The following is a 121,896-nucleotide window of genomic DNA, read 5'->3' on the forward strand; positions in this document are numbered from 1 at the left end:
AAACATTTAATACTGGAAGAGAGAAAAACAACCCTCATCTGTCCCAAAATTATTTAGATCCTTGTTTTCATGGTGAGTCTCTTTGGCACGGCTTGTGAAAGATGAAATATTCACACAGTGCTAGGCATAAATAGGTGTATGACTTTGCCAAACTTTCCCCAGAAGTTTGGTGTGAAACAGAGATGGAACATTGCTTTAGGAACAGTGCCTTTAGATGAAAAAAAAAAGCCCTCAGAAAACAAAAGTAGTTTCACAGCGGGGCATAACTGCCAAATAATAAACAGGATCATCTTCATAACCCTTTCACTTCTGAGAAACAAAACTCTGTCTTGCCCAAATGTCCTTATAGTCAGCCTTCCTCTCTCTCTGTGTTCCGAGTAACAAGGCCCTATTATTGCTTTCTTTCATTTTACAGCCTGCGGGAACTATTCTTGCTTGCCCCAAGTGCCTCTGATTTCAATGCCAGCCTGTGTGAGGGAAGCTGAGATGGAGCAGAACCCTAGCTCCTGTAATTAGAGATAGCCAAGAAGGTATGTGATCAACAGGAAAGACTTGGGGGGATATGTCAGAAAATACCTATTAGTCAGTCTAAAAATGTATGTTTCAACACAACTTCTGACAGGAATGCTCCTCAGGTGTGACACGCTTAAGATCAGCGAAGAACCCCAGAGAGAGCAAGACGCTGAATGGTGGGGATTCAGAGCGAGGTTAAACTGTCCTGGCTCAAAATGCAGGAGTGAAACAGAGCACTGGCCCCTTGATGCCCCTCTCACTGATGTGAACCACGAAATGAAGGTAGGCTGAAGGGAGAGGGAACTTAACTGCACCCCTGCAGACAGATGATAGGCAGAATCAAAAAGATGCCGGCTGGCATTCCTGCTCTGAAACAGAGCAAGAGTGTTAATCTGCCGTCCTCTCGTCTCTTCCTGAGATCAGCTCTGGTACCTAAGTGCAAAGGGCTTATCATTACTTTACAAGCAGTGTTTGTACAGCACAGATGAACAGAATGATTATCTTAGAGCAGCTTGACTCTTCCTTTGTTCCTCTCTCTGGCTGAAAGGCCGGCTAATTAGTTGAGAAACCCTTTTCTGCTACAATACATAAAAAGAAGTTAATCTTATTCAAGACTTTGTTTTTCAGCTTTCCTTAGTATTTCAATCCTTATAACTCTGCCGTCTGTAAGTACAGCTCGTAGAAAACAAATTAAAAGTGACCAAGAACAAAAGATGTTTCCATCTTTATTCAGGCATGACACAAACTCAGTGACATGAAAAAGCAAACAAACAGCAGAAGTAGTCACGGACAGGTCAGAAAAACAGAGAGCTTCGAGGTTACTTGCTATTGCTCGAAAGAATAAAAATTGGCCTAAATCAATTTACTGTGTTTCCTGCTTTCCTGCTTGGCACACTGTTCGCCTTTACTTACTGACCAGACCCTTGAAAGCAGCTTGGAGCTGTGATTTTACTGCGTGTATTCTTCTTCACTGCTGTATTGATCCAGTTAGCATCAGAGGACTGTGCTTGCATTGTTTACATTGTTTACACCTCCTGTGCTTACATTTCAATAGAAAGTTTTAGTGCACAAATAAAATGATGTCTTTGTGTCAGAGATTTCTACCCTGAATTTCTACCACGTCACATAATGGATTCCTTTTACAGCTGAATTCTTTAGAAAAACATCAGTTATTTAAAAAAACTATTTTGCTGGGTTTTGACCACCTATATTTCATACTAACTTTTTAGAATTACAGCTCTTTTTCTGTTTTTACCCCCCCTTTCATTCTCTCTTGAGGAACTACACTGGTGGGCTGTCTGACATAAAAGATACAGTAAAAAAAAAAGGTACATCAATAATCAGATTTCAAGGAAATTCACTTATATAGCAGACTACCCGGCAAATGTAGGTACTTAAAAAAACAAACAGAGCCATTCTCTCTAAATCTATTACTTTCTCTCTTCCTCTGCTTCCTCTATTAAGAAATTAAAATCCATCATGTTCAGGACATTGGAATATTCATCATTCTGTTCACTGAAGGGTTGTGCTTCAGGCTATAAGGAACAGTGAGGAAAAAATTGAAACCAGTGCTCATTTTCACTTGGTATAGAATATTATAGACCACATCCTCATTTAGTATAAATCACTATAGTTCCTTTCAAAGCGATGCTGCAAATATGGCTCTGGACCCAAAATTAAAATTACCCTTCTCCAGGCATTATAGTTATGTGCAGAACATTTTCAGAGATTTTGTAGTTATACTTTCACCTATGAGCATGATATTTTTCTCTTGGGAAAAAATATTATTGTAGATCTGAGCTCTCTTGTGGATTTATATTCAGGAGAAGGTGCCAATTGCCATTAACCACCAGCAGACAGTCTCAGAAAGAGCATTCCCCCCTACCAGGACTCTGCTCTTCTTTTAGGAATGTCCCAGAAGACCTGCATACTCTGTAAAATGAAGCCCTACCTCTTTGCAATAGGGGTGTACAGGCCTTACTGCAAAGGGACCCTAGGTGGGCATTCAGATAACCACCACCATGACGAAATATAAGTAGCATCAACCCCCCTTCCAATAGCTCTGTGCAGCTCACCAATACTTCCCAGTTACAAAATGATGTGGCTTTGTGGAGCCGCAAACAGAGAACTGGCTGAACCAGAATGGGCTTGGTATTCAGCAACAGAGCTGCAGTTTTAAGTAACTGCTCTAAAATACTTCCCTAGTATAGAAAAGAGTACATTGCGTTCAGCTTACTTCCCAGAAAGGTGCATTAGCTTCCCCTAATCTCAGGTCAAACCTGACCTTACAACACCACTGTTGCAGCTATTCTGTAAGGGCTTGGCTATCTCTCTACTGTGCTTCAGTCACTCCCGTGAGCGTATCCATTCCCTAGTCTTCAGCTAGCCCGGGTGAGACTTTCTCCCTTGTATCAGGATGCTGGAAAATGCACCTTTCTTATGTGCCCGTAAGACTGAGTGCTGGCTATGCAGAAAACCGCCTGTGGGAAGAGGTACCAATCTGCTTCTTCAGAGGCATCTCTGAAGAAGCTTCCCTGGGCATTGGCCTTCGGTTGTGTCTAGAGCTGTAACTCTGGCTGTAGAGTTACTCTGATTGGGAAGCAGCCCAGTACTGTCAGGTAGTGAGAGCACGCGATTTTGGAGCCTGAAGCTCAGCTGCCAAACTCTGCTACTGACTAGCTGAGTGATTTTTAACCAGTCAAATGATATTTTCAAACACTTGATCCAAGACAAATGCCCTCTTCTTAAAACTGGCCTGCTCTGTTCTTGAGTAGAGTTCCCACCCATCCATAAAACCATTATGAACCCCAAAAGAGTATGAAGGCTTTCTCTCAGTTACAGTCTGCAGGATCATCAGGTCTGCTCAACTGGAAGTTGCTGATACAGATTTACACTTCTTTATCCCTGGCAGCCTGTTTGCTAGCTATCAACAGAGCTCTCAACTCTCTCCTGGGCCAGGAAATGTCAGCCCAGACATTGGTTATATGAAGGTACAACCAGGCGGCTGTGCCAGACCACCTGGCCAGCCTGTGCATGGCATTAGGAAGGAGGCTGCCACTGGGAAACCTCCCCACGGAGCTCCTCAGGGATCCTGCAGGGCAGCACCCTGCCCCGGCACAGCCTCTCCTACGTTGTGACTCCACATGCCACCACGTGACTGATCAGATCCATCAGTGCTCCCAGCATAGGGTGCCCCAAAGGGAATGAGGAATGATAATGCTGCACAACAAATTTGTGAGATTTGTAAGCTGGGGGTAAAACACGAGGCACGAACCAATAGTGAGCATTTCCCACCCTGAAAACAAAACTGGTATTAAATGGGGGTTAGATGCAACACCAGGAAACTGGGTATTTCCAATAGATGTAAGAAGGAAGATAACTGCTCTTAAAAGTTTAACATAGAAACCTCTAAGCCAGTGGTGACATGCATAGATATGTAAATACACGTGCGCTTTTGGATGGAGCCTCACACAGGCACACAAGTCTTTTGAAGATTTTGGACTTAAAAAGACACCAAGTAAAAGAGAAGGGACAAGAAAAGCAGCAGGAAGGAAACTTTAATCCCAATAACAACCAGTTTATAATGTACATATCTGAAATCTTCTCACAAACCTGCTTTTGCTATTCTCTGCTCTTTTTCAGTTGTGTCTGAAGCAAGCAAAAAATGAAAGCTCTCAAAACCAAAGTGCTTGGTGAGAGGCAGCTACAGGTAAAGCCAGGAAAGAGCTTTTCACAGCTCTGATTTCCAATAACTTACTTGTAAGGCATCGACGAACTACCCAATTATCCTAAAATAGTCATCCAATTTGTTTCTCCATGGGGAAGCTTGGCAGGCTCAGGTCATAAGGACCAGGAAATTAGTTCTTTGTTGAAAGTGTGTATCTTGCCCTCTCATGTTTCCCAACTGACGGACCACAAAAGCAACGAATGAGACTGAGAAAAAGACTTTACAAAACAACAGGGAAACTGTTTTCAACAAAGAAATGAGTCTGCTCAATTCATGTTACATACAGGCCTTGCAAAGCAAAGCACCAATTTTTGCTGCAACAGATTTGCTAAGATGACCTAAAACATCTATTACAAAGCTTTGAAGATCTGTTGTACAGTGATGTTTTAGTGTTTATTCCCAAGCTTTTCCAAAAATCCATGAGAAGTGAAAAACTATTCTTTTTTCCCATGCAAACTTCTTAATATGGAAACCTCAGCAGCAATACTTTGTTCTGTTTTTTTTCCTTCTCCATTTTGATGTGTGCTTTTGAAAGCCCTCTAGGCATCTATTTGCATTTTCCAAAAGCTTTGGAAATCTGGCCCTAACTTACTTATGAAAATGGGGCTTAAGCTCTGGAATTACCAAAGTGTTTTTGAAATTTTGCACTCTTTGTATTTTAAAGTATATTAGACTCGATTCTGCTGCTTTAGGTGACACGTAATTCCCATCATTTTTGATGGGGAGAAAGTTCTGTGCAGTAGGAAAAACAGAGCTTTTAGAACACATTGACAAGGGCAAAATATGAAAGGGGTTTAGTATTTCTTTTTATGTGCATGATAGAAATCTGTGCATAATAAAAAAGAAGGCATGTCTTTTGGCGTACTTTCACCAGCTTTATGGAAGAATAACAAAACTGATTTATAAACCAAAAGTGAATATAGTTATAAATGTATTTAAGTATATTTCAAGATATGGCTCATAGAGCCATATCTTACACTGGGAATTATAACTGTGCTAAATCGTAAGCAATAGTACCATGATGGGCCCTTCAAATATTGCTGGCTTGTGAGCTTCATGGAGGGGCATCCTAGTACCTTAAAGCTTTGTATCACACCTGGAGACAGAGGAGATTCCTCTGTGTTTTACAGGAAAAACAAGCAAACAAGCATTGGAATCACAAAGATTTTACAACCTTGCTGTGTATTATAAAAGAATATTCATGTCTAAATGTCCTTAAACTGAGAAGGGCACCAATTTCCAGACATCAAGCAAATTAACTCCTACGTTAAATATCATACCTGTTTCAAGCGTGTGTTTCCAGGTTCCCAAATTAAAAGCTTTTTCTTGCCATTCATTCCTGGCTAAGTCAACTATTTTTGTCCCCGCCATTGGATTTATTTTTTTAAGCTGTGAGATTTTTTTTATATACTAAGATAACTCTTCAACAAAAGACTCATTTTAGGTAGCTTAATCTTCAGAGGGTTTCTCAGTCTTTGGTTAGCATAGAGGTACTGTCACCATTTAGCTTCTCTAGGGAAGACGGATGCAAGATCCCATCGGGATGTTTGTTTTAGCTGATATCTGCCCATATTTCATCAGAGCTATAGTTAAGTCATTTTCTCTCTTCTAAACAGCTTGAGATTTATACTGATACTTCTTGACAGGATTTGGCAAAAAGATGATGCCAAGTACTTGAATAAAACTTAATAGGCACAGCACTTCGTTGTCATCCACATTAAAATGTCTAAAGACTAATATTGGTAACTTCTCCCCCCACATCATATGGAATTTAGATTTCCTCTTATTTGCATTTTGGTTTTGAAACCGTCAAGGTTCACACCTTTCTTGCTTTTCTTTGTAACCATGACAACTACAAACTTACTTTTTTTTTTTTTCCTAATAAAAGCCAAGACTCCTGTGCTGTGATCTATGAAAGACAGAAGTTTAAGAAAAATATTTTTTAAATTATGGTTTACAACTGACCATGCCAGGTAACTATTGATTTAACAGGCAAGTGAAAATTTTAAAACCTGGATCATAGGTATTCATCCGGATCTTATAATCTTATGGCTAACGCACAGGGGTGAGGTCTGCTAGTCATGTTTCACTCCTCTGAAACACTCCTCCCTGCCCAAGATTTCAATATATTCCTCTAACTTGAATGAACTGATCCCTCTCTAAAGGAAGATGACTGTCTATTAATCAAGCAAAAACAGAGGAAAAGAGCCATTTATTGATTAATAGATAGAACCAGAATGATTCCCATTCCTGTGCAGTAAACAGAATAGCCATTCTCATGAGTAATAAATATCTTGCGTGCCAGAACTATAATTATCCCTGAATGTATTCATACTGTGCTTAGGCTGGAACCAAGAACTGGGAGAGTTACTAGGTATTACTCCCGGCACTGACAACAAAAATAAGACCATAGGATCACCCTGGTTACTTATTCAAGGCTAGTTCCCCAACTGATGTGAGTTAAAATACACGGCCAGGTCAGGGAGAAGGAGGAGGAATTTGGTCAAGATGCTTTTTTGTTTGGTTGTTCGAGCTAATTTGGATTTCTTCCATGGAACCAAGTATTGAAATCTGCAAGTCTCTGGGAGCATCCAGAATCTGCCGTGTGAAATGAAATTTTAACGTATTTTTTTGCACGTTGGAACATCAGCCTTTTGGATTTCAACCATTTTAAGACAGAGATTGTGTTTTTCTGTATATCTAACACAGCACGTCACTCATACTCCACAAACAGCAAATAACAGGCAAGATATAGAAAACCCGGAGGAGAAACAACCAGGAATTATTGCTCTTCAGGCTCCAAGAAATAAATATTAACTGAAAAGAATAACAAAATTGAGAAAAAAGAGCTTGAAGAATGCACTTAAATTCTAATCTAGTATTTGTTTGCTTCCCCTGAATTTCAGACAGCAGCTCTATTTTAAAAAAACAGCCTCTTGAAATGTTCATTTTGCAGTTAAGCAAATACACTGCAGGACATAAATTAACCCTGCTCCAAATTAGCTTGTTTTTCTGCTTGTTGAGTATCAGTTCAGATTTATTTGTTATGGACCAAATTCAACAAAGTACTTAAGCACATGCATAACTTTGATCATGCAAGCAGTCCCATTGAGACTATTCACATGCTTGAATATATGTACACAGTTAAATAATTTGCTGAATCCAGACCTACTTTATTTTTTCTGAAGAAAGTGTCTGCAGAGACAGAGTTGTTTTATTCCGACCACGAAGAGTTTGCTGCAAATACATGATACTGAAAGCAAGCTGCGTCGATTACTTGTAACTGGTCACACAGAGCTGTTTCTGTTCTCAATGAGCCTGATTTCATAGTCTGGATTAAATTTGAAGAGCCCACCGAGACACTGGATTTCTCAAGGTGAAATGACAATGGAAAGGGCAGTGGTAGCTGCAGATAGATCAAGGAGAGGAGGAAATTAAGGAACCTCAGAAACATTCTGTTCCTGCTTTTGGTCAAAAAAGCATAATTCTGGGAAAACTTACATAACCAAAAGGCATGTGGGCCTATTTTCTCCTTTTTGTCCTCATTAAGAACATATGTGTAAGACTCTGTGTGTATGTGGCTGTGTGGTGTAAGGAACTCCCTGTGCAACGCTCAGCACTAGCATCAAAAAGGCATCTTACTCCTTTCCTGCAATACTTTAATTACCTCCTTGGCAAAACCAGAGCAGGATCTTTACGGGAAATCTGCCTGCCAAAACATCAGCCAGTGATACAGATCTTAAGACATCTCTGGCTAGATCCTCAAGATTGCCACATCACTATACGGATGCGTTTAAATGTTTTGCCGAGAGTCCCTACCCTTCTCCAGCAACGTGCAAAGGAAGGGTTGACCGAAGATGAGTAAAACACAAATTATTTAGGATTATACATAATGTAACTAAGTTAGGAAGTGTCTGCGGTGGGCACTGAGAGCAAGGAACTGACTGCCACAGCAGAGACATCCTACAACGGCACAAAATCATGTCCTTGGCTGGTACAATTTAGCATCACTCCATAATACCTTCCTAACCTTGTTTCTGGGGAAACAAGGCATCTTGTTCTTTCAATATAGCTCAAAGAGCAACCAGGCTGATAAGTTACATGGGGTGGTGGTGGTGGTGAGGCTGATTTCCCTCCTTTTTAATTAAGTTACCGTTGTCACCTTCCCTGTTGGAGATAGCCTTGGTTAAATTCTACATGTTTATGCAATCCCAGCAACACAGAGATTTCAATTTCACTTTTTGCCACCACCTCACCTTCCCAAAGATTCACATTTTTGATGAGAAAAATCACTCCCAAAAATGTACTGGATGCCCTCCCTGGACATACTGGTTTATCAACCCGTGTAACAATTACTTTGAAAAAAACACAAACATTATTTTGAAGCAGCAGAAATGTGTTCTCTTCGGTGCCTTCATAACTAAATTACAAAAGGGAAATAATAGGAAAAAGAAGACATTAGAATATTAAAAATGCCAATGCTCTTTCCAGCTACAAAAGCTCTGTCACAGCCACTAAGAGAAATGCCATGCCAATAGTGAGCATAAACATTTTATGCCTCGTTATGCATGTTCTGACCATCTTCACCAGAAATGTCTTAATTACAGCCATTAATTTCTCCTCTATAAAAGGGTGATTTTCATTCACTAATGTAAACTTTTTAACAGGAAATTATACAGCAAGTGTATAAAAATTATTTGTTGGGTTTGAGAAACTAATGGGCAAGCCAGCCTTTCAATGGAAAATGTGATGTTTGATGTTCTGGCTCCCAGTTCTGCTGAACACCTGGAGTGCTGAACAATACAAACTCAATGACTTATCAAGTACTCATTTTCAGTAAACCATTAACTCCTTGAAAAAGGCTTTTTTCTCCTTCTAGCAATAACTTCCCAGGTCATATAGTTTCAATGGTTTCCCAGATCACTCGCCTTCCTTCATTAGAGTCCCTGAAAAGCCTGGATTTTGAGAAAGGATCTTCCATGAGTTTTATAGCTCCTGTTGTGTTTACAGGCTTCACGAAGAAAGAGGAAGCAGTGGTATTCTGGGCACAGCAATTCCTGGGATCTTTACAGGAATATTTGGCTAAATATTTGCAACAAAAATTCTACCTGCAAAACACATCCCTTTTTCCTACTTGGAAGTCACCTGCTGACACTCTTGAAAGGCATAGTTAAAAATACTTAGTGCAAACAAGTCTCATGCAGTAGATTGCAGGAAAACGGGTCACCAGCACCAGTCCTTTCTCCAGGAGGTATCCCTCCAGCATTGGGCTTTTTCAGTTTCTTAAGGTGAAGGTGGGTGTGTGTATCTGACCACGTAAACCACGTGCTCCCCAACAGATCCACCTAATCTTTGCAATTTCTTCCTAACCGTACCTCATTTCGTGTTGTGCTTAAGGTCTTTCTCACAGACTGCTTAGCATAAAAAGGCGTAGATGCAGGTCAGAACTAGGAGCGACGACCTTCTAGGTCCAGAAGACTTTTTCAGCAGGGACTTTACATCTTGCCAGGTGTGCTTATGAAAAACAATACTCAGTGATATAAAGCCTTGAAGGAAGATGTCATCATAACCCGGGATCCAGACCCACTAGAAATATTTCTAGAAACATCCGCAAACTCAAACCTTGCAAATATTTATGCGCTTGCATTTAAATTGAAGCACGTGCATGCTCTTGAAAATGTTCTTCATGTAGCATCAGTGCAGAGTCACGAGGAAGCAAAATCCTGCTCTCATCTGAAGGATCAGGACTTAAAAACACCGAAAAACAAAAAGCGAAAGCATGCTACACTCAAAAGCTCACAAGAGGAATGGTACGGGACTATTGTTAAAATGGTGTTTACACAAAAAACAACAAAAATTCTCGTGATGAGACGCTTCTTTAAATGACCAGCGTGCCCTGATCTCTGACCGTGGTGCACAGGCAGTTTTGCAAAGGCCCGCCAGCCCAGGGAAGAGCTGGCAACGAGCGCTGCTGTGCTGCTGCTGCCGCCGCCGCTGGGAGCTGAGAGCAGACCCAGCGCAAATGCTCGTAGGACAGTGAAAAATGTCTGTGAATCACAGCTCTGAAGTTCATTTTCAAATAGATTTGGCGCTTTTTTAGAAACGGTCATTCTTCCTATTCCAAGTTGCATAAACACAAAACTGATTAAAACTTCTTATGCAAAACTTTCTACCCAAAATAGCCGCCTGCTTAGGAGTCTCTGCTGCTCTGAGGGGTTCTTTTTCCTTTTTTTTTTCCCCCCCGGGGAATTTTCCATCATCAGAACCCAAAGCAGAAACAATAGAAATCACTAACTGCCGGCTTTCCACATTTCAGTTAAAAATAAGCACCAAAGGCATTCTTGCTTCTTCCAGAAACAATAGCAAAATCTCAGGGAAAACAACAAAACCCCGCGCCTACACCGCAGCCGGAGCTCTCAGTGCTCCTCCTCCTTTGGGACCGGAGCTCTCCCCCAGCTCCTGCAGCTCTCCCTCCAGCGGGACCCCCGGACCCCACCCGGGGTGCGGGAGCTGCCTACCCGCACGCCACACACATCCCCACCCCGCCCGAAGTGGGTGCGGGCGGCCCGGCTCTCCCCGGGACCGCCCGCCGCGAACTCCCGGCCGGTAGCCGCTGCCCCCAGACGCTTTACCCGCCGGTCCCCGGGACTCCGTTTATTTTTAGGCAAGGCTGTAGCGCCTCTCCTTTAAAAGGCTGCTGCCGCTGCCCGCCCGCCCCCGGCAGCGGCGGCGGAGGAGGAGGAGGAGGAGGAGGACGCGGCGCGGACGCGCCCTCGCCCGGGCCGGCGGCGGGGAGCTGCGGCGGCGCTGGCGGCGGCGGTGGGGGGCAGCGGGCGGCTGCGGCTTTAAGAGCTCCCACAATGCCGTGCTGGCGCCCCAGTTCCGTTACATGCCTCTCCCGGTGAAGGGGAGCGAGGGAGAGGCAGGAAGGAGGCGGGGGCGGTCGCTCCGGGCGGAGGACACCCACCCCCCCCCACGGCCGGGCGAGAGGCGGCGGCGGCGGCTCGGCGGGGCCGGGGGAGGAGCGGGGCGCCGCGGAGGGCCGGGCCGAGGCAAACCCCCGGCCGCCGCATCGCGCTGCGGGCCGGCCGCGCCGCCCCCCGCGGGGCGCTGAGGCGGAGCCGGCGGCCGTTGGGGCCGTTGGCGCTGCCCGGGGAGGCGCGGCGGGACGGGCGCCGGCAGCCGCCGGGGGAGCGGTAAGTGTGCGGCCGACTCCGGCGCGGTCTCACCCCGTCGGGAGCAGCGCGCCCTCCTCCCCTTCCCCGCTCCCTCTCCCGCAGCCCCCCGGCTCCGCGTCCCGCCGCGCTCTCCTCTCTCCTCTCCTCTCCTCGGCGCCTCTCGGTCCGTCCCCGCTGCGGGGTTTGTGACCCTTCCCTGCTGCCTCTCCCCCGCCGCCCCCGGCTCGCCAACTTTCCTCTCCGTGTTGCCCGTTTCCCACTTCCACTCGGATTTTCAATTTTGGATGTTTTATTTATTTTTTCGGCGTTTTCGGCTCCGCCGTTACCCCTTACGCGTCTCCCCCGCCCGCTCGCACTCGTTCCCGTCCTTTCGCTACTTGCCCAGCTCCCGTCAGCTTCTCCTCTCTCCTGGCATTTTGTCTTTCCCCTTCCTTTGGGCATCGTGTGGAAAAGTAAGGGGTCTTTCTTAGTGTCCTTGAGGAAGGGAGTTTGGGAGCTACTTTTCTTACACAGGGAAATCTTTGTAGTCGTTTTGCTTTTTTTGCTTCCTCTTACTGTCCCCGAAAAGAAGATTAAACCTGATTTTATTTTTCTTTTTTTTTCTTCTTTTTTGCGACGTGGACTGTTTGTTTTGGTCTCCCCCCCCCCCCCCCCCGTACGGATTTGCTTCGTGATTAATCTCTCTTATTCCTGCCCCAACCACTCTCTTGCGGCCCCCCCCGCAGTAAGAAAAAAAGATTAAAAGAAAATCTGTTTTGTCAGCAGGGAACGTATAAGGGTTTGGAGGGGGTTTTTGTTTGTTTTTGTTTTTTCTCGTGGGGGAGAGTGGGAGAGTGTTGATGAGAAAAGCTTAAGCAAATACAGTACAGTAGGACAACAGAGAGGCATGAACTGCAAAGGGTAAGAAAATGGGTTCTCCTCTTTGGTTTATGCAGCTCTAAGGGATTGTTGGGAAGGTCCGGTCCAGAGTCTGGTTTGGGGTGGTAGTTGCCTGATGTGTGCCAGCCTATTTTCTGGTTAGCAAAGTAGCGTTTTAATATCCCGACAGAGCGGTTTGCTAAATTGCAGTTCAGTATTGCTCGTGGGTTTTATTAGTGTGGAAAATCAGAAGAGGGGGAAGGTTACAGATTTTGGTGTCCCCTTTAGAATTACACCTGTCGCCCTTTCCATCCCCAAACTGCAGATACATCGGAGGTTGACACAGTAACAAAATTGCTGGAAACTGCTTACACCCATGTCAAAAAGTGCTGTTGTGTGGCTTACAAAGTCTGGTTTGGACCTCACAAGCTTCTGCCTCAGCTCTAGTCAGCATCACATGTTAAAATAAAGTATGTGCCGGGCTGTGGAGAGCAAGTAAATCAATTGCCTAATGATTTCTGCAGAAACACCTGTTCAAGGGTTTTCAAGCTCTCAGTTAATTGTGCTTGGTAGTGGTGTGATTGTGTTAAGTGTTGTAAAAGTAAGGAGCTGTGTCTTTTTCAGTAGAGAACACATAGTTTGTGAATAAAATGGTAACTTTTTAGGTTAGAAGGAAATGGTGTGGATCTTGGTTGTGTTGCATTACCTCTGTTTATAGCTAGCATTCCAGAAGACCACAAGGTTATGTGGCAAATTGCAAATTAAGCAAGCCCTGCTTTTTTTTTCTCTCTTTCTTTGAAGAAGAGAGAAAATACCATTTCAGATTGACTTTGTTTGATGATATTGAATTAGAAATTAGGCTAGACATTAAACTAGAAGTACTTTCTTTGTGTCTTATAGCAAAAAAATTATTCGGTGTGTGATGAATCGCTGAGGGAACTGAAATGATTGCTTGGCATTCATAGTGTTTAGTTGTGTGCCCTTTAGGACAACCGAGAGTGTTAAGTTTGTTCACTCTTACACTTAGGTAATCTCTCTGTCCTTCTCCTCCCACTCCCACAAACCCAACAGAATTTGATCAGTTGTTTGAATTAATATTTCTTTTAATCTTTCTTGGAGATGAGAAACTTCGGGGTAGAGGGAAATAAAAGGAGAGAAATAACAAGTCATATTAGCAAGAAGTTTAAGTCTTTTAAAACTGTACCTTGAACTGTTCCTGGAAACACCACCAATAATTCTAAAGAGCCAAATTTAGTTGACTAGCATCACTTTTTAAAAACCTTTTGAGGGAAGCCCTGAAAAGGAATGTTAAATGGAAAGAAGGAGATTCTAGCTGCTGAAATGCAGAGTTGAGGATGGTGGGTTCTGTTCCTGCTTCTGCCATCGCATGGCAGTATGACCTCTGCCTAAGCTGCCTTCCTGCCTGCACCTCATAGGATATAGGGATTTTCCTGAATCTCTGTTAAGTGCTTTTACACATGATTTTAAGAATAATTACGTGTAAATGTATTACTCCTTGTTTAGCTGTAGTTTTGAATGCTGGGGGGGGATAGTTTTGCTTTTGCTTATACCCATTCTTTGAAAGCTGTAAAGCAGAACTCATGATAATCGCTATGTAGTCTGAGTGTGGCATAAGATTTTTGCATTTCTGTAATGGTTTTGAGACTAGAGTTATTTTTATCCCCTGTATATCTCTGACAATGTCAGTGCATGCATCTTCTGTGGTACCTTTAGTGTCTGCCTCAAGCTGGGTTTGAAGGGCACTGTTGGCCTCTCCAGAAGGAAACTCTATTAAATTGAATTGCAGGCTGGAAAACTGTCCTGTGGGACTGAGCTGAGGAGCCCCCTCAGCATGATGCGTGCAGTTCCCGGTGGGTTTTTTGTGAGCTCTGTAATTATGGGATCGGCTTAGTACGTGTGTGTGTTAGCTTGCTTTCTAATTTTAGGTTTTTGCTTGGGATTTTAAGTATTTAAGATCACTATTTTGAAATTAAATGTAAACGTTTTGTGGTTTTCTAGGGCTTTTTTGAAAGCTCAGGTTTTCTTGTAACTTTTTTTCCATGCTGGGTTTGGGACTTTACAGCATAATGGGACGTATTAGGATCTCAATGCCCGCCTTCTTGTAATGTTTGGGACTTGTAAACTTCGTAAATATAAGGCTCTACCCTGTCACAGGTAGTTTTCTCCTCAGTGAAGATGAGAGACTTGATTCTCTAGAACTTGCTATTAGGCAGCTGCATCAGCTTTGGGTTATAACTTGCTGTCCTCTTGCATATGCACATAGCTAGCTCTGTGCTTCTGAATCTGGACAGTTAGTCTAGTTTCAAGTTCAGTTTCATAAATAACTAATTCTTGCAAGCCTTCCTAACCCCCTTCAAAGTGTATGGTGACCTCAGAACTTTGACAAGAATAGTTTTCCTGGCTGATGAGAGGGTGTTCATGTTTTTTTCCTGTTACTGTTCTGAGGACTGTATGTCCATCTTCCTCTGTACTGATAAAATATGGGGAGGTGGGGAAACTGGCCTGCCGAGTGGTACTGTGCTGCTGCCTCGCGCTCCAGTTTGATAGCTGTGAAGTTGTGATTACAGAACTCGTCTAAGGCTTGTCTGTCATGTCCGCCACGGGGACTGCAGCCTGGGCCCCTCTGGGCTGTTATTCCCCTTGGATCTCTGTAAGCATCTAGTCGTCTTTGATAACGTAAATAGGGAGAGCATTGAATATATCTTAGAGGACTTGAGGAGATCAGCACTGTAAGCTTTTGGATGGGAGGCACTTGAGAAATCTCCTTGATTCACCTCTTTACTTTTGAGTTACTCCTTAAAGGGGGGAGGAATCTGTTTACTTTCTTGTCGGGCTTGGAAAAAAGGGCTTACTCACAACAAAAGATATTGTAATGCCTTCTATAGTCCAGGATTATTGAACAAAAGCGTCTTGCTGTGCAATATTGTTGCTGTGCTCAATGTTGTATGATAACACATGTTTCTCAGCTGTTGTTGATTCCTCAGTGGCACAGACTTCAAAGGAATGTGCTGAAAGAGAGCCGTGGCCAGAGAAAAAATGAGTTTTGTTCCAGTGGCCTGTACCATCCATCTGTTTAAATACTTCGCTGAACTATTCCAGAGTGTTCAGGCATCCAGTTAGGGCTGACAAGCAATTACAGCTGGGAATGGAGCCTACTGCAAAGAGACCACCTAGTGAAGGCTTAAACACTACCTCTCCTCTACAGGTCAGAGCCCCCCTGCCGTCCCAGCCAGCGAGAAGAGATAAGGCTCATCATTTAGGGTTAGCTTTCAACATGACATTGTCTAATTCCTAATGCTGTTGAGGATTTATTTATTTTTACTCTCTATGCTATCTTTAGCACAAGAAAGGAAGAATGGTAATGAGGACAGAAGGTCATCTCTGTAGTCTCCATTTCCTATGTAACAAACTACATCTGTAATTTAAATGAGTAAAAATATATATATATAAGTGAATACTTTTTTCCCCAAGACACGTGGGACAGTTAACAGATGACTCAAGTGTTTGGAAAGGTAGCAATATACATTACTGAATTAGTTTTAGTTCCAAAACATTACTAGTAAAGTCCTTTATCTTAAAAGATTGGTGCCAACTACGTTGTGCTATTTCAGAATGAGTTTGGGGAAATATTCCACGATTCAATCCACGGTAACAAATTAAAGAAAACCTGGATACAATAGGATGCTGCCAATTCCAAGTTCTATAACTTATGGTTTTACTTAAATTCTGATATTGGAGTCCTCTGTGCAAGATGGGTCTCAACTTGTGGTTGCCAACTGAATATTAAAATAGTGGCCTATGTGCTCTCTGTAGTCCTGGATACAGGAACTCGGAGGGGAATATTAACAGAGAGGCTACAAGTAAACTATTGATAATCTGGAAGGATCCATCAAGTTCTTCTGTGTGGGACTGACATTCATTCTGAGGATTGGGACAAAGTCTGTAGATAGAGCAACGTGTGTTTCAGTTAAGAGGATTTAACCGTCTCAATGAATGGAAAATGATAATGCAGATGCACTAAGAGGGTATTTGAGCTTTGAAAAATTGTGGGCACTCCAGGATTTGTTCTTCACCTGCAAACAAGCAGCACAACTCTAAAGGCAAGTTTGAATGTTTTCCTCTGCTGTAGTATTACTCCTGCTTTTGTACTGTGATGTGACATTTATGCCTTTGAAAGGATAGTTCTTTCTCCCAGTGTTGGCAGTCATGATGGTTTTTTGGTATTTTGAGATGTCAAATTCTAATGCCTTACTACCTCTTTGAGCAGAGAAGGGAAGGAAACTTCTAGAAATGTGTAATGTAACTGACTTCCATCCGGCTTCTGCCCTTGCTCGGGGGCTGACATTGTAGTTTGAATTCATTTACTTGCTTTGAAAGCAGTACTAAGTGTAACCTTGCATCTTACTTCCCTTACTGCAACAGTACCTGATGTGTTTCCAGCATGCACCTTGCTGTGTCTCTAGATAATCCAGTTTTAAAATGGTGAGGCAGTGTTGGTGCTTTCTTTTTATTGTATGCTCCCCTTTAATCTTAAGAGGTGCAACTTCCTTTTGCTTAGACTGAACTGAAAGTCTTTTGCCAAAAGACTTTTGGACTCCTGAAGTGTTTGTCAATGTTTTCAAGCCGTTATTCAAAGGGGGTTTGGAGTTTCCGGAGCAACCTTTCGAAACCTTATGTTTTATCATCAGTCAGCAGTTTCATGAGCATGGATAAGGAAAGGCTGTGATTCCACTAGGCGGCCAGATGTTTTGTGTCTATGCCAAAGTGGGGAGACAGTGTGGCTTTAGGAGTTGGACAGTCTGTTGTTCTTGTCACTGGGCTGTTTGAGGATCTTCAGCAGATTGTATCTGCTTTCTCTCCTCTCCCTTCCCCTCCCTCCTGCCATGTCTGTACTGATTGTGATCACCTCTTAAGTAAATTGAGATTGAGAGCAAAGCATTCTTTGTTGCTTTCTGAAAAATACTTTGTTGTCAGTTTGTGATTCTTTAACATTAAGCTTAAAGCCATAGAAAAGCTGTATGTAATTTGGCAATTTGTGAATTTATAGCTGTTATCAAGTAGATTAATACTAATGTTAACTCTGACTAGTGTGGCATTAAGTGAACAATGAAGAATGCAGTTTTCAATGCAAATAAAAGGGAGAGTACTCTTAAAGACTTGGGTCCCCCAGTTCTGTACTAAATTGCACCTTTTTTTGGCCAGTACTTCTTAAAGACTTAAGATCCTTGTCTTGCATCGCCTGCTTCTATGTGATATGTGAAGGAAAGGAGGACAGTAAAGAACTCCTCATGGAGAAGAAAGTAAGAAGATACCACAGGTAATAATATTTAAAAGTTGATATTGGGAATCAAGATACCAAATGCTTAAATATGCCTTTGCAGCTGCATGGCTGGCAATATTAACTAGCACTGCTACCTGGAATAACTGGCATCTGGAGAGAAACATATGGCAGTAGTTGAATGCCCTTGTCCTTGCTTGTCAGAAAGGGATCGTGTGGCTTTTTAAAAACACGTTCTCACTCATCAGAACCACTCCCTCCATGCAGGGTGTGTGTGTGCATGCTTGCTTTGGGCTTCATCCATGGCTCCAAGTCAATCAAAGCCTTTGCACTGGTCTCCCTGGGAGCAAGGACAGAAACTTCTAACAAATAAGCTGCATGTTTGAGACTAGATGTTTCAAGTAGTGGAATCAGCACTGATGAGCAACAGGATTAATGAAGAACAGTTGCCGAATACAATGAAATGCTTTCAAGCTATTAGGGGATTGGAGTTGGTAACCTGATAGTCCAAAGAGATAAAAAAAGCTATTTATCATATAAGGGAACATTGATATTTTTTTTTTAAGAACTCAACTTAGTAAGATCTTTCATCAGAACTCATTCTAGTGAACAAGATCTTTTAGAAAATGACTGAATTACCAAGAATTTACAAAACAGTCTGAGTAGAAAAGTAATTTTTTGTCTTATTACCAGTGTTCTGTCACTGTAATTCCTATATTTGCATACCAGTTTAACTGCATACTTCATGTCCTGTGAATTTAGCCTTTGTTTCAAAATGAGCTATAATACAAAGTTTTTTGGCTTTTCTTCCAAGAATGGAAGACTTAAGGGGGTGACAAAAGGCAACCAACTTGATACAGAATACAGCAGTGGTACATGGCATTAATCTAATCTGATTGGAGAATTCTCGTTAGAGGTCTTTTAATGCAAGTAGGATGGGCACCTGCAAGGGTGATCTGGTACAAGAGAACTCAGTCCAACCTCGTAACTCAATATTTAAGATAATATTTTACCATAGGCCTGCTGCTTACTAGCAGGAGAAGCTGGCTGCTTGCCTCCTATGTGTTTTGACTTAAGCAGAGGAACTTGCAGTCCATGCAGGCAAGGCAAGAAGATAAAGTGAGTGCACACTCAAGAGGTGATACCTGCTACGGGAGAAGACTTGATTGTGAGTTTGGTGTCGGTGAACTGAAGTTCTGTGCACAATGGGTCATGTTCTATAGCAGAAGTTTAGGGAAGAGACTCACCTTTCCTGGGTTAGAGTGGGAGGGAGCTGGGCTCTCACTAGCAGCCAAGATTCACACTTTAAAAAGTACTCAAGTGGTGGTTTTAGTTTACTTAAACTTTTGGCAAGACAGAAGTTTTTTGGTGTTTGGCCTCTTAGGACTTGCTGGTCTTCTGTTTATGATGCATTGCAAAACAAGTAATCAGGAATTATTTGTTACTGTCGCATTTGGAGGCCTTGAATGAGATCCTGACCTCTACTGTTAGACTCTGTGCACGTGTCAGTGGGGTAGGTGAGTGCTCCCCTCCCATCGTGGCTGGAACAGATGGCTGGTGAGAGCCTTGGTGTGACCTGCCTGCATGGCACAGCAGGGGTGAGCTGGAAACACAGTGTGGGTCTGCTGCCTTCTAGCCCCACGTCCTGCTTAGAGGCTCCCTCAGTCATCTGCCAGTGTCATCTGTTGTGGGTATGTATCTCTGTAGTCCAAAATATCCTCTCCTGGTCTCTCTTGCCAGATGTTGAATTTACAATGTGTCTGTTAAAATATGGGGCACTTTCTCAACCTGATGTTGCTGGTTTCCCACTGCACATGCTGTCATTCTGTTAATACTTTCAATTAGTGAATTGTTTGTGTGTTCTATATGTCTGACAGCACTGCCACTTTGCTCTGCCATAAGGTTTCCTAAATACTTGTTCATGAACTAGTGGCTTTCTAGGTTCAGCTGCAGCACAGCATTTGCTTCTTGGTGTGTGTGGGGAAAGATACTGGCACTTTCTCTTCATTTCTCACAGCTGCAGACAGAGGCATTCCTTTAATTCCTCGGCTGCCGAGCTGTTCGGAGCCAGGGGTGGAGGGGGAGACACTTGCTTTGCTGCTTCCTTGTCCTGGAGTTGGGTTTAACTTACACAGAGCACCTGTCCTGTTGTGATCCTGACATCCTGTCAGTACACATTCCCCCTGCTCCCTGGGAGATGGCGTGCTTGTTTCTGGCAGCTCTCTGCCATACCCTTAAAGGAAACCCCAGCCAGGAATTTTCTAGAATTCTTCCCCTCCCTCCCCTTGTCCTTCACTGACCTCTAACCATGTTTTTATCTTTCTTGACAAGATTCTTAGTTTCATTTATCTGTTGCTTTCCCCTTCAGCTTTGATTATTTTTCCAGGAGCCGCTTAGGAACACTAACCATTACAGATGTGTAGAACACTCAAATTCCTTAGGGTTTTTTTTTAGCTTGACTCTAATACTAAAATGCCTATGGTAGGTAAATATTTTCTACGTACACTACTTGTTATGACAAAAAGTCCTATCCTGAGGAGAGGGCAAGGAACTGCAGTGGCTATATTTTCATATTGCAATATACCAATATTACCTGTTGTAGGAGCCTGTGTTTTCTTCCCTGAACATAAACCAATCCTATAGTAAGGGCATGTAAGTTCAAACTTTTGTTTTGTGTAGTAGAAGTTAATACAATTTTAAATTGTATTTACATACTGTAAGATAAAGATGTGACATAAATAGAAGGAAATGGCAAATGTACTTTCCTGTCTTAAGCTTATGGCTGCCTAACTGCTTGAGAAAATGCTCTGTCACCTCTAGACACTATTTTGTTCTAGAAGACTTAGATGATTTACCTCAACTTTTGTAAAAACTGACTTGCTTTAATTATGTGGATAGCAGAGAAGAGGATGACTAGATTTATTTAAATATATGCAGCAATGGTATTTTCTCCTATATTGTAGTGCCCTTCACACTTGTTGTTCTAAATGCACATGCAGAAGCCTAAATTATTAGAAATCTGTATGCTTTCTGACCATGATATACCTGAATAGTTCATAATGATCTCTGGACCAACTGTATTTTACTTTGGAAGACAACATTTCAAATTAACCTCCCTTATTCACACTAGTCAAGCTGAATATAAGAATAGCATTCAACATATACACTATTTTTAAGAGTACCTTTCTTTCTTCCTCGCGTGTACATAAAGCATGTGATAGGCAGAAGACATTTTTGCTGTAATGGACTGCACGGTAGTATCTGAAATGTCCTCCCTAGATTCCTGCTGTAAAATGTTCTCTGACACGAAAAAGGTGGGTAATGGCTTCCCAGGTTTCCATCAGATGGGATATATCTCCTCATCCCCCAGATTTGAGAATGGATCCTATTGCTCAATAGAGCAACATGGGTAGGTGGATTCTGCGAATAGGCAGTGCTTCCCTCAAGTGTACCATGCCCTGTGTGGAATCCCAAGCCCAACAGGACTCCTGTTTCTGCTCTGGGGCTTACAAGAAGAGGTGGGCTTCTGAGCCCCACGATTAGGAAATGGAGCTAACAAAAGTTTGGACACCATCTGAAACTGGAATCTCATGGGGAAAAAAAAAAGAAAAAAGAATGTTTTTAGGTCAGTGGATAATATTACTTGAGGCCCTTGTGATGATCGTAAAAAGTGTGTTGTCACGATGTGTAGCAGTACTGTTGAGTCTCTTCTTGCTGGGATTTCAAGTATTGGGCAGATGAGTGTCTCTGGTTTGATTTTAATATTGAGAAGGGAGCTATCTGAGATGCTTAATTCATAGTACAAACCTTAGTACAAGATTGAAGGGCAAACTTCCTTTGGCTATCCAACCAGTGTAAGTGGCTTTTTTTCATGAAAATGTAAAAGGTATAGCTACTGGATGACTAATTAGACCTTCAGCTAGCAGTTGATTTGGGTACGTCCCATCTTGAGTCAAGGAGACTGGCAATTCCAGCGAGATGTTGCTGTAATGAAGTCCTGCTCTGCAAACAAGTACTCAATTAACTTGTGTGGCAACGTGACCACTTCTGTCAGTATTCTGAAAAGCTTAACAGCAGGATGTAATTCTGAAGTTGCAAAGGCAGAGTTGTAAAGTTATGATGGTCAATCAAAGTGCCACCTATGAGCATAACTGTTAGTAACCGCGCCTGCGTGCTGTGGCTGTTATGTAGGTCGGGGAAACTTCTGTAAAAGATGTTACGCTAACCTAGTTTACTTAGCACCTTGAGTGGGATAACAGCATGCATGTAGCAGCTCTACTGGCAAGAAGCTCAAGCAAAGTGAAATCTAAAACTTTTTCTTGTGGCATTCTTAACAGTGTTTTATGAATGACCTTTTAAGGAACAAGTGTCAAAGGAAAGGTTCACCTTGTAAGTGGACATGGCTGTGTTAAAAGTGCTAACTGGAAGAGTGTACTTGTTACAAGCTTGTTACTTGGTTTTGGAGGTAGTGGTGAATTGTTAGTTTGCCTTCTTGATTCTGGCAGTTGCAAAGTGTGTATGTAAAGTATTATCTAAGAGTTGGTACCTAGATGCTGCATAGCAAATAAGAAACTACTGGCTACTCCTACAGCACTTTTTCCTGTAACACCTACTCCAGCTTTTCCTACAAAATAGTAACTGTAATGACCAGTGCTCTAATACTGTTAGAGCATATAGAGCTTTTTTAATGAGGTTTTGCGTGTTCTTATGCATGATGGAACTTCAATATAGTCTTGCTATATGTCCAGTGCTGTTACCTTGCTCTGTGGTGTGTTCCACGTCTTACTGACTTCTGCAACCAGTTTTAATAAAGTCAGCCCTGTGCTTGTTGTAGTGTCATTAGAAAAATGGAAATAGCTGTATGGCCCAATGTGGGTCCTTTCTGCTAAGCTTGATGTTGAAGTGAGACATTAAAACCAAGGCAAATTTAGCTAGTATTTTGACTTCTGTGCATTTCTATAGCCATTTTTCAAAAAACGTCTGTCTTGATCATGATTTTCTGCAATGGATTTATTCCTGATGTTGAGAGTTAATACAGATTTTCAAAGGTCACGAAGTAAAGAACCAACAAGGTTAATCTACAAGCTTTTACTGTTTGGACTTTTTAAGTCTGTGTAGTAGCAAACTGATGAGAATGTCCTTTGAGAAATTCTTTACCAACTGTTTTACAGGAAGGACTTTAGCTTCTGTTTTGCTACGGTGAGCCCATCATCAGGGTGTCTGACCTTGTATTCTTTAGCACTCTTGAGATGCAAATTGTTTCTGTTCCCCTCAGAGGCATTATTCATGCTGAGCCCTGTGGATGTATTGATATGGGTTTTCCTGTTTTGTTCATGTGACTTAATTTCACTAAAATGAAGGCCAAGCATGTCTATGAAATTTGTCTGTAACACTGTGCTGCTAGTACTTATTTGCTCAGACCGATTTGACGATGTGTGAATGCGAGGCAGAACTTGAATATGTCTGAATTGGTGTCTTGTGTCTACACTTGTCTCAAGTTTCAGGGGTGTTTTTGTTCAATTCTCAGTTATTTCAAAATTTCTATAATTTTTATTAACATGTCTTCTTTTATTTGACTTATATACCCTATCAACAGGGTCATGAATATAATACCTTAATCCAAAATGAACTTTCTGTGATGACTGTTAAGATATATGGTGAATCTTTGCATAAGCTTCAACAACAGGAGTTCCCTGGTAGACTTTGATTTGAGGAAGAATTATCCTTAGGTAGTGAGTGGAACATTCTTCTCTGACTAAACTGGATTCCCATACCCAGGGCTTGACCTTTGTACTTGTTGATGGGAACATAGGAGTCTCTGCAGTCTTCTGTGCTGTAGAAAGCCCTAGGGCAAGAACCCTGTCTTCTGACCTTCTGTGCTGCTGTAGGAGAACTCTGGTACCAAGTTGCCTGCCTCTTGCACTACTGCATTTTCTAGCTTGGTCTCGAGAGCTCTGGGAAGAGGGAGATGGACCTTTTTATTATGGGCTAACACTCAAAGACAGATACCTTGCTGGCTGTGGTTCTTTTTCCTATTTTTAAAAATTAATTATTGCCAGGTTTTGGCCAATGAGTGCCAAAACTCCCAAATATCTCAAGTCATCTATTTTTATCTTTCCTGTATCTCCTGGGATTTGTATATGACATAAGTTGCTTTGTGCACATTTAACAGACATGGTGTTTTCATTTGAAAATACCAAAAAAGCTTAAAGTATGGATTTATGTAGGCCTGTAAAAATGTCTTACTTTGTCAGTTTATGCTGTTAAAAAATATACCATATGTAAGAATAAATGTGTTGATCTTCCTGTGAGGTGGTGTTGTACTCAGTCAATAAATGCTGAAGCTTATTTGAAGCATCAGAAATGTAGGTGGTAGAGGATGAGGTGATTTGGTCTAAGTCTATTGGAACAATGATCCCAAATATAGTGACACAAATCACTTCTTATATAAGAAGTTTGCTTTTGTGTTTGCTTATTTGGGTTTGTCTGTGGTAACTGATTTGTATTGTATCTTGAATTGGGGGAAAGCAATGGAATTGTGACAATTCCCATTTAAAAACTAATGTGCAAGCTTATTTATATATGTCATTCATATGAAATTGAAGTTGATTTATTCCACTTAAAGTCACGGGTCCCAGGCTGTGAGAAACCCAGTTGCTTTTTTTCAGTCAACACTAGTTGTCTTCTGAGAGATGACGTCAACTCTGCTTGTATAGATTTACTCATGACTCACTTGTAAGAGAACATGACTTGATAAAAAATGTACTAAGCATCAATAATGGGGGATAGTTTTTGCACTTTAAGAAAAGCTTTTGGAATGTTTTGGAAAACTGGAGTAATTCGGTGGCTCTGAACTTTGTTAACTGTAAAGGTATTTAACAAGGAAAAGGTCAAGATTTGTCACTGGCTTAGGGCTAGTCTGAGTAAGTGATCTTTGAACTGTGTCATTATTAAGGACCGTATGTAGAGAATTGGAGGTGTTCGTGTTCTAGAGAAGCATCTTCATCCTTTGAGTCAATTTTCAAGACCCAGCTGGTGAAAGCAACCCAGTCTGAATTGAGTGTTGGCCTTGCTTTGAGCAGGAGGCTGGACTCATGCAGGTCCTTCCAGCCTGAAGAATTCTGTCTTTTTGTTTGTTTTAACTTTTCTTAAGAGGTGCTTGTACCATACAACCACCATCAGCTGTAATGGGATTGCCTTGCTGATACTTCCCAGCAATTAAACCAGAGGTGTAAAAAATCCTTGCTCTTAAGTGATTCTTTTTTTTTTTTAAATAACACTTCTTGCTTACCTTTGTAGCACTTCTAAATGTTCTGTATTTGCCCAGTAGGACTTTCTGTGTGTGTCTCTGGCCATTGCAGAATCTTTATTTAAAAGGTGGAGTAGGGTAGGTTGATGTGGCCTTTCTCTAAATTCTAGGGTAAGTTCTCAGCTTTCCAGAAGCTGAATTTTATATGGAATCTAATGATTCTGTACTTGAATGCAGAAGAGAAACTGTGCTTTAGGGAAACTTGAGACAGGTGAATAATATATTGAAATTCCCTATGAATTAATTAGTGAAAAAAAAGTATAAACATCATGAACATTAGAGATGACAATGCAAAATATACTAAGAAAAAAAACTTTTATGCAGGGTACTTCTAACAATTTATTTTATACATTCACCTGATGAGACCTATAATGAGGAGGTAAAAATACAAACCTTTCTGTAGGAAAGGAGCAATGAGATCTGTTTCTTGATTGGCATGCGTGCACACCTGAGTAAGGCACATACAGAAACTCCTGACAACGGATCCAGGATTTGAGGTCTACTTGTTCACACACAACTTCCTTTGAAAGGAATAGTAGAGTGGGTGTTCCTTTGTGCAGCCTGTGTCACAGATAAGCCTGTAATTCACTGATGATAACTCTGAGACTTACCGAAACATCCCACTCTGGGCCCAACATAATAAATCAAGCTTCAGCTACAAGCTTTGAAGTGGGAGCAGAAGAACAGATTTTTAATGAAGTTGAGGGGGAATAATTGATTAATACCCTGTGCTTTGCTGGGTGTTACATCACTACAGTTTTTTCTTGAAATTAAATCCTTGATCTAACTATTTTACTGGCACTTCATTTGTTGAGGGAAAGGATTCCCCTTTGGTTCAAGTACTGACGCACATATTTTATACAGTTGATAAAATGTATGTTGAGTAGATTGCTTGATTTACTTTTTTCATGGAAACAATATTTTCTTCCCTTCAATTACCTGATTTTTTTTCTTTTTTTCTGGTAAAACAATGCTAGAACATGTATCAAGAGAAAGGGGGGGAAGTTAATTCTTCACTACTTATAGATGAAGTAATCTTGCAAGAAGGCAATACGTGGAATAGAAATAGGGTAAACTTTACAGGAATAAGAACACAAAGGAAACTCACTAAATGGTCCCTTGTACAAAATCACGTAGCAACTAGAGCATCAGTTCTTAGAAAGTCTGGCAAATACCTGAGCATCACAGCATGTGTTTAGTTACTTACAGCACTTCAATTTCAAACCTTGAGTTTCTTAATTTAAAAACCAGTAAATTGAAAGTTAATTTAATAGAATCTACACTATGAGTCAGGGGAGGTTTAAAGGGAAATATCAGGATAGTGGTATATTCTGGCATTCTCTGCTGATTGTTTAGTCATATGCATCAATAGTTATCCTAATAATAACTTCTATTTTCTAAATCAAGATTAGATAGTGATTTGGAGTCACTGCAGTGTCTCAGAGCAGTTTCTTGAGGAATTTCGGTACCTCTTGCTTCCTGATTTTGGTAAAACGGTAAGACTTGATTTAACTGCTTCCTAGCTTGTGTTGGAAGCTCATAGTTTAGCTCGAGTTTATTTACTAAAAAGCAATGTATTACAAAGAAGTGAAAAGTGACTAACTACTGACATTTGAGTATGGGACTTGTGAATATGCATGTTACAATGATTCCAAAATTGGTGGGCTGTGGTGGATCTGAGCCATTGCTAAGTACTACTGCAAATAGTCATCTGTGTTGTAGAAAGCTGGTGTGCAGGAGTGAGAGAACATGTAAATTGCTCTGTATTGGTGTGTTGCTAGATATGATTTTGAGATTTTCTTGCAGAAGACAGTAGTAGTAGACAGTAGATTGTAGTAGGCCCTGTGTCTATAGGGATGTGTAGTTGCAATACTTTCATTTAGAATTGAAATAAACATTGTAGTGCTTCAGTGCTACCAGCCTTAAAATAATATGCAGGCTCATTGCCAGAGCTGTTGGAAAAGCAGTTGTACCGGCTTTCATAATAAGGTCTCAGAGGTCATTTAAGTGTCTGCCTGGGACCAGTAAGCCCTTACTACTGACAATGTTGTAGAAGTAGGATATACTAGATCTTGGAGAACCTACTGTAGTAGTATCGTTGCAAATCATAGTATTCATGATGTTGGAGGCAATGTGTATGGAAATGCACTGGTGTTATTGGAAACAGTGTTTTAGATGATAAAGGGTGTTTAAAGATCTGGGAACTCTGAGCTTGTCAAATGTTTCATACGTTGGCCATTTTTTAGCTGTTTGTGTTGGTAGTCTGCTGAAACAAATGGCTTCTTGATGGTGTGTTTCTCAAAGGGATCAATTGATAAGTGTTTGTTAAAAGTTCACTAGTCAAGCAACACCTATAAATCTTGTCTTCTTTTGATGTATCTTTAAATAACAGAGCATTTGTGTGCTTGTGTGTATCTTCTTGAAAGGGGAAAATAAGCTTCCAACTTTCACAGCAACTGTGCTTTTAAAAATACCTATCATTGCCTATGGAACGTTTTCTAACTGTGTCTTTTCAAGTAAGAATTTTGTATCTCCCTTACAGTGACAATTTACAGTCAAACAGCATGTTTTATTTTTGGCAATCTTCTTAAAAGGGCCTAGATTAAGATCTCTGACCTACAGCTGTTGTAAATAAAAATCTTTGTTATAAAGCCTTTTAAAGTTGTTCCCTTTTCGTGTTAATTTATTAAAATATGTACTCTGTTGGCCCGTGTCCCTCTTGCTAATTGGATAAAATGAAACCGCAGACAAGATACAAAAATCAACAATATAACTTCCTTGGTGGGAAGGCTGACTGTTATTTTGGTGGGCTCTGTTTGCCTGTTGTGGGCATGTATATATGTGTGTTCTAGCCCCAAGACCCCTGAGATTGACATCTTAACTTTACTAGGTCTGTCTGTCTAAACGTTACAGAACAGATGGTTAATTCAGAAACAGGAGTATTAAAGCTGAGTAGCTAAATCTGATCTCCTAAAAAGGAGGTTGCCAAAACAAGCTGCTGTACTTGGTGTAGCTGCTGAATTGGTCTTTTATTTGATACAAAGGCAGATCTCAGTCTAATGCCTAAATGCAGAGAGGTTGGTTGTTTCAAATTTTTTTCAGCTTTTAATTTATCTGAGAACCTATAACTTGAAGCAGTAAGTTGCTTATATATTGTAGGGCCTCCTGGAAGAGAAAAAGGCTTATTTCAAATCCACTGTTTTTTCTGGGCTTATCACTGTGATCCTGGGTTTTAAAAGTAACAAAGACAAATTGTAGTGGTGAAATAAGACTGACATTTGCTTTTTAACTTGCCATGATTTGCCTTCCCCCCCCCCCCTTAGGTGGTCAGTGAAATGAGAAGAAAAAAGCAAATTGTTAGAAAAAAGGATTGTTGTGTTTACAGGCAAATTCTTTCTCCTGCTGTCAACAAATAGGATAGATAATTTGAGACAGGTGTTCTGCCAGAAGAAACCTTTAGATCATCTAATCCAACCTGCACACCATAGATCTGAGTTATCTCTGGACTGAGCCTCGTAATGAATCTACACATGTGTGTACAGATACAAAAGGGATTAAAGCATTTATTTTCTGCATTCATCCTGTTGGGATTATTTCTTAGGGACACCATTTCACACTAACCTACTTTCAAATGAAAGAGATGAGCAGACTCCTTATCTTAACCCTTGGGGGTTTAAAAACTTAGAATTCTCTATGAGCTGCTAGAAGTTACAGTCACTTTTCAGGAATCATTGACCTTCCAATCCACTTTTCTGTGGTGGATTGAGTATTTGATCTTAAGAGTTCTGTATGTGACTTTTGGGGGCGTTATTTTTTACTTACGTGATGCTGTAAGATGAGCTATTACATTTTTTAGAAATACTTTTTCTCAAATTGATCAAGCTACCTTTATGTCATGCATTACATTGTATACAAGTTGGAGAAAGCAGTGAAGTTATTTGTGGGTGCTTCTGCCTTGATAAATGCCTTAAAGTTAAAATTTCAGGCTTTCAAATCTATTTGCTTTTGCTGTTTCTTTTAATGTTTAACTCTGTATGAAAGGTGTCAGGCAAACAGGTGGGAACTGAATCCTTCCATCTGTTTGACTTACACCACAAGTTTTGTGGGTAGAGCTGTGCTTGTGGGTAAGAATTTCAAATCTCAAATTCTTGTAGGGTAGCTCACTATTTGCTGCAGAAAGGATGCTTCTTTACTTGGCTGCATTTTAAAATGCTGGGTGAAATCTTTATTTCCAAGGGGCTTTTGGACTTTTCTTAGAATAATGAGTTGGTTTTGGTTCTTCTTAAATTCTGCTTCTCCTAATTGGCCCCAAGACCCTTTTATTTCAAGGACTTTGACGGCTCTGTTGAAGCTGTCAGCCATATTCTCAGGCTTCTGGAGGCAATGGTCTTGAGGGGGGGAATAATTTGAAATACCATCCATTTGTCTGCTGATCTGCGATTAGGGCATAAGGTTAGATGTTCATACCTCAAGTTCTTGCTCACAACTTGAAATGGCTCCTTCAAACCTAGTGAAAGAACAAAGTTCAGGAACTAGAGAAACCTTGGCGAAGCTTGGAGAAAGCAATACATTAGGGAAGAAATTGGCAGAGGCACCAAAGTGTCTGAGAGCAGATGGAGTGTTGTCATCAGTTGCAAAATCAATGTAAATACTTCCAGAAAATTACTCTTCCTTTGCTCTTGCCAAACACAAGGAACACGAGCCATAAATACTATTGGCAAATTGTTTTAGCTGCCAGTGAGCATCCTGCAGTTGTAATCAACAGGTTGGAATTCTCCCTTGCAGTGCTGGGCAGCAGCCCCTGTGGAAGTGTTGCATTAGTGGTGATAAATACGCCTTTTTGGTTCTTGCCTAAAGACAATGGATTTTTACAGTTTAAAAATCTCTCAGTTCTGTTGCTGTGCTATTCTGGTGGGTCTTAACAATGAAAGTTAGATTTTTTTTTTTACTGATTGTTCTTTGTAGTTGTATCGATTGGTATGACTTTCCTGTTTGTGTGGTTCAGTGTTGGCTGTAAAGGGGTTACTTCATATGTATTACCATTGAGTAACTAGTAACCAATCTGTCCTCCCAAATGCACAGTTTGGGATACTGTCATATTTACAAAATATGTCTGGCTGGCTGCCACTGAATTGACCACTATGGTACATGGTTTATAAGGGATGGCTACCTCTATATGAAAATGAGGAGCCACAGATAAGATGAGGTACTAGGTCACTAGTGTACGTGGCACCTGTGTGTCTCTTGAACCCTTGTTACGCAGGAAAATGAATGTTGAGTAGAGAGTGTAAGATGGAGAGTGTTTGGTTTTAAATTATTAAATCTTTGTACTGAACCAAATTCCATTTCCATGGAAACTGCAAGTTCAGTACTCTTGCTTGTCAACTTCTGCTGCTGGCTGGCTTTGGGAAGACTATATAGTTTCCTTACACTAAACCTTTCAGAATTGAGTCGTGTTGGTATATTAGCACCATGTATTTTGTGGAGACAGAGAAATGATATCTAGAATTATTTCATGCATTTAATTTCTGAGAGATTCTTAACTTTAACTGCTTACAGATCAGATATCTAAACATCCAGAGTTGTTGCCAGGTTATCTAATTGTTGAGTTATGTACATTATGTATAAGATCATAGTTTCTTTCCTGATGGGGGAGTTTCTTCATTATGGTGTAGTTTTGCAGATTGTGAAGCAAACCCAATTCTTTTACTAGCTGACTCTGCAGTAATGCAGGTGTCTTCCTTTGCCTTGTACCAGCGGTGGAATGCTGTACATACATTAGTTGCGGCAGCAACATACACCGAAAAAACTGTACTCTGAGTCACCCTGGGGTTCAACTGCACCACCTCATTATCAAAATTTTTTAAGTTCTGGTTATGCTCTTGTCAGTAAGATGGAGCTCCCAGGCCTGGTGTGTGTGGAGTTTATAATGGCAGAATGGTGATGCCAAACCCTGGGGAAAGTAGGTGAAGGCTTAACTTTTCTAGAAGAGGCCCTGAAGGAACTGATGGCTCTCCCTGCTTCTAAGTAGAATGGGATTAAGATGATTGTGGAGAGTATAAAGAATGTACCGCTATGTTGTTCAAAATGAGAGTTGATAGGAGAAACTTGCAATCCTTTGGTCGATTAGTAAGCATTCTCTGTCATGAGAAAGTAACTTTTTCTGTTCTTGAAGCTTTGGCTGGTGAAGTGAAACTTTCTTTTTCTAATAACTTGGAACACTGATCAAGTATGTCTACTTTCACTTAAAGCTGCTTCAGGGAGCATTATAATCACTGCAGTTACTGTTTGAAAGCAAGTACTCTTTATGGATTGGCACTTCCATATTTCTGTAACTTGTAGCATTCACTTTAGTCTACAGGAACATGACACAGTTAGAAGTACATTGAGTGTATGGGGAAGCAGCATTATGTTGGAGGTCTGTAGCCAGAAGTATGTTAACTTACACTACTATTTGACACCAAAGAAAGAGTAAAGTAGTAATGTAGTAGTGGCTGTGTGGGCTATTAACTCTGTATGTTTGAGTCCTGATTTGCATGTAGAAGCAGTTTCACCATAAACACTGATGCCAGTTTGGCTTTCAACAGGTGCACTAAACTTTAGGTCCTTTTCTGTAGGTAGGTATTTGAGGCTTAAAATATTCAGTTGTCAGTTAGGGCAGGTGATGTTCTTCCACATAGCTGATGTATTCTGTGAGCACAATGGCATGCAGGCTGTCCTGGATGTGTATGAACAGAAACAAGGTTGCAGAAAGAGCTCCTCTGTTTTTTTGTGCAGTAATATGGCAGTTTAAAAGAAGGTAAACTGTTTTGGTAGGTAAATAGTACTACTTTTAAAAGTTAAAACTTTCAGGTCTCTAAATAAGCTACAGCAAGGTGCTGTTTTGATTTAAAAAAAAAAAAAAAGGCAAGGTGGTTCTGAAGTAGTTCCTAAGATCTTAACTTACTAGAGATATCTCCCAAATATTTAAGAAAAAGATTGTTTGCAGTTAAGAATTTAGAACTAATTTGGTGCATTTTAGGGTTTCTTTTATCTGACAGAAGTATCGGTTTGTTCATTAGTGTATTTTTTCCTTTAACGATCATGAGGTCAGTAAACAAAGTAGTATCAAGAGTGAAAAGGGAGATTTGGACATGCTCTTCTGTCATGAGCTGAAATCTTCTGAAGATATGTTTTCCTGCCTGCATTCACGTTTTAATTCCAGATTTCAGTGTGCTTGCTTGTTTAGGTGCAATATAGCAGGCTTGTTTAAGGTGAGGTTGTCTTGGGAACCTGCAGCGTTGCTGCTGTGATGGCCTTGTCCATCGTCTCTTGAGGTAGGAGGTTCCAGGTTCACTCTAAAATATGGGGGACTCTTACCCTGTCATGATGGCTGGAATTCAATTGGAATTTGCTAATATAAAACCAGGAGCTGGTAGCAAAAAGACACGCAGTTCTTTTAGAACATAGATACAGGGTTGGGGGAGAGAGAGGCAGAAATAACCACAATTGAATAATTCTGTTGCTACCTGTAAAGACTAGGTGTAGCCAAGAAATCTTGTTTGTTTGTATTAAGAAGCTTGCCTTATGTTTGAGAAGTGTTGTCATAATGATTATTTGGAAATTACTTTTGTTCTCTGTTCCAGTAGGCAGTAAGTCTAAAAGCTAAATATAAGGTTTGAGAAGGTACATGTACAAGGTAAACCTTTACTTTGGGAATATACTCCCAAACTACCTGCAGCTAAATGCAGAAACAGTAAGTAGCCCAATGGAGCTTATAATCTTTTTTAAGATGTTACCTGAAGAGGTGCTTTAACATACAAAAATCCTTTTCTTCTGCTGGTGTTTCTTATCTTGCACATGAATTTGAATAAATAAATATGAAAACCTTAAGTAAACTTAAGCACAACTTCTCTTGGTGTCTAGCAGGTGTTATTTAAAGGGCCAAATCCAGATATCTGTGTGCATAGTTGAGTAGTTATTCAGCTGCTGTTTATCTGAAGAGGTTATTTAGTTGCTTGTTTCACCCCTGGTGCTCAGTTCTTCCGTAATTGACCTGACCTCTCTCCACTTTTATAGGTTACGGTTTCAAAGAAAAAATATCAGTAGCAATGGAAAAGATTAGTATTATTTAATAAAAACATTTGTGATGCAAGTGTATCATAAGTGACTGATTCAAAATCTTGTGGGGTTTCGTTCCTCTCACAAGTAAGAATAATCTCACATTGTTCTCCCTGAAAATGGTTTTCTGTCCATGTTTGTACAATGGTCATGCAGTCTGAGTGTAACAGGCAATGTTTACCAGGGATTTTGTTACTTATGTGTTGGTCAGTGTGCATAGAAAGCTAAGATGCAGGTAAACAACTTGAGAAGTACAGAAATGCTGAACTTCTTTCCTTTTTTCCATCTCCATGTAATATGTCTAGATAATAAATATAATCTGGTTTCTGGTGCTATTAGTCAGTTGTTGATACCTGTAAGTAGCTATCTCCTCCACCCAGAATCTAAGAGCTAAGATTCTCATTCATGTCATTCTTGGCTGTAATTTGCTTACCAATAGTTGTGCTACTTTACTTACATTATGTTATTTATTTTTAGAAGGCTCAGGAAATTATGTTGTAATTGAATTACTGTGAAGAGTGATCTGATCCGTTATCTAGCACATAATCGGTCCTGGTCAACTGGGTTTTAATGGCACGAAATAACCTTATTAGTACTAGGAATATACACGTTTTCCCCAGAATCCTGGTTTGTTAAGAATCACAAGCAAGAAAAAACTAGCAGCATATCATAGTCGTGTAACACAGCTGAATGCAGAGGAAAGCACTCAAGCTGCTCTGGGTTGTAAACATTTGGCCATTCTATCCCTAAAGTAGATAGGGGCTCGTACTCGACTAACTGATTTATCTTTGTATGAGGATTTCATATACTGTGCTGTCAGTGAAAGCAGACAAAATTAAAAAGCCCATGCTTCTTGAGTTTCTCCTGAACACATGCAAATGTTATTAGTGGCAGACCTGCCATTATATTTGCTTTGAGAAGATGATGGTGACTTCTAACCCTCATCTTGAAGAGAGGAAAAGCTTCTTTTGCTGAAGACAGTAACACCAATTCATTCACGCCTCGGATTAAAAAACTGGTTTTGTCTTGTTCACTTAACTCTAAATCTTATGTATCTAAGACTTATGTAGACCATAAACCCATACTGTGAAAATAAGTTTTGATTGGCTTTTCAACTCATATATGTAAGAAGCCAATTATGAAGTCCTTAGAATAGTATTTGTGGTTGGTTTATGAGCATACTTCTTAAACTGATGGATTTCCCCTGCACCCCTTTATGACAATGTACGCTACTATGTGTGTAGTTCCAGGTTTATTTTGGGCAATATGTATTTAATTAATGTGGTTGCCTAATAGAATCAACCTCTGTGCCCTAAATGGCATTTCCTTTTGACATCCTTAGAGGTTAATATTGATGGCAAGTCACTGCTTAGTCTATTCTTCTCCTTCATAGGGCATACAGATCTGGGATTTTCCCTTCTGTAACTGCATTGTAACTTGCCTTATGGGGTCCTTAATATTTGTGTTCATATGATGTGGCAGACCAAGGGCCACCAATGTTGATTCTGTACTTTCAAGTGATGACTGATTTGATGTGTATCTAATGTAAACCCTGAACTGGATTGCACGTGGATTACTTTTCTGCTGCAAATGGAAATAAAATATTTACTTTCCCCCCTTCCTACAGCAGCAACAACTAAAATAGGGTGAATGATGATGATGAACAGATCCTAATTTGAGCCATTTGGCTATAGCTTACCAATAGGCACACCTTTCATGTTTTTGAGATGGCCACCATTTTGTTTAGAAGAATGACATACTGTACTTCTAAATGTTGCCCAACATTTTGCACATGGTTTAGATTTAATGATTTGTTCTTTAGTTTGTTTTGCCTGCAACTCACTTTAACATTTCCTGGAAGGTATTCCAGAACAGAGTAATTATGGGGAGGGATACGTGTGCTTGTCAAAGACGCCTCACTTGTACAGCCTTGAAGACTCGCATTGCTCTGCATGAAAGGAAGCTGCAAGTCAAGAATGAACCAGTTTGCAGTTTCAGTAGTCATGGAGACCTGTGTCCAGGCACTTACGAGGGCTGAGGCATAGTTGGTGGCAAGCACTTCAGTTACCTTCTCCAGCTCGGTCCGTGTTGACCTCTCCAGTAAGAGAATAGCAACACTTTCCTCTATATTCCAATTTCTCTGACCTTCTCCAGAAGATTGCAAGGTTCTTGGGTAGTTTTAAGATGAGGCTTTGGTAGGTATGTATTGTTGCTACCATTTTCAAATGAGAACATGTAGTGGTCTATGTATATGAGGAACTTCCTGAACTCTGCATTTAGTCTAACTTTTATGTTTCTTTTTTGAGAAAACATGCATGAGAGAGACTTCTTTTCTGGATACATTGCTTTATTTTGGTGAATGAACCTTCAATTCTAAATGATGCAATGAAAGCAAATATTGGCAAGGGGAAATGATGGTGTAGGTGTGTTTTACCCTTCAGGTTGTCCTGTGAGGCTGCCAGCTATACCTCAGACTTCATCTGTGGCAAACCTGCTGCTATGTTCAAGGGCTTTTCTAGGACATAAGATGCCACAATACTAAATATTGTGTAATTTTTGTGTACATATAAATTATTGCATAGCTGAAATATAAATATAATATCTAATGGATGATGTACTCTTAATTGACAGCAGTCTTGCTTTTATTGCATTAGTTGAGTAATTAAACCAATTTCAATTAATGTTGGGTAGGAAAAAAGCTTGAAACAGAATAACTTTTCAGTTGGATTGCTACCAGCTTGCTATGCTGGCAGTACTATTGCAAAAAAGGAATAATTGTTGGTCTGCTAATGGCAAACTGCCAATAAAATGCTGAGTCTGATTTTAATGCATTTAAAAAACTTATTAACAATTACCTGACAACTAACTAACAATTACTTAACACTGCAGCTTTGGTAGCTTGGGAGGCTTCACTCTAAAAATTGAAATTTTTTTTAAATTTGAAAAGATTTTGTTTCCAAGAACCAAACATTAAGAATGTTTTTTGGGTTGTATGTTTTTGGGTTTTCTTTTGGTGTGGATATGATAACTTAGTGAAATGTCTTACCTATATAATCTTTCTTTATTTTAAAAAGCTCTGTGACTGAAACAAAGGTTTTGTCCTAGCTTTTATCTTAAAATTATTTTGTGTAATGAAAAAATAACTGCATGATGATGCCTGGTCACTTTTTATGAAATCTAATAATTGCTCTTATACGGGGTATTATGTCTTATGCAACGTATGTGCTTTCTTATATCAAATTAATCTCAAGGGCAAGAATGACAAAAATGACAGGAATAAAGAGTATAGAAATCTATATTTTCAAATAAAAAAACTAAGGAATATCATTTCTAAAAATGGATTTGAGAAATTAAAGTGAATAATAAAGGTGTCTGGGCACATAGATGCTGGTGGGGTTTGTTTTATTTTTTTCCCTTCTGCTGCACATTAAATATAGATAACTCTTGCTTCTAATCCTCATCATGGTTGGACATAGCCTTAAAATATTTAGATACCTCTTCTAAAGATCTGGACTGCTTAAAACTTTCATTTGTCTTATGAAAGTTTTTCTGGTGAAACAAAGCAGCAATGTTTCACTCTGCTCTTGGCTGGGTGGCTGTAGACAGCCCCTTTTGCCTTCTAGTGGAGAAGGCACAGCAAGTATGAGCGTGCATCCAATGTGCCGGGAGGATGTGATTAGTGTGTTTTGCTTAAGACCTACATTTCAAATGCATCTCTCCTTCCCATCAATTGAAAAGTTGTTCCAGGTTGTATAATGCTTTGCTGTCTAGGTGAACTCCTCTGCTTTGGCCAGGAGTGCATCACTTCAGCACAGTCACTGGTGGTGCCTGATGCCACTGGGCTCTTGCATCTGCCTGGTGAATGCTTGAAGAAAAGCTAGTTTCCGCCTTTTGCAAATACCAGCAGCGCAGTAAGGTGAGGAGATCTCTTAACTTCTGAAGTAGCATGCTCTCCACATGGTATGCAAAATCTTTTTAAGTTGGGTTGTTTTTGTTGTTTGCTTGGTTTTTTTGTGCAGTGTTGTAAAAGCTGTGGATCAGCTAATAGATTCTTCTGTCAATTCTAGCAGTCTATTACTTGTAGGGGAAGACTTGCTCCTGAAAATGCTGGTAAGAGGCTGTGCTAAGCAGTGAATGCAGTTACATTTTATTTCTGTGTAGCACAGTTTTGAAAGTCAGTGGTCTTGCATTGTTGGCTTGTTGTTTTTCCCCTCATTTTCCGAATGCCTTCTGTGAAAGTTTTGAAAATCTTCTTGAATGCTTTACCTACTACGTTTTTCTAGTGCTTTTTTTCTGTAGAGTTATTAGCTTTCCTGTGATAATTGTGTCATATATAGAGAATTATTTGAAAACTACTTCCCTGGTCTTCATATATCTTCTTTTCCTTGCAGTCGTCCCTGCCTTGTAAATCTAGACTAACACAAAGAACAATTAGCTACAGTGTTCCTGAAAAATTTGGCAGAGGAAACTACTACTGACAAACTGTTAGATTTTTGGGAGCAAAATGTTGTTTATGTCACATGATACATTTTGGTGGTAAGTTAAGTATGCTTATGCATGCACAACAGTGTTAAGCATGCTTTCTTTAAGTAAAGGTGTTTGCATGTCAATTTGAACCCAGACAATTAAGATGTCATTAATGTATTGAAAAGAGGCCCATTTCCTAGCTGTAAAGTGGTATTTTCCCTTAATATTTGGTTACTCTTAGAAAACTGTGTATGTGTACTTTAAAGCTTTTGATAGTTCTAAAATGTAACCATGCTAATAGTAAGTCAAATGAGTTGGTGCATTCTTAACATAATACTTAATCCGTAATATTAATAAACTGAGTTGTAGCTGTGTCTTTTCATGAAGCATTTAGAGAGGAAGCCATGTAGATTTTCACTTGATGGGGCAACAAGAAAGCACATGAAGGAAGAAAAACAAATGCAGACCCTCTGGCGATATCCGTGCTTTCTTCTCAATGGAAGTAAAGGTGCCTATATGGCATTTCTGTAAGGACCTAATATGTGAAATATTGCCTGCTTAAGGGCATTATTGAGGCTCTTTGTGGAAGTTGCAACTCCCTGCTTGAGTTAGAAATGGATCTGTCAGTGGGGTAATTACTGTTTTGTGCTGGTCTCTTTGGAGGTGGGATTCTCTTACGTCACTGTGTGGGAGTTAGTGCAGGGAAGAAGGAACTGGACAAATGCATGTTCAGTATGTGTCTTTAATAAATATAAAAACCTTTGTGTGAATTTTTTTTGTTCAGCTCAGCTACAGAAGATCATAAACCAGAAATCAAGGAGCATTTGAAAGTACAGCAAAACACTGTGATCAAGTGATCTGTGTAAATAATGAAAAGAACACTGGAGGTGTGCTAAAAGCACCTTCTCTAGCATGTGGTACACCAGTGATGCAGGACAATTACAGATTTCTTTGGAATTGCTGTCAATACTGCTCATTGCTCCTTGTTGTTCTTGCAGCATTATAAACTCCTTTAACCTTGGAAGAAGTGAATCCGAATTATGGGTAAAGGTGTACTGATGGGGGGGGATGGGGAGGGGGGAGAAGAGTATTATAAGAGGGGATGGAGGTGGTTAAGTACCCTTCAACCAGAGAAGTTTTCTTCTTGAAATACAGGGGTGAAGTACCTGTCTTATTACATTATCTCTGTAGCATTTCAAGAGACTTGAGAGACTAAGGACTGTGACACACTGTGTTACAATAGTTAACAAGCGAATATTAATCTGCTGAGTTTGATAACTTTGTCCAAGTTCTTAACCCATTCTCCTTCAAGTTAAAATGCTTTAGTATAAACTTCTTTGCTTAACTTAAGCTAGTATATTTTACCTCATACTTACAGAGGCCAAATCTGGCAACTGCTAGCTCATTAATGCTCTGCCTTCTTAAGCTTGGTATTTGTCTTGATGCATAGCAAGTTAGTCACTTGGAAACCTTAAGTGTCTTTAGGTGTTAAGTCTTTGAATGTGAGCCTGTAACCCTTCCTAATCTGCCTTCTTAATGAAAGAAGTCCAAAGAAATATTGTCCAGTGTTCATATAATTCATACCATGGTTCCACTGTGAAACTGCTTGTGGATAAGCTGTTAAACTCTCGCTGCAGTGTCGATATGCCGTTGGGAGTGTAACTCTGGCCACTGTGTGAGATGGGATACTAGGCTAGCTGATCTGACTTACAGCTAACTCCTTGTGTTGTTATTGGAAAAAGTAAGCAGCAAGTATTTAAGGTAGAGCTCCTCCCTTAGCTTTTTGTTGGGAAACCTTTAGGCCAGGGATAGTTGAAACACTCTTGCTTCATCCCAGTGCTGCCTGAAATGCCAGTGCTGCCTCAGTTACATAGTACCTTTAGCAGGAATTGTATTTGTGACCTCAGTTGAATTCTTCTGTTAAGTTCTCATTGCCTTCAGTTGGAGTAAGGCTGGCATCTTGTATGGCGTAGTGACCATGCACGCACAGTATCAAAGACTCTCTCCTAAAAGGGAAGAGAAAAATGAAGTGCAACGAGACAGGAATGAGAGTTTTGAGTAACAGGTGGGAGTTGAACAGGAGAACAATGAATCAGACCACTAATGCTACTGATATTAGCAAAAAATGCTTGAAGCATATTGAAGGAAGATATTGACTGTATTTAAAGTAGTTAAGCCAGATAGATCTATCAGTGGGGAAATGTTTTATCTTCATTTTCTCTTAATTATTGGAATCTGCTGGGTTAAGTCCATTTGCAGTGAGGTTTACCTAGTGAAGGAATGGGCTGATTGGTTTGTAAGGCAGCATGCAAGCAAGGATCTTGTTTCTTGCCTCCAAAGGCTTTTCAAGTAGAGGTAAGCCCAGGCGTTAAGTGCTTACTGAGGTGCTTATAACTATAGCTGTATGTGTTTTCCTCTGGTGGGGGGATGTGGGAGGGAAGCTGTATATTTAGTAGTGGTCTGTCTCCAAAGTTTTGCAGTATAAAGTGCTGGTGTAAATCTTGTTTATAATGCAATATTTGAACTGGCAGTCGCAGGAGAGCAATCCTATCATGGGATAGCTCCAGTCTGGGGGTACCTTTCTGCTCAGGTTATTTCATTTGTCCCACTTGGTATCTTAAGATCCTTTCATTAAGTCTTATGAAGCATAAAGGGGAAAAATACACATTTCCCTCAAATAATTTGCAGAGAGGTAGCACGCTGTATTGCAGCTTTGTGGTGAAGAGTTTGGTCACTATGGAACTCTTCCACTCATAGTTTGGTTGTTTCTTTGTCATGACAAAGAATGAGTACTGGTGTACTCGTAGTGCTACTGTTTGGATGTAGTAGCAAGATAGTATCTTTTAAATGGGTTGGGATTATGCTTTTTCTAGAAACAAGCCATGCATCTCTTAGGCTGTAACAGCATTTTAACTCTTCCTATAGTCTTTGTCATTTTCAAAGAATGTAAAAGCATCCTATTCAGCCTCTTTTTGTCTCTGATATTTGCCATTTCAAAAACTGTTTCATTGTTTGTTGATGTTGGTTTTGAAAATATGCATACTTTGCTATTGACTATTTTGAAAGTTTTGTATGTAGATGGATTCCATTTACCCTCAAGGAAGAAAGCCTTAATTAGTTGTTTCTTGGTTTTTGTTTAAATCCTGGATAATTGCAAGTGAGGGCTTCTCAGAATTGGTGTAACTTGCGTGGGATCTGAATCAGTGTAAACTAAAAACTTCTCCAGATCTTAGGATACTAATTCCATTTTTCCTCTGATCTATTTTTCTCAGCTGTTTGCTGGTAGAGGAGGAATTAGATTTGTAATACCTTATCAAAAATGTTTGCAATTCTGCAGGAAAATAACTAGGTTTGGGGAGGAGGGGAGAGGAACTTATTAAACCTTGTCTAGATGTAGTTGATAAAAAGACATGAAAGGTTGGCAAAGTAGTGACTCATCAAAACAGACTTATTCTCATATATTAGCAGATCTGGACAGCATATTTTTCAGCCACTTAGCTTCAGGTCTTCCTGAAGCGAGGATCTTCAGATCCCAATGCAGATTCAGGGGTGGGTGCTTGGAACTACTTCTTTCACCCTGCTCTGGGGGTCTTCACACTTCTGGGAAGTGGCCAACACCTAATGAAGCCTCGTGTGATTTATGAATCATGTTGTTGAGGTGAAGGAGTAAAACTTTGTGTGCTGGTATTTACACGCTGGCACATTAACATTGCAGTACATCTTTACAGCATACTTGCCTCATGGATATTTGCAGCTTTTTGGCTTTGAACTGCAGAAGTTTGATTAACAGCTGTAGTGCGTGTGTACCTCCCACATGTTGTTTCTGTGCATGGGACCTTTTGAAAGGGAATTTGGGGGGTTTGCTGGCCAGTGCTCTAAATCAAGAGGGAGACATTGCCAAAGAAGTCTGGAAAGAGCATAAAAGACATGATAGGCTTTATTACTGCTTTTCTCTGTATCTTGATTCTTTTTTTTGTTGTTTGTTATGCTAATGGAAGCTGGATCTGAATCCTGCTTTTGAACTTTGAAGAAAAGCTTTCTGTTTCCTCATGCCTATGTTGAGTGCTTCATTTTAAGTAATGAGTGTGATGGTCCCCTACAAAAAAAAAAGTAAATGGTGGTTCAACTGTAAGGAAAGGTCTTTGAATAGAAGTGGTGACTTGTGATTTCTGCCTTGGCCTGACTCTGGAGTTAATGTGAGGACTTCATTAGTCAGTTATTAAAAATCTGGGAAAAAAAAAATAATTCCAGATTTGAAGTTCTCATGAGAAAAAGGCTTTGGGGATATTAAGGTTATTTCTACTTCCACTGTTCTAATGCTTGGGGAGTCTGGTTAGCCTAAGCTTTATTACATTTATTTTCAGTTTGCTATACAACATCATTTTTAACCAGCCCATTATCTTCTTTATCGTAACATACCTAATTGTGGTTACTTTTTTTTTTGACCTAGTAACCTTGAGCAGTCATCTATTAAAAATAGCTTCTCCCTGTCTCCCATTCCCATACCTTGCATTTACCCAAAAGTGTATATCTGCTGGTTTTTTTTACCTTTTTTGGAGAACTAAAGTACTGAATAGCAGGGGTCATGTTTGTGTAAGAACTTTTTACCATTGTCATTATAGCCACAACTGATAATTTTCATTTAACAACCACAGTGGTTTGAGATGTGAAGAGATTGATTTACAGGTGACAGCACCAGCCTGTACCACAAGCTGAATTGTAGAACCCCTTACAGGAGAGCAGAAGCAATGAGCTGATAATCTGCCAGGTTCAGTTTTATTTTTTTCATAGTGATTTTAGACTTTTAAAAAACATAGCAGCTTGTGATCCATCTTGAACTTCTGCTTAAGTGAATGTCATTTATATACATTTAGAGTTTGTTTAGCTTCATAGAAGTATCTTCAGGGTTGGGTTCTTCCCCCTCCACTGTAGGCAGAATATCGTGAGATTTGTCTCTTCTTTTTGCCTTTGAGATGAGCAGCCTGACACTTTCTCTAGTCAATTACTGAACACATCTGATTTCTCTGTTCTGTTGAGTTAGGATCTTTTAAATTATCCCTCTGGTTTTTTGGTTGGGGTTTTTCCCCCCCAAATGAGTTAAAATATAATTGTCATCCTGGGTGATTTAAAGTTCCTGTTGTTGTGAACTAGGAACTAAATCCCAGACATGTTTTCGTGAATTGTAAACCTGATGTAATCTTGGGCTGTAAAGTGTTGCTATCTTCTTCGTTACTAGTGGCCTTTTAAATGTTTACTTATGTTGTCAATGATACAATGATGTTTTGTAGTAGATAAAGCAAAAAGCTGCTATTTACTTTTGTACTAACAAATAAAAAAGTTTCAAAGACTTTAATGGCATGAACTGCTGCTTGAGAATTTCCCGGTAGCTGGTGCTTAGTTGGCCCTGGTTCTCCCAGGTGATAATTAACTACCAGTAAGCATCTAACTAGAGATCATCATCATTTCTGAAACCATAGTGGGAGCCTCGATGGCCTTCTACAAAGATTCTCCTGAGTTAGTGTCTTTAAGACAAATGCTATGGCTTTACTTACTGATGGAGGTAATGGCTTGCGACAGAGAAATAAATTTTTCTCCTTCTCTCACATTCATCTTACACTTGCACCTATGCAAGGTCAAGCATTTCAAGTAGAAATTCATTGCACTGGGGGGATTGCTTCCAGAGGGTTGATTAAACTTCTTTTGAAGGAGTGTGTAGCAAAACCAGCAAAAATCAGCTGTTTGTCCTCTATTGACTCAGAGCTAATTGCAAGGAAAGAAAAAGGTAGTTTGGATTCTATTGACTCTACATAAATAAGAACTAAAAGCTCCAAACAAAAAGAAACATAAGATTATATAATAGCAGTAGCTGTTAAAATGTTTATTCTTTTGATTAGTAACAATTAAGAAATGTTGTATTGTAATCCCACTAATAGCATTTCTTCACATACTCAGGGTAGGGGAACATGATGACTCAGGACACACAGATGTTGGTTGAAGGTCTGATGGAGGGTACTCATTTTCAACAAGGACAGATGCTGTGGAGGAAGCTAGAAATCTGCAAGCTTTCAGGCCCAGCTTTGCTCTCTGCAGGTGCCATCTGTGACTGTTTTTTTACAACCATGAAATGCGTAACAGCTGTATACTTCAGTATTTTACCTATTATTATCCAGTGTTTGCTTTCAGTTAGAGACATTTGAAGTTCATTTTACAGAAGCTATTTGCAGACACAAGTCTGCAGAGAGACTTATTTAACAAACTTGCTGTATTATTCTTATACTGAAATTGAGTTACTTTGAGTGTATTCCAACATATCCAACAAAATGACTTGTCTTTCTATGTTTTCATGTTCATTAGCGCAAAAAACCCTCGACTGCTGAAGTTTTTTCAAAACTTAGATATCTTCATATATTGATGATAACATTAAAAAGTCTGTTCAGCTCTTGAGCACCTTAATTTTGCCTTGTCTGCAAAAGACACAGCCAAGAGGTGGGCTTCCTGGCATCTTTCATGACTGGAAATTGTTTTGTCTTGGTGTAGTCCTTTCCTTGTAGATTAATATTGGCATGCATAGGGAAGAATTCACTGGCTCTTCTTATCCTCTTAGTGGTGAGACATATAAAATAGCTTGCACTGTAGTTTCATTGGCTTCTGTGTATTGCTGGACTGTTGGTCTGTGAGCTTTTGGCTCTTATAAATCTGGATTTGATTCTTGACCCAGTTTACAAATTGAGGGGTGCATGTGGGACAGGATGAAATGGAATGGGTAGGGAGAATGGTACAATTTTTGGCTGCTGAGCTGACTTCTGCTTTAAAGTGTGAATGGAACGGTGCATTTGAAATAGGGGAAAGATGTGTTTGTCGAATCAGATGTGAAGACTGTAGCACACTGCATTCAAGATGGGAATGACAAAAGAAAGCACTGCAGGCCTTTAGGAAAGGTGCAGGTTTTCTCTCCTGCCAGTCTTTGCCACTATTGAGCACTGTCTTTAAGTGCTTCCTTTTGTCCTGTGCAATTCTGAGGCAACAGAACTGGGGGGTTATGAGGAGTGGCTTATAATTCTTTTTGCCAAGGAAGGGTAATTGAAGTTAACCTTAAACACTCTGGGAAATAACTGTTGGATGAACTTTCTAGTATCGAAAGGGTTGGTTGGAAATGCAGAGTGATGTCTAATGTTCCTGCTAATGTGAAAGACAAAACTGACTTGAAACTGGAATTTTTTTTGTTGGTTTGGGTTAATGCTAAAATGAATCAATTTTGAATTTACAAATTATCTGCAGTGACTGTTTAATTCTGATATCTTAATTTCTTTCTATTCCTGATGTGGATTCTGCAAACTAACTTAGCTCAGTGCTAAATCATCATACAAAATGATGTTGTGTGAACAACCTATGGAAGCAGAAAAGAACCTCATCTTTGCAAGCAAAGGTCAGCAGTGTGTCGGGATTTTTTAAAAAATAGAACAGGCTCTCCAGAATTGACTATAAATTGCTGTGATGTGGAAATAGAAATTGTCTGGCAGTACCTAAAATGTGCAGAATCGTTTCTTCAAGAACTAATATTGACTGTTTGAGGGAACTGAAGGGACTGTCGGATTCAGTATGTATTGCAAACACAGGCTGCGTGATAAACTACCGCTTTGCCACTAGTTCAGTCATTACACTAGCTGGGACACGTGCTCAGTGGCTAAGGAGAAATCTGGTTGTTTTCTTCATTAGTTTTACAGGCATGCATGCATGCCCTTAACTACACTAAAGCAAGTAAAACAGAATCTCATTCCAGTCTGTCAACCAGACTTATCCTTAAGGAAAGAAATTAAAGCAAATGACACATCATTATGCTATCATTTTTATATGCTACTAATGTGCTATCGTTTTTATGTTGCCTAAATACCTGGATGACTTCTCCAACTATACTTTTTCAGAGATGTGAGTGGTTAATGCATGTGTTTTAACTTGAATTGTTCTTTTAAAATGACTTCCTGTGGTTCTAACTGCTAGGATTAATAATAGGAGCTAACTGAACGCAATTCCTAGTAATCTCCAACCCAAACAGGTCAGTGGATATGTGAATACACAAACCTAATCCCAATCTCTGCTAAACACCACTTTACTGTATTACCTCAGTCTCTTTTTCTTTAAATATGCTTTGTCATACATGCTTTTTCTGAGAATCATTGGAAAATATTGAGTCATATGTAGGCAAACCAAGAGTTTGATGCTGTTTGAAGAATTAATTGTCAAGGGTAAAACTGCAGTTTGTTTCAAATGCTAAGGCAGGCATGTAAAGTGATGGAGCTGCTCATTGTACTTTGAATCTACGGAACAGGCTTAAGTCTTTTTTGCTTGTGATCAACCTATTAGCAAAAAAGTTTTCAACAACAAAGCAATTTCTGTCTATGACTTCACACCCTCTCTACTGCTATGTTGGGTAATTGCCTTGTGAAGTGAGCCTGAATGCATTGAACTACAGCAGTATGGCCAAGGCAGTGTTTTCTAACAGAGGTCTCTGATCAGCAGTCTGCAGGAATCTTCGCACTTCTAAAACTGCTGAAGGAAGCAGACAAAAGCGTGCTTCCTATCAGTTAAGTGTAACATTGCAATGCCTGCTGTCTTAAGAAGAAATTTGCTGACAAGGAGAAGAGAAAATTACTGTTTTATTTGCTATTCTAGTATGCTTTCAAATGGAGTTGTGCAGAATGTGAGAGATGAGGGAGTAGTGTAGTACATGCAGCGTCTGTGAATGAGTCTTGATGGCGCTCTCATATCACTGTGCCCTTATCTTGGGTTAATTGTTACAGTGGACTTTAATGATGGGTGTTGCCAAGTGAAATATTAGTAGTTCAGTGGAAAAGGAAATAATGTGCCCTACCTGTAAGTATTCCACTTTACATGATGATGTTCTCTTAGCTTATGTGTTATGGCTCTCTCCCATATGTTGTTTAAACAAAAAATAAATCATTCCAAGGGTTTTTCTTTTCCTTTTCTCAACAACTGGAATTCTAAAGGTTTAAAATTGTATTAACTGAATTCAAGCCTGTTGTTCCTGGGAAGCAAAGTATGGAAATCAAATGAAAACTTCACATTACTTGCAAGGTGAAAGCTGACAGACAGAACTCTTAAGTTCATGGTGAAGACACTTTTCATATATATATATAAAGCTGCTTTATTATTTTCATTTCAGTCTTTTTGATTTATGTATCAACATGCTTTTTGTAGCACTTCCTTTTCAGCACTTCAGTAGAGCTTAAAAAACAAGGATACCATGTTTGTGGAGCGAAGAGGGAGTAATTTAGGGTTGAATTTGAAGAGATTATCATGCAATTTTTTAATCTTCCTGAGAAGAGCTTAATAGTAGTAACAAAGAGGAGACTTCTTTTCTGACTGAAGTAGAAAGGGATGTTAATGTTGTTGCTCCTGCTAACACAGGATATGGTTTAAAAAACAAACACACGCAAAACTACATGGGAATCACAGACATAGGCTGCGTTCTCAGATGTGACCACGGGCTAGTGGTAACGCAGGCAAGACTTCAGTGCTTGTAGACAAACTGGACACAGACATGGGACTGAACGATGCAGTGAAGTCATGGGTTGAATGATTCTTCTGTTAATTCTTGTGAGGTGTTAGATTGCTCTGGGGAAGAGGAGGAATAAACTTTTTTGGTCTTGCTGTGACTGGCTACCTTCTACAGTATACATGCAGTGAAGACATAACCAGGTTGATGCTCCTTATATTCTCCTAATAGTGTGTCTTGTTTCCAGTTTGGATCAGTCCTCTCCCCATAGGTAAGAGCAGTAGCCAAAACAGGCTGATAACAGATCATGTTACTTTGGGAGCACTAGCTGTTTATCAATAGGGTCAGAAAGAATAGAGTAGTGAGCTGGCAGGAGGGAGAACTACCTTCTCCTTTTCGCTGGTGCACCTAAATTTTCTTGTCAAACTTTCTTACATGCCATTTTGACATTTGATGTGAAGAACCATCTTGTACCTGCAGGCCTTCAGACCATTGGCTTTTTAATGAGACTTCAAGCAAGGATGGTGCTTGCATTAACTGATTTTGTCACAGGGAAGGTTTTTTTTTTGCTAGGAGCTGTACACTAATTCCCGATTTATTTTTATATAAGTCATTATATAGCTGCAGAAGGATAATTTTTGATTAACAATAAGATAATTGGGACCATCTGACCCAGACATGATGGAAGGCCTCTGTAGTTCACAGCACCTGATCTTCCTCACTACGTCCAAAACAAATATACCTTTCACCACTACCTTAAGGCATATGATGGTGTATCTTTTTAGACTGTGACCTCAAAGCTAATGATTCATAGTGGTAGGCTCCATGTGATGCCTGCGGTCTTTCAGAATTGTCATTACCTTGATAGAAACATGAGCTAACATTGTATATCTACTGTTACCCCAAAGAACTGACCAAAACATTCTGACCTTGTTAAAACTACAGATGTGTCTCCTTAGAGATGATTTAATCTTTTGAGATTCCTCTTGTCATATTTTTTTCCTTTACAGCTAATTGCTGTGTAACTTCAGCAAAGACAGAAAGGGCTTTCATTTAAAGATCTCCTGCTTGTAATCAAGGACGCTGCTTTCTGTATTTAAAAAAAAAATTTTTTAAAAAGCCAACTTCACTCTTTTTTTTTTTTTAAATGCTGTTTCTCCATAAGGATTTTTTCGGTGTCATAAATGGCTTCATGTTTCTCCGGAACTTCAAACAGAGGATTACTTTGGTTCAAGTGAATGGGAGCATAGTTTTTGTCATCCAGTAACCTATAGAACAACTGTGAAGAAAATAAAATATGATTTAAGTTAAAAAGATCTGCTACCATGCCAATCCTATTTTCCTTCCACATAAGTTTACAGTTGCTTTAGAAATGTGTGACTGAGACCACCTGAGTTTGAAAGTAGTTTCTTGTTCTTCCCAATCCTCCTCCTGCACTGCAGGCTATTTAGTAATAAAAGTTTAGTCAAAGAAGTTTTGGAAAAACCATCAGTGGAAACAGATCCTCAATAGACATTTTGCATTTCCATATTCTCTGAAGTAGTGACTGGCATGTCAACCTTGTTCAATTTGCTGATGTTGGTAATGCCATCATATACTTGGATGATGAATTGTCTTTGATTCTCCCTTCTTCCATCATCGCTAGGAAACCCTTTTCTTCTCTGCTAGGTAGGCTCCAAGGTGCAATGCGAGTAGATGCTTGGGATAGACAGGGATAACAGATATCACGTGTCTCAAAGTGACATCTGAGAGTACAAGAAGGGTGTGTTTAAAAGCTGTTGCAAGGAAAGAAATTATTTCTGAACAGGTTTTTACCCTGCAGCATCATGAAGCTGGGATACTCATATGCCCACTGGCACAGAGCAGCAGAACTGAAGCACAGCAGAGTCTCAGGTTTGGTTTGGTGAAGCAATGAGCCTGCTTAGGTTTGTTTTTAATTCTTTTCCCCTTTTCCACAGGAGATGGGGATCTTCCCACCTACAAGAGCTAGAAATTTTATTCTTTATAGAGTTCCTTGCATGTGCGGTGTTTATTTCCTCATGATCTCAAAATGGCATGATCACCTGCATGATTTTACCGGTTTGGAGACAGATTAATTAGCCTGTTGTGTGGAATTGGTCATCTTGGTTCATCTTTCAAAGAAATCTGGCCTCTGGGGGAAGTCCTTTATTGTGGCATCTCTTAAAAGAAGTTTTTCCTTTCAGCTGCTTCTGGCCTGCTTCTGGCACTTGCATGCATGCACCTCCCCAGATCGTTGTAGGAATAGAAATTACTTTTAATGCTTCTCTTGTTCTACCTACCTCTACTTAAAAAAAAAAAAAAAAGTAGTTGTTCTGTTTCTTCACACAGTATGCTAGGTAGCCTAGGCAGCAATTTACTGGATCCCTAGTACGAGATTCAATGAGACCGGACCCCTTTCTTGTTGGCTTGACTGACTTCTCTCTATTCCTGTATCTTTTTGCCTTTTAACATGTCAGGATCTCCTCTACAAGTACATACTGGAACTGGGGCTCCAGTCAACGAGGCTGCAGTGGGAGAACAAAGAAGACTTTAGTACTTTCCTTGGGACTTCCATAAAATAAAATATATAAAACATTAAAACATCTCCATTAAAATGTCTGGTTTGATGAAGAGAAGCAGGGGAAAAAAGAGCCTTTTCCTCTAACAGTGGCTTGATTAATGCATTTATTGTTTGTTCAGATTTTGTCAGGAAGCCATATGGCTGGAGGAAAACAAAGAGGAAGTGGCTGATGTTGAGAATCTGATTTAATAGGGGTCCCTAAGGACAGAATGTAGCTCTTATCCTTGCTCCTTCCCACTCAGTTTGCAAAGTAGTCTGAGAAGAGCTCCAGTGTTTCAACAGAGCTAAAGATAATGCATCTCTGTTTGAGTGGAAGTGTTGGTCCCTACTGCTGGATCAGCATCACAGCTACTCTATTCTCAGGTTAAAAATCCCCTATTCTTTGCCCGTTGTGTACAGTATTTTGGAGTCGTTAACAAGGAACAGTAACTGAAATGTTTAGTACTTGTTTCTTGGCAGTTGATCAGTTTGCAATAGGTGAAGACAACTTCGGCATCTTGAAGCTGAGCTCCGATTGGGGTGAGACGCTATTTCTCACCTCTCTACCTTTCCTTCCCCCATCAAATCTCAAGCATATACATCTCTGGATTAACTGAGTCACCATCTGTGTCCTACAACCAGATTTATTTTCCTAATCTATCATGCATATGTGGGGATTGATAATAACTAAGGCTTGAGCACTGATGATTTAACATGATGTGGTGGGTTAAATGAGTGTTCAGCATTATCTACGACTGCTTGACTCTAGTTGTGACTATGTGCTGAATAAATCCAAGTAGAGAATCTAAAGCAATGTTCTATAATGTAACTGTAAGCAAATACATTAAGGATGTTTGACAAGCACTTCTTCATTTTATGAAATTACAGCTTCTCTGTTGAGGTGTAAACTCACCAAGAACTGCTTACTGTTTATTTCAGAGCTAAAGTAAAAGGCTCATGTGACCCATTAGTAATTGTTAGTGGGTCCACAGAATGGAAAGCACAAAACATGACTTCACAAAAATATATTCTGACAACTTGGGGAAATGTAATGAATGCTGCTTTGCGAATGAAAGCTATGTTTTCAGCTGCTGCTGGTGAAAACAGTTTGATACATGCCTGAGATCTCTGGAGCTCCTGAATGTCTAGTTTGAAGGTTTGGCCATAATGAAAGTAGTATTTACTCCTGTAGAACTTAAATGCGTAGTGCATGTGCTCTAGTATTTTACAGCAGGCCAGTCTGGTTTTTCCAGGTCTTTAAGAGGTTTTGTTGTTTTCTGGACCCTTATGACATGCTTACACTGAAGTTGGTTCTTATTGAATCTTTTCATACAGCTCTGACAGGTACCAGGAAAAAACCAGTTTGTCTTGACAAAATAAGTGGCTCACAACAGTGGAAGATGAGATGCTAAAAAGACTAGACAAAAGTTTTCCTGATTTAGATCTATTCCTCTGTGCTTCTGTTAAACTGTAAAGTTCCCATGTAGTCTTATGCATACTAGATATGTTCCTTTAAAATATTATTCAGAAAGTCTTTGGTGGTGAAGGTTTAAAAATAACCACTTCTCACATGTTCTCCTTAGCTGTGACATAGTATTAGGTAATGTTTGTATGTCTGTTACAATGATGCTGTTAAACATCATTGTAGTAAGCATCCCCTCCAAGCTGATTAATATTAGTCTTAATCAGCAGTTTGGGATTTGTTACCCTTTGCCTAGTTTGACTTCTTATGCACGCATTGGCCGTGATTCACTACTGCAAGGGAGTCAGGGTATGCAGTTCAAGAGCACTTGGAGGTTTTCACATCTGGAACACCTCCAGTTTGAGGATTATTTTCCTTAAAAAGAAAATTAGGAAAGAAGATTGTGAAATAATCTCTTATATTTACAGTTTAGCAGTGGTAGATGCTTGTGACTACCTAATACAGTGCTTAATTTTTCTTAATGTTCTGGAAAGCTGTTGAAATGTTGTTTACCATACTTGGTTATTTGTAGCAGGAAAATGTCACACCAGGCATAAGAGGTAGCAAATTAAGTGCAGTATTCCACATTGCTTTTGAACTAACTTTTAAAAAATAAAATACCGGTATGTAGCAGGCTGTTATATATACATATCTATAGGTGCCAGATGAACACTGTGCTTTTTCCAAAGCTTTAAAGGGAAGAGGGGCAATAGGACTTTACCCTCAAGAAGGTAGGTTTACTAATGTAGAACAATGTTTCAATTTTTTCTTCTAGCAACTGACCTTGTCAGCAGAGTTGACACCTACACCTGGAGAGGCAGACTGCGCTAGGCCTACGGCATAAGCAGACATCTTTGTCTGACTTCATCTGCAGGTAAGAAGGTATGACCAAAATATTTCACATAAGAGTCTTCCTTCTCTCTTCTGAAAGTACTTGGACATAAAACATGCCAAGAACTCTAAAGATTAAAGAACTTCATAAATATATATTCATCACTTCCCCTTTCTTCTTAAGGTTAGAAATCTGAGCAAGATCCCAGCTCCCCGCTCTGTGCAACGTCTGTTTTCTCAAAACAGTTGTGTTCAGAGCAGACGTGCAATGGTCCTGCCAAGCTTCTCTCTCCTGTATGTGACCTCCGTGTATATGCTCCCTCCAGCTGTAGAAGAGGGAAAGCAAGGCTGTCCTGTCCCTGTCACTGGGGAGTGTGCCCTGAATGAGAGGAGACTTTTGTCCCTGGTTCCTTGTCTAGTTGTCAGGTCATCTTGGGCAGCAGCTCTTGGTGCCAGCAACAGCTTGTTGGTGACTGGTAGGTCAGGCAATCGGCTGTGGTCGCTCACAGGTTTGGAGATTGCAGGCTGCAGCTGCCTCTTGGATTATGCCATAGATGTGCTCTGAGCAGAGGGCCCTGATCTGCTTTGGTTTGGTAGAGTTCTTGACTTCCCTTCATTTGGGGAGAGGAGCATTTCTATTTCTTTTTTTCCCCCCTTCCCCCCTTCAAATAGAAGCTTTGCAGAAGTACTGTGACTGTAAAACACCTCCACCCCCAACAATCCTGCAGTCCAGCTGTGTACCATTTTTAATGTGAGTGTACATTTATAATACAACATTGGGTATAAGGAGATGTCCTCAGCTTGGCAAGTCAGACACTGCCAAGAATCCAGAAGAGATGTCAGGAAAAGAAAACAGTAGTAGATAATGCTTTTCCTGGTGCTGCGGTTGATTTTTGATGTAGTAGAAATGTCAGAACTTAAAATTCAATGCTATAAAAATATATACTGGCAGATTATGCATTGGTATTGCTTTTCATATTGCTTCAATTTTTGAGACCTGTTCTATAGTGTAAATGAAGTTGGTGAAGCAAGTGGGGGAAAACTACTCGCTAACGTGTCCTGGAGTCTGTGAGCAGAATGCAGTTTCTTCTCTGGCTTGTCACTATTTATAGGCCTTACTTATGTAGATATGGCAGCTTTTAAGTGGTAGACTTCGATACCAATCACACCCCTTCAACATTTTAATGTATAGACTGCCATTCTACAACTTCTATTTCAAATATTATATTTTGTAGTATTCTATTGATAATTGAGGATCAATATAACTAAATAGAATAAAATACTTTGGTCATTTGCCAAAATGATAGCTTGCTTCATCTTTAAGTTCTGTGTATCTGAAGTACAGGCAAGCATAAAGGTACAGCAGCTTTTTCTTACTACAGGAGAGGCTGAAGGACATCATTATTTGGGGGTTCTTCCAGCCCTGTAACAATAGGCAGTAGTGCTGCATGACAGAAAGTACTTACTGTCGTTGTCCGTAAACAGTATAGAATGTTAGCTAGTAGAAATTTATATATACACACATATAAAAAATGCAGCCTATATACTAGATAGAAGCTTTGTTGAAGCGTAGCACACGTGTGTGTGTGTGTGTATGGATATGCATGCTGTATTGTCTTGGAGTCTAGCTTTAGATGCTGACACTGTCTTAAGTCATCCTTTATTTGGGAGGTCTTTTTGGCTATTCATTAAAATACTTTCAGTGTCACATTCTAGGCACTTTATGTATCTTTTCAATATAAAGCACTTATAATTTCTGAAGCAGACATGTACAGAGCGTTAATTGCTGTGCACAACTGGCACAACATACTCTTGCTAAAGAGTATGATGATTCTATATGGTGGAGTAACACCAGCAATGGAGATAGTCCTGTTGACAGAAACAGCACGCAGAATTTATAAATACACTGGCCTCATATTTCTCCCAGGTGGCATTTAGCCAGAGCGCGTGCATATATGTGTGTGTATATATATATACACACACACACACAAAAAAAAATAATTATGTATGTTAACCTGTAACTCTAGGGAACTGAGAAAGTGGTGGTATTGAGTCAGGTTGTCTTCTGCCAAGTTAAGATATTTAAGTATTTGATGTGGCTATTATTTCAATAAATTCCTCTTAGTACAGCAAGTCTGTGGCTAGCTGCCAGGTGACTAGAGTGTCACTCCTTTATTTGTCACTTTGAAATGAGCCATGTGAGTTATGCTCTTTGAATGATTTTATTGTATGAGACAGGAGGTATGTGCCTGCTGAAAATTTCTCAAGTTGGTGCTTGCCCATCCTCCCATGGGAGGATTTTATAATTTACCTTCGCTTGTTTTCAATAAACCAATTTTTTTCCTCATAAGCATCACTAATCTAATTTGTTGTATTATGTGACTTCAGTTTGCGGTCTATTTTGGGGAGCAAGAGAAAGGGTCAGCTTGTAGTACGTGCTTTGTTAAAACACTTTATCAGATGAAATCTTGGAGTCATAGATTTTTATACCTAAAAAAAATATCCACTTTTATTGAGTGTCAATCAGTAAATAAAATGACAGAAGAAAAACATATACCAATATATAAATCCATGGTTCCCACATGTTTTGGATAGTCTTTTCAGTCTGGTTCCCTCATCTCAGAGAGAAGGCAGTAGAACTGGAAAATGCTTAGAGGAGGGTAGTAAAGATGAGACGTGAGCAATTTAGCAAGCTGGGACTTTTCAGTCTGAAAGAAAAACAGCTTAGTGTAGGAGGGAACCCTACAAAAATCATGAGTCCTGTTTGCCTTCATGGCATTCATTTTGTTCACTCTGGCAGCACAAGAACAATGGACATGGACTGAAGCTGACAGAAACCTAGTTCAGAACAAACAAAAAGCAGATGGTTTTTCATACCACAAGAATTAGATTTGTGGAACTCCTTGCCACAAAGCTGTGGAGACTGAAGAATAGAAGAGGAATCCGGTTGAGGCTAATAACTACAACTCTCACCTGTGAGCTGGGGCCAGTTGGAAGCCAACAGGACTTTCAGGAGAACCCTAAAGTGTTCTTCCAGCCTTTTTGTTCTTCTCTAAGCATTTGCTATGGCTCCTTGTTCCTTTTATGGGTTAGGAATTTTAATGTCCAATATATTTCTTGTCTTCCAGTTTACTGAGGCAAGGTCTTAATCTTTTCTGCAACAGCAACAGTCAAGGTTTCAGGTCCTGCTCCACATTCCTCCAAAGGGGCACTACCCTTCTGACTTCTGCTTTTTATGCAAGTCATGTAGGACAGCTTTCTTGTGCTGAGACTTTGTATTGGTGCAAATTCTTTCCTTTTGAATGTCATAGTTGCAGTTGCAATTGCTCTTGAACTGTTAACTAGCAAAGATAAGCTGCTGCTGGTCAGGATAAATGTGTTTTGTATCACCAGATGGGTGATATATTTTCCTGTCAGGTACTTCAAAGATCTTCCATGTAAGGTCAGTATCAGTGACCTACTTAGAGTGATGAATCCCTGTTGGAGACAGATTTACAGGGCTGGATGGACATTTGGTCTTGGCCCAATACGCCTCCCCTTATGATCTTCAGGTGCTGTAGATTCCCTAGAATTGTCTCTACAGCTTTGAAAAGTGGCAGTTCAGGACAAGGGTTTTTGTGAATAGTAGGTGGTCAAGGAGCCTTATGCTTCCTTTTTTCAGTTAATAAATTAGAATTTCAGTCTTGTCTCTGCTTGATTTCAAAACAGAGGAGTAACTTTGAGAAACTTTTCTTCCTCAACTTAAATGTGAAGAGTGGGCAAAAATTGTCCTGCTTGAGAATTATAGACTTACTTTTTTTTAAAGTTCAGTGTAGGTCTTCTGGCTCTCTATGTTGATTTAACTCGTACAAAGTCTTAGATACACTTGACAAAACCTTTGTTTTCAGAGTCACTTCAGAGGCTTTCACTAGTAGTGCAATGGGTACTGGGTCACAAGCTAGTGTATAATACTGCTTTCTTTAACAGCTTTTCCCCTTCCATTTGCATGGCCTGCAAAAGTTTTCTACCTGGTTGTCCACTCTCTGTTTCTGAACACAGAAAGAGGGATATTACATTCTCTGGGAAGCTTAATAAGCAATAAAACCAGACTGTGTTGGTGTTTAAGCACTGAGACTTCATTTGTATCCTCCAGCTGTGAGTAACTGCTGGAGTGTTTTGTGGCTTATGTTGTGCATGAAGTAGATGTCTTTAGCCCTCCTGAGCTAAGAGATAGTTCTGCTGTTATTGGCTGGACTGAAAAACTGTGTGCGCTCCCTTCCAGAACCATATTTCTGCCATGTAAGTAGTGTGGAATTTCTTTTTAATCTGAATGTCCCAGGTCATGAATCAAAATATATCTCGTTGATCTCGCTGCGATTTCCCTGCCCCTCTGTCCCCTCCAATTGTTGCTGCTAGGATCTACTGAAAGGAGTGAAGAGATGGGACAAGTTTCTGGGTGCTCTCTAAAAGGATCTCTGGTTCAGGGAGAGTTTCTCTGATCAGGCTGGGAAGTTCTGGTTGATGTGAGAAATAATCTCAAAGGAAGCATGATACCTGTTGCGTTTTCATTGCTTCTCTAGCACATTTCACTGTCTTTTGGATTGAGTCAGTACAGGAGAAAAAAACAAGATTGCTTTGATGTTACCACTGGGATCCTTGAATTTTGCTGCATTCTTTGGATTACAAGAAGCGCTTTTCACCTCTTCTGTCTCTCCATTCCCTACTCCGGCGTTGAACACTGCGCAATGTACCTCCTGTTCCCTTGCTATCTGTGTTGCAGCTCTTTGATAACCTTGTACCTGTTCAGACTGGTAGGGTAGCATAGCTAAATTAGAAGATACCATGATGTGTGCATCCGTTTTTCTTTTTCTTCACTTGTTCACATTTTTATTACATGTAGCTTCTTGCTTTCTCATGTAAGGCTTCCTTTCCTTCCCTTTCTTATTGTCCTATGTAAATCCATCCTTATATAAAACTCAGATCTTGCATCCAGATCTAAATGGTTCATTTGCATTTGTAGCACCTGTACTTCAAGTTTCTGGAATGCATTTAAAGTTGAATACTATGACTATGTTTCTGAGGCAATATGCTTGTCTTATGTTTAAAAAACAAAACAAAAACCAAACCCCAGTAATTCTGCCAGTGCTTTTTCAAAATTGGGATTAATTATTTTCTTGCCAACTGAGGGCAAACTGAAAATGGAATGTCTCTGAAGTGGAGACAGTATGTCTGGAAATAAGGACAGAGGTGTGAGGTATTGATAATAAATGATGGGGAGGGTAGCGAGTGGAAATGCCACTTCTGTGAAGAGACAGAAAAGCCTAGCTTTTCTGCTTCAACAATGTTTGATTTGTTCCTCAGTACTTGTAACATGGGTCGCTGCGTCCAATCCCTTGGTGTTGCAGGCAAACCATTTCATACTTCTGTTCATTAATTCATTGCGCTTTGGTGAGGTTTGCATCCTCTTACTGCTGCATTTGCTGGTTTGACTTTTTCTGTAGAGCAGTGAAAAGAATGGGGTCATGTGTTTCCTGTGGACTCTAACCTTAAATGTTAAGCTAGTCTGACCGACCTTTTTGAGGTCATAGTTTTGTTCTTATTAATTTATTGATCACAAGAGAATTCTGCAATGTTCTACTACTTGTAGTAGCAAGATGTCGAAGACCTCACACTTTCTGGGTGTTTAATGATACACAGTCATTAAACATTTGAGAGGACAAAATATGTGCATATTACCCTATTTCTAACAACAGCTCAAAGTTTTTCTGCTTGATGTTTGTGTGGCAGTAACTAAAAATGTAGTTTTCCCAGCCTGCAACTGAAAAGATAGTACTGATTTTTTTTCACTAATTGCAGTGCACGTTAGTCATTTCTCCCTTGTGCAGGAAAAACTCTGCTTTTTGGAGGCGTGTCATTCTGATACAATCTTTTTTCTTTTTCCACCAAGCTTTGACAATTCTGTAGACTGCTTCCTACAAATGATAGCTTCACAGTGTTTAAAAATGAGAATTTCTGTGCTTTAAATAAGTTTGCTTTTTGAATTTTGGTTGTAAAGGAAACATTCTTTAGTAATTGATCTCTTAAAGCGAGGAAGAAAAAAATAGTAGCTAAACAGAGACAAATTTAAAGTCTATCTCAATTGTCAAACCTGCAAAGACCTCACAAATACCTTCAAGTTAATATTCAGATAATCTGTCACTAAATAGAAAGAGAAAAATGGATGCCTGTCTTCTTTAAGTCTAGCTTTGTACTTTTGAAAGTAATTCCAGACTTCTTTTGTACAACCTTTCCTAGGTCTGAGAAGGCTTCTGATTGAAGTCTTAAAGCTCCTCCAGGAAGCTGTAGAACTACACAGCGTGTCACAGAACTGGCCAAGCCTGGCACTTGTCACTTATGATGTTTTGGACAAAGCATCCCTTCAAAGCCTTGCTATGGGATTCATTCTTTCACACACCCCCCCCCCCCAATACTGAAAGCTCATGTGCTTTCAAACAAAACCATTTCTTCTAAAAACAAGTATTCTGTGGTTCTGTGTGTCTCTTGTGCTGGATGAAGCAATTACTATCTTCATAGTGGTCTTTTCTCAGTTTACCAGTGAAGTCATTTTTTCAAAACAGAAAAAGGAAGGGGTTTTAACATACACACACACACACACACACACATACCCCACCCCCCCTTTTTTTCTTTTTTGGAAAAGTTTGATTTTGCTAGCTTTTTGTTTCATCCCCAGGCTTTCCCGTCAATTTCGATTATCAGTAAGGAAAGGAAGCAAAGGGTTAGACTGACACAATTCATTGCATTATATTTTTGTTTAACAGATCAGTGGTGGGCACACTCCTAAATAAGGTTCAGGCTTCTCCCTTGCCAGAGGGCATTTGAACAGGATTTCCTGAGGTGAATCTTCTCTGAGATTCCCTCCCTCCCTCCCTCCCCTGACCTCTGTCGTATCTCAAGGAGATTCCTGGGGTTTAAAGTCCCTGTTGCAGGGAACACCTTAGCTGTGAAATGAGAGTGTGCCTAGAATGGTTATCGTCAAAACCCTGTAGCCTGATGATTAGCACAATTCCTTGAGGCATGGGAGATCCTTGTCTCGTGGGGTGTTTATTAGTTGAAACAGATACCTTATTCTGGAGCATGCTTGGACAATAGATGCTTGATTTTGTTGGCAACCTTTCTGATATAAAAGGGAAAAAGAGTAAAGCATAGCTACTGCATGTATGCATTAGAAGACTTGGATCTGAAATAGATACACAGTCAGGAAGCTGAAATGTGTTATTCTACAGAGGGACTTGTAAGAATGAAGCTTATTTACCACTTTCAAGTATTTCCAAATATAGTCTAGAATAGATGGAAGAAGCTTGCTGTAGTTTTAAATATAGAAACAAAGGCTTTATTCAAGCAACTTAATGTAGCAATTGATATGGCCTCAGCATTTCAGTGTAACCAGTGATGATAATGGGGTTTCTTTCAGATAGGACGTCTTGGAAAAATGGAAGTTGTTCGGTTTTGGGGCTTGGGGAGTGGTGTGGCAGTGGCTTGTTTCCCAGATAACTGGAAACATTGTGTGCAGCCCGTGGCCGGTGCATCTCCTCCCTTCCACGCAGCTGCACTCTCCAGCTCTTTCTTTGAAATAAGTCATGGCATACAAGTGAATGCAAGAACCACGAGATATATTGAAATATATCTCTTGCTAACTTCTGGTGCTGGCTTAGTTCTCTACTCACTCTCTCAGTAAACCTGTATGATTTTCTCGACTTCAGTATGTGAGCCATATTAAGGGTGAAGTACTGCTCGTATTTCTCTGTTGCTGAAAGCAGTCTGGCAGTCTATGTCTAAAGCATGCACAGGCTACTTTCTGCTATGCAAATGTTAGTGATGCGTTTATCACTATGATTTGCTGGGCAATATGCTTGTGCGTGCTCGAGCTCAGCTCCTGATTTCACATATGTGTAGACAGTGCAAGCTGGAGGTATAAATAAATGTACATGGCAGTACAGACTCTCAAACTAAGATGTGACAAAGATGTGTTTGCAAATTTGTTGGGTATCTTTACATGCTTTATGTGCAGGTTAACAGGGTTTTTCAGCCATGAGAAGTATCTTTGCCAAATGTAGTTATCGGAGATTTTCAGAAGGGTTTACATAATTCATTTACTGATTCTGAAAAAAACAACACAATGCAGGATTCCTCGTCAGATGAAGTCATAAATCTTTGCCTCTATTCAGAATGTGCAAGCTGTGTAATTGCCTCTCCCTTACACGTATTTTTTTCATTGTTGTCACATAATCATAGAAATTATTGGCTGGAAGGGTCCTTGGGAGGTCACGTAGTCCCAACATCCTGCTTAAACAGAACCATCAACAACACAGTATTAAGTCAGCCATGGATTTGGTCTGACCACGTCTTGGAAAACCTACAGGGGTGGAAGTTTTCACAACCAGCCTGGCTACCCTGTTCCAGGGCTGCCCTACCATCCAGGGAAAGAAGTTTTTCCTAACACCCATTTTGAATCTCCATGCTATCCCTGGTCTTCAGAGCTCTTTGGATGCTGGTCAGAATGCTCTGTTCTCCCATGCTAGCATGCTGGTGTCCTGGTGGAGTTAGTTAGTCCTCTAACTTCCAAACAAAATGCCTTAAGACACAGTAACGGCTAAACCAGAATACTAGAAGTAGTGGTGCTAGTCAAGCTTCTCATGAATATGAGAGCTTTTTTGGTAAGATTGAAGACTCTCTTATTTTACATTGTGGTATTGAAATCTACTTGAAGTTGGTGAGGAAAACAAGGAAGAAGGGCAATTTCTTTATTTTGTATCTGAAAGACTAACACTGTAATAAAAAGTACAATGGTTTTATTAGAAGAAAACAAAGGAAAAGGACACCAGCAGTGTATTGTGTAGTTGACAGTCTCTAGTTCAATCTCTTCAACGTACCCTTAAAGAGTTTCTGTAGAGGGTTGGGGAGGGGGAGCGGGGGGGATACGGGTAAGGGCTGAGGTTGCAAATCTTTTCTGCCTTCATAGCTGCAGAACCTTGTATTTTCTTAGCTGAAGCATAGCTCTAAAAAATACAAGACTTAAATGTGAATGCAGGGAACCCCTAGAAAAATAACTTGTAAGTAACAGTAGTTTCCATCTTACAGTTTGTGTGGCCTGAGATAGGAGAAAATACAGATTTCTATGAGTAACATATTAAACCTTCCATTTTCAATTCCATAGTGGGTATATAAACCTTGCCTTATGTGTAGTTGATACAAAATCTATGGCTGAACTGAAAAGGGAACTTTTATCTAGAAAATATAGGTGGTAATGCAGTTTTACAGTGGAACCTCAAATGCCTTTATTTTCCTGGGAAATGTGTCAGAAGTACCTACAGAATAACTTATATCACCAACTTTTTGCTATCTCAGCACCAGTAACATGTCATAGAAGTGCTTTACAGGTAAACAAAAATAGAGGTTTTAAAATAACAGTACGACATACAGGTAATTTTCCATCACAAGTGATCTGCATTCTCTTTTTACTGTGACATGTAAAGCCTATTCTGTTAGAGATTCTAAATTGAATCAATCACTTCTTTATGTCCTTTTCTCAGATCTGAGATAGGTATAGCATTGGTAAAATATGCTCTTGAGCTGCAGCAGACCCCTTTGTAGGGGTAGAAAATGGGTATAAAAGCATGTGCATGCATTGTAATAGCACACCCTTTTCCTAGGTATACCAGCAATATTTTGCCTGCTAGGTTTGCACAGAAATTTAGGAATAATGAAACAAAGTGCTTACTAGTCAAATGGACATGGTATCCACTCACTTAAAAGCTTGTAGGAATGTACAAGATGGTGGGTTTTTTGTTTTGGTGGTGATTGGTTCTAGTGTTTAGTTTTTTGGTTGTGGTTTTTTTGTGTGTGGGTTTTTTTTTTTTAAATAAAGGTAAAGTTGGCAATAATCTCTTCCTAAATAGTGTTTCTAAAACTGCCATCTGCCTTTCTGCATGAAACCACAGAGGTAAAGTGGAGGTTGAGCTGTGTATATGTCTTGATAAGCTTGGGCAAGTAATTCCGAGGCTGAATTCCCTAGTTTTAAGCTAGGAAGATTTGAGTGCTGCAGTGTTCCCTTAGCCATTTTGTTTGGTTTTTCATTACATTCACTTAACTATTTAATAAAACTTTTGTCTCAGTACTTTATCCCACATTCCACGCTAGCTGGCATCTGACTTTTGGCCTACTTGGATTAATTCCTCTGTTAAGAGAGAGGAGGGTTGTGCCTGTTTGACAGTTGTAGATAAGCACCAATGGCAGTGATTTATGCTGAACTGGATTTGAATTGAATTAAGGTTTCCTATTTTTAATTAGGCTTTTCTCTGTTTGTTTTGCATTTTCTTCAGCTTTCTCTTGCTGCAATGAGCAAATACCTGTGCGTAATCAGTCATTATGGCCAGTTAGCTGATTTTTGTGTTCTCTCAGGAGTCATGGAGGGGATTTGGAGAGTGGGGTTTGGGGTTGTGTGGTTGTGTGTTTTGTTTTGTTTTTTTTTTTTAGTACCAGTGCTGGCTAAATATGGAGACTGTAGATGGACCTCTGCAAGGGATTTTCCTGTAGCCTCTACACAGATATCGCCCTTGGACAATTTAACGATCTCTGAGTCTGCAGTTCAGTCTACACCTTCATCGGTGTAATTTTAGTCTCTTTCCGCCAGTGCAGTGAACTGGCACTAATGCCACAGGACATAAGTAGGTTAAAGTTTTGCACAGATCTCATAAGCTCTGTGTTAACGAAAATTTCATCATGCTGGACTATTTCAGAAGTTTTAGGGGGAATCTATTGTCTTTCAGGGAGTGTTTTGTTCTGTGGTAGACTCCCTCCTTTTGAGAAAATGAGTGCTTTCTACCACTGTGTTTGGGCCAAGGCAACATCCTTGGCGCTTCTGTCTGACAGAGACAACTTCAAGGTTAAAACTAACCATAGATTAGATAAGTAGGGTTGGGCTTCAAGGCAAAGTTCTGTTTCATAAAATACTTGAAGGGCAACTTGACCTCTGCAAGCAAATAAAGACTGGAGCCTGAACATTTTCTACCAATTATATTACACTGCAATCTACATTTCCTCTCATTTTGCAACATCACAAGAAGAGTCAGCAGAAGCAAAAAAGAGCCCTAATAGTCATCTCTTAGCATAACAGGACGGAAGGTTTAACTGTTCTGACTGCTTCCTGCCTGCTGAGATCAGAACTTAATAACAGTTTCTAGTGCTGATTCATTTGAACAGCCAGTCTTACTTGATCGACGACTTAAAAGTTGCTTCAGGTAAGCTAAACACTGACTGTTTAACTCTCCAGTTAATATGCATGTGTTTGTATTAATCTGTCATTATATGTTGACAGGCAATGAGAATCATAGAGTGATTTAGGATGGAGAGAACTTCTGGGACTGGACTAGATGATCCAGCCCTCGTCCAAAGCATGTCCTAAAATGAAGCTGATATACTGGTTTGCTTTATAGTGTGCTTTCTTCAAACTTTGCCGTTCCCATGGTATATTAAAATATTAAAAATCTAAAAGATTATCAGTGAATTAGGTTTTCAGTTTATTGTTTAGTGTGAAGGTGTGTCTGTCTTCAGGCTTTCTTTCCTCCCTTGGGTTAATATTTTCAGAATACTAAACGATTGGGATTTTTAAAATAAAAGATTAACTTTCTTTTTTTCCTATTATTGAATAACTCATACAGGCATATACATCTGGTCCTGGTTTTAGTCACTGTTGGTCTTTTAGAGCGTGTGAGATGTCTTTTGTGTTTTACCCTCTGAAAGTTAATCTAATATTCACCCGTAGCGGTACTGTACTGGAGGCCCTGATGTACACTTTTCTCTCTGTGCTTTGGGAAACATACAGCGTGAGCTTCCTGAGTTCTCATCTTTGCTGCTAGGACAGTGTCCTTTCATTTCTGTGAAAGGATTTTTTTTTTAATCCAAACTGTATAAATGGTATTAAGAGCTGAAAATTGTTCCATACCATAAGAATGCCTTGAATTACCAGGTTTATAGAGCTAAAATCCCTCTTTTTGTGCGGTCTCATGTACATTGTTTTCTGACTTCCTAACGGCAGGAGGAATGGTACGTGTCCTCATCTAACGCAGATACCCATCTTTCACTTTCAGATAAGTATTGAGGCGCCCTTCAAACAAAGACGAGTCTAGAACCCTGGTCTCCCACTTCAGGGATAAATGCTCTGAGCTACTACACGTAGTGTCCTCCTCGTTCCCAAGTCTAGTATTCAAATCCAAAGAAGGGAATTTGGTACTAGAATTCCTGAGGAGGACTTTGAGTTGTGAATGTTTTACATAGTGCAGCTCCCCCTCCTCACCCAGACTGACCGAAGAGCCTGAACGCAAGACAGATGGTTGGAGGTGCATCTGTCTTTGGGGTGTTTGGGCACACCAACACCCGGTGGCTGTCCTCAGATCTTTACCTCTGTCCTTTTGCTGCACCAAGTATGAAGCCCTGGCACTGCAGGTTTTATGAAGTCCATTCCTGTAGCCCAGAAAGAATGAAACAGCATCCAGCATACCTGTCTTGGTCTGTCTTCACCAGAGAATATCACCCTACAGAGTTGCTTCTAGTCAGTGTCATTCATTTCTGTCTTAAATATTGCTTCATAAAGCTTTCCTGTCCATTATGGAAGTTGAAGTACTATCAGTTGGAGTTTGGTTTCAAGCCTGAAAACATGCTGCTCAGATTTCTGTTCTGACATATTCCTCTAAATAATATTCTTCAGAGTGCTCATGCAGCAGCGTATTTGTTCTGATGCAAAGGTAAGAACTCATACCCCTATTTGCTTTTGCATTTCTGCAAGCATAATATTTGAGGGGTGATGGCATGTGGAAGAAAACATTACAGCTCAGGCAGGGCTAGTATCTGATCTTTTTTCCTGCAGGTATTTGTAGCATGTTTATCCTTAAAAGTATGTTTTGACAGAGCACAGCAGTTATTGTGCAGCTGACAGTGGATTACAATATTGTTTGTTTAGGATTCAGAAGCCTAGTATTAGATTGCTTCTTGTCAGCAAAGTGCAGGATATACCATGTGGTGTTTGCACATGGAAACAGTATGACCCCAGCCCTACCAGTGGAATCCAGATAAAGTGATACTGTTCTCCAGGTTTTTATTTTTCTGGTAAAAGGCATGAGATTGTATGAGCGTAGCTTTATGCTATAGTTGGATGTGCCTTAACTTTATGAAAGCAAAAAATTCAGAAATAGCTTGGAGGTATTATATATTCTATCTCTGGATATACCTACTATTAAAGCACTGGTAAAGCAGGAAAGTATATTATTACCCCTGAAAGCTCTGAAGTTTGGCTAGTTCAGCCTAAATGTTTCAGTTTCCTGTATCTAGGATCCCAGTGAGCTTTTGTAAGCGGAAGGACTGCAAATAGTTGAACAAGCAGGACTTCACCTCCAAAGTTGTTTTTAATTAAAGGCTTTCTCTTCTGTGGGCTACTCCCACATAGAGGGTTGGAAACTCATAAGGTTCCATGCATAGAATGTTTCTTGATTCCCCCAGGAGGACAACAGACTTGACCACCTACAAAGGATGCAGATAATGCACTGCAGGCAAACTGCTTCCTCACCAGGCAGAGACTGGTGAAATGAATTGGTGACTGAAAATAAGAGCTGAAAGTTTTGATTGTACTTTTCTTGCGATCCGTGTGCAACATGACTTCATTTTACAGAGAAATCCAAACTGTTACTATCCACTGACTGTGCTGGTTGCATACACACAGATGAATTCTCAAGCAATGATACTATCTGTTCCGGGTCAAAGTATAGGCCGGTCAGTATGTCAAGGAAGGAATTGCACTCAAATTCAGGTTGTGGTGAAAATGCATTAAAAGTGACCGTACTATGATCTCTAGGTCAGGGGACTGGATTTCTTCTAATGAGAGCATGTTTAATCCCCACCACCACCACCACCTTTCCCCCCCCCCCCTTCAAAATATTGCCGAACTCTATTGTTTCAAAAAGAAGGAACCAATAAAACTTGGTGATTGGAACATTGAAGACCTTATTCTTTTCTTATCAGTACCCATGTAGCTGTCATGGTCCATTTGGATCCCTCGAATTTATAGGACAACATACTTCATAAAATAAACTTTATTTCATCAGCTCATTAGGAAAGAAAATGAATGCACACAACAAATGAGGGCTCAGTCCCGTTTGTGCAAACTAGTCTAACATGAATTCACTAATTCATCGCTTAATTTATGAGGTTTCTAACTTGTAACTTGTGCACCTGTGAGCAAAATAGTTACCTAGCTGATGGTGAGAGTGCTCTTCCTTTCTCCTCCATCATGGTGTAGGCATCCCCTATATCACACTGGAAAGCACAAAAGCCTCAGCAGTCCAGCTGCTGTTGGATCACCTTCAAAAGTTTTTTGGGTAAGCTGGCATATTTATACCTTCCAGCTTGGAAGTTTGGTCTAAACTGTTTTCTATGAGTTAGTGGGTTCTGAAGAAAATACCAGGCAACCAGTATGCAAGGGTTATGGCTGCAGGAGCCAGCAAGCTGCAGATGATAATGGCTTCATAATGACCTTTGGCTCTTTCTGGCCACGGTGTCTTGCCTATGTGTTACCCTTGCTTTGACCTAATAGGGCTGCTTCCAGCATCCATCGGGCCTTAGCTTGAACTGTGTGTTAGCCAAAAATCTGAGCAGGAGTTGAGCAAACGGTCACACTAGCTTGTAGACAGCAGAGCTGAAAGTGTCTTTTAGGGGCTCAGGGGCAGGCTGCGATCTTCCTGTTCCCAGTGGAAGGCTGCTGCCTTGCAATCCTGCCTCTTCCAGTGTCTTCCCTTCAGAGATGTGCAACTGCATCTCTACAGAACATGGCTGTTTCCAAAAAGTAATACCTTTCAAAGGACTTCAGCGTGGGGTGCCATATATGCACAACTTACTACTTATGCAAGAACATTCCACTATAAAATGGTAAAGGTTTGAACAATCTAGTACTGGTTTTGAATGGGTGTGGATACATTAAAAAGCAGGATCATGAAATGCAAAGAACTGCCATTGCAAATTCTGCTACAATGTCCAATTTGCCATACTTGGTTTCTAGCAGATAACCATTAAATTCTTGTAACCATCTCAATACATTCCCCATATAGTATACAACAGACTTTAGTATAAAGTTAATCAAAACAACTGCATGTGTTGTCTGTACTTCTATCAAACTGCAGGATATGTGGGTGGGTTTTTTTTTAATTGCCTTATTCTGCTATTGTGGAGGTTATTCAGCTCTGTCCATGCCAGTGGCTGGATTGTTTATGCCATAGAAGAAAGGAAGAAAAGAAGGGAGAAAATAATGAAGACTTACATCAGTGTTGGTTCCAGAACCTTGTTCTTTGCATATTGGACTTTGTTACAACACAATAATCTTGTGAGGAGGGATGGTGACACTAGAAGCTGTTCCTATAACTTGGATGAGGAGGAGAGAAGAAAGCAGGAGAAGGAAGTTTCTTTAGATGACTAAATTGCCAGAGGTTCCTTGGAAAAGTTGAAGTACACTCATCTAAAACAATTAACACAAAGATTGTTTGCCCTTAGAATGAAAATATGCAGATAAAACTTCAGGCAAAATAGAAACTGAAGATGGGGATCTTAGCAAATGAAATAAAAATTTTGAGGCACTGGAGTACATCTGTTTGGGCCACTCCATTTGGGGTGTTTGAAGTGATTGAAGTTGCAGAGCTTGAGGCCTCAGCGCTTTTTGGAAATTAAAGCCCTGTGAACATATGAAACACATAGATTATTCATGTAGCACATGCTTCTTAAATTAGTTGCTATTGAAACTATAGGCCTTTACTGTTACCTCTTCAGTAATGCAGATGTTCCAATGACTTCCATGGTTCTGGGTTTTGTGGTTTTGTGTTTTGTTTGGCTTTTTTTTTTAAAGCTGGCCTGCACTATATGCATATAACACAAAATTCTACTGTAGTCTCTATTTTGCACAAAAAAATTTAAAATCTAAGAAAACTTGATATACAACTGTGCTAAAGATGCCCAAACCACAGAACATTGAACTGTTCCCCAGGATTGCTGATGCCTAATACCTTCTGTAGAAGAATGGAATCCTTTTTTAATAAAGATGCTTAGAAGCACATGGGCAATTTGGACATTGATGTTTAATATGGCATTTCAATTTGTTCATTAAAAAAAAGACTTTAACTCTCTTTTCTGATATACTTACATAATTGTTTTTAAATTTAAATGTCATGTTTTTGATGTCTGGATATTTTGGATAATTTTAGTCTTTATTTGCTCACTGTCTTACAGTTAGCAGAAACTTTCTGTGGACACTTCCCCTTGAGTTCTTTCCAAGATTTAGATTGCTTGCAGGGTAATTGTGCTTCTCACTTAAAAGAAAACTGTCCAGGCTTTTTTTGTTAGATTTTCCACAAAGTTCTAAATCCTTAACCCTGTCTAACTCATTAACTGCTGCTAATGGCTAATAGCTCTCTAGACTGCCCTCCATGTTTCTGTGGAGGGGAAGAGTCCACAGAAGTGGATCCTATTTTTTTTTAAGTTTGATAAGAAAGAGCAGTGGAAACCAAAAATGTCCTAATTGTATCTTCTGAATTTTTTTCCTGTTTCAGAAAAGAAATGCAAGCTGTACTTTGTACATCATAAGCAGTATGATGGTAGCACAGTGTACATGAGCACCTCAGCTCTTATCACAGCGTTACTGAGCAGCTGAGATGCTGTTTTGTTTAACTTGGACTGTATGTTCTTCGGTACCAGTGCCTGGCATCCCAGGCATCTCGTAATTAAGTTCAGAGACATACAGTGAAGACCCACCATGATAGGAGGAATAATGCTAAAATTCCTTCTGGTGGGACAAATGTACTCCCAAAAGGCTCAATTAAGTTACCAGTCCTGTGGATGCTTTCCAGGAGCCCTTTAAGCAAATCGCTGTTTGTCTTGGCCTCTCTAAAAGGAAACAGAACCCCGTAAAAGAAGGTACATCCTGTCCAAGGTGTTTGTAGGGTGCATGGAGATGAGTAGAATAAGGTTGGTTAGCATGAAGAGCAGTAGGATCACCTCACACACCACCTGTTGATCTGTTGTGTTTTGGTAGGTACTGTGCAGAAGTACATTAAAGGAGAATTTGAAGGGGGATGATGAGGAGATTTAACCAGTAACTTGGTGGAGTTTTCTTCTACGAGCATGTCTAAGGTGACTCTTGCAAATGAACTGTAAAGCTGTACAGTTCACTTGAAAAAATGTATAAGAAATAAGAAGGGCAGAGGTAACTGCGGAAGGGCTTCCTGAGTGAAAATAAGTAGATTGCATATAATGTACTAGAGAACGGGGAGGGCTACTTCACGCTGTCTGCTTTTGGCAAGTTGGCTGACTCCAGAAGACTGTCCTGACATCATCATTCTGGGCAAATGGACAAGATGGCATTGCTGAGGGTGCAATGAGGAAGAAGATGCAGTCATTAAGACTTGAGATGAAAGCTTGTAACTGCATGGTCTGTAATGAAGGCTATATCTCAGAAGGTACACGATGTAGACAGTGTCTGAAAATATGGGGGAATCAGTAAGTGGAAAGTGGTGCTGGCTTAAAAATTTTTGTAACAGAGAAAGAAGGTAGGAACAGGAAAATGAAAACATCCTCCACCCCCCCGCTGTATTGAATTTGACCTAACATCTATTTTCCATTGGTATGGCAGACTGTGACTCTTGTTTAATTGCTGTCATTGTTTTGGCATAGCATCCTGTTTTTCACGTAGGGCTCTTTGCTGGGTCATTCTGTGAATGCCATATGTAATCTTTGTAAGACTGCTTCCTAAGGGCAAGTATGTTTATAGTGACGTTACTCATCTCTATGATTTTTCCCCTCTCAATGAGTTTTGGACCCTGTAGGTGAGTTTTAGCCAAACTTGAAGGAATTAGTTGTTTAGAAAGTATGAAGTACATAACAGTTTCCCTAAAATTATCACCTGAATAGAGAAGAGATACCTAAGTATACTTACTTCCTGAGGTAGTATTGCAGTTCCACATCCATTTTGAGACAGCGTCGCCAGTTGGCCAAAGTAGAGTAGGCTTGGCTTAGAGCTGGCTGTAGCACTGCCACAGAACTTGAAAGCAGGGCTATGGGAATTAAGTAATGCAATTGGAGTATTTTAGTCCATAAGCATTGCTGTGCATTATGATTACCTCAGAGTTTGCTCTACCAAATAAAATTACCTAAGCTCACAATTGTCTGGAGAGGGGAAATACTTAAGTGATCCAAATGAGTCGTATAAATAGGGAATAGGAGAAGCAAAGAAGTTCTTTTGTGCTTGGGGAAATATGGATGTAAGCGTAGCCCAGTGTAAATTTTAGAAAGGCTTGTTTCTCTTAGTTGCCTTAACTGGTTAAAGACTCCTTGTAGAAATGTTATTTTCTGTCTTGCAGGCTTTTCTAGGTTGCCAAGAGAGTGACTAGAAACTTCTTAAATAATGTTTAATGAATAATGTAGCCCCTTTCTGAATAAAGCTTTGAGATTATAATTTTTTAAAACAGTTATGTTGATTAAGTTGAAAGTGCCTCACCTTATTTCTGTTTCAGGAATTGCATTTAATTACAGTGAGATTTCTTTTCAGTAGTCATGTAGTACCATGGCTTTAAACCATATACTTAATTGACTTCTAAAACTTCAGCTAATTAAAATTTAAATAGATATTTCAATTGTGGAATGTATTATTTACTGCATCCTTTAGTGTAAGCGTGGAAGTGGAGAAATGGGCTCATTTGCATGCAACTTTCCCAAAAACATAGTGGAAGAGGGTGTTGTGTCTTGGTCCATATCTTGAAACGTGGGAATTACAATAAGGTTTTTCTGAGCTTTATGAAATTTGCCCGCAGTTCACATTTGGAGTCCAAGGAACACCACCTCACTTTGACAGGTGTGACTCAGGGTCGCTGTAGTCAAATAACAAAGCACAGCAAATGTTGCACGTGGGCTTGACTGAAGTGAAAAGGACAGATCTGACCCTACAAAACCAAGAGTTAAGCCAGTTCTTGCCAAAACAGAGCAGATGACCTCATTGTTGTTGGTGTAAATACTGGTAATTGCACACAAATGTCTTCAATCAATCCCTCAACTGGCTGTAAGCATTTGCAGACAAACTGTAAGAGGAGAGGGAAATGTTGAATGGGTGGGGCCGTGTCTTCCTTGAAACCAGCTGAGAGAATGGCCTATTTTCCCTTCTTTGAAGCTAGGGCATCCAGAGGGTAAGGCAACTTTGAAGTAAGCTGTGTGTATTGTAGCTTTCATATAAATATTTCTCCTGCAATGAAATAGCTCGCTTATTCCTCTGCTCTTTGTTTTCTTTCACTCCCACACAGTATTTAGACAGACCATATTAGAGATGTATAAATGTGACTTGCACTTAATGTTGCTGTTTGTTAATAAAGTTGTGGTTGTTGTTTTTTCAAATGTGCTGTATGTTTGATACTAATGAAGAACAAATATTTACAGGGCTTTGGAAGACATTACGGTGCAGTAAATATGACTGTTGAGATGATGAATCAAGAGATGTTTGTTTAATGCATATCACTTTTTAAAAGCTGTTTGTCACGGAATTTATATGCAATGCAGTCTCCTTTGCTAACATATCTGGAAAAGGATATTCTTCTGCCACAGAATAAAATATGTCCCAGCTGCTGTCTTAATCTCTGCCATGCTGCTACCAAGTATCCAACCTTTCCTAGAACTGTGGTGAATGGTGAGGCTTTTTCTGATGGGTCCATTCAGCCTTGCCTCTCTTTGGCAGGACTGTGATTTTTCATATTAATAACTTTGTCAGGAGCTGGAATACAGAGTGAGGAAAAGGAGGACTTTGTGTAAAACCACCTACAGATGATACTTTAGTCCTAATCCTGAAACAGATTCAAGGCTGGGATTTAGTGATTAAGCATGCCTTGAAGCAGATTCAGACTTTTATCAAAATATATCCTATCTATCTCAAGAGCTGAAAGTAAGCGCTGCATCAGATATTGTTTTGGTTTGCTGGTACACATCCTAAATATAATGCTCTTAAGTTTTAAACTTCTGCTTTGAAACTGCCTGTCTGAAAACTAGTTAATAGAAGCAAAGATCCTTGGGAGACTCCAATGTGAGTGCTATCACCATCTCCAAAATGCCCTTAGGTTTTTGTACCTCAAGTCTGTGTGGAGTTCAGATGCTTTTTATATCTAATCTTAGGGAAAGGAGAGTATTAATTTCAGAGTTGTTCTTCCTGTTGAATTAATTCAAGTGTGAGAGTGTGAAAATTACTGTTAAAAATGCAAGGTTATATTCTTAACGGTGACCAAATATAAACAGAAACTTTAATAAGCCATCTGTTTCATTAGCTCACCTGTTGGTTTGTTTTCTTTCAAACATTTCTTGCAAACATTTTGAAAATGCTCTGGAACACAGTTGGGTCAAGCATTGTGGCCTCAAAATTGTGAGTCAAGACAGAAGGCGTTATGGACCGTGACAGGTTTTGAAAGCATCAGTACTCTAACCATCAATATGTATTCACAGCAGCAGGTTGGAACTTAGTTTTCTGTGAAATTTTAGACACAATCTCTGATCATGAAGCTTTCTAGCTACCTCATCTCCTCTGCTGCAGCTCCCAAACTGGTGAATCCTGTTTTGTACTGCAGTTCAATCATTGCTAAATGGTACTGCGGGTTTCTTGCAATCATGACCCAGCTTAATGAAGTGAACTGATGATGATGGAGGAAGAGCACTGATGCCCTGTTGATGAATTTAGGGATGACATTGATATGCTGGTATGGCCTTCAGCTTGCTCAGTAAAGGTCACCAGGGACAGTAAAGACTTGGATTCAGACTCCATCTCTTTGTTGACGAGGAGGAGAAGAGATACCTTGTGCTGAGGCCTTTGAGATAAGTAATTTGTTTCTGTGTATCTGAAAAGGAAACAAATTATATATTGGACAAAGATGTGTTAGAATGGCAGACAACGAAAAATCAAGAGATGCAATGGTTGAGATTAAAACACCGAGGGAGGAAGATGCCCTTGAAGACAAACACACCTTGTGAAGTCAGATCAGACTGAGAATTAAAATAAATACTGAAGTTTCAAGTATAATTTTCAAGGTGGAAGAATTATTTCATTTCAACTAATAGCTTCCTTGATAGTTGTTATTTTAATAAAATTTATTTAGATGAAAAAAGGTGTGGATGAATTTTTTACCTCCTCCTCTCACTCCCCTATCCCCAAAAGAAAACCAGTTAATAGTTCTTTCTGGCCAGTTCTCACCAATACAAAGAGAAGAGGGACTTCCAATTTTATTTTTCTGTGCTGAAAGGTTGGAGCTCAAGGAGAGGCACAGGATGTTCTGTAATTAGGGAAAATATCAACCATAGCTTCCTCTGCTTCAAAACAGTGTTTCTCTCACTCAGTTTTCCCCACCATATTGTTAGCCACATTGCACAATGAGAAACTGCAAAGCAAGCAACAGCTCCTGGATTAGGCAGTTGAGGATTCTTGGATGCAAGTCAACTAGTAATTTGCCTGGGAAACTGTGACTTTGGGACTTCTGGGGAATTCTACGTTATCTGGAAGGCAAGATTTCTAGCAGCCATTGTTGCTAGAAACAACCTCTTGTAGTACAGAGTTTATGTGAATTCACCTATTAGTGCTGTCCTGTCCTGCCACAGGTAGTGTGTGAATGTGTGTGTGTGTATGTGTAGTGTGCATGTGTGTCTTAACACTTGTGGCATCTAAATTTTGGTCTCTTTCACACAGACATATGTTCGACCATCTCTTGGTTGGTCTCATGTGAGGAAAATTCCTTGGTGCTTAAACCCTCTCTCAAGCTTGTTCTCAACACTGTCATCTTCATGGTTGTGGGACCTTTGGTTTGTTTGTTTTAAGCAGTGCTTATTATCTCTGAGCGCTCTTCTGGGATAGCAAAAGAATAACACACCACAAGAGGAAGTCACTTAGTCCCACTGAAAAAATTGGATGCTACCTCTGTGTAAACACTTAGTTTTTAAAGAAAGTTGTACATGGATTTCAAAACCAGAACCTGTTCCTTTCTCATAAAATTTTGTGTGCAAAAGATTAACACTCGATATTTTAACTTGACCCTACCATGAAAGGTTTTTGCCTATTGATGGGAAGCAGCATATCTTGTAGGTATTTTTTTCCTTCATCAGTCCAAGGGAGGAGGCTTTCTGGTAAATACTAGTTAGTTTGTTTCCAGTAGCCAATACTGTATTCGCAGTCATCTTCATCTGGAAAATGTTACTTTGTTCTATGACAGGATTTTTCTGGTAGGGAAGATCTGCCAAATGCCTCTCTGTTCACAGGGGGTGCTGTCATGCTCTGCTATACGGTTTATAAGCTCGCTCTTGGTAGCTGAACTTAACAGCTTCTAACTTGGGTGAAACAAGCTGCCTTTTTGTGCAGAGCCCTATTTGGGGTCATAATAGGGAAAGGCAAAAAGCGCAATTTGGCTCTACATAGTGCACAGAGAATGAGGTGTAAAGGGAAGATGATAAACTCTAGGTGACGTTTGGTTATAGCATGCTCACATTTAGGTATACTAAACAGCACGCTGATTATTTTTTAGGAGAACAGAAAGTTGCTGAAGTGGTTGGTCACAATTCTGCAGTTGTCTTCAGCTGCAGCAGAATATTAGCCCTGATTTGAGGTGCACGCTGCTTTCAGATGATGTGAATCTTCTAAAGAAAGATTAGAAATGAGGTGAAATCAACACCTTAATTTTAGTTCTCAGGGTTTCACCTCATTTAACACTTATGTCAAGGATAGATAGGTTTTGCAAACATCTGCTTGGATTATCTCTTTTTCTTAAATAGAAGAAAAGCCCTTTGCTTTTTGTCTGTTCTGTCTGTCTCCTATGAAATTGCAGCCTTTTTGTAGTTTGTAAACTAGCTGTGAAGAGGTAGCCAAATAGTAGCGCATGTATGTGTGTGTTTATATATATATGCTGGATTTTTTGTACACTTAAAAACTGAACAAATCTCTGAAAGAGTAAGATATCATCAGTCAATTAGGATAACAGGAAAATTTAGAGAAAATTTGTTTAATGCATGACAAACAACGTAATTGAGGAGACTTCAGGCAAGGTAGTGGAGAACAAAAAGCACATGGGAGAGAGGTGGAGGGAGAAAGTAGCTGGGGGACGTCAGATTTCTGATGCTTGGTTCCAGTCAGAAATACCTGTTGCTGTGGAGCTGATTACTGAAAAACTGGGGGAAAGCCGTGATCAGAGGCGTGCTTTGGCTTGTGTGCCTCTCCTCAGTAAATTCACTTTGCATTCCTATTCCCAGTCGTTGGTAAAATGAGAAGTTATGCATAAGGTGAACTGGTTTTGAACTTACAGGATTGTGAAACCTTAGGGGAGCTTTTTTTTCCCCCCCAACCCTATCCACTGGCTTCAGAGAAATTTGTACAACATCGGAGGTAAGGGTTATTTTGTCTTCTCTGTTGCAAAAGAATGATGTGCATTCTGGACGCAAACTTCAGGTTGAAAAATATATTTGGGGCTCTCAGAATACCTTTCCACTGAGGGCTAAAAACGCTGTTCATGGTACATGAGTTAACCGTCAGCAAATAAAGAACTGAATACACATGAAGGAAAACCAAATGTCAATAAAAAGGTGTTGTAGAGTTATAATTGGGAAGCAGATATAGATTTATGGCCAAAAGGTTTTCTGGTTTTCAGATCTCTCTGTAAACTTGTACAGCACAATCCTGGACACCAAACCAATTCTAGATTTTTAAAAAAATTTATTATAGATTAGCTTTGCTTAGAAACTGTAATGAGACACAGCGATTTCTGCACATAGATCTTACATTTCTGCTGTCTTTGTGCGTTCTGTTTTTAGCAACAGGTCCCTGAAAGAATCCTATTAGCACTTGTGGGGCACGCAGCCCTTTAATTCAGCCCTGCATATTGGTCTGATGGAAGCACATACCACAGGCTGCTTTTATTGTTTTGCTGTTGCTACTCAGTCTATTAAAACTATTTGCCCTGTAAGAAATGAATAGGAATATTTCCCCGGAGCTCAGACTGTTTCAGAGACGCTTTGTCCGGATCATTTGCTACTTTGGTGAATGTTGTTTTCAAAATTGGAGGTGTCAGCAAATATTTCGTTATTAAATGATGCCTCTCTTTAGTCTTTTTTTTTTTTTTGTCTTTTAAAGAGGGACGGTAGGAAAACAGATGACCAAAACTGATCTGCACTGAACGCAAGACTACATTGTGTGCTAACAGGGGGAAAAATGCGCTTGCTGGCTTGCGAAATTGAGATAATACTTTGGACGTTGACAGACAGAAAAACAATTAGAGCTGTCGGATGCTTTGCTGACATGTGCGTTGTCACATGGAGAGATGGCTTGTTTTGTGCCAGTAAATCTGAACTGTTCAACTTTCAGCAAGATATTAAGTTAATTAATAAAGTTCTTTACATCTGGGCTTGGAATATGAGGTCTGTTTATTTGTGAAGACAACTGGTCCAGGAATAAAGAACAAGGTCACTGATGGGGCCTGTTAGGTCTTTTCTCAGTTGCTGTTATATTAAAGACTTTCTTCTGCTTAGGGTATTGGTACATTAAAATGGTGTTACCTGATTGAAGTGTTTTTGTATTTGTACACTGTTAATGTTTGTGTGGATAGTAGTTTTCTTTGAAGTATGTCACTTTATGTGGGAAAATGTTTATTTAAACTCATCGACGACATTGGGTTTGCAGGCGCTTACTGATGTCTCAAAAGACTCTAGCTCTGCAGACCCCAGTATTCTTAAAAGCTATCACTTTTTTGTTGATGAATTGTACAAGTATATTTGAAATCTGGTTTTACGTATACATTTGGATTTATTCATGTGCCTTTTGTTTTCTAAATGGGTACATCTGGGCAGGGGGTTTGGGTGTGTGCTGGGCTGACTTTATAGCAGACTTGCTTAGTGCTTCTCTACTAAAGCCTGTCCTGTCAACATGCCGTGCCTGCTCTGGCTCTGAATGGGCTCTGAGGTGTGTTGCTGCTGACTGCCACAGCAAGTCAGGTGAAGATCCGTGTGTCTCTTGGATCACGTGTTGATATTTGTCAGCTGTGGAATGAATCATTTGGTTGTAGAAGGGAAATCATCTTTCCGCTCTAGCTTGAGGGCTGCACTAGTACATCTTTTTGATGCAGAAAGAGATGTTCTCTTCCCCAGGAGAAAGCAGGTCTGCTTAGACTGTAAAACACGAACTGTACTGAATATTTGCTTCCTGTGTTTTTCCCCGCACCATTTCTGCCTCCATGGGCAGTTCTGTTAAATCCATCAGCATCACGAGGTTACGTGTTTCTTCTCTAACCCTACCCTGCTTGTCTTTACTAATGTCCTGTAAATAACTTTCAGATTTCTTTTACCCTGTTCCTGTATTATTAATTTTCTTCGTACTTTGTTCTTCACAGAAATATTGTCTTTAATTTTATCACTTTATCCGTATTGGATTACCTGAATACATGAGCATCCTTTATTGTATTATCATGGTTATTTTTTCACTATCTGCTTAAATAACCCAGGTTGCTCATTAGTTTCTGGGTTTAGTTTTTTGGTGGTTTTGTTGGGTTTTTTTGTTGTTGTTTTTTATTTGTTTGTTTTAAGAAAATCACCATTATTGGTGGTTTGGTTTTGGGGTGGGTTGGATTTTTTAAATTATTCTTAAGACAGTTCTTGGAGTTGTTACTCTGAAATTTTTGCAGCTCAGCATCATAGCAGTTCCAGCTAGAAATTAACTTCTGTGAGCCGTGATGCTGGTGAGTCTGTTTATGCAGAAGAAAAGCAGTTCCTACAAAAGCTGAGCCCATAGGAAAACCACTAGGGTTCAGATCAGTAATTAATCTAGAAGTTAACAGTAGATAAACCTTGAGCAGCTTGACTGTTGGTAATAGGACAGCAGATGGCCGATTGCAAAGTCCTAACCTAGCTCCCTAGGTTTCTAAATTTATTTCTATGCTTCAAAGTTTTTCTGGCATTTGAGTGTGTTGTGGACTCGGGATTTCTTCTGTTTCAGAAAAAAACAACCCTCTGAATATTTTTTCCAGTTACAAACATTGGGAATTTTCTTTTCTAAAATGAAATTGGGAGCTAGTACGTCCTACTATCTGGTATGACTTTGGCATTATTTCAGTGAAGGCAGTAGAACCATGCTTAAAAGTGAGAACTGGCTAGACTAGATGGTACGGCTTGCTTTTTGGTTTAGTAATCACCGCAGTGCCTGTGGAAAAATCCAGGATAACACTTTAGCCAAAGTCTGTTTCTTTACAGAACCAGCACAATGTTGGCAGGGGTTAAACCACCTCTATGATACTTTCCCGGATGCTTTTCCTTGTTTTGGAAAAAGAAAGAAGCAGTCTGTCTGCTTGCTTTCTGTTTTGGGTTTTCCAGTGCTGATGCTAAATGCACAGGTTTGTTGGGATCAGGAGCCTTCAGCTGCAAGGTTGGACTCTCACGGGTGGCTGAATTAAAAATGTTTCTCCCTTGTGTTGCTGCGCCGCTACCTGCTCAGAATTACTGAACACAGAAGAATATCTATAACCAGTCCCTTGATGCATCCAGGCAGTATATAAAGGAAGAGGGGCACCTGTTACTGTTGTCAGTTACCTATTAAGGGTTTACTCCAGAGCTGGTTGTTTAATGCTATTTCTTTTGGTGCTTTTTTTGTAATAACTTTGAATATTTTAGGAAGTAAACTGTAATGAAACTAATGATATGTCTACAGGATGGGTAGACGTGGCTAAAGCAAGGGATGTTTAATTCCTGTTACTGTTTTTAAAGAAAGGAGGCTGCATTGCCTCTTCTACCCAATAGATATTAAGGTGAATTTCTTGCCTCAATGTAAACACCAGGATTTTTTTCTCTTCTAGCTGCCGAGAGAAGTCTGCTGCATTATCTCTGGTATAGCTGCAAGTATGACTTGACTGATTTGCATTCATGGCTCTTGGATGATCTGGTGAACCATGGAGCTCAAAGTATGGGTGGATGGAGTCCAGAGAATTGTGTGTGGGGTCACCGAAGTCACAACATGCCAGGAAGTTGTAATAGCCCTTGCTCAGGCTATTGGTAAGTAACTGTCAGCTGGGTGTCTGGGAACTGGGGTGAAGCTTTTTTTATGAAGCTGATCTGAGGGGAGATGGGGTTGCGCTGAATACTGGTAGAACATGAACATATAATGCACAGTGGGGTACCTTGTAGTGTAAACTTACAGCCTTTGATTTTTAACCTGCCAGAGAGAGATTAAAAAGAAAGAAAAGAAATGCTTTGAAATCTATAAACTTTCATTCAGTACAAAATTATTGTTAAAATAATAATAAGCTGCTGTTTGTCATTGTAAATACAGCCTGGAGTAAAGAAGGTGCTAAACTGTGTCAATTTTTTTTGAGTACCAAAGAAATATAAAAGCAGTGCAAAATAGTTAGGTGGCTTTCGTAAGCTAACAATGTTCATGGAAATTATCATTCATTCATTGTAAGTATCCCTAGCTATACTGGGAGTAGTGTAGATCAGTGAAATAAATCCTTCAAGTTCTCCTCTTGCTCTTGCAGGCCATATAACTCAGTACTAATGAAAGGGTAACCTGAAGTCTGTTCAGTGTTAGCTATTTTCTGAACAGTTTAGTGGAGTAAAAAAAAATATCTTTCAAGCTCCACTACAAGAAGGAGCATTTCTTCAGTCTTTGCAGAGCTTTCTCAGTGATTGAGAGCATCCTGAATAAGCCTCAACTTCATCCCTTCAGGGCTTCCTATGCTGAATCTTCTTTGCTAAAATTTTGTAACTGGCTTTACATACTATTTAAATGTAAAACCTATATCTTACCTAAAATTAAATTCATAATTTAAGGGCTAGCTTTTGCATTTGTCAGTATTCCAACAGTTTTGCAAGATTCTATTAGCAGTCTGACTCAATTGGAAAACCATAATTTTCTAATAAAAAACAACTTAGGGCCATGAATGTCAACTAAATATTCTACCTATAAGCATGAAGGCAATTTCTCTGAATTTCTGTGTTGTGTGTTTATTTAAACGTGTACTTCTGAACATTATTTCCATTTACTTTTATCTGATAGAGTAGAACACTCGTGGTTTTTTATTTTATATCTTAAGGGGATTGAACACAATGCTAGCATGTGTATACTCTATCTGTTCACATCAAACACCTTTTAAAGTTTTATTTTAAAACTGTAGAAAGTCAGTATGTCTCGTAAAATCTTGTATTCAATGGTTAACTATTAAGTGTGCTTTTACTGCTTGTGTTAGCTTAGCTGCAGCTCTTCATTTAATGCTAATTGATTTATTAATTGCTTGCTTCCATATCTCATTTTCTGCCTATAGGGGTTTTTAAAGACATGATTATGCTAGCATGCTTATTTCCTAGTAATGATTAAGAAGTGTTACATATTTAGAAAAAATAAATAAACGAACAGGTTGTAATAGAATTCTGTTCTTTGCTTTGCTTTCAATATCTTTCATCCTGTTTCCTTTGCCTCCTCCACAAAACAAAAAATTTCAAACTCCCAGTTCTAGACAGTAATTTAATGTTCTCCTGTGTAATATCTCTTTGTTTTTTCTGTATCCTCAGTTATTAGCCTGAACTCTGAAAAGATTCCATCAGTCTTGGAAACGCACACAGTTTTTGTCAACTCAGCAGACTTCCTTTTCTGTAACACGTCACCAGTTCATCCGGGCCACACGACTCTGGTTCCGTGCAGAGAAAAATTGTAGTTGCAACTAGAGCCAAATTAAGATAATCCTTTAGAAATGCCTTCCCGAGGCAAATATCCTCTCGAGAAAGCACCTAGAGTAACTGCGCTCCAATTTCTCACTGGGGCTGCTAGGACAATATTAAACACCATATAAATTATACTTACGTGTCTTTGGCAGATAGGGCTATCCCAGTCGCCTGTCAGGCCATTCATCGGAAAAGCAACCATATGCCTGCTCCTTTGATTTGGCGATAGGTACCAGGATACCAGGAATATTTGTCCCTCAAATTTGAATGGGAATCTATTAAAATGTATCCCTCTAGCTCTCACCTGACATTTGGTGGTGGAAAGTAGCCAGTCTTAGTTGGCTGCCTCCTTGGTTGGCTCTGATCTCATTTTCCACTTTGCAGTCTGGCTCCTTCAGCAGTCGCATAGCTTAGCAGGACTCAATGTTATTTTGTCTGTCTGTTGGTCTGTCTGCAAAGTTTTTGAGATGCTCCTTTTGTTTTATCATGTCTTACAGTTTATCGCTAAGTCCTTGACTTAAAAAATACAACACAGAGACAACGCGGTCATCTTCACTGAGCCTGAAATATTGACTGCAATAGGTATATTATTTGTGTTGAAGTGCAGTGTCCGGGACATCTGCAAATTAACTTATTTTACACCGTATCCACTGAACAAAGCACGAGCCAAAGGTACTTGGATTAAGACATCCATGAGAAGCTTCTTGAACAATGGATTAACTGACGCTGCCTCTATTCTAAAGTTACGAAAAGTAAAGCTTTACAATGTATTTAAAAAATAGTAAAATCAAAATTATTATAGAATTGGCTGTGATTGGAAGGCACTTCTGAATATCGTCTGGTCCAACTCCACTGCTCAAAAGCAGGCAGAGCTAGAGCAGGTTGCTCAGGACCATGTGCAGAATATGGCCAAGTATGGAGACTCCACCACCTCTCTGCGCCACCTGTTCTGGTGTTCAGTCACCCTCGCAGTAAGAGTTTTTTCCTTATGTTTAAATGGCGTTTCTTGTATTTCAAGAATTTTCTTTTGCTGCCACTTGATCAAATGCAGGGCTGCATCTCCTGATCTCCCACTGTGATAAGAGCAACAAAAAGGTTTCCACCTATGTACTTTCTGGCTGTCCCCTCCTGTTATAGAAATTTAGTAATAACTTTCTTCAGGATAGAAATTTTTTTATTTTTGGTCTTTTCTCCAGGTGCAAAGACAAGGAGTTATGTTCTAGGGCTACTTTAGCCAAACAAAAGTAGCAAGTCATGCTGGGTTTATGCCCCTTTGTAGGAAGTTCTGTCCCATACCCAAAGTGTAGCCTAATCCTTTGGCAGTGGAGTTCTGTTACTGTGGCTGATGTTCCTTGACATATTCCTTACAAATTGGTATCTGCCACTATTACCTCTTTCAGTGGAAAGGCCTGCATGTGTCTCTTCCTTTGAGGCTGTACTCCTGATGGGTAGCATTTGTGTTACTGTTCTTGTGCTATGACCTCCTTCCCCTGTTGCCCACCTCTTGATTGTTGAGGAATAGGAACTGATTCTATGCTGAGTTGCTGTACAAATTAGTTGTTTTTTTTTTTTTTAGTTTCCATTTGGCTTGAAGTTAAAGGGTTTGAATTAAATCTCAAATAAACATAATTCTTTAAAACAGAAAAAGAGTTGTCTCTTTTGGGCATCCCAGCAAAGCCTATTTTTAAAATGCATGTATATATTTTAATGAATGCGAGAGAGAATAATACCAATTGGATGTAATTTTGGATGCTGTAGTTGCTTGTTTCTCTAACTTAGAAGGAATTAGAAACGCCTTAGCTGAAGGGAGGGTCTCTGGAATTCTGTTCAACAGGCATAAAACTATCCAGTTACAAGCTTCCAGAGAGTGAAATCACCTCCCACTGGGATTCTGAAGAACACTTGATATTACCTTTTATGAGTTTTATCCAGGGCTGCATTGTTTCTTGTTTTTTAAACTCAAGCTGCTTGCAAATTACAAAGAGGAAGCTTTGGCCTTATAATACAAATAAGAGAAGTGATTATTTCATCATGAGAAACTAAGCCCTCACCAAGATGTAAAAATATACCACAGCACACAGTTTAAATGGAGAACCATGAGTCTTGTTTTAAAAATATTTTTGTCAGGAGATACGAGCTAGATTTTATCACATCCATCATTGTCTATTTTAAAGATGTATATTTGACAGCAAATTCTGCCTGTTCTTCTGCTTTCGCTAGCTCTTCTGTGCATTCTGTGCAAACCATGCCAGAATGGCTTCATGTAAATGTCACTTTCTCGTTTTGATTCCTTTTCTTAATTTGGGCAACTGAAAAACAAAGAGTTATTGATACTTTTCACCTGCATGTATGATGAGCTGGTGAATCCGGTCAGAGGTCTGTTTTGCAGAGTAGTATATGGACTTAGAGTGCGTGTGAGCGTAGTGGCTGCTCTCAAAAACTCATTGTAATACTGATGGGAAAAACAGATGGTATCCTAAAAAAAGTGAGCCAATCACGTTAGCTGATGGTTTAGGCAAATGTAGTTTAACTACAGAAGGCTTTTTTTTTTTAATTGGCCTTTACTGGTTGTTCTCCATTCAAATCTAAAAAATAAAAATCTTCCTAAGGAATATGGCGATGAATAGCGCAGTCGCAAATATACTCGCCCTGTTTCTTCAGAAGTGTTCTTCTCCCAGTTCCAGCCCCTGTGAGGATTTCTACTGCATTTGCTGTGATTTCTTTTCCCCCTGGAGACTAGAGTGCATCTTCTGTACTCAGAATGACATGTTTGTTTGTTTCCTAGAAAGAGAATGTTTCAGTCTAGAGTCATGAAGCTTGCATTTCTTACCAAAGTGGACTTTTGTTTTCTGCCCTCCCCGTAATTTTCTGTGGCAAATAATTAAAATGGCAGACTTGCTATAAATGGTGCTGTGGATTTTGGTTCTCTGGCTGTAGCACAGTATCAGGAGAATATGAGCAACACTCCACCAAACAAGTACAGCTGTCTCTTTTAAAAATTAAACAAATGCAGCTGTCAATCTTTTTATTGCAGTTGAGTATTTTTCCTCAAAGATAAATGGGGTGTCTTTAGGAGAATAAAGTGCAGGTATGTTCATGCTGTTTCAAACATGCTTTACAGCATTGTGAGGCTCGGCCAGAGTTGGTTGTGGAAAAATCACACCACTTAATTGGTGTCGCTTCTTATGTTCGGCCCTTCCTCCAAATAATTTCTGCTAAAGCAAGTGCCGGAGCTGGCTGTCAGACACTCTGAGAGAAAAGAGCCTGAGGTTGAACTGAATCATAGCACTGAGTCTGAAGAGGATTAGGAAAAGGGAGCAATTCTTGTTGCGTACAAACTAAAGTTTTTAAACATTGAAATAATCATGTAGTTTACTGCTAAGAATCACTTAAAACTTGTGTTATTTTTGACCCCAAAATGTCATTCTCTGCCGCTTCAAATAGCGACATTACGAAGGATAAGTACAAGAAAGTTGCACGCTGTGGTGATCCCATGGCGTGATCATATAAACTTTATGGTTCAGAAATCTAGTGACAGCAACCTTGCTGAAAGGCATGGTGCTTCGGTGGGGTGATTTGTTGCCACCTTTAATGATGTGGTATGTCTAGCGAAGCAGTGGCATGTGCGCTGAGACCTGGGCTGCTTTATCTGCTTTGCCATGTCTTGCTGTTCGACCTCGGCCAAACTGCTCCTCCGCATTGTTTTACCTATTTAGGAAATGGGCCTAAAATAAGTGCGGTACCTCGGGGTGCTTAAGCAAAAGGCAGTTGAAAGGATGGAATGACTGTAAGTGCTTTGTTTTGTCAGGTTATGATAAACTCTTGTATATGCCTTTTTTAAGCAAAAGGATAATAGTAATAAACTAAGACTTCAGTCCATGTGATCATATTGTGAGCACAGCTGGACCTAGTGATTTAAGGTGACCGCCCTTGTTCTCATTAGACTTGAGCCTATATATCTCTGTGAGCATGTTTTCCTAGGGCTGGACCCCTCCTCTGATTTTCATTGTTTTCTGTGGTGTGCATACACGTGTGCAAAATATGGCATGGGTTATGAAATCTGTGTAACACAAACTGTAGCCTCTATTTTTGAGGCTGTTTTAATCTTTCTTGGGTATCTAATGAGTTCTCAGGTAGCGAGAATGGTATTTTTCTTTAAATTGCTATGGATGTTAAGTATCACATAACGAATGAAATGTCAGCTTCATATTTCAAAGATATTGAGTTCAAATCATACTCGCTTTATTAAAATTGTCAGCAATTACTTTTCTATCAGTGCTGTTAAAGATCCATGAGTTAATGCTGTTGCCCCTTTGGTAAGGCAGAGTATTTTCTCCCACGTGTTTCACATGTTAAGAGTCCTTACAAGATTTTATCCATGTAATATTATTTTTCTTTATATTGCCTTATTAAGGAAGACAGCATCCAGTTGCCTAGAGCTAGAGGGCTGTCTCTAGGAAACCAAGGTGGTCAGAAAGCTGTATTCGGGCTGGGGAGTGGGTACGTTTGTCAGTGCCTCCCCCCCGCCCCCAAGCTCTGGGCAGTCTGGGTTTGGCTTGAGTAAATGTGGGAATACCTGGCTTTAGCTCCATGGAAACCTGCGCACAGACAGGCAATGGTATATGTACTCTCACTGTGCACTGTTGTGAGTTTGGCATGCTAATTCAGATTTAGCTCAAGAGCAAGACTAGTACAGGTTCCTTTGTAGTCTGGCGGTCTTAAAACTTGCATGTAAGACAGAAGTTGCGTTTTCTTTTTTCAGATTCTGTCCAGTGTGGCACCGGGCAGGGAAGGTCTTTTGCACAGCTGCTGTGCAGCAGCAGAGGTGGTGGGATTCCTGGGAAAAATGGGAGCTAGGAGTTTGCCTGCCAGAGAGTAACTCCCCTGACACCAAGTGCATCCTGCCAGCCTTGGGGAAAGAGGAGAAACTGGGAGCAGGACTGCATAACCTCTAGTGACAAAGGCCTGCTCTTGCCCACCCTAGCCCCTTCCCTAGGGAAGGAGAGGTACCCCCATGTTTAAGACTGCTCACCTAGCCACCCTTCCCAGAAAGAGTGTGAGACCAGGGCATCCACTCACCTGCTTGCACTGACTCACTGCTCTAGGGAGTGCTTAATGGGAGGGCTATGGGAGACGATTAATGAAAAGCTGGATCTTAACTTGGTGCTTGAAATAAACTGTTTTGGCCTGACTGGAAAGATAAGGCACAGATATGTTTGTATATGGTGTATCGTGCTACCTGCATACAAAAAAAAAAAAAAAAAAAGTACTGCCTGTCTCTGAAATGCTTTGCGTGTAGAGGATGATGCATTTTTGGGAGGGAGGAAACAGATTAATCATTTCTGTCCTGAAAAACAGTATTAAGGACCTCTCAGGTTACAGTCCTGCCAAAAGCGTTGCATGAGAAACACTGCTACGGCTACTTTCCTACAGAGTTTCATTTTGACTTTAACAGCAGAAATAGTTGTTCATGTCTACTGTGTTAGCTGCAAATTCTAATGCAGATAGAGAAGCTTAAAGTGAATAATAGTATATGGGTCATACTGCTGTCATGGAGTATAATTTAAAAGTCCGCCTCTTGAGAGTCTAAAAAAACCACAAAACCTCAATTACCTTGTTCCTATATTTCATTAGCTTAATCACAGTTCATTGTAATGGAATCTGTGTTTAAATTACCAGATTACATCAATCCCAAACTAAGACTACAGTGGCTGGGCATGTGACATGGACACTCCGCTCCAGAGCTTGCTGTGTGGCTGTATGGCAGAGCAGGGGCTGATCCAGGAGACCGGCTGCAGTCAGCTCTGTGATGTCTCATTGATCAAGCGATAACTGGTGGCATTAGGGCCGGGTTCAAACCACTCGTGACAGCTAGTTGCAGGCTACCGGAACGTCAGCATTCTCAAGTCCATATATTTCCTTTTTTGATCTGTTCCTCACTTTTAAAATAAAAGACTGTTTTGAAGATGTTCCTGTATTAATAGAAGCTGTGACAAGTTTGCATGCTTAGGTAGCTGTAGGTGTAGACATAACCTGTTAGCCTTCACACTGGCCCTTTGTGCAGATGCAGTGTGCTCTATGTATGTAAATATATACCTACTTCTGTTATGGCTTGCCATTGGCTGTCTTGCAAAACAGATACAAATTCTTGATGATTGTTTTGAGATTGTAATATTTTATGGTCTGTCTGGGGCACCATTATATGGTCAGTGGGTCAGCACAGAATATTAATGAGAAGTAGCTGGCCAGTGAATGGGGCGTAGAGGCTCTTTGCTTTCTCTAGCCCCTGAATTGCAGTTTTCTGAAGGGGAGCCATAGAACACGGCACTGCTGGTGCTTGTTTGGGGCCATCTGCATTGTTTTCTCTACCATTTTTATTAGTTCGTGTTTGATAGAAGTACTAAAACCAAGCCAAACAAATGAAAACCAACTGGTATAATATGTTCTAGTCATACATGTTCTTAAAGAAAAGTTTGGTTTCAGAAGTTATAAGTGATCCGCTGACAAGGCACATACCCCATGTGAGCATCAGTACAATAAGGGAAGCTGTGCTTTGGCAGCTCCTTGAATTGAGTGCTAAACTGCTCATCTACCTGGAAATACTTCATAAATCTGCATAAGACTCAATGTGGTCAACACGCAGCTGGGAAAAACGCAGTATGTTTTAGTGAATGCCGTACATAGCTGATATGGGGCACATTATGTGAACCCAACAGTTACTAATTTCCAAACGATAAGGTTTGCATGAATGAGGTAGGACTGAGTTCTGCCAGGTGCTGTATAAGCACAAACAATCTCTGTTTCAGAAAGCTTATGGACAACATACAAGACAAGAGGCAGCATGCAGGTGTTGAACTGTTCTTTGTCAACAGCCCAAGCAACCTGCTTTCTCCATCAATGGTAGCACATCAAAACCAGCAGTTTGTTACGAGGATGCCTGTGTTCTGAAACATGCTGTCATTAGTTTTGAATTAACTCGTTCACCCTTTCATTTGTGAATTAATCCCTTCTAATGCAAGCAAACATCACAGCTGTGGTTGTCCAGGTATTGTTGATCTGCATCATACATAGGCTGAACACGGTAAACCTAGCTTAACGATCTCAGATGAGGACAGCTTTGTTTTAGACTAGTACTGAGCTCCAGGTGTGGTTGTTGAGCTGTGTAAGTATTACTTCTAAAAAACACTTTCTTTTATGTGGATCTTGGGTGCAGAGTTCATTATTTAGGACAGCGTGTTGATTTGGACCCCTAAGCTAAGATGGAAATAGTTCTTGGCAAGTGCCTCGCTTAATTCCTTAATTAACTTTTGGTCGAGATTGTTAGCTTTATTCCCCTCCCCCATTTTCTTTTCTTGCCTCGCTACTTTTCTTTTAAGTAGCGCATTCAATAGCAAAATGAATAGAAATTGCATGCTGATCGCTCCCCTAGTGGTACGTACTCTTGTTTACAATTTCAAGACTTCTTTGAACTTGGCTGTTTCTGACACAACAAGAACATTAGTAGCATTACCATGATTACAAGCTGAAAGCTGAAAGGTTTTAAGATTAGCAAAACAGAGCCGTAAAACGCAACCTTTGTCCTGGGTTCTGTGGTATGTTTCTACTTCATTTTTCTTCTCCAGGATGTTATTGTTAATATGCTATGGCAAACAGCACTGGGTTTATTTTTCCTATAATAACGCTGATGCCTACTACAAACTATAAATCTTCATGGATCAATGAACGATATTGTGGGTTGGCAAAAATTTCTGACTCCGTATCTTGGCACAGTAAACTTGTTTTTGAAGTACTTTGTTACAATAAACTTTAAATCTGTTTCTAGAGCGTTGGCCAAGCAGGTTGGTACACTGATAGATTTCCCTTCCTTCTCCCCCCACTCCTCATGCTTACCTCAAGCCATTTATTTATAAGGCATTCGGGGCAGGGCGGATTGCTGTTCCATTGCTGCGTGCCTTGTTTTGCTGACTTCCATCAGTCAAATCTTCATGTACACTTTCAGCTCTCACTCCTAACTTGGAAGTGAACGTGGAGACTTTGGTCTCTTCTTTGGCCAGCTAACTACCACTAGTATGACCCACGAGACAAAGCAGCCAGCTTTCTAGGTGGCGCCTGTGCAGCCGGGTTTTTTGGTGGTTGTTCTTTTGCGTCATGAGCTAATTGTGAGAAAGTGAGATCAAAGGAACCATTTCCAACACAGTGGCTGTATCCTGGGGAGCTCTTTATAAGGCTGGTGTGATGATACCAGATTTTAGGGGGCTGCATAGTGTGTTAATCACCACAGTGGAGCTTGTCTCCTACAAATTTGAGGTGGGGAGTCTGTGCAAGTGCTGTGGTTGGAGGCCAGAGGCAGATCACCAGCCTGAGATTAGGGTATTTGGGAAAAGTGCAGCCGTTGGGTGGGTGGCATAAGGAAACAAAATGGATCAAATGGGTTACCACTAATAACTATGTTCATTCCAACTCCCCACTCCATAGTTGCATATATGACAGGTATTTTAGGTATTTATGTGCTGAAATAAATCGTCATTTGGATGATGATCTATCATGGAAGTTGATATACGTAATGCATTAAAATAACTAATGATGTTTTTAAGGTTAATGGCAACTGTGGAGCTGTTTGGAAATTCATCAGGAGCACAGGCTTTAAAAGCAGTTGATCTTTCACATCTTTTTGTAAACAGTGTTGTGTCTTTTACGTGAAGTCACTTTCATGATAAGGGAAAACTTCTGCAGTTGGAGAATGCTGTATCTCTTACTAGTCAGGAGTATTTAGAAAAAAATAAAAATTGTGGAAAACATCAAATGCTGTATTTTTGTAGCATTCAAAGCATACAAAGTAAGAGATCTCAGAGGAAAAAGACTGCTAAGCTGAATTTAAGTCTGTTTGGTAGCAGCGCAAAAGAAGTCATAGACATAAGTTGTACTTCTCCCTACCCTAAAAGTAAACCATACTGTATTCGCTGTACAGCTAGCTGTCAATATAGAGGTCAGAAAACATCACAACAGTAATTAAAGGATTTGAGCTTCTTCCTGAAGGCTGTGTACCCCGGGGCGGGGGAACTTGTGAGCTGCTGTTACAGGTGAGGAGGCGGTGCAGGGAGCCCAAGTTGCTCATTCGCAATTCAGGGAGCCTTTTGCTGCCCTCGTCCATCTTTTTTTTTTGCTGCGTGAGCTGGCAAAACGCTGCTGTGACCCCGAGGCAGCTTTACCCAGCATCTGAACTAACTGGGGGGGCACGAGGTGGTCAGCTAAGGCTCAGTCTGTCATTAGCAGTTGTGTGTATGTATGAAAGTATGTATGCAGTTGTGTGGCTGTATGAAAGATGTGGAACTCATTCTGTTCTTGTTTTCTTCCTCTAGAGGTGTATGTTTGACGTACGTATTTGCTAGATATCAGCATCATTAGGTCACTTGCTTCAATTTGAGTGACTTGAAATCTGAAGGGAGCCCCGGAGTTGTGCAGTTTCACTTAGGTGTGCAATGTAAATCAGTACTCGCTTGTTCAGGTACTGTTCTCTGTGGAGAGGATTTTCATGAGATAATTTACAGGTGAAATAAGTAATGCGTGGACGCTGTGCTGGGCTCAGTAAACGAAGGAGCATTTACTCTCAGACAAAATCGCGCTCGGCACAGTGGGCGGCAGCCCCGGCCTGTGGGAGGGCGCTGTTCCCACGCACGAACACCTCTGAGGTGACTCCGCGGGCAGCGCTCCGCTCCTGGCAGCAGCCCCTGCACCCCCAGCCTTGCACACGCGCACCCCGCCTTCCCGGGCGAGCCCGGCGGCGGCCCCAGGCAGGGCCCCGCGCCGGCAGGGCCCCGCGCCGGCAGGGCCCCGCGCCGGCAGGGCCCCGCGCCGGCAGGGCCCCGCGCCGGCAGGGCCCCGCGCCGGCAGGGCCCCGCGCCGGCAGGGCCCCGCGCCGGCAGGGCCCCGCGCCGGCAGGGCCCCGCCGCCCCTCCGGGCGCTGTGTCTGTCCGGCAGCGCCCCCCGGCGGGCCGCCCGGCTGACGGCTGTGCTTGCCTTGCCTTGCAGGTCGCACCGGGAGGTACACGCTGATCGAGAAATGGCGGGACACGGAGCGGCACCTGGCGCCGCACGAGAACCCCATCGTCTCGCTGAACAAGTGGGGTCAGTACGCGAGCGACGTGCAGCTGATCCTGCGCCGCACCGGGCCCTCCCTGAGCGAGCGGCCGACTTCGGACAGCGTGGCTCGCATCCCGGAGAGGACTCTGTACCGGCAAAGCTTGCCTCCCCTGGCCAAGCTGAGGCCTCCCAGCGACAAATCCATGAAGAGGAGGGAGCCGAAAAGGAAATCCCTCACCTTCACCGGCGGGGCCAAAGGGTTGATGGACATCTTCGGGAAAAGCAAAGAATCCGAGTTCAAGCAAAAGGTGCTCAACAACTGTAAAACAACAGCGGATGAGTTGAAGAAATTGATCCACCTCCAGACGGAGAAACTTCAGTGCATTGAGAAGCAGCTGGAGTCCAACGAAGCCGAGATCCGCTACTGGGAACAAAAGTATAACTCCAGCCTGGAAGAAGAAATCCTCAAGCTGGAGCAGAAGATCAAAAGGAACGAAGTGGAGATTGAAGAGGAAGAGTTCTGGGAAAATGAGCTGCAGATTGAACAGGAGAATGAAAAACAGCTGAAGGAGCAACTGCAGGAGATGAGGCAGAGGATCCTCGAGTGTGAGAGCAAGCTGAAGGACTACATGTCTCAGATCCACAACATGGAAAGTGGCCTTGAAGCGGAGAAGTTGCAGCGGGAAGTTCAGGAGTCCCAAGTGAATGAAGAAGAGGTGAAGGAAAAGATCGAGAAGGTGAAGGGTGAAATCGATATTCAGGGCCAGCAGAGTCTGAGATTGGAAAACGGCATTAAAGCTGTAGAAAGGTCTTTGGGCCAAGCGACCAAACGGTTACAGGTAAGAATGTCCTTTTTATCCATAGCAAAGAAAAGCCAAAGAGCTGAGTGTAACAAATTCCTCTTACACGGATTTGGAGCCTGTAAAAGAAAACACAAGAAAGTTTCCACAGTTAATTTGGGTAAAAGGAAGAAAGTGTTGTTTTTATTTTCAAACTGCATTTCAGATTTTTGGGGGTTTTTTTTGAGAGCAGACAATTTTCACTTTACCTGTGTGTATTTTATTCATAGAAAAGAAAGAAAACGGTGGTTAGTTCGTTGTCAAGATAAACCAGCAGATGTGTTGGTGGATGCATTCCTGGCCGTTCAGAAGGCCTGCGTGGCCTGCAGGGTTAGCGCTGAGTGCCACATCACCTTTCATTTATTTACCTGCTGGCTCAGTTTCTTTCCCATCGGTTACAGCTTTGGTTTGCTACCATTCCCTGAGTGCCTGGTGACCTCTGAGAAATCACTTGAAGTGTGTCTTCACTGTGCAGTGGTCCATGACAGAGAAACACCAAGCTAGTATCAGCCAAACGAGCTGAGGGCAGTGTGGCTGCCCCCGTGGCAACGCATCCAGCCACCTCGCCCTGCTGAGAGGGGGTGTTCGCTAGCTCCAGCGAGGTGCTGCTGTGCTAGTGGGTCTGGGCTCTCTTACACCTCAGGCAAATAATATCTCCTGCGTGAACAGTAGCACATTTAGGGCTAGCACTGGTGGGGGCTAATCAGGACCATAGTGCGCTTGACCTAACACCTTTAAAAGTGTTAGTCTTCAAACCCTTGTTGATTTGAGGTTAGATATCTTGAGAATTTCTAGAGGTCCTAGATCTTGGCAGCTCAGGGCTTCATGTTGTTAAATTTCACAGAAATTTGCACCATCACAGCCTTTTCTGAGGCTAAACTTCTGATTCTTGCTGAGTTTGTCTGCCACCAAAATAGAGGAATTAAAAAGAACAGTCCAAAAAGCAGCAACTGGATAGATGATGTAGAGCTAAACAAATTGTTAGCTTACGGACCTTTTGTTTTAAAGAATGGCATCTCCCTTTTCCTCTCTGACTTGCTGGTGTTCAGGTTTTTATTCTCTCAACAGTATTTATTTCTCTAGGTATTTGTGGCACATGTGTCAAAAGAGAATCCAGTCTCTGGTTCCTTGCTAAAGTTAATGATATCACTTGGAACTTGATAAAGCATGAAAGAATAAGTAAAAATGGAAATCCAGCTGCCAACTGGATGAGGTGAAGGGAAGATTGTGGCTCCTGGGATTTTAATGTGCTTAATTGTTCTAAGCCTAAAGGTATGCTCATCTGGAAGTCCAGGAGAAAATAAACTCAGCTCTGTATTATAAAGTTTTACAGGGAGGAAATAAAGAAATATTTTCTTGCGTGCTAAAAGTTAAATAGTCATAGAACCACTGATGTGAACCTAGGAAAGTTGAGCATGGGTATTTTTATAGGCATTTCAGTAAGGAAGGAAAGAAAATCTCAATTCACTAGATTTCAAGTGGTAAGAACAGGAAGGTGGCATTTTTTTAGTAGCATGTGGGAAATTTCTAGTAATTTATCCTACCTCTTATCTTTCATTCCTTCTGTCTAGCCACCTCAATAACATCACTTTCCAAGAATATGAGGCTACATTCAGTTAATCAGATGGAGCACTCTGCTCTCCCTGTTTCTAGAGAAAGATTTTCAATTAAAAAAAAAAAACACCACCACAAACCACAAAACAAAACCCCAAATCCCACCCTTCTTCAGGCAAAAGATGTCACTGAAGTTTCACAATTAGATACTAAACTTAAGACTCTACACCTGTAGGATTTGGGGTGATATTTTAATGATTCAGGTTTTTTAAAAAAAAACTTAATTACCTTCAGTGGTAACTGTTACAATCTCATAAAACATGGAGCTGTAGAGTTAACATTGTAAGTAAAGACAGTTGAGAATTTCCTGTGTCCCAAGTGCCCAGTTGCAGAGTCTAATAGGCATGAAATAAATTGAAGAATTTTTCTGTAGAATTCTGTTAAAATTTGGAGGCAGCCTGGTTTCCATTTCTCAGTCTGGTTTCTCTGAAAGCTTGTAGCCCAGGAACGGAAACCCAGGTCTAGCACGGGAGGCTGAGACCAACCACATGATACATATTGACGGAACAGGTCAAACACACACATCAATGACAAAGCAATCGGCATTTAAAAGGTCCTAATTTAGACACCAGATCACTTGTGTTGGTTTTCCTACTAACTGTTGAATTCAGCCTCAGCTGTGACCTTACTGCAAGTTCAGAATGAATGAGGGCTGTCCTGTCGGGGACTGTTCCTAGAACAAAACTGTTCTCCCCCAATCCTTGTGTGAGTTCATGTATAATCCTGCTTACACAAGACAATTAGGGAAAAGAAGGTTGACCCAACCTCCCTCTCTTGACAGAATGAAGATGGAGCAGTATGCACTGCATGGAAATGCCCACAAAGGTGCTGCCTGGCATCTGGGTAGCTGCCCATCCACTCTGCGGCCAAATAGGCGAAGCCCAGGCTGGCTGTGGAAGAGTAACATGTGCAGCTGTCTGCTAATGACGCTGAATCAGGGCGGGGGGGCAGGGGGAATAACTGTAGTCTAAGACTGTCATAATCTATCAAAGTTGTAGGTTTTGTATATCATGCTAGAATTACAGAGCGCTGGGGAAGACCCTAAACGATCATCATCTGTGCTTGTGGGTGAACCAGCCAGGATTTAGCCTCATTGTACAAAACACAGTACGCTTGCAGAGAGAGAGTTTTGACCATAAAAATTTATACTCTAAATAGAAAACACAAGAATGAGAAGGGAATTACTCTCCTTTTAGGAACAAAAGAACTAAGTGACCTGTCCAAGTCATGCTGGGCACTTTTGGCCGAGCTAAGATTTGGTGCCAGGCTGATGCTCAGCTGATGTGTTTTTTCAGTGTGCTCACTGTTACCTTTATTTGCTCACATTTGTTGTGCCAAAATTTTTCTCAGGTGGTATGAGAAACACCTGCTAGTCATCCAAGAAGCAATACAAACAGACCAGTAGTAGCCTCTAATACGTAATAACGAGTGTTGATTTGCTTTCTAAATTACAAGAGTAAAACTTTCAACTCTTCCACTTACATTTGAATTTAGAAGTCAGAGGCTTTCTCATCAAAAGAAGTGTTTGTTGCCCAGTTGCAAATAGAGTTTGAAATGCTGCTTTATGCTCGCTGCTGCTCAGCAGATGTCTTATGTTTCCTGGCAGGACAGGGAACAAGAACTGGAGCAACTGACAAAGGAGCTGCGACAGGTCAATCTCCAACAGTTCATCCAGCAAACGGGAACAAAGGTCACGGTGCTGCCAGCGGACCCCGTTGAGGTGGAGGCCCCGCATGTGGAGCTTGAGAGAGGTGCAGCCCTCAGTGCTCTTGGTGGGTGGGAGAAGGGGGTGGCAATGCGTTTATCTGCTGTGTTAATACAAGTGCTCGTACATCAAGTGAATGCTCTGCTAGCGAAGAAGTTAGCAAAATATTAAGAAAGCAGTGTCAAATATTTCTTTTCATTCCAAGGGTTTAGCAAGCTATAAAAAAAGTGTGGTATGTAGATAACGTCTCTACCACTGTGCCTGGACACACGTTTGTCCCATCCAGTAGCCCATTAGATCAGTAGCTTTCCAGTGACCACCATGGCTGCAGGCATGTAAGCTGGCACGCAGCATGATTGCATGTCTGACATTGCTGTTCATCTGGGTTCTTCCTCTTCTGGGGGGATGTGTTGTCAAAGTAGGAAAAGGAATGTGTCTGGATCTCTAGAAATCCCAGACAGCAGCCGCACGGGAATAGGAGCTAATCCAGCTGGGCTGCCAGCCATCCAGAAGTCCTGCACAGATGGCTGTTGCAGCATGTGCAAATCGGCTTTGCCCCTAGTGAGATCAGTGCATTCTGCACGTGCCCGCATCTGAATTCAGAATTTCCTAGAGAGCACAGAATTTCCATGGGAGCACTTAGAACGTGTGTCACAACTGTGGCACAAGCAGAAACTCCTTTGCTGTGGTTCAGCCTCTGCTGTGCTGCGCTTTGCCCAGCGCTCTGCTTGCAAGGGGCCTGCTTCTCTCAACATTCTCCATAGCTGGTTCTGTCCCTCCTCTCAGAAAACTTCTTAACCAAAAGGCATCGGGAGGGTAGGGAGGTGGAGCAAGAGGAAAAGACAACCGGGCCTTAAATGTCAGCATTTTTATGAAGCTTCTCTGAAGTGGGCAGGAAGCTGAAGCTTTGAGTTACCTTGAGGTACAAGCTCTTTCTGCATATTACTGTATCAATGTATTGCGTGTATCCGTGTGCATGTTCCTTGTGGGAGGGTAATTATATTGAGTAGGTGTATCTTTCTGCTTTGAAATGAGTAGGACGTGTGCACCTCAGATCACACCGCTTCCTCGTCAGGCATTTGAATTTTTTGTTGTACATGGTGTTAGCTTTTCTACACTGCACTAAGCACGCGCTGCACTAAGCAGGAAGAAGAGAGGTGTTCTACAGGCATCACTCGTGACGATGACTTTTCTAACTGCCCTTTTTCTTGTGCAGAGCCAACATTTCAGTCTGGGTCACTGAAGCGCCCTGGCTCATCGAGACAGCTCCCCAGTAACCTTCGGATTCTACAGAATCCCCTGTCGTCTGGTTTCAACCCAGAGGGCATTTATGTATGACAGTACATTCCTCTTCTGGAGAGGACCTAGCAAGGTACCCTGGACAAGATACACTTTTATTTTATTCTGCCAATGATGAATGGAAGAAGATTTTGGGTTTTTTTTTCCGGTTAAGCCACCATATTTTTTTCTTCTTCTTCCTCCAACACACCACTTGGAGCCATACCCTGTGCACTGATGCTAAAGAGACAGAGGAACTGTCTCCATTCGTAATCGGCAAGGACGAACTTGCTGTCAACACAGCTAGAGCGCAAAAACCTTCATTTGTTTTTGCTACTAAAGAAGTGTTTGGGAAAGTATTGTTCCGTGTATAGGCATAAATAAAAGACTGAGGGTGAAGGAAACCATGTATGCAACTTACCTGAGGTTTAATTTATTCCCTTTAATCAATGGACGTGTGAATGTTGACCTTTTATATTTTTTATTTTTAACTTGTGAATAATCACGTATGGCTGTATGTCAGTCTGACAAGGTGACTTTAATTTGCGTGTACAACCCTCAGCCATCCGATCAAGAACAACAACTCACAGTGCAGAGTCCTGTGAAGTGCTGAACCATCAAAATGGTTTCTCACCACTGACTTTGTTAATTTCTATTGTGGGTCATAATATGTCATGTTCCATCCATTGCTACCCTTGAAGGTGTGAAAAGTGAGCTTGTGGGATTTACTTGCTGTTGAATCTGCCTTGAATGAAGCACCTGGTGTTCAAAAGATTTATGGAATTTGAACCTTAGCTTGGTAAAAATATTTCCAGCATATGATTGAGGATGCACTAGTTAGATGATATTTTATTATATAGAATGTATATTTGAAATATTTTGCCACATTGTATATGCCTTTTGAGAAAAGAACAACGTAAGAAGTTGTCTTCATATATCTTACCAAAAGAGAGTAAGAGGCTTTCACTGTGTGTGATTTTGTACTTTATTTTTTCCACTAGCCATTACAGTGTTCTTGTTTTGCAGTAAATCTTGCTGTTGGAGGAGAAAAAAAAAAAACACAAAACAAATGAGCATTCTCTTCCAGCCTTCCAAAATTCACTCAAGTTTTGTGGAGGGAAGAAACCTGGCAGAGTCCCATGAAGTCAATAGCAGAGCTTCTCCTGACTTGAGTGGGGCCAGGATTTCATGCCAGGTCCCCAGTGTTAAATGGTAGACCTTATTTCCTTTGAAAGAAGTCAGTTACAGAATATAAAGCTTACAAACAGAAAATTCACACATTTGGTAGCCACTTTTAAAAAAAAAAAAAAAAAAAAGTGAGAAGAGAACATTATCGTACCTTGACGTCACCCTAATGCAATCAGAGCTAAGCAAGGATTAGACGAAATGGCTTCCATGCAGAAAGTGAAACACTACCAAGTAGCATGTTGGTTACAGGCCTTGAGATGAGATTGCTAAAGTTGACACCAAGTTTGTAGAGAAAGTGACTGGCATCAGTGGGACGCTCTGTGCACGTCAGGAGGCTGGCCTCATGGATGAGTTAAAGAAGGGATGGGCCTTACCTAGTTGCATTTGGATTTCCTGTTCTAACAGCAATTCATACTGTCACCCCCACCTTTGAGATCCCCTTGGCATGAGAGGGGTCACTGTGCTTTCGCTGCAGTACTGGTTACCTGAACTTCAGTCAGTGGCAAAAGGACAGAGCTCCTGATGCCTTTGGTGTAGGGTCAGGGTTTTACCACTGGTAGGAAACTCCAAGCTTTTTGCCATAGAAAAATACTTAAGAATTCTTAACTCCTGGCATCCTCTTGTGCTGATTTAATGATGTGCAGATAAACTGAAGTTTCCTTTTCTGAAAAAGGAGCTTCCTGACAAATGGAAGTTTTATAAGATATAGTAGAAGATGAAGGACTCTTGAGTGTTTAGCGCATTTTTCCCTTTCAACTTATTAATGGCATCATATATTCTAAAAATGCTGCTGTATTTAGACTAACAGCAACAGATAAGGCTGTGAATATATAAAGGACATTTCCAAATGGATTCTGTATTTTTATTGTTTAACTTATCAGGTTGGGGTTTTTTTGGTTATTGTTGGGTTTTTTGTTTCAGTTTGGGGTTGGTTTTTGGTTTTTTTTTTTTTCCCCCCTTGTGAGCAAACTGGAGAGTGAGATGTTCCTACCTGAGGGATCTTAGCAGTGCTCACAGATTTTACTGTTAGTTTATCACAATTCTGTGCTCATGTTTACTGTGCCCATAACTTTGTATTTAAAAAAAAAAAAAGTATGTGTGTATATATATTAAAGTGTAAAAGTGTAAAATATACATAGTTTGGGGACAATATCTGTCCAAGGTACTTGAGCATATATGCCTTACATTCTGGGTTCAATTTACAGAAATAAAATGACCCTCTCCAGTGGATATCTTGCATCTTCAGCACCTCTTGATGTTAGAGAACTGAGGCACTCAGCACCTTGCAAAGTCTGGCCCAAATTATGCTGCATGGGGGTGGGTGGGAAACACAAGGAAAAGCCTGTTGCAATTTCAGTCTTGTACTGAGGGGAAGTATTTTTAAGGCAGATCAGCATAGTTACCCAGTTAGTGTTTTTATCATACTTTGACTGGTCCATCTCCCACAGATGTCAGTTTGAGCTGAATTGGGCTCTTGCTTCATAAAAACTGCTTTCTTTCTCTGCCAGGTTATTCTTTAAGATGGAGGGAGGAGGAAAAGGGTTAAAAGGAAGGGGAAGAGCAGCTTTGGAGGGCTTGAGGTGTGGCTTTGCAATAGAATCAAGGAAGGAATTTGCCATTTAAGGTAAAAAATAGCATCTGCTGACTGCAGCAGCTGTTTGACAGAAGGGCCAGCCTGGAGCCGGCTCAGGCCACTGCATCATTGTTGAGCGGACCCTCCTTGTCAGGGCTTTAGCATATGTCAAGGTGATCTGAAAAACGTTTACAGCTTCAGCCACTGTTGTGGCAAAGGAGAGGCTTTGGTATCCAAACCTGTCATTTGTGAGACACTGACAAATTCCCCTGCCCCCACCGTACTCCTCTCGCTTACTGAGTTTCACCCAGGTTAAAGTTCTGTAGCATTTTCACCCTCTCTGTAAATAAACCAAAATAAATGGCATGCCCTTGCATTAAATGTGAATTGAACAATGTATTACAGTTATAAAAATTCCTCACATTATGGTATTAAGAGTTTTGCTTCCGATCAACTGCAGAACCTCAATCTTTCTTTACAAATGTAGAAAAAATCATTTTCAGAAGTGTTTCAAACCTACTAATGGGGCATTAGCAGAAAGGAAGCTACACTTACTAATTTTAACAAGTGCCATATTATTTACTGGCCAGCATGATAAAAATGGGTTTTTTTGCCTGTGTTAAGTAGTTGAGTACACAAGCACTGTTTTCCAGTGCACAGGGAATTTATAAGGAGAACTCCTGTAATTTATTACTAATGGAAATTAACTGTGTTCCCTCTCTCATCCATGAGGATACAGTTTATTTTTGCCAGTGATGCTATGTTGTTAGGGAAAAAGGGCAGGGCGGGTTGACCGTTTGAGAAGCCAGTAGGTTAAGGTTAAGGCAAACATTCTGAATGCCCGAGGAACGGAGAATCCCAAGTCCCACTCTGAAAAGTCAGCCAGGAACCTGCCTCCCGTTATCTTTCAGTGGGACTTAGGTTCCCAAGTGCCTGAATTGCTTCTGGAAACGGTATGTTAGCTTTGAGATTACGTACTTTCTTAAACCCTAGCAAGTTGGAAGGAAGTTCTGGAAGATGACAGCTACCGCTAGCATTAGCAATATGCAAACATGCTTTCGTGGTGAGGTAAGAGGGGAAAGATCCTTTAGTGAAATAAAAATCTCCTCTTGGGGCAATAATTGCCTTGTTTTTAGCGTGAAGAGTATTGCATTATTTTAGTGAACTGTGATCATATGAGTACAAGCAAAATACCTGATCATGTAATTTTTAGTGAGTTATCTTGAAGCATATAAATTCCTGATGTGCATTAACTTGAGTAAATTGGGCCTTAATTATCCATGTAAATAACAAAACTGTATTCAGATATTTTTTCCAGAAAATAGTCTCTAATGGTCTGTACTGTATTAAAATAAGTGTCAAAGTGTTACTTTTGTATTACACCTTTTTTTTTTAAGAACATTGAAACATGCATGTTTATTCTATTTGCTACAGTATTTTAATGTTTTGGATGAAGGCCATCAGTTGTATGGAGATGACAAAACAATCATTCTGTCTATTTATTCAGTATTGCTGCTTAAAGTTTTCAAAATAAAGCTTTCAATGCCAATATAGTGACTGATTGAAAGCTGTTCTAGCTCTCTTCAGATGCTTGTTTCTTTCCTATGTTTATAGAAAACTAATTAAGTGAAACTTGGTATGTAAACTGTTATACCAGCAAAGAATTATTGCAATAATATTGTGGGGAGGGGTTAGGGATGTGTGTAATATATAAATAAATGTATGTATGCAGTGAACGCGTTTTGGTCACAACTAAACGGAGTGCTGAAGAATGTTTGAATCCTTTGTGGTCTTGCAAGCAACTTACACGTGCAACCAGATACTGGTTGGTGCTTCCTGCCAGTGTGTGTGCGGTGCTTGTGAGGGGCAGAAGAAGCAGAGCTGGTCACAACGGATCAACTCGGAGCCCTTTGAACCAAATGGGATTTAAGCACATTCTTGAGTATTCCATAGATGTGTTTCTGAATTGGGCCTAAAAGCATGTTTTGATACAAAAATCTTTCAGTTGCAGCAAGGATGCCTTGTTTCAAGCGTAGCTGGTACCTCTGAAAATTTGAGTAGTTCTGAGATGGAACAAGAGTGCCTGCTCTATTTGTAAAGGGTATCAAAATGCTGAGAACATTCACCCTCACGATCACCCTGTGAAACTACTAACGAGGGGTTCTGACTGGAAGATTTGAGTTGCTGATGATTTAACCTAGAGAAGCAACGCAAACTAACTGTGAAAACACAAGTGAGCATTCTATCACTGCTCTGCTTCAATGCAAGATGAAAATCTGTATTATATGTAACTATATTTTTTGTCATTTAAAAAGCTTCTATTTTTTATTATTCTCATGAATGGTTGACAAAAGATATTGGATATGCTCCCATACAATAAATTCCCCTCTGAAACTTTGGGTCTTTATAGTTCATGGTTTGCTGGAATTGCAGTGTACATCTCGCGTACATCTCGTGATACAGCTACTGGGGCTCTGTGTTGAAGAACACCGAGCCTGAAAGCAGGCCAAGGTAATGCTCGGTGTGCCTAGAGCTCAAACGCTTCCAGAAGTGGCCCTGTGTTGAGCATTAGGACACAATGGACACTCCTAAATGACAGTTTACTTGGAGATGTGGGACATACAGTTGGTTGGTGTGGGGACTCTGTGGAAGACAAGAGAGGTCCTCTACTGCGAAGTGTTCACATGCTGCGTTTTAATTGGATACAGCCCAGGAACTGTAAGGGAATGGGGTAGCTTGTTTTCAGCTGAGGAACTGTTACTAAGATTAATATTAATCCTGAAAATCAGAACTGGGCAGAAACTCAGGGGACGTGTAACTTAATGCAGAGGCAGGGGTTTGTTTGGAAGTGATCAGGGAGAGGAACTGCATGTATGGAATCTCCACGCAACACATAAAAGGTGCACAGATGCTTCAGGGAGCAGGAGGAAATTCAGCTTTAAACAAGGAACTGAAGACCCAGTTGAGGTTTAGTCCTTGTGCTGAAGACTGGAGGGCCGGTGAAGATGGCTTGAGATAGTTTGAGTTAATCAAGGCAGGGAACTTGCTACAGCTGGGGACTTGTGATTTAAGCCATCCAAATGCAGTCTTTGGACTAATATCCCCCCCAAAATGGCTTTCCCTAAGCCAACTGGAGCCTCATCTCCTTAGGTGTGCGGAGAAATGAGCTAACGGTAGTAGCACTGTTGACTGGCAATAAGACAAAGAATGTCATGAGCTTCACTGAAACCCTAGCATGTGGCATTCATACTGGACAGACTGTGTAAGTCATAGAGGAACTCTGCTCCTGAAAGGTACCCTGTTCTGCTTCTGTGCAGGTCAGCTGGCTGGGTTTTGTGGTAACTAAGGGTTCCCAGCACACTCAGTAGAGCCAGGGTTACAGCTAATGGTTCTGATCTTTTGCTTTGCCTTTAAAGAACGAAGTGGTGTATTTATGCGACTGCTGCAGAGCTAACTGGCTCAGTGTAACTGGACCTCTAATGAGTTGCAAAACCAGACCAGATCGGTGGTCCATTTCATTTAGAAGCTGTACTGAGTTCTTCTGCCTATCACATCTTTGTCAGTGAGGTGGTATTTCTTTCTAATCCCAGTTTTTAATGATTGTTTCAACTAAGTTGTCTAGTGTCTGAAGCAGGGCACAATGACTAACGGTCCCCATTATTGCCTTTCTTGAAAACGATATATTTGTTACCTTTGGTATCGTAGCTAGCGTTAATGAGTATTTTCTAGGTCGGCCACTGCTTCATCATTAACTTTCTCCAGAAATATTGGATGGAGACAATCTCAGCAGGTCTGTTCTGTTCCATTTTTCCAGGTGGGTATGTAGTGTATTTTTTTCCATCCTTTGCATCGAGTTCCTTGTTCTGTGTGCTGTCAGGTCAGCAGGCTGTGGGGTTGATCGGTTAAACACAAGCTACTGTCCGGTGAGTGACTTGAAAAGAGCCTTTTTGGCATGTGGTAGCGCAATAAGGAACTTGGTGCAGACAAAAATTATAAACTTAATTGAGCAACCTCGCCACTCGTCTGATCAACTCAGGCACAGCTGGTGTCCTTGTGCCGCTTCTGGTGGGTCTGGTGTGCCTCCCCCAGGCAAGAAACCTCCTTGCTGTCATACAGACGGCCCTGGTGTTTTACTCCCGTGAATGTGTATTTACTCTGCACTGACTCCTGGCTAAGACAGACATCTGTCCCTCGTGCAAACTGAAGTTTGATTTCCAGAGAGGCTTTCCTGATCTGAACCCATGGCTACAGAAAGGCCGCAGGGGTCTCTGTAATCGCCTGTGGCGTGAGAGTGTGTCATCGCAGTATCATCACGCTTTTTTGTTCAGTCATCCAGGAGTTGAAATCCAGCTACAGCAGAATGGGCCTTCAGCTGCGAGAGCTGGCAGTTGGGTGTTGGTTTCCAGTATTTGCTTTGGTCCACATGGGTTAAGTACATGAGACTTTAATTTCAGTCTCCAGCCCTCTAAGTCACAGGTATGTCAAGGGGAAGCAGAGTTACGAAAACAATGTGAAGTCCAATCAACAGGATGGACTCCTGTACCATACCACACTGATGAATGGGATTTGTCCTGCAAGTTATAAGCTATGTCCTACAATGCAATCACTTTATTAATTACCTGTGTATTGGCTTGTTCCCCAATGGCTTGCTTTCATATATACTGTTCCTGCAAAACAGAGAGTGATGCTATTGTTCAAGCCATAGTTTCCCCTTTCTGTGCATCTTTTTTTGCCTATGCTATTTTGTGCCTGTTGTTTCAGCTACGCACTTTGTCTTGCTTCACCCTTCTGCAGAAGAAGGAAGGCAATGAGTAATTGGAAGACTTAGTGAGAAAATGCAATACAAAAGATCCAATATTCAATCCTGGGTCAAGGTAAAGGGAAGAAAAGGTTTTTTTATTATTTCTTTTTAATGAGCAAAGATTTGAAGAAAAATATTCAGAAGAGCTCCAGCTGGGCTTATGAAAAGTCCACTTAAAGAAACAAAACCAAAAACTTTGTCCAGTGGAATACAATGAGTGCCAATGGTTACCCACCTAGGTATTTCAAAAGGGAAGGCTTTTGGTTAGGGAAAAAAAAACCAAAACACACAACCAAAAAAAACCCCAAAACCAAACAAAAAAAGGGGGGGGGGGGAATGGATGTACACCAAGTAAAACAACTTTAACCTGATTCATGCTTGCCCTGAAGTCCCTTTCGCCACCCCCATGATGGAAAGTGAAAGGAATCATCCAGCTCTAAAGCCAGTGACATGGTATCACAGGGTACCATCAGAAGCTGTTGCCAGCCTTTAAGTGGGGAATAACTGGAGTTTCTTTGGTGTTGCCTATGAAACTTCTCATAAAATGATACCTGTCACAACCTGCAATGGCATATCCCTTTTATCTGGTGTACCAAATTGCTTTCCATTAAATGTCACCTGCCCAGAAACGATGATTTGACTTTAGCTGTCACAATCCACCTGAGGTGAACTTTGATCAACGAGGTAGAACTGCCCCTTCTGGAAAGCTGAAGAGAAACCCGAGAACACCAGCCGCCCTTTAACTATGCTTTGTTGCTACTAAGTTACTTTAACTGTTCTCTGGACCTTGCAAACCTGCATCGTGGTTACCAGGGCTATGACCAGGATTCTCCATGGCCATGTAGCTTGTCTCGTGTATAAAACCAGCGTGGACGAGGCAGCGACACGGCTGAATGAGAACAGTAAAATGTCTGTTAGCTGTACAGCTGGTATGAAAGGTTATGCTAGATGCAGGGCACCAGATAATCTTGTCCCCTCAACTCTGTCACATCGCTGCAATTACAACAAGGCCTACACGAGAGGGCAGCAATGCACGCTGGTATGCCTGCAGCAGCGCAGCCACGAAGCTAGTTGAAAAGCAGGTTTTATAGGCATATATAGCACTATAGAGAATAATGTAAAATAGGCAACATTACATCTTTAAATATGTTCTTTCAGAAAGGATACAATAGGTCTTATAAGGAACCATGTCTCAGCCATGGTGTGCATGCAGCTGATGCACAAATGATGCGATTCCTGCAGTTTCCGTGAGGAGAGCTCAGGCCTGGTAGCTTGGTGAAACCTGTACGGATCTGGGTCGAAGCATGCCATTTTAGAGCTTACCCTGTGCCTGGCATATTTGCCTGGGAGCGAGAAGTTCTTGTTTCATTTCCCAGCTCTGCCACAGATTTCCTGTTTATGACCTTGGCCAAGCTACTGTAATCCCTCTGGATTGGAGTCCCCCAGCCGTAAGCTTTGAGATAATACTGCTTCATCCCCTTCGACTTTGTCTATATATACTGCAAGGCCTGTGGGGAACAGCATCTCGCTTCCTATTCGTTTGGCAGATAGTACCTAGAGCAACGTGGTCCTGATCTTGGCTGTGCCATCTAAATACTATTGCAATGAAGTATATTTTTATATCGCACCAAGAGGATGACAAGAAGTTGCTCTGAGTTAGTTCTACATTATGTTGAGAGCAAAATGTAGATGCACTAGGGGAGTTGGAGGTTTCTGAAGGTGAATTCTTGTTTAGTTTAAATGGATTTCTTTTTCTAAAGGGGTAAAAAGAAAAGGCAAGTAGAGGAATAAAACGTCCTCATTTCAACTTTTGCTCAACTCCATTCTTCTTGCAAAGTGATGCTGTTACAAGAGGCAGCCTAAATCCTTTGGCGAGTGCTACATGGGAGTGTGTTGTACCTAATCGATAGAAACTTTGACTGAGCAGGCTGAGATTTGCTTGGTGGTCCTCACTGTTCCAGTGTTTCCACAAGTGTGATGATGTTCTAACAATGTGCAAGCAATCAGTAATCCACCGCGACAGGTTACTATTTCACAGTTGTCTGTAGATACCTAAATGCCCTTTGGCATTAGCGGCTGAAGAGAAAAAGCGTGCAAGAGTTAGAATTTTAGGAGGGTGCTTTTTTTTTTTGTTCGTTTCCCGATTCCAGTGTTTTCTACATGCTCCAAATAAATTATCTAACAACCACCTCAGCTGCACTTGCTCTGGAAGGCTGCACAGGATAAGCACCCTTCAGCATGCCCAAGCGCAGAGACTCAACCTTGCTGATCAGTTCTGAGATTAAAGGTCATTTTAAGGTGTTGCCATCTGAACCCATTTAGGTAATAATTGGTGCAGCTGCTGGTATTTGAAAAGGCAATGAATAATCAGGCTCATCTTGTGTCCTGCTCAATAGTTCTTGCTGCTACCTTTGTCCATGGTCATCTGAGGACTACACAGCAAGAAGCACCTGCTTCTAGGAACACATCTCTCCTTTGGTAGGAAAAATGGACTTGGTCTGCCCCAGGCATGCAGTCACACAGGACAAGCACATACTTTGGGTGCTGTGAGCAACCGCAAAACCAGACTCGGTAGGCTAAGAAGCGCAAGTACCCAGCGAAATTGCTTGTTTGACATATCTTTGTTCGTTGCTGGAACACAGCCTGACATTCCCAAGTGTAGGGGAATAGACAGGGATCGGCGACCGGAAGATTACGGGATGTGACGGAAAGATAGACTCCTCCCCATAGGAGTGGCAGGAACAGGAAGCGCAAGAGCTATATAAGCGTGTGATGCAGCTAAATAAACGGACATTTTGTATCCATCATATTGATGTCTGTGCATCACTGTCCCCAGGGTGGGTAGAGCCCTGTGTCCCGGAGATATGTGGCCCAAGATAAGTTCTCCCGTAGAAGCGTACAGCTACACCCAAGAAATCAAATCTATCTTCTTATGTTACTGTCACTGAATAACAATCATCCCAGGTATATACAGTTTTTTTATATATATGCACACACAGATAGGTGTATGTAGTCAAGTCATTGAATACCCCTTTTGTCAGCTTGGGAAACTCTGGCCCAGAGAGGTGAAGGGCCTTCACCGAAGGAGTACGTGCCCTTCCTCTCCCTGTACCTACTTTTGTGTATGGAACTTTCACTAAAAAGTCTGTTCTGATCACACAGAAATACAGAGCTGTCCAACGCCAGTTCAGTCAGGCTCTATAGCAAGAGCTGAATGGGCACAGGCATCTCAACAGTAAACAGTACCCTGGTCTGGAATTACTAAAGCAACCTATGGGGAGGGGAAGCTTTCCCTAACCCTTCAGTCAGAGGTTAAACCTCTTCCCGATAGCAGAGGATTTATCTCCCTTCCAAACTAAACAATCTAAGCACTTCAAAAGAAGTGATTCTTAGTCTCTCCTTTTGCAAGTGTGGTACCGGGTTCAACCAACAAAGCTTTTACCTTTGAGATCTAATTATTCTGTTTCAAACTTAAAGCTGTACTCTGCAAAATTAGTGTCTTCATCTACCATTGATTTTTAGCACACTGGTTTCAGCATATGCAAAAGGAGTTCAGCTCCTTGCAGAATTAAGCCCGTATGTTTTAAGTTCTTTGGCAAGGACTGCGAAGCAGGGAAGTGGAAATTAACAGCAATAATAACAAGCTATTCTATGATGAAGTGTCAGGTTTGTGTTTTCTGGTCGCACAGATCATCAGGACTCCAGTTACCTCTGTTTTTCACCTTCAAGATGTAAAATACTCTTAAGAGCCTGAACTAAGAATAAGGGAAATCTCCCTGGCGTTGTTCCATCTCATTTTGGCCACAGAAACACACGCGCTCTCTGATGCACAGGAGATGGGCTCACCGCATTTCGCTGCCTCCATGTCTGATTAAAGCCAGAAGGTGAAAAAGTAACTGAAGGATATTAGTGAAAGGAGCTCTATGTGAGCAATGCAATTCTGGAGTGGCTGTGTTTGCGGTTAAAAATTTGAGCATGTTCTGATTTCTTCTTCAGGTAACTGTACTTAGTGCTTATTGCTTCTCTTGTCAGCATACATAAGTTACCTGTTTTGCTAGAAAAGCCATGCAGCGAAACTAGAAAGACCCAACTGTGATTAAATTTGAAGCCACCCATGAAACTACAGTGGTTTGAAACCATACATCCAAAAAAGTTGGCACTTCACAGTGGTGTTCCTGCTATAGATCGCTATGGCGTGGCTGAACTGCAGTTTCACCTACCTTGCAGCACTGATTACGGGGAAGGATCAGAAGGAAAAAAGGGTCTCAGCTGTGCAGCACGCTGTTGTGAGACCATGGTTCTGAACTGCCTTTCTGCTCCTCCCGGCCCAGCCAGAAGGTTGAGACTCTCCTGTAATGTGGAGGCACCTCCAGCCAAAGGGGCAGGCATGCTTCGTGAAGGCACTGTCACATGGGCTCATCGGGAACATCTGGGGAAAGGGAGGATATCCCCTCTTTCCAGGCTTGTACAAATACATGTGATTTGACTACACCCACTAAGGAAAATGCTAGGGTGGCCCTAAACCACCAGCATGCCATTGCAGAGCAGGCAGCTTTGTTCCTGGAGAAGGTACAGATGATCCCTGAGTAAAAGAAAAGGGACACGCATAACCTTTTCACCGACTTGACAGGCAACTGAATTGCCCTCTACCCCTTTGAACTTATTGCCCTGGGGTTACTAAACTCAAGCAACCCCGTGACCTTACTGTGTACTTTTAAAAAGTTATTGCAGACTCAGCAATCACAGCAAACAGCTGGACTCTTGGAAATACCCTCTGGGCCTGGCAGGACGCTGATGGGAACACACTTCCCACAGATGGCTCCTGGGGCATGGCACACAGATTACTTTCAAAGGTCATTTTAAATAACTGTACTTACCTCGTAATTTACAACACCGGAATTGGCCCCGTGACCGGTTGTGTTAGGCATTTTGCAAAGCTACTTCACGTTTTGCAGACAGACAGATGTATCTTTACTTTCTTATTTCTCTGCTCAGTAGAACAAATCACAATCCAAGCATACAACTTCTCCCTGTAGTGCCAAGGAGCAGGAACACGTGCAGCCTGGGTTTATGCAATCACATTTTTCTGATGGACTAGGAGTGCCCACAAGGGTTGTCTAATGATGGCAGCTTGTTACGCCATGGTAGCTCCTTCTCTCTCAGATGTCAGATGTTGAAGGATGCACGGGCAGCCTTAACTCTGGCCCTTGCCCATACAAATTCCTGTACTCTTCAGTTACCCTGGTAGCACCTGTAATAAGCAGTTTTTGCCTGTTCTACACATATTTCCTATTTTTTAAGCAGTCTGATATCAAACATTTTTTCCTGCTTGTGTTGGTACATACCCCTCTACAGATGCCCCCTTCCCCATTCACTCTGGAAACCGAAGTCCCGGCTGTAGCACGTTCAGCCTGACAGACCCAGCAAACTGCCTGGACTTCGAAACCGGAGCATCTTTAAGAGTCTGCAGCACTGGAAGAAATGAACAGACCTCACATTCATGCTTCCAGTTCCCTAACGCTTAGCAGCTTCTCTCTAGAACAACAGAGGGCACTGCTCTTCACACAAAAAGCGGCAGCTGGAAGATGAGCAGCCCCGCATTTGAATAATAGTTTGGTAACTAGAACATTTCTTTCTTTGTAGGTGATTGGGATTGAATATTCCTCCTCCAAGGAGGTTCACCTCTGCATCTCCTGCTCCCTGTGGGAAGGCTCTGGCCAAAAGCTATTTTCAGAGACGTGTGTACTGTTTCTCTCGTTGATCTTAGATCACAATTAGGTCATTCTATGATTAGATCACATTAATCACAGAATAATTAAGCAGTCACTTACTGAGAAATAGCTTTATCTTATTGATTAGGGTCTTCACTTGGGGGAAGAGGAAACCAGAGTGCCAGTTCATACCCCAGCTCCTGTGAAGGTCTGGGTGTGTTCCTACGGGTCTGTAATGTAAAATGCATAAACATTCTGCAAAGCAGGGCTAGAATCTTGGTTGCCCCTCTCAGATGACCATGTTACTTTCTGATCCTTCTGTGCTGTCCAACAGCTGCCTCCCGCTGCAGTCTCCCCTGCCACATGGGCAGTGCTGGCACCGCCAACAATTTTGAAATAAAGGTAGCAAATCTAGTTCAGCTGTTGAAAAATGCACTGATTTGCAAATCTACCTCTGGGAAAGGCTTTAGGGCCGAGATCTAAGTAGAAGGCAGTGATAATCAATCAAAGCCCAGAGCAGGCAGGGGGTACAGATGTGTCCTATTAACTAGTTTGTGCGGCTCTCTTCTGGTCCCGCTGGCAGTAGTGAATTCATGTCCCAGGCAGCTGTCCGCAGGGCGGCTGTGGCTTTCATGCAGAACCCAGTGGCTCCTGTGTCCAGACTGTGTCGTGTGAGCCGCAGCAGCCAGGACCAATGACTGCTCTGGGGCCTGTGGCTGTGGTAGGAAACAAACAAGCGGGAGCTGCCTGAGGCTGGTGTCAGTGCCTTTCCCTGGCCCAAGCAGGAGGGTCTGTGGGATCCCACTCACGGTCCTCCAGCCTTGGGCTTTCTGAGGTATGTCTCAGAAGCACACGTATGTGGGAGTACTGGGTAAGTGACAGGCAGGATAAGGGAGGACTGGCAGCTCCTAAATAAATTAAAAGTTCGGGTATACAAAATGCGTAAGCAGATTCTGCACAGGTGTTAAGCACTCCTGGTGCTAAAGTCCTTTTGTGAAGCTACAAAAAGGCCGGGGTGCTTGAAAGCTAGTATGGTTTTCCAGCAGCATCAGCTGTGCTAACAAAAGGTCTTACCTTCCCCTACAGATCAGGCTTCGCTTCTATCCACAGACCTTCACAGTAACATTACTGTTTGAGAAGAGTTAAAGTGAAAACACAGCCTCTGCTAAGGAGTTTCCTGATCATGGTTTATTAGCCTTCCAGCTGATGCCCTCAAGGGCTACAAACCTCTTGGTCTTTGTTATTTTCTATACAAGAAAGCCAAATTTTTCCACACCTGCATAATAGTGTATTCTGTTTTGCTTAAAATGCATTGAGCAAAACTCTTGAATGCCAGAACTCCTGATCCAGCTTGTCTTAAACCTTGAATGCTGTCCCCAGGCAGCGCTAAAACGTATCATTTCCCCTAATCTGCAGTGACATTGCCGGCGTTATTGGCTCTACGGACACAGTCCGAAGGCCACGAGTGCTGCTTCACCGTGGTGCACTCAGGGGAGTGTGTGTGTGGGGGGTTGTTAAGGCAATTTTTTTGTTTTCAAAGGCAAAATCAGTTTCCTCACAAGACCATCAACCCTCCGAGCCCACACGGGACTGCCAACACCCGATCGATGCCGGTAACGGGCTCGCCTGCCCGGCGGCGAATTCTGGGTGAAGATTTCCCCGCCCCAGATGGGCTCTCCCCGCTGGGAGGGAGGCCGGTAGGACCCGCAGCCGCCGTCAGCCGAGGCGAGACGCGGCCGGAGGGGCAGCCCGGAGCCGCCTCAGCACCCCGCAGCACTCAGGACAGCCGCTGCGGGGCCCCTGAGCCTGAGGTAACGCCCGCCGCTACCGGCCGCCTTCAGCGCGCCAGGCGGGGCGTGCCCGCCGCCCGGCGCCGTTGCCAGTGAACCGCCGCGGCCCCGCCCCTCTCCCCACCCCACCGCACCCCCCCCCCCCGCCGCCACCGCCCCGAGCCGGCGCCGCCCGCGCGCACGTGCCGGGCAGCGTGCGCGGGGTCACGTGGGGGCGCGCGTGACGGCCGTTGGTGGCTGCCGCCGCCTGAGGGGCGGGACGTGCGTTCTGGGCTGCGGCGGGGCGGGGCGGTGGGGGAGCGGGACCGGGAGGGCTGGGGCGGTTCTTTCGGCCCTCCCGCCGAGCTGCGGGGCCCCCTGCGGGGCTCAGAGGTAGGCCCTATCGCGGTGGTCTCCTCTGTGAGGCGGGTCTGATCCCCTGCTGCCGCGGCAAACCGACTGCTGCTGGCGTCCTGGGTGCCTGAGCAAAACTATAAAGGGAATGCAGACAGCGCTCTGGCAAAACAACCTGAAGGACCTCTTCCCCCGTCGGGCTCCGTGCCCGTGTCTCCCAGAATTGTTATCCAGCCCGAACGCGTGTGTTCAGGTGCTGGCTTTAAAAAACAGAGGTAGGTGTGCAGCCAGCCGTGCACTCGGAAGTACCGCAGCACTGCTTTACCTCTTCTACCATCGGCACAAACGCAGATTAGCTAAGCCAGTCTCTTGCTTTACAAGCATAACATAAAAGATTTTTCATTTTTAGGAGGGCCATTCTTTTCAGCCTCTCGGTCACTTGCAGAAAAGAGTACAACTTGCACATTAAAAAAAAGGCGTTCTGTTTCTCTGACTGCTACTCCTGCAAATATTTGGAGATCTTGCTGCCAAGAAAAGTGTTTTTTCTGCATCTCTGGCTGCCTTATTGTTACAGAGTCTGCCCTCGGTGGCTTATGAGTGTTTCTGTTTGTTTTTGATGGAGGTACTCGTATTCCAGCCAAGGAGAAAAGTAGGTCCGGCAGCTGGAAGCTAAGGGCCCAGTCTTACAACCTTTACTGGAAGCTGTGATCTCCATACCACAGAAATACAAGGAATACAGGGTCAGTGCTCGCAGGATCCAAACCTGAAGTCAGTTCAGCGGGCTCTAACCAAGTCCGAAGCCCTTAATGCTCTGACTAGGACCATGCAGATGGACGACCGCTCCCATGTATACGAGCTTCTTTGCAGACAACATTATATGTAAGCAAAGCTGTGTGCCCGCCTGCCACCAACTGCAGGGCTGGAGCCTTAGCAATTTTGTTGATAAAGTACAGTGAGAATAGAATCCACTTCAGTGTTTGTCAGCTGAGTTGGCTCTGTAGTGCAGGTATTACTCCAAACACACCTGGGGAGCCAATTTTCTGCTGAGTAAGAAGGTGCTGTATTTACATAGCTGCTTTCCTGGGGTTGTTCTTTAGAAATTGCTCAGTTGTGACAGTGACTTGACCACAAGTGTTTCCTTTTTGATAACTGGCTCTCCAGGTTTTGGTCTGGATGGAAGTATTTTAGAATGAGAGCTAGACCCACCTTTGAGCTCTGAGAGCAAAACAAGCAAGATGAAATCAGGAGTTGCTTCCCTTTTCTGGCTGAGGGGCTTCAGTCATGCAGCCAGCAATACCCAGCAGATGCCTGCACTCAGAGAGCTTCTGATATCGGAGGACTGAGGGGACCAATTCCCGAAACACTTGTCAAGGATTTGTGCTAGTTCGTGTCGTGTAGTTTCTGTTAGACCAAGCACCTGGCTGTGATGAACTGTGAGGGGAAGGGAATGTGGATGCACTTCTAATAGGGAACAAATCTGCATTTCTAATTAGATCCCAGAAGATCTCAGCTGAGGTCAAAAAAATCTGTAGTGAAAATCAGTGCACCTGCTTTTAAACTAAAACAGAACAAATGGGGACAGAGAAACTGAGCTTTAAAAATACATGGAAGTTAAAAAAACCCTGACAACCAGCGGGCCTTTATGGATGCAGAAGAACTCCCCAAGGCCCAGCAGAGCTGCCTGGGATGGCAGTCCCTGCTTTCCAAAACACAGGTGATGTCTGGGGCGCAGCAGGAGCGCCAGCCAGGAAGAGGTGCACTTGCACGCCAGGAAAGGGCAGCGGCAGCAGCAGGTGTGATGCCATGGGGTCCCCCGTGAGTTCAGTGAGGCAGAACAGCTTCTGCTGCTCGGCCAGGGGCAGGGCAGCTCTGTGCAGCCCGCGGCACTGCTGTAATTGAGGCTGCGATGAGTTTAGTATTTGTGACAGACTGACAACCCTGAGGACTGAAATGCTGTAGCCACAGGAAGGATGCAGAGTGAAGCGACAGTGGCAACTCACCCTTGCTCACGTCCAGCCCACACGTGTCTAGGACTTGTGTGGCCGCTGCTAGTGGCAGCTGAGCCACTGGATTCTCTCTGCTGCTTTGCAGTGAGCTACTGAGACTGCTGTATACCCAGAGATAGTAAACAGAGATTCGGACTTTCTTGAGTGAAATGGGCTCTAAAAGATCGAAGTCTTTTTTTTGCGGAGAGGAAATTTAGCATTTTTGTGACTTGTTCTCTTTGAGGTCATGCTTTCAAATTCATTCCTGCAACTAGCAGGCAGGAAACTTCTCAAAGAAGGCAGAGACTCCAGGGGCTGATGTTTGAAGGGAAAAGGAAATGCATTGCAAGACCCAGGGTACAGGGCAGACCATAAGTTTACCAGTGCTGAGGCGCATGTTGCAGACAGTCCCCAGGCGTGCTGGATGGTGAAGATATTCAGCGTGCCCTGACTAGAAGTGAAAATGAAACAAACAAGCCCCAAAAGATAGACTTAGGACTTACTTCAAAGCCCATTACGCTCGAGGACCCACATTGACTTAATTGGTAGGTCAGGCCTTTCTTAAACAGGGCTGAGAGTTGAGTTCTGTAACTGTAATCCTTCTAAACATAAAACTGTCATTGCCTTCAGTGGGAGGTACATTATATTACCTTCCATTGGCTTAACAGTCTCAACCGTGTTTATTTAACGCACCATAATGGAGCCTTTCAAGCCGCTATAATATAGTGGGTAAATAAGACCTGTTTTCAAAGTTTATTGCTTAAGAAAATACATTTGCCAGCTTACATCCCTTATCTTGTGGTTTATGAGAAAATAGAGGATGTACTCGAGCGTATACAGTAAACGTAGCACCCATCTTGCCCTCGTGGCTCTTGAGATGTGCAGATGAGAGTCCATGTGTCAGAGGGTTACGGAAAGTAGTCAGGAAATAACAAGTGTTGCTAATATGCGCTTCCACATAAGTGAATGTATATTTAAGCCTGTCAAGCTCTTGTCCATTGCTGGTATGATATTTTTAAACCTCGAGAAAATACGAATCATGCGATTTGGTTTAGGCTTCAAAGGGATCTGAAGAAGACTGGAATTTAATAATTAAAGCTAACTGCAGGGTCCCTCCTGTCATTTGCCTTTTGCCTCCAGCAGCAGTGGGTTATCAGCCTCAATTACAAACCCTTTTTTCCACGTGTTTGCTTTTGTTAGGCACTGGTATTATCTGAACACACATATTTTGTCTTTATGTTTTATGTAATAAAATTTAATAGACTCCACTGATGCTGCAACTTGGCATGAAGTCATTTGGCACGTTTATTCCAAGGGCTAATAAAAACAAGCCTTCCTGTTATTGTACATGGTAAATACTGAAAATGATAAAACCCTAGGAGGATCTAGGTTTATAGCCCAATGAAATCTAAACTGATTCATATTCCCGAAGGCTGGAAGTTTGAGCAAGACGTAAAGCCTGGCGCACACTCGGGTTTCAAACCACCCAAGTTGTTCGTGGCCAGTGTGGTTCTTTTGAGAAGTAGAAGTACTTTTATTAGTACTCTCCTAATAAAACAGTAGGAAGGGCCTCGCGCTCACTGAGGCCGATTCCCTCCCTAGCATGAGGAGTTGGAGCATGTGAGCACCTTCATCTCAACATAACTCCGGACGCGTAACCAGCGTTAAGCCGTTCACGTATGCAGGTCAAAGTAAAGTGGTTGGCGAGTTACCGAGTGGAAGGGTTGAACCCGGTTCACTTTCGTTCCTGTGACTAATGCGAGGCGCGGAACAGGATTGAAAGCCAACTGGAGTCAGACGCAGGTTTTTCCATTACCTTTTTGATAAGCTTTGATTTCAGACCACAAATAATTGATTTCAACAGGTACGCTGATGCAAGGAGTGGCCTTCGGTCCATTATCATCCCTTTATGAAGAAAGCGCTTCTGTGTGTCCGCTGGTATCTGTACAGGTAGCCTGCCTCTATCTTATCGCTTTCTAATAGGAATTAGTTTTAGTATAGCTCCCGTGTGAAAAGGCATATACCTACTTCTTAACGATTCGAACAGTTTAAAAGGAGCGTTTCTTTTTCACCCAATTCGCAATTCCTCCTGTATTTCAAAGGACTGCCGGGATCAACATGAGTCTTGGGAGTTCTCTGTTGCCTTTGCCTTCCAGCTTCATTCCTGGTCCGCGCAGCTGCCCGCGCGGCGCTCTTGGTGCTCGAGGAACCGGTAGAGGGAGCGCGAGACGCTTCCCTCAGGCGTCCCTCTTACATAAACATTGGCTACCGTTTGAGGGTTTTCTTAATTTTATTCCTCTGGAACAGGAGGAATTTTTGAAAGAAAAAGGTGATCGGCAGCTCAGACACTAAATCTGTGGAAGCCTTTAGGGTGCTGCGTTTCCATGCTGTGAATTACTTGCCTGTTCCCACCACTCTATTCCCCCTCGCGCTCCCCCTGCCCCAAAATGTTCCGTTTTTCCTTGAGGATTTCCTAGCTGGGACCTACATCATTTCCTCCAGAGTTTATGATACATCACTGGGTTGTCATACAAGTTGTAAAGTCTGCTCGTTGTGAAAAAAAGCTAGCTTCCATGCAGCACCAGGGCTGTAAAGTGTTAATTTTGAAAAGAAAATTAATACTTTGCAAAAAGAAGAGGGGAAAAGTAGATGGCGGGAAAAAACGCATACGGTCCACGCGCGTGCTTTGCACTTTGCTGTGCGAAACACGCCTGCCTCGAAGTGGAGTTTGCCAAAGCAAGTTAAAGGAAAACCAAGCAAATTCAGACCGAGGTTAAAAATGTGAAAAGGCATTAGATGATTATCGTCAGCCGCACGATCATACATTTTGAAGCTCAGTGCACCCATTATTACGTATTATCATAAGATTCTTAATTAGTAGACAACCCCATTTTGTGTATTAAAGTTTTTATTCCTTAGTAAGAATTTTTTTAATCACAAAATAGTGTGGAAATATTTAGATAATAGAATTCATGGAGTGCTGGAAAATACTGAATATAAAGATCGATTTCTAATATATCACGTACTAAACTGTTCTAAAACAGCTCGTTTCTTGCAGACAGGATTTATTTTTTTTTTAATAATTTAAGACAGCATAAGCTTGTATCAAGCATAAGCATCGTAACAAAAGTGCAACTTTGTCAGCAAATCCTCCCAAAAGATATTTAACTCAAAATATCATTAACACATATTTTCTCCCTACAAAAATAGCATGTCAGACATCATTAATTGGATGTATTAACAACTATTTACATACAGCCCCTCTGTAGGCCGGTAAGATTTTTTTTTTTTTTTTCATAACGTTGTTTAAACACAGCGTTTGAGGCAAACAGTAGCAACAGCAGCAGCAGATGCACCAAACGGACTGACAGACCCCGGATACGGCTTCCTGCGCGCTCCTCGCCAGGCTGTTGTGTCTCACCTCTTACATAACATTCAAGTGAGATTTCTCACAGTGCTACCTTGGCAACAAACTAAAAATATCTAGGCAAGGTCTTGGTTTAAGCCTTATTATAAAAGCTTTATCTGCGTGATTATCTGGCGTCTGGTTTGTCTCCAGAAAGGGAAATCGCGGTGTTTTGAGCATGGGATGAGGGGAGAACCCATACGGGAAACTTACCCCAACCGGTCTAATCATTTCTGATTGCACAGTGAGGTGTTCACCTACGGCCTCCAGCTTGTGTCGTTCGGAATTTAGGATAAAATGATCTCAGGCTGACGAGTTGCTCTGTGTTTTCTTAGGGGGTGGGGGGTGGTGGGGTGGGTTTCTTTTTGTAGGTCAGTGCAGAAACATTCGTTTTATACAGCAAGGTTGGGGGGGAAAAACCTCTTGGGAACATACTGAATTAAAAAAAGACAGGGTGAGAACAAATGCACTTGCCACACCTGTATAACTCAGCCAAAAAAAAAATAAATGAATGAACACAAGGTTACATGATGGGTCCGACCCTCCTTCCCTTGCACACCCAAAACTCGCTGGAGCCAGCGGCATCCCCGGGTGCTCAAGGCACTGCAGGTTTGGACTCAGGGTCCATCCGTCCTCGCTCCAGTTCTCGATAAAGTGCTAGCACAGGTGCTGGGGCCTGCCCTTCTCCTCACCCTCGCCTCGCCCCGCCGCCCGCACCCCGAACCCACCCAGGGCTCCCGGACAACAAGTGCAAGTTCCCAAGTGGGACTTAGGGACACTGTATAAACCCATTCCAAATAAGGTGCAACATTTAAGTTACCTTATAGAGAGAACAAAAAAAGTATCCTTACTATTTTTTTCCTTCCTTCCTTTTTTTTTTTTTTTTCCTTAACGTATTTATGCATTTATAAAGCCAAACATTAAAAAAATACTGAGTAGCAAATTTTTATCCATGACGGTCCTCTGCGGGGGCCGGGCTGTGCCCAGCCGCCTGGGCAGCGGGGCGCGGGGGTCCCCCGGGCCGGGCCCCGGCCTCCCGCCGCCCCCGGCCCCGGCCCCGGCCGCCCCTCGCAGGCGCCGCCCTGCCCTCCGTGAGGCAACCGGGGGCGCAGGTGCCGGCTCGACGGCCCCTCCCCGCCCCGCGGCGGGGCTGCCAGGTCCGAGGGGAGGGCGGCGGCGGCGGGGGGAGCCCCTCGGCGGCGGCTCCCGGCCGGCGGCGTCTCACGGGCCCTCGGCGCCGGGCTCCTCGGCGGCCGCGGCCTCCGCCTCCTCGCCGGGCTCGGAGGCGGCGGTGGCCGCGGCCAGCCCGGCGGCGGCAGCGAAGGGGTGCAGGAGGTGGGGCGCTGGGGGCAGCCCGGCGGCGGCCGCCGCCTTCTCGGCGGGGCCCAGCACGGAGGAGAGGCAGGGGAAGGAGGCGGCGGCCGGGGCCGGGATGCCCGGGTAGAGGAGCGGAATGGGGGCGGCGGGGTACAGATACTTCTCTAGGCTGCCTTTATCCAGGAAGGGCTGCATGTAGGCGGCGGCGGCGGAAGGGGAGATGAAGTAGAAGGGCAGGCAGAAAGGGGCCGCCGCCGCCGGCTGTCCGAAGGGGGCCCCGCCGCCGCCCGCCCCCAGGGCCATCAGCGAGCCCAGCAGGGCGGCGTCGGGTCTCACCAGCGCCGCCGCCGCCGCCGCCGCTGCCTCGGCGCCCCGCGCCGCCAGCCCCGGCGGGCCGGGCAGGGGGCTGCCGCCCCGGTCCAGCTTCAGCCGCTTGGGCGCGGGGGGCGAGTCGTCCCCCGACGGCTCCTGCTTGATGGCCAGGGCGGGCAGCGGCCCCCCAGACCCCGCCGCCACCGCCGCCGCCGCGGAGCCGCGCTCGGGGCGCGCCTCGCCCTCCCCGCCGTAGCCGCTGTCCGTGTCCGTGTCGGTCTCGGCGCTGAGCTCGGCGGCGTGAGTCCGCTGGATGACGGGCACGCAGTTAGCCTGGCCCTCCGGCTTGTGGCCCGGCGCGCAGTGTGGGGCGGGCGGGGAGGAAGAGGAGGAGGAGGATCCCTTGCTGAGGGGTCCCGGCGGCGGGGACAGGAGCTGGGGGCCGGGGAGGAACTGCGACGAGATGGAGTGCAGGTGGCCGAGGAGCTGGGCGCATCGCTGCTCTCGGGGGGTCCAGCTCTCGAAGCGGGAGAGGTACTGCAGCACTTCCTTGGCGCACGTCTGAAAGCCCGAGTGGAAGGCGTCCAGGTCGGCCTGCATGGGAGACTTCATGGACCGCTCCCCTGCGGGGGAGACCGAGAGGGGACAGCGTTTGCCCGCGGCTCCGGCGTGGGCTGCCCCGCTCCGCGCCTCCCCCCGCCCGCCCCCGGTGCGCCCCTGCGGCGGCGCCCCCCCGGGGACCCGCTTACCGTTCTGCAAAGCGATGATCTTCTGGTGCTGCTGCTCCGTTAAGGCTGTTAGAGCTTTCAAGTGTTTCAAAGTCAATTCCAGCACCACCGCTTTCTCCAGGTGGCCCAGCGTCTGCCAAGGCAAGGGAAAGCGGGGGGCGGCTCGGCTACCTGCCGGCACACGCTCGGCCACCCCCTAACGCCGCCCCCCTAACTTCGGGGAAACTGGTCCCCCGAGAGGTGACAGGGCCAGGGCCGCCGCCGCGGGCGGGCAGGCAGCCGCAGGCAGCCGCAAGCAGCCGCAAGCAGGCAGGCAGGAGGCAGGCAGGCAGCCCGGCATCCCGCACCCCCGCCGCCCTGGGGGCTACGCAGCAGCGGGCAGGCTGCCGGCGCCTGCATCTGCGCGTACGTACACCCTCCTCTGCACCTTACCGTCAATTTCAGATGCTCGGGCAGTAAATCCTTCAGCTGGGCAATGCATTCGTTAATCCTGTCTCGCCTCTTCTTTTCTATCAGTCTATGTGGCAGTTTATACGTTTCCTAATTAGCAAAAGCCGGAAAAAGCCAAGCGTTAGACAGAGTCCCCTCGGAACGCCGATCCAAACCAAAACAAATGTAACGCCGACCACATGTCGCGCAAATTATCGCCGAGGCACCGCTCTCCCCGCCGTGCCGGCCCGCTCGTAAACCCGCTTGCAGTTCGGGGGGGGAAGTTAAAAGCGCAGCCCCCGGGGATGCTCTTGGGAGCGAAGCTGCGCCGTAAAATTCCGCGAACCCCAATTAAGCGCTGAACAGCCCCAGAAACTTACTCTTACCTTGCTCTCGTCCCTCTTCACGCCTCTTTTGGGTTTGCACATATACAGGGAAGGGTAGTCCAGCCTGGAGGAAAACACAAAAGATCCAGCATCGGCAAGGGCGAGAGCCAGCCGAGCACCACCTCCTCGAGTGGGCAAGCGGACCCCGAGCGCGGCGCCGGGAGCCGAGCCCTCTGCCCGGAGGGCCGGGCAAGGGACCGCCCGGGTCCGCCCGCGGAGGGCGGCGAAGCCCCCCGCACCGCCGGGGCTCCGGCCCCGCTTCCAGCAGCCTCACGGCACTTTCTCGAGAAGACGAAACGCCGTGGAGACCCGAGACGGAGACGCTGCCCTGGCGCCTTACCCTATAAAATCCCTATGCTCCAGTAGCTGCCTCTCCGGCAAGCGGGAGATTCCTTCATCCATGTCTGGCAGCGGCTGACGTTTCGTCGCTGCTTTTGACGGAGCCTGCGGGATGCTGCGATCAGTCTTGGGAGATCCGCGAGCGACGCTGCGCACATGCAGCCTCCGTCCCCCTCTCCCCGTGCAGTGGCGAAAGTCTGCGGCGGTGCGTCCCCCCCTGCCCCAGCCCCAGCCCCTGCCCCCCTGCCCCTGCCGCCGCCGCTCCCCTTGCCCGCCTGGCGCCCGCTCCCCACGCACACGCCCGCGGCACACGCAGGCTGCGCCGCCACTTTGCACCCGCCGCCCCGTGCCTGCCCGCGGGGCACGCGCGCCGCCAGCCGGCCCCGCACCCGGCTCACGTGCGGCGCGCGCCGGGCGGGCGGGGGGCGGGGCCGGGGGGCGGGGCCGAGGTGGTTGGGGGTGGGGGGACGGGGGGGGTGTGTGTGTAGGGGGGGTCCCCGCCGCCGGCCCGGGGGCCGCCCTGCGAGACAGCGGCTTCCCCCACCCGTGCTATCACTACTCACGCCGTTACCGCTCTCATCCTCGCGATTACTGCCATAATTATTGTGGTTTTGTTATTTTTCCATTTTTATCATTTTATTTGTATTCGTGGAGGAGACCCGCCCGTGGAAAATGTGCCCACGGTGGTGGTGGTGGTGGGATCGACCCCCTGTCCCACCGGCTGCCCCTACGGCGAGGCGACTCCCACAGCGGGGCGGGCAGCCGCCAGCCTCTCCCGGGGGGGGGGGGGGGGGGGGCGGGAAGGAGATGTCACGTTTGTTATACGTTTTATATACATTTACAGATGCGTGGGCTCGAACGCGCGCACACGCGTGCTGTTTGCGGTGCGGTGGTGGCCGCCCCGGGCGCTCCCCGGCTCTCTCCCCCCGCTGGTACCGCCCGCCGCCGACCTTTGGACGGGCGCCGGTTCCGCCTGCAATGCCCGACAGCGGCGAAATCGTTTCTGATGTACGTACGGATCTATATGTGCATATACATACACATATATGTATTAAAAAATACGTATGCGTATAAAATAAACATCTCCGTGCGTTGACGCTGCCCTCCTGACGGGCAGCCCGCATCCCTGCGGGGTGCAGGGGGTGACATTGGGAGAGGATTTGCACCGGTGCAGCGTGACCGGCGGCGGCATCCCCAGGACGGGGCGGGGACGGGCGGGAACACCCCCCCCCCCCCCCGCTTCCCCCCCCCCCGTCCCTGCGCGCCGGGCGCGCCCGCGCAGCCCCCGCTCCCCGCCGGCGGCGGCACCGGCAGCCGCCTCCCTAATCCCGTCTCACACTGGTACGAGCACAGGGCCGGCAACGTGACCCGACCTGCTGCCACATCACTGCCGCCGGCGGCACCGGGCGGCCCTCCCCCGCCGCACTCCCCCACCCACCCCCCCGCCGCCGCCGCCGCCACCGCCAGCAGGCGCCGGCACCCGGCGGCACCGAGCAG

The 121,896-nt window shown here is 42.3% G+C and overlaps 2 protein-coding genes across 6 annotated transcripts; one reads left to right on the top strand and one right to left on the bottom strand.

The window, feature by feature from the left end:
- The first annotated feature begins 11,112 nt into the window (after nucleotides 1–11,112).
- Nucleotides 11,113–98,403, top strand: RASSF8 (Ras association domain family member 8). 4 transcript variants are annotated; one of them, XM_064460212.1, is made up of 6 exons: nucleotides 11,113–11,436; nucleotides 51,763–51,869; nucleotides 78,725–78,920; nucleotides 90,615–91,504; nucleotides 94,725–94,890; nucleotides 96,040–98,403. In XM_064460212.1, exons 3-6 carry the CDS (start codon nucleotides 78,818–78,820, stop codon nucleotides 96,159–96,161), a joined length of 1,281 nt encoding a protein of 426 aa, XP_064316282.1. In that variant the 5' UTR covers nucleotides 11,113–11,436; nucleotides 51,763–51,869; nucleotides 78,725–78,817; the 3' UTR covers nucleotides 96,162–98,403. The 4 variants fall into 4 exon arrangements, with proteins under 4 accessions (XP_064316282.1, XP_064316274.1, XP_064316294.1 ...); XM_064460204.1 differs by having other exon boundaries at nucleotides 51,763–51,861; XM_064460232.1 differs by having other exon boundaries at nucleotides 11,120–11,436; nucleotides 51,763–51,861; nucleotides 94,725–94,869.
- Nucleotides 98,404–116,372: 17,969 nt separating this feature from the next.
- Nucleotides 116,373–120,795, bottom strand: BHLHE41 (basic helix-loop-helix family member e41). 2 transcript variants are annotated; one of them, XM_064460335.1, is made up of 6 exons: nucleotides 120,697–120,795; nucleotides 120,401–120,504; nucleotides 120,061–120,124; nucleotides 119,678–119,785; nucleotides 119,267–119,378; nucleotides 116,373–119,140 (listed from the first exon to the last, which is right to left on the bottom strand). In XM_064460335.1, the coding sequence occupies exons 2-6, from the start codon at nucleotides 120,460–120,462 to the stop codon at nucleotides 118,110–118,112; spliced, it is 1,377 nt and encodes a 458-aa protein (XP_064316405.1). In that variant the 5' UTR covers nucleotides 120,463–120,504; nucleotides 120,697–120,795; the 3' UTR covers nucleotides 116,373–118,109. The 2 variants fall into 2 exon arrangements, with proteins under 2 accessions (XP_064316405.1, XP_064316400.1); XM_064460330.1 differs by lacking the exon at nucleotides 120,697–120,795 and having other exon boundaries at nucleotides 120,401–120,608.
- Nucleotides 120,796–121,896: the final 1,101 nt, after the last annotated feature.

This window comes from Phalacrocorax carbo, chromosome 1 (assembly GCF_963921805.1).
Source record: "Phalacrocorax carbo chromosome 1, bPhaCar2.1, whole genome shotgun sequence".
Lineage (NCBI taxonomy): Eukaryota > Metazoa > Chordata > Aves > Suliformes > Phalacrocoracidae > Phalacrocorax > Phalacrocorax carbo.

What these genes read in the sequence shown, in the direction of transcription:
- RASSF8 (XM_064460212.1), top strand. Translation starts at nt 78,818, where the DNA reads ATGGAGCTCAAAGTATGGGTGGATGGAGTCCAGAGAATTGTGTGTGGG. An exon ending in AGCCCTTGCTCAGGCTATTG is followed by an intron (nt 78,921 to 90,614) that starts GTAAGTAACTGT and finishes CTTGCCTTGCAG; the next exon opens with GTCGCACCGGGAGGTACACG. An exon ending in AAGCGACCAAACGGTTACAG is followed by an intron (nt 91,505 to 94,724) that starts GTAAGAATGTCC and finishes GTTTCCTGGCAG; the next exon opens with GACAGGGAACAAGAACTGGA.
- BHLHE41 (XM_064460335.1), bottom strand. Translation starts at nt 120,462, where the DNA reads ATGGATGAAGGAATCTCCCGCTTGCCGGAGAGGCAGCTACTGGAGCAT. An exon ending in GAGCATAGGGATTTTATAGG is followed by an intron (nt 120,125 to 120,400) that starts GTAAGGCGCCAG and finishes GTTTTCCTCCAG; the next exon opens with GCTGGACTACCCTTCCCTGT. An exon ending in GATCATCGCTTTGCAGAACG is followed by an intron (nt 119,141 to 119,266) that starts GTAAGCGGGTCC and finishes TCTCCCCCGCAG; the next exon opens with GGGAGCGGTCCATGAAGTCT.